The 144,179-nt window shown below is 42.0% G+C and overlaps 5 protein-coding genes and 1 pseudogene across 10 annotated transcripts; 2 read left to right on the top strand and 4 right to left on the bottom strand.

The window, feature by feature from the left end:
* Nucleotides 1–1,447, bottom strand: part of LOC111974028 (dynamin-1-like protein) — a 13,514-nt pseudogene extending 12,067 nt beyond the window's left edge.
* A 25,674-nt stretch (nt 1,448–27,121) lies between these two features.
* On the bottom strand, nt 27,122–29,752 carry LOC111975139 (ubiquitin-like protein 4A-A). 2 transcript variants are annotated; one of them, XM_024003328.2, is made up of 5 exons: nt 29,581–29,752; nt 29,026–29,131; nt 28,090–28,292; nt 27,608–27,764; nt 27,122–27,420 (listed from the first exon to the last, which is right to left on the bottom strand). In XM_024003328.2, the coding sequence occupies exons 1-4, from the start codon at nt 29,626–29,628 to the stop codon at nt 27,657–27,659; spliced, it is 465 nt and encodes a 154-aa protein (XP_023859096.1). In that variant the 5' UTR covers nt 29,629–29,752; the 3' UTR covers nt 27,122–27,420; nt 27,608–27,656. The 2 variants fall into 2 exon arrangements, with proteins under 2 accessions (XP_023859096.1, XP_023859095.1); XM_024003327.2 differs by having other exon boundaries at nt 27,122–27,764.
* Nucleotides 29,753–30,255: 503 nt separating this feature from the next.
* On the top strand, nt 30,256–45,944 carry LOC111973804 (cGMP-dependent protein kinase 1). The gene is made up of 20 exons (XM_024001216.1): nt 30,256–30,536; nt 30,808–31,020; nt 32,531–32,654; nt 32,908–33,074; nt 34,206–34,319; nt 36,560–36,665; nt 36,840–36,903; nt 37,279–37,356; nt 37,573–37,667; nt 38,204–38,269; nt 38,497–38,568; nt 38,811–38,907; nt 40,684–40,823; nt 41,092–41,181; nt 41,337–41,478; nt 42,760–42,923; nt 43,028–43,150; nt 43,252–43,314; nt 43,408–43,474; nt 45,529–45,944. Exons 2-20 carry the CDS (start codon nt 30,831–30,833, stop codon nt 45,625–45,627), a joined length of 2,061 nt encoding a protein of 686 aa, XP_023856984.1. The 5' UTR covers nt 30,256–30,536; nt 30,808–30,830; the 3' UTR covers nt 45,628–45,944.
* Nucleotides 45,945–46,818: 874 nt separating this feature from the next.
* Nucleotides 46,819–65,926, top strand: LOC111973685 (long-chain-fatty-acid--CoA ligase 1-like). Its single transcript, XM_024001066.2, has 21 exons — nt 46,819–46,908; nt 53,524–53,777; nt 53,982–54,096; nt 54,197–54,261; nt 54,382–54,483; nt 54,680–54,779; nt 58,093–58,271; nt 58,462–58,494; nt 58,600–58,651; nt 58,871–58,944; nt 59,256–59,333; nt 59,431–59,565; nt 59,687–59,821; nt 61,486–61,581; nt 61,681–61,753; nt 61,878–61,966; nt 62,101–62,217; nt 62,319–62,462; nt 62,555–62,656; nt 62,770–62,841; nt 63,000–65,926. Exons 2-21 carry the CDS (start codon nt 53,526–53,528, stop codon nt 63,138–63,140), a joined length of 2,154 nt encoding a protein of 717 aa, XP_023856834.1. The 5' UTR covers nt 46,819–46,908; nt 53,524–53,525; the 3' UTR covers nt 63,141–65,926.
* A 32-nt stretch (nt 65,927–65,958) lies between these two features.
* LOC111974024 (bridging integrator 3-like) lies at nt 65,959–118,238 on the bottom strand. Of its 5 annotated transcripts, XM_070447023.1 has the most exons (8): nt 118,064–118,238; nt 98,311–98,359; nt 95,604–95,644; nt 92,211–92,268; nt 84,859–84,899; nt 71,851–71,997; nt 70,756–70,881; nt 65,959–67,662 (listed from the first exon to the last, which is right to left on the bottom strand). In XM_070447023.1, the coding sequence occupies exons 6-8, from the start codon at nt 71,866–71,868 to the stop codon at nt 67,516–67,518; spliced, it is 291 nt and encodes a 96-aa protein (XP_070303124.1). In that variant the 5' UTR covers nt 71,869–71,997; nt 84,859–84,899; nt 92,211–92,268; nt 95,604–95,644; nt 98,311–98,359; nt 118,064–118,238; the 3' UTR covers nt 65,959–67,515. The 5 variants fall into 5 exon arrangements, 3 of the variants coding, with proteins under 3 accessions (XP_070303124.1, XP_070303125.1, XP_070303126.1); XM_070447024.1 differs by lacking the exon at nt 84,859–84,899; XM_070447025.1 differs by lacking the exon at nt 92,211–92,268.
* Nucleotides 118,239–127,442: 9,204 nt separating this feature from the next.
* On the bottom strand, nt 127,443–138,027 carry LOC111973768 (early growth response protein 3). Its single transcript, XM_024001171.2, has 2 exons — nt 137,575–138,027; nt 127,443–134,244 (listed from the first exon to the last, which is right to left on the bottom strand). Exons 1-2 carry the CDS (start codon nt 137,726–137,728, stop codon nt 133,139–133,141), a joined length of 1,260 nt encoding a protein of 419 aa, XP_023856939.1. The 5' UTR covers nt 137,729–138,027; the 3' UTR covers nt 127,443–133,138.
* Between the last annotated feature and the right edge of the window lie 6,152 nt (nt 138,028–144,179).

The following is a 144,179-nucleotide window of genomic DNA, read 5'->3' as shown; positions in this document are numbered from 1 at the left end:
AAAATGATGAAGATCACAAGACGATATTAAGACGAGTGACAACACAACTGGTCCATGCAGATAAACTATGGAATTAAAGACCTGGGTAGGTGTTTGCGTTTTGTTTTACCGCATTTCCTGAGAAAAGCAGTGAAGGGYAAGTAAATATGTTAGAAAAGAGAAACAAAATCTCTGAAATATTTTTATCCAGTGAGTGAAACTACATGCATGCGAGATAATATTGAAATTAATTGAATACATGTCAACTGGACTGGGTTTGGTTTGTATAAGTGTGTCCAGTGTACTGTATGTCTGCTAGAAGTAACACGAGATTGCAGAATCCTCTCCACCAATGGGGGCACATTAACCAGCTGTAACACTAGGGGTCGCCGTGTGACTATCCCTGATCCCCGAGGCAAAAAAATACCAACCAGACTCTCGAACATAGAACTCTTGGCGCTGCTCTGTAATGGGAAGAGAGGAGATTGATTTTTTAGAAATGCTTTGACACTTAGCTACATTAATGATTCATTGCTATTATTTATTTCTTATTTATTCTTCATCTCCCTGGACATTGATCTGTTCATTTCAACAAAAGCACAATTCTCCAGTGTAACAGGTAACAGTTGATTCTTGCATTTTGATTCTGTAATGACCTGAGATCCAACCACCAATATCTGAGGCAGCTGTATGATCTCTGCCCCCATTGTCATGAAGACTTCCTGGAGCCGGTTGATGATGGGAATTAGAGCCTCCATCGCCCAGGACTGGACACTATAGTTGGTAATAGAAAATGAAAGAAGCAATGGTGAGATTAAACATAATATTGTACACATCAGTCTCTGTAATCCCCAACAAAAGCAAAAACGAGAGACCTCTTACAGATACTAGATAAGCCTGTGTACAGGACCAAGCAATAAACATGTAATAGCTTAGTGTTTATTGTTGTGATTCATAAGCTCTCGTGATGATAGCCAACACATTACATAAGAAGGGTAGTCATAATTTGAAAGGGAAAGGAAAGGAATTCAGGCCCCAATGAGAGAAAACTGGAATCGTTTGGAGTTGACTGTTGATTTAGTGGCCACATATAGCTTGCTTGCTAGCTACTGTAGCTAGCTTTGAAGATAGCATATATAGTCTAGCTAATTAGTTAAGGGATCCGCCCCTTTTCCCCCAATTTTTGCCTAAAATGACATACCCAAATCTAACTGCCTGTAGCTCAGGCCCTGAAGCAAGGATATGCATATTCTTTGTACCATTTGAAAGGAAACACTTTGAGGTTTGTGGAAATGTGAAAGGAATGTAGGAGAATATAACACAATAGATCTGGTAAAAGATAATACAAAGGAAAAAAAACGTTATTTTGTAGTTTTTTGTACCATCATCTTTGAAATGCAAGAGAAAGGCCATAATGTATTATTCCAGCCAAGGTGTAATTTAGATGTTGGCCACCAGATGGCAGCAGTGTATGTGCAAAGTTGTYGACTTACCCATTGCATTTCTGTTAMTTTTTGTATCAAGACTGCCCAAATGTGCCTAATTTCTTTATTAATAACTTTTCATGTTCAAAATTGTGCACTCTCCTCAAATAATAGCATTGCATTATTTCACTGTAATAGCTACTGTAAATTGGACAGTGCAGTTAGATTAACAAGAATTTAAGCTTTCTGCCAATATCATATATGTCTATGTCCTGGGAAATGTTCTTGTTACTTACAACTTCATGCTAATTGCATTAGCCTACGTTAGCTCAACCATCCAGTGGAAGGGACACRAATCCTTAACCCAGCTTGCTTGTGAACCTCTGTGACCCTATCATGCAATAATGTAACGTTAGGCCTCATTTCACAAGCTAGACAGATTTTAAGCATATCTTTCGAAATGCAACATGATTTTGCTATGAAGGGGAACAAACGAAGATACTGCTGGACGGATGTCCTACTAGCTTCGCCGAATCAGGCCAAGATGCTCTGTCGTGAGGAAGCAAGGAAAGTGGTTATCTAGCTGTTTCCTTACTGGAGGAGGACACGGTGAAAGCTTTCCTCCGAATCCAAGAACGTTCTCACTTCAAACTGTAATGATAACTACAGTAACTGAAGTTGTGTATTATCTACTATTTAGCGCTGTCTGCATTTTTAGCGACAACAAACCGGTTTGTATTCAAGGAGTGATAGATAATTGGGTGTTCTCGCGTCATTTTAAAAAGAGGTGATTGGTCATACAATGTGATTCGTATACATTTATTTCTTAGCTGATTGGTTTAAATAAAGTTCATCATTTTGACAATGCCCTCCACGCTTTTTTAAAGAGCAATTAAAAATATAAACAAACAAAAAAGAGGGTGCGTTTGTAAATTCACTCTGGAGTGCTAAAGAGCGCTCTGGGCGTTCGTAAATTCAGAGCTTTGTCAGATTGTCCATTCGTAAATTCGGAGTTTAGACCGCAACGTACCAGTGGCCATGAAAGCAGCTACAAAGGCTCAGCTTGACAAATACGAAGCAGATGGCCACATCATATCCGTCACCGAGCCTACAGACTGGATAAGTAATATGGTTATCGTCAAGAAACCAGACAAGCTACAGATATGCATTGATCCTAAACACATCAACCGGGCTCTGCGACGTTCACATTACATTATGCCCACGTTGGAGGATGTTCTTTACAAGCTCCCAAAGGCCGGAGTCTTCACGCTCGTGGACGCCAGAGATGCCTTCCTGCAGTGCAAGCTCGAAGAGCCCAGCAGCTACATGACCACCTTTTGGACACCCTGGGGCAGGAAGAGGTGGTTGAAGCTCCCGTTTGGTGTCTCCGTGGCTCCAGAGGTGTATCAGCGGAAACAGCACGAGCTGTTGATGGGACTCAGTGGCGTGGAACCCATAGCAGATGACATCCTCGTAGTGGGCTGTGGGGACAGTGATGAGGAGGCAGAATGTGACCATGACTCCATGCTGCTGGCCCTGATGGTCAGATGCAGACAGGTCAAGCTAAGGCTAAGCATAAAAAAGCTTCAGTTTAAAGTGCCAGAGGTCATGGGCACATCTTGTCCTCCACCGGATTGAAGGCGGATCCTGAAAAAGTCTTGGAAATGCCCCACCCATCTGACGTGAAGGGAGTGCAGCGCTTCGTCGGATTCGTCACCTACCTGGCCAAGTTCCTACCGCGGCTCTCTGAAATGTGTGAGCCACTAAGGAGGCTCATGGACAAGGACACCATCTGGCATTGGCTCCCAAAACATGACGCAGCGGTGAGGGAAATAAAACAACTGGTCACCCAGACACCTGTACTGTGATACTACAATGTGTCAAAACCTGTCACGATTCAGAGTGACTCAAGCCAGTATGGACTTGGCTGTTGCCTCATGCAGGAGGGCCAGCCTGTGGCATTCGCCTCTAGGGCACTCACCCCAACAGAGCAGAACTATGCCCAGATAGAGAAGGAGTGCCTCAGCATTGTGTTTGCATGCCAACGCTTCCACCACTACCTGTACGGGCGCGACAATATTACCGCAGAGACAGATCACAAGCCCCTTATTGCTATATTCAGCAAGCCTCTCCTGAATGCCCCAAAATGACTGCAGAGCATGCTACTGGCCCTACAAAACTACAACCTCAAGGTGGTGTATAAGCCAGGGCCAGAGATGTATGTGAGTGACACGCTCAACAGGGCTACTGCATCAGGCACTCACACACGCTCCATGCATGTGTGCAGCTTACAAACAGAGCAAGTGGATGTTGAACACATCAACCAGGTTGACTACCTCAATGTTACGGACCGGCGCCTTATACAAATCAGACCGCACACAGACAGGGACGAGCAACTCCAGGCTTTGAGGTCTGTGATTCTGATGGGCTGGCCCGACTGCTAGGAAGAAACTGTTTTAGCCATCAGAGAATATCGGCCAGTCAAAGAGGAGCTCAGTGTTCAAAACGGAGTAATATTCAAGGGTCAGAGAGTCGTTATTCCCCGGTCTCTGCGCCCTGAGATGTTGGCGCGCGTGCACTCAAGTCACATAGGAGGTGAGGCCTGTTACAGACAAGCACGTGACACACTGTATTGGCCAGGAATACAGAATTAAATCAAAAACGATGTCAGTAAATATGCCATTGAGCAACAGAGAGAGACGATGATGTCCCACGAGCTACCGATGCGCCCCTGGCAGATAGTAAGTCTAGATCTCTTCCAGCACAGTGGCAAAGACTTTCTGCTGGTAGTCGATCATTACTCAGACTTCTGGGAGATTGACCTCCTCCCCGACCTCTCAGCAGAGACAACGATCAAACGCTGCAAGGCTCAGTTTGCCCGCTTATGGCCAGCCAGATAGGGTAATTTCAGACAATGGACCCCAATTCTCCAGAGTTGAGTTCCGAAAATTTGCTGCAGAATGGGAATTCGAGSACGTCACTTCATCACCACGACACCCAAAAGCTAATGGGAAGGCGGAGTCCGCAGTCAAAATCGCAAAGAACCTCTGCAAAAAAGCTCTGCGAGAGGGCAAAGTTGCCTGGAAAGCAATCCTGCAGTGGCGCAATACCCCGACAGAAGGCATGGATAGCAGCCCGGCCCAGCGCCTCATGGCACAGCGCTTAAAAGCAGCTCTGCCAGAAGCCAGCACTCTCCTGGAGCCATGTGTGGTGACAGATGTGCTGGTGAAGCTACGTCACAGAAGACAGGTCTCCAAGTTCATCTACGAAAAATCAGCAAAAGACTTACCTGAGCTCAGGGTGGGTGAAACGGTGTGAATGAAGCCACTACCAGGGGACCGGACGGGCCTCTGCAGACTCGGATCCTGTGTACAGAAAGTGGCACCACGCTCCTACTTGGTCGAAGTGAATGGATCACTGTACCGTCGTAACAGGGTTGACCTTTGGATTGCTGAGCCAGCACCTACTCAGAACCCTGATGGTCAAAGGGGTCGCATGACAAAAGACGGAACCCCAGCAAGTCACATGGGGCCTGAGGCACTGGGCGAAGAGCCAGGGGACCACAGGTCGGCCGCTCCCACGCCCATCAATACTCCCCTTAGACAGTCAGGTGACACGCCTGTGTGGGAACCCGCAGTCCTCGCAGACAAGCCCCCTGTCTTTTCACGCTGCGGGCGTCTGTAGGTTTCCCATTAGGGATTGTTGACAGACAGAGATAAAAGTGAAGAGAGTATCAAAATGTGTTAAGTTGTTACCTGGGGGAAAGAAGAAAAAAACGAAACTGTTCATGTTGGAAATTATTACTAGGTTTGTTTTGTTAGTGAATTGACAGCTCCTGTCCTATTTTATAAAAGGGAAGATGTAAGATGGCACAGTGATGCCATCTGTTGGTAAATGTTAATTACTGCAACTCCAGTGTTTTACCGGTGTCCTTGAGATACCCGGATGTATTGTAATGTACTGAACAAGACTGGTTACTCGCATCAGTGCCTCTGTCTCGTCATTTAACATTCAAACACATACTGGACGCTCTGGCCGAGGAGTAGGGTTGATCCGAGCGTTCTGACCTCTCAACAACAGTCAAGCACCCAAGCTAACTGGCTAAAGTTAGCTTAACTTGCTAGTTACAGTACTTCCAGACATAAATGAGAGAATCCCTCACTCTGGCCATTTTACTTGCCCTAGCAGAGCTGGTTAGGCTGTTTTCATGTTATCCAGAGGGTTGGTGACTAACTTTGCTGCTGGCAACAATTTAATTAAGCTTTTTTGCCAATGTTTACTGACACCGGCCATAATCAACTGGGTGTTGAGCTTTCGCAAACTCGTCAGTTATTCTGCGCTCAAGCACTCTGAAAATAGAGTAGATAGCCAGGGTGAATTTACGAACGCGCCCTGTATAGAACAGAGTATACAAACAGTCAGGGGAATACAGACAATATATTATATATAAGACCTTGTAAAAAGTAAAGATTCCATGTTTATATATTGTTCAATTTCATTAAAAAAAAAATGATAAACATAGGTTTTCGACTCAAATGTACACGTATGAATATGGAATTTAGCTCAAATAAAATTAAGTAAAAAGGCAAAATTATCATGCATATGATAAGACAAATCTACAGATAACGCCCTTTTTTCCCCACATCTCCACATCCCTACCGCAAGCTCTGAACCTCTACACCGGATCATCACAGCTAGCTAGCTGCTATCCGAGTGGCTACTCCTGGCTAACGTCTCTGTCCCGAAGCAAGCACCAGTTAGCCTGGAGCTAGCCCTGAGCTAGGCCCACCTCCCGGCTAGCTGAAGAGGTCCATCAGCCAATTTCTTGGGCTACAACACAAGAGCGACATCATTGATGTATACAGAGAAATGAGTCGGCCCGAGAATTGAACCCTGTGGCACCCCCATAGAGACTGCCAAAGGTCCGGACAACAGGCCCTCCGATTTGACACACTGAACTCTATCTGAGAAGAAGTTGGTGAACCAGGCGAGGCAGTCATTTGAGAAACCAAGGCTGTTGAGTCTGCCGATAAGAATACAGTGATTGACAGAGTCGAAAGCCTTGGCCAGGTCAACGAAGACGGCTGCACAGTATTGTCTTTAATCGATGGCGGTTATGATATCGTTTAGGACCTTGAGCGTGGCTGAGGTGCACCCATGACCAGCTCTGAAACCAGATTGCATAGCGGAAAAGGTACGGTGATATTCAAAATGGTCGGTAATCTGTTTGTTAACTTGGCTTTCAAAGACCTTAGAAAGGCAGGGTAGGATAGATATAGGTCTGTAGCAGTTTGGGTCTGGAGTGTCTTCCTCTTTGAAGAGGGGGATGACCGTGGCAGCTTTCCAATATTTAGGGATCTCTGACAATACCAAAGAGGTTGAACAGGCTAGTAATAGGGGTTGCAACAATAGCAGCGGATCATTTTAGAAAGAGAGGGTCCAGATTGTCTAGCCCAGCTGATTTGTAGGGGTCCAGATTTTGCAACTCTGTCAGAACATCAGCTATCTGGATTTGGGTGAAGGAGAAATGGGGGAGGTTTCAGCAAGCTGCTGTGGGGAGCGCAGGGCTGTTGACCGGGGTAGGGGTAGCCAGGTGGAAAGCATGGCCAGCCATAGAAAAATGCTTATTGAAATTCTCAATTATTGTGGATTTATCGGTAGTGACAGTGTTTCCTAGCCTCAGTGCAGTGGGCAGCTGGGAGGAGGTGCTCTTATTCTCCATGGACTTTAGTGTCCTAGAACTTTTTGGAGTTTGTACTACAGGATGCAAATTTCTGTTTAAAAAAGCTAGCCTTTGCTTTCCTAACTGCCTGTGTATATTGGTTCCTAACTTCCCTAAAAAGTAGCATATCACGGGGGCTATTCGATGCTAATGCAGTACGTTACAAGATGTTTTTGTGCTGGTTAAGGGCAGACAGGTCTGGAGTGAACCAAGGGCTCTATCTATTCCTAGTTCTAAATTTTCTGAATGGAGCATGCTTATTTAAGATGGCAGGAATGCACTTTTGAAGAATAACCAGACATCCTCTACTGACGGGATGAGGTCAATGTCATTCCAGGATACCCCGGCAAGGTCAATTAGAAAGGCCTGTTCGCTGAAGTGATTTAGGGAGCGTTTGACAGTGATGAGGGGTGGTCGTTTGACCGCAGACCCATTACGGATGCAGGCAATGAGACAGTGATCGCTGAGATCTTGGTTGAAAACAGCAGAGGTGTATTTGGAGGGCGAGTTAGTTAGGATGATATCTATGAGGGTGCCCATGTTTACGGATTTGTGGTTTAACCTGGTAGGTTCATTGATAATTTGTGTGAGATTGAGGGCATCAAGCTTAGATTGTAGGATGGCCGGGGTGTTAAGCATGTCCCAGTTTAGGTCACCTAGCAGCACGAGCTCAGAAGATAGATGGGGAGCAATCAATTTACATATGGTGTCCAGGGCACAGCTGGGGGTAGAGGATGGTTTATAGCAAGCGGCAACGGTGAGAGACTTGTTTCTGGAAAGGGGAATATTTAGAAGTAGAAGCTCGAATTGTTTTGGTACAGACCTGGATAGTAAGAGAGCCTGCAGAGTTCTATCTCTGCAGTAGATTGCAACACCGCCCCCTTTGGCAGTTCTATCTTGGCGGAAAATGTTATAGTTAGGGATAGAAATTTCAGGGTTTTTGGTGGTTTTTCTAAGCCAGGATTCAGACACGGCTAAGACATCCAGGTTGGCAGAATGTGCTAAAGCAGTGAATAAAACAAACTTAGGGAGTAGGCTTRTAATGTTAACATGCATGAAACCAAGGCTTTTACGGTAACAGAAGTCAACAAATGAGAGCACCTGGGGAGTAGGAGTGGAGCTAGGCACTGCAGGTCCTGGATTAACCTCTACATCACCAGAGGAGAAGTAGGATAAGGGTACGGCTAAAGGCTATAAGAACTGGCCGTCTAGCACGTTCGGAACAGAGTAAAGGGAGCCGTTTTCTGGGCACGATAGCATAGATTCAAGGCATAATGTACAGACAAAGGTATGGTAGGAAGAGAGTACATTGGAGGTAAACCTAGGCATTGAGTAATGAAGAGAGAGATATAGTCTCGAGAGACGTTTAAACCAGGTGATGTCATCGCATATGTGGGAGGTGGAACAACAATGTTGGTCATTTCATCTCGAGTGTTCCACTTATTCAATGTTTTATATAATGTGCAGATGCAACCCAACAGGCACAAAATGTACTTCGCAGCAACTGAAGATGAAATATGAAAATATACTTCAAACAGGTAAGGTATAATTTAATTACAAGCAATTGTGATGTTTAGCCTACCCTACCTAATTAAACAGCATTCAGTGGCTACGTTCAACATGTGATATATTTAAGTAGTTTAAGTAAACTTTTTTTCTTAGAAAATGTCACTTTCAGCCATCCCAACACTACCCGTATTTAATATTGTCTATTTGAAAGTAACACCTAAATGCCTTTATACATACAAATCTCAAAATTGGTGCTTACTGGATGGACATGTTCAAATTTGACCTCCATTATAGCCAATAGAACAAGTCTGAGGGCCAAAAAACAGGTGGGGGTCCACCACAACTCAGAAGCTGAAGAGATGGCCCTCAAAATAGTGGGTGACCTATTGTTGAAGGCATCTCTGGAGGAAGCTCATCTGACGCAACTAAACTTGGCACACTGACTTTCTTGTAGCGGTACAATTCTTTGTAGTTGACTGCTGTTACTTTTTCAGATTCTTAGTTGTCCTTCAGACATCAATCTATTTTAAGGTGACTCAGAGTTACATATTTTAAAAATTGTGACGTGGCCTGCACACTGTTGTAAAAACAAAATTCTAATTATGTGGGACACTTTTCTGGGTAAAGTTATAATTTAACTGTCTAATCTTCATCTTCTAACAGTTACTGATGGTGTAATCTGTCTGGTGGCGCCTTCTGCCATAACAGACCTCCATGCAGTTGTAAGTACTCTTAATACTCCACACATTTTTTATGATGGGTTAGAGTAGAACACCAAAATTGTTCATTTTCATTACAGGAGGATGATGAAGACACCTTGTCAGTTGCCACAGAGAGGGAAGATACAGAGAGGCCTATTGAGGTTTACACCTTAAAAATAACATCTAACAGTTGATAGTGTTGTACCATAATAAAATGTGCACATTTTTCTCTAACAGAGCAATGCTGGAAATTACAATGAGGAAGAGGGTCCATCCACTTCCAAAGCACAACTTATCTCAGTAAGATGTTGTTCAGCATTGGCCCATGAATTACAATGAAACTAAGTTGAACTTGCACTGTGAAATTCAATGTCATTTATACTTGCAGGAAATAAAGACTTCATAAAACGCCATATTGTGTCTATTTGACATGGGGGAGGTGATGGGTGAATCAGAAATTATGGTAGCATATTGTCTCTGACTGCTCTTCCATCTCGTGCGTCAGTGGGTGGTCAGGATTGTTATCAGGATCGTTCACTGCTTGAGTAGGACATTGTTCTACTCTAATTGTGGCAATGTTGTGGAGAATCACACATGCCACAATAATGTCACATGCCCTTTCTGGGGTGACCCTGAGCCTACGAAGACACTGGAACCGGGCCTTGAGCATCCCAATGGTCATCTCTACCCTGGTTCGTGTCCTGCAGTCAGCCAAGTTATGTTTCTGCGCGCCGCGATCAGGGTAAGAGGGCTGCCAGGGGTACCCTCTGTCACCGAGCAGGGAACCATCGAACGCTCCTATTATTTTTTTATTTAACCTTTATTTAACCAGGTAGGCCAGATGAGAACAAGCAACTGCGACCTGGCCAAGATAAAGCAAAGCAGTGTGACACAAACAACAACAGAGAGTTACACATGGAATAAACAAACGTACAGTCAATAACACAAGAGACTGAAAAACAGCTTCCATCTCAAGGCCATCAGACTGTTAAATAGCCATCACTAGCACATCGAGTGGCTGCTGCCAACATACTGACTCAACTCCAGCTCACTTTAATAATGGAAATTGATCAAAAATATATCACTAGCCACTTTAAACAATGCCACTTAATATAATGTATATGTGGCCGATGTGAAATGGCTAGCTAGTTAGCGGTGGTGCGCGCTAATAGTGTTTCAATCGGTGACGTCACTCGCTCTGAGACCTAGAAGTAGTTGTTCCCCTTGCTCTGCAAGGGCCGCGGCTTTTGTGGCGCGATGGGTAACGATGCTTCGTGAGTGACTGTGGTTGATGTGTGCAGAGGGTCCCTGGTTCGAGCCCAGTTTGGGGCGAGGAGAGGAACAGAAGCTATACTGTTACACATATACTGTACTCTATATCATCTACTGCATCTTGCCATCTTTATGTAATACATGTATCACTAGCCACTTTAAACTATGCACTTTTATGTTTACATACCCTACATTACTCATCTCATATGTATATACTGTACTCGATACCATCTACTGCATCTTGCCTATGCCGTTCTGTACCATCACTCATTCATATATCTTTATGTACATATTCTTTATCCCTTTACACTTGTGTGTATAAGGTAGTAGTTGTGGAATTGTTAGGTTAGATTACTCGTTGGTTATTACTGCATTGTCGGAACTAGAAGCACAAGCATTTCGCTAACACTCGCATTAACATCTGCTAACCATGTGTATGTGACAAATAAAATTAGATTTGATTTGACAATAGACAAGTCTATATACATGATAATTTGAGTACACAGTTAACATTTTCAGTTACAATAGACGGAAACAAAATATTGATTATAATAGGATATATATAAACTTACCACAGGCAAATTTAGCGCTCAGTGTACACTCATGAAAAATTTGCGAGTTATGCACAGACCCAGGCCACTTAGCTTCCACGTTGCTGATGATGTGGGCTGCATCACATATGATCTTCACAGTGCAAAACAGTAATTAGCTGTATTGTGAAATATCTTTCACTTGGAATGCTAAAGACTACTATTTAGGTCTACCTGCACATTAATGCTGTGGAAAAAACTTCCTATTCACAATCTCCTTCATTTACTGATAGGAATATGGGCTCTGTTGCCATAGTATGTTGCCATAGTAACTGACTCGGAGTTAAGCTGAACTGAATTTGTGAAACCAAAACCCCAGAGTTTCCTTCAACTCTGAGTCAACTAACTGAGTTTTCACAAACCCGCTTTCTGAAACAGGGCCCTGTTGATTTAAAAAAACAACAGCAGAGGGTTGTGTATAGACAGACAATCCTAATCTACCAATTTGTAATCAAAGTAGTTAGCTAGTTAATGACAACTAATTATTCGAGAGAACAACACTTTCCCCTCAGCATCTCTGTCGGTTAACGTTATGTGTTTACGAACCCCTTTGCCCTGCAGTCTAGGGGGGATGGAAACYAGACCAGTAACATATCTCATGCAAATCATAACAGTGAAAAGGAACAGTGAGAACTAAAAGAAATCCACAGACAACTTAAACCTACCGTCGTTACACTTGGGGTTTATTTTAAACACCCGGTAACGGGGTGCGGGAAAAACAGGCTGATCTGGACCCAAGGAAAGAAATAATAAATATCCAAAAACCCTAAGCTAGTCTTACCTGCTTCAAGCACAGCTAGCTAACTAACCAATAAAATACAGTGGATGGTCTGCCCAGTTCTAACTAGGGTATTTAGACAATGTTTTCCTACAGGTAATGTATGCCCATAGGTGACTTGGTATGCCCTTTTCCCACCAACAAACAAACAGTCATACACCACAACAATACATACTCACAGGATAACAGGGGGGGGGGGGGGGGAGAAGGAAGAGAGAGAGGAGAGAGAGAGAGAGAGAGGAGAGAGAGAGAGAGAGAGAGAGGAGAGAGGAGAGAGAGAGAAACAACCACTGCACAAGCAGAACCTGAGACGGAGCTGCATTTCTGACAAATGTCAAAAATTTAAAACAATTACAGAGTGTAATTTTCCCATATTTGAAACCCTTATTCAAGGTTTCAAAGACCTCTCTGATGAGAGTAGGCTACCCGTCCTGTAGGGGGAGGACGCAGAGAGCTGTGGGTTGGAGCGCACCACATTACTGCTTGAGGGACAGTGTCTGACAGACCAATCAACTGCACATGTACTCTACTGTATGCTTATTTTGTTACTGTTATTTTTTATATTGTAAATATCCAAAATAAGCTTTGTTACGTCATGCCAATAAAGCACATTTTATTTTGTGTGTGTGTGTGGTGTGGAGTGAGTGAGTGAGTGAGTGAGTGAGTGAGTGAGTGAGTGAGTGAGTGAGTGAGTGAGTGAGTGAGTGAGTGAGTGAGTGAGTGAGTGAGTGAGATGAGTGAGTGAGTGAGTGAGTGAGTGAGTGAGTGAAGAGGAGAGAGAGAGAGAGAGAGAGAGAGAGAAAACAACTGACTGGGTTTTTAAACCAATGGAAAGGGGATGTGATTGGGTAAGGGAAAAGGAGCAGGTGTGTCTTCAGATTGGCGACTGATGACTGCCACCTGTGACTAGGGCAGAAGGAGAGAAAACAAATATACACAGGATACCTGTATCCGTAACACTCTCACCCTTAAAAGAGCAAACCTATAAGGATTGCGACCAAAGTATTTACAAAGAATACCAACAAGTTCAACAATCAAAGGCAACTTAACGAGACATCCAAAAATCATACATTTTTAAACACGAGACAAAGCATCTGCCAATACATTTTCAGAACCCTTTTTGTGGGAGATCTCCAAATTATAATTTTGTACAATAAGCGCCCAATGCAAAAGGCGCTGGTTCTGGTTGTACATACGGTGGAGAAACACTAAGGGGTTATGGTCAGTATATACAATCACTGGTAGGGCACTGGAACCAATATATACTTCAAAGTATTGCAGAGCTAACAACAAAGCTAGAGCTTCTTGTTAGATGGTTGCATAGTTAGCCTGACATTTGTAAAATTTTCGAGAAAAATAACAAACAGGATGATCCACTCCACTCTTGTCCTGCTGCAGTAGAACAGCACCAGAACCTCTGGCACTAGCATCTACCTCAAGTTTAAACGGTCGTTTGAAATCCGGAGCAGCAAGTACAGGGGTATTACATAAGAGTGCTTTAGCAGTATCAAAAGCTACCTGACAATCAGGGGACCACTCAAACGATCTAGCCGGACTGAGCAAATCGGTCAATGGAGCAACTACCGCAGAGACATTTTTATAGAAACTACGGTAGTAGCCAACCATCCCTAAAAAGCGGTGTAGCTCTCGTCTGGTGGTAGGTGCAGGGAATGCAGTTATAGCCAAGACCTTGGCATCAACAGGGCGCACCTGTCCATGGCCYACCTCTTTGCCGAGATAGGTAACATTGGCCTTCCCAAACTCGCAAACTTCCCAAACTTTGCCAAGTTCAGGGTTAGAGAAGCAGCTGCCAAACGTTCACATACTACCCTTAGAGAGTTAATATGATCTGACCACTCAGACGAATAAATCACTAGATCATCAAGATAGGCACTACAATTGGGAACGCCAGCTAATACAGAGTTAACCAGTCGTTGGAAAGTGGCTGGTGCATTCTGCATCCCAAAAGCCATTACAGAGTATTGTAGGAAGATGTCTGGGGTTACAAAGGCAGAAATATCAGAAGCTCGTAAGGTTAACGGAACCTGCCAGTAACCTTTTAAGAGGTCCAACTTAGTTACATAAGTAGCAGCCCCAACAGTGTCGATACAGTCGTCCAGTCTGGGTAACGGGAACGAATCTGGCATTGTGACAGAGTTTACCTTTCGATAATCCATACATAACCTGGACATACCATCAGGTTTAGGAACCAGAATGCAAGGAGAATTCCAAGGGCTTGAACTTGGTGTAGCCAGATCATTCTTCAACAAATATCTCATCTCATCCCTCATTATCTTCCTCTTAGAAGCGTTGACACGATATGGGAGTTGCTTGATAGGGGCAGCATTTCCAATATTGATGTCATGTTCCAACACGTTTGTGCGAGTAGGAACATCATTAAAGAGACATGGAAAACTGTGTATTAGCCTCACAATATCGTCGGCCTGTCCGTCCGTTAAATGAACCAGACCTGACTGGAGAGACAGCAGCATTTCTGAATTGGGCAATCTTACGCACTGCTGCTGAGTATTGCGCAACTCTAATCCATCTCCATCAACATCATTAATATGACAGACCACTATCATAGCAGCAGAAACAGAGGAGACAGTAGTACCTGCCACTGTTTTTGAACTATCTACCTGGGTGATGGGTCGGGTGTGGTATGCTTTCAACATGTTAACGTGGCACACACGAGATTTGCGTTTTCTATCAGGAGTTTGAAGCACATAAACAGTTTCACTTAATTTCTTTTCAATTAAATAAGGACCAGAGAAACGAGCTGACAGTGAAGACCCTGGAACAGGCAATAACACCAGTACTTGGTCACCCGGCTGTAGTGGACGAGAAACAGCCTGTTTATCATAGTATCTTTTCATACTCCTCTGTGAGGAAGACAGAGCTTCCTTTGCGAGAGCACAGGCTTGGTGTAGGCGCTCACGAATGCGACTAACGTAGTGCAACACATTCTCATCTCCCGCACACAACTCTTGGGACAAAAACTGATCTTTAAGGACTTTCATTGGTCCTCTCACTGTGTGACCAAACACTAGTTCAGCCAGGCTGAACCCTATGGACTCCTGTACAGTTTCACGAGCAGCAAACAAAACTAGAGGAACTCCCTCATCCAAATCTTTCTCAGATTCCAAACAATATTTACATAGCATATACTTCAGTGTCTGATGCCAACGTTCAAGCGCACCCTGAGACTCTGGGTGATATGCGCTTGAGACACGGTGCGTAATTGACAAGGATTTTAACACCTGCTGGAAGAGCTTTGATAGGAAATTGGTACCCTGATCAGTGTGTACCACCTTAGGTAAGTCTTGGTGATTCCTAAATGACCGGACCACTGGTGATCATGGGCAAGGGATAAATCATTTTGTCTAAAGGCTGTAGGAATCACTATTTGGTAAACAGCATTCCAATCTCCGCCTGCGTCAAAATGGGATGTCCATTTACGCATGAGGAGATTACCATCAATGAAGTAAGCCACTTTCTTCTTCTTTACCTCTTCCCATGAGACAACCCTAGAAAAACATTTAGCAAGCCTGTTGTCAACCTTTTGGTTAGCAATCAGCTGCTCACGAGTGACTGGTAACTGTATTGCATCAGCAATAAGTTCAATATCCTTCGATTCTTCCCTGGGCTGTTTGTCAGAGGGGATCAGCTTCCCAGAGGTAGCACACAACCCATCCTCTTAATCAAACTCTTTGAACAGAACAGTGTTTCGACAAATCTATCCCGTCACCCACTTGTCGTGCCTGAGCACGAGTGACAGCACAAGCGGGGAACACATGTGGATAACTCTGTGCCAGCTCATTGGAGAGAGAGTGGTCACTTTTATCCAATACGGGTACTACCTTTCCTCCGGCAAAATATCGTTACCCATTATAAAGGTCACACCTTTTACTGGCAACATAGGACGTACCCCCACTCTGAATATTCCACTGATTAACTCAGTGTACATTCACAAAGTGCAATGGCACTGGGACAAAACCCATTTCAATAACCTGAACTAACACACTGGAACCACAGTAGGTATTGTCGGAGAAGGGCAACACATCAGACAATATAAACGACTGCGCCGCACCAGTATCTCTAAGGATTTTAACCGGACGCTGAGACGCTTCGTCAATCGTTAGGGAAACAAACCCCTCGAAAATGAACGGTTCATAACTGCGGTCGGGGACTGGGACTTTCAAACTACGTTTACCCTGAGGCACCTGTTTCGTTTCAGACCTCACAACCGTACGAATTAGACCAACACCTGTTGGCGGCTTGGCACAAAGAGGCATCCCTTGTTTGCGTTTTACCAGGAAGCAATCATTAATCATATGTCCCTTCTTATGACAATAGAAACAGGGACGCTCATTTTTCGGGCGTGCTTGATATACTGCTGCTGGCCGACTAGGGCTAAAAGTAGGCAACTCAGTGGCTCTCTATGAGCCGAAAACACGCTCTTGTGCGTCAACACAAACTCGTCTCCCTACACAGACGCTTCTGACAGGGAGGATACTTTCTGTTCGTTTAGGTAAACTACAATGCATTCGGGTAAGCAATATTTAAACTCGTCCAACAAGATTAACTCCTGGAGAGAGTTGAAATCAGTTACCTTCCTAGCAGCATGCCATTTATCAAACAGATTTCCCTTGTCTCTAGCAAATTCCACATAAGTCTTACTAGAAGACTTCTATGAGACCTAAATCTCTGTCGGTATGCCTCAGGCACAAGCTCAWAGGCGCGAAGAACAGTAGCTTTGACCACTTCATAATTCAAACTGTCTTCAAGAGGTAGCGTTGACAAAACCTCTTGGGCTTTACCAGTTATTTTGCACTGAAGTAATAGGCACCATAACTCTTCAGGCCATTTAAATTTTACAGCTATACGTTTAAAAACACAAAAATACGAGTCAACCTCTGACTCTCTGAACAAAGGTACTAAGGCAATCTGCCTACTAATGGAAAAAGTGTTGGATGCTCCAGCTGGTGAGGACGGCTCACTAACAGGCACAGCAGGAATGGAGGCCTCCAGTTCCATCTGGCGCATTTTGAACTCCAACTGCCGCTGTTCTCTTTCTGCCTCAATTTTACACATCTCCAACTGCCGCTGTTCTCTTCCTTTTTCTGCCTCAAGTTGACACATTTCCAACTGGAGATTTTCTCGCCTAATTTGGGCTCTCTCTTCCGCCTCCAGTTGGAGCCGTGTCGAACGGACATCCCTCATGGCATCACCGTTTGACAGTGGATCAAAACGGGGCAATGTGGCTGGAGCTTTAGCCTCGCCCTCATTCTCTGACACCAACGGGCTTACAGGAGCAGCAACATCCCCTACATGGGTAGTAGGCTCAGGCAGCGGTAACACAAACACTTGCTCTTCCAACAAAACATTTAACACCAAGTGTTTAACCTCTGCTTTAACATAGGGATCAAATCCCGTTAACGGGTGAAATGCCAAATTCAAATAAAATTATTAGAAATATTTAACTTTCATACGATCACAAGTGCAATACACCAAATTAAAGCTTTACTTCTTGTTAATCCAGCCACCATATCAGATTTCAAAAAGGCTTTACGGCGAAAGCAAACCATGCTATTATCTGAGGACAGCACCCCATCAAACAAACACAGACAATCATATTTCATCCCGCCAGGCGCGACACAAAACTCAGAAATAACGATATAATTCATGCCTTACCTTTGAGGAGCTTCTTCTGTTGGCACTCCAATATGTCCCATAAACATCACAAATGGTCCTTTTGTTCGATTAATTCCGTCGTTATATCTCCAAAATGTCAATTTATTTGGCGCGTTTGATCCAGAAAAACACTGGTTCCATCTCGCGCAACATGACTACAAAATATCTAATAAGTTACCTGTAATCTTTGTCCAAACATTTCAACCAACTTTCCAAATACAACTTTAGGTATTTTTTAACGTAAATAATCGATCAAATTTAAGACGGGATAAACTCTGTTCAATAGCGGATAAAAACAAAGTGGAGCGAGCGTTCAGGTCCCGCGCCCCAACCACAACAGTACACTAGACTCGACCCTCGTTCTGAACAGCCCTACTTTTTCATTACACAAAGGAAAAACATCAACCAATTTCTAAAGACTGTTGACATCCAGTGGAAGCGATAGGAACTGCAAGCAAGTGCCTTAGAAATCTAGATCCACAAAGAAAACCATTGAAAACACTGTCACTTCAACAAAACAAAACAAGCTAAATAAGTTCTGTTATACTCACAGACATCATTCAAACAGTTTTAGAAACTGCAGAGTGTTTTCTATCCAAATGTACTAATAATATGCATATCCTAGCTTCTGGGCCTGAGTAGCAGGCAGTTTACTTTGGGCACGCTTTTAATCCGGACGTGAAAATACCCGCCCCTAGCCTAGAGAGGTTAATTAAACTCTGCGGAATAGATACAGAATAATGGTCAGCCAAGGTCAGTAAATCAACTACGACATTTGTCAAAAACCTCCCACGTAGGGTTATCCAAAAAGGATTTCAAATCAAAAGTAGACATTTTGAACTACCACTAAAACACAAGCCCCAACAAATAGCAAACTCTAATGCTACATCAGCTATTCCCAGCTGTGACGCTCAACACTGAACTAGACCARCACAATAATTTGCACGAGCGGCATGGGTMTCAGTAAAGACAGATCCCACTTATGTTACAAACCCCTTTGGCCCTGCAGTCTAGGGGGGATGGAAACGAGACCCGTAACATATCTCATGCAAATCATAACAGTGTAAAGGAACAGTGAGAACTAAAAGAAATCCACAGACAACTTAAACGTACCGTCAAACACTTCGGGTTTATTTTAAACACACGGTAATGGGGTGTGGGAAAAAGGGTCCAAAAACCCCTAAGCTAGTCTTACCTGCTTCAAGCACAGCTAACTAACTAACCAATAAAATACAGTGGGTGGTCCGCCCAGTTCTAACTAGGGTATTTAGACAATGTTTTCCTACGGGTAATGTATGGCCATGGGCGACTTGGCTTGGTATCCCCTTTTCCCACCAACAATCAGTCATACACCACAACAATACATACTCACAGGGGGGAGGGGGGGGGAGAAAGAGAGAGAGTGAGAGCGAGAAAACCCCACAACTGACTGGGTTTTTAAACCAAGGGAAAGGGGATGTGATTGGGTAAGGGAAAAGGAGCAGGTGTGTCTTCAGATTGGCGACTGATGACTGCCACCTGTGACTAAAGCAGAAGGAGAGAAAACAAATACACACATGATACCTGTATCCTTAACATTATGTGTCTGAAGCCAAAGTAAAAGGTAACGTTAAACATTTGATTTTCCCTCAAGATAGTCAGCTAGCCAACGTTAGCTATAGCTAGCTATTACCTAGCCAACATGTCTCAGGTCATGTGTAAATTGAACAGTTAGCAAGAAGTATAGCTGGGCTACCAATTTGCCTTTTCTGTATTCCACTGGAATTTCCAGTGATCATCATGATTAATGGTCAAAGCCTGTCACACATCCCAAGCATCCAGTACCAGTCAAAAGTTTGGACACACCTACTCATTCAAGGGTTTTTCTTTATTTCTACTATTTTCTACATTGTAGAATAATAGTGAAAACATCAAAAGGATGAAATAATGGAATGGAATCATGTAGTATGGAATCATGTAGTAACCAAAAGTGTTAAATAAATCAAAATATATTTTATATTTGAGATTCTTCAAAGTAGCCACCCTTTGCCTTGGTGACAGCTTTGCACACTTTTGGAATTCTCTCAACCAGTTTCATGAGGAATGCTTTTCCAACAGGGAGTTTCCACATATGCTGAGCACTTGTTGGCTGCTTTCCCTTCACTCTGCAGTCCAACTCATCCCAAACCATCTCATTTGGTTTAAGGTCAGCTGATTGTGGAGGCCAGGTCATCTGATGCAGCACTGCAATCCTTCTTGGTCAAATAGCCCTTACACAGACTGGAGGTGTGTTGGGTCATTGTCCTGTTAAAAAATAAATAATAGACCCACTAAGCTCAAACCAGATGGGATGGTGTATCGTTGCAGAATGCTGTGGTAGCCGTGCTGGTTAAGAGTGCCTTGAATTCTAAATAAATCACTGACAGTGTCACCAGCAAAGCACCCCCCATACCATCGCACCTACTCKTCCATGCTTCACGGTGGGAACCACACATACGAAGATCATCCATTCACCTACTCTGCGTCTCATAAAGACACGGCGGTTGGAACCAAAAATCTCATCAGACCTAAGGACAGATTTCCACCGGTCTAATGTCCATTGCTCGTGTTTCTTTGCTCAAACAAGTTCTTATTGGTGTCCTTTAGTAGTTGTTTCTTTGCAGCAATTCGACCATGAAGGCCTGATTCACGTAGTCTCCTCTGAACAGTTGATGTTGAGATGTGTCTGTTACTTGAACTCTGTGAAGCATTTATTTGGACTGCAATTTCTGAGGCTGGTAACTCCTAATGAACTTATCCTCTGCAGCAGAGGTAACTCTGGATCTTTCTTTCCTGTGGTGGTCCTCATGAGAGGCAGTTTCATCATAGCACTTGATGCTTTTTGTGACTGCACTTGAAGAAACTTTTTAAGTTCTTGAAATGTTCCGCATTGACTGACCTTCATGTCTTAAAGTAATGATGGACTGTTGTTTCTCTTTGCTTATTTGAGCTGTTCTTGCCATAATATGGACTTGGTCTTTTACCAAATAGGGCTATCTTCTGTATAACACCCCTACATTGTCACAACACAACTGATTGGCTCAAATGTTTTAAGAAGGAAAAAAATTCCACAAATTAACCCAACAAGGCACACTTGGTAGATGAAATGCCTTCCAGGTGACTACCTCATGAATGTGGTTGAGAGAATGCCAAGAGTGTGCAAAGCTGTCAAGGCAAAGGGTGGAGAATTTTAACACATTGAAGAATCTCAAATATCAAATATATTTAGATTTGTTTTAAAAGAAAATGGTTACTACATGATTCCAAATGTGTTATTTCATAGTTTTGATGTCTTCACTGTTATTTTACAATGTAGAAAATAGTAAAAATAAAGAAAAACCTTGGAATGAGTAGGTGTCCAAACTTTTGACTGGTACTGTAGCTCTAAGTATAAGTTAGTGCAAGCAAACGAGCTGCGATGAGGTAGGCCTATTCGTTCAGCACTTTCTAAATGGACAGCGACAAATTGATAGATGTTAGTTCAGATAGATTTAGCAAGATGTTGAGGCCTTAACTTTACTCTTTTTTTAAGACACCACACAGAGAGAGAGAGCGATGCAGAGTCAGCGGTTAGCCTACCATTTGAAATATTTTATTATGTGGTCTAAAAAGAAAGGAAAATCCACTTTTATAGACAATATACCGACGCACAGACAACGCATTGCGCAAACAAAACAACCCTCGCCATATCAACTGGAATTACAGGGGTCTATTACTGAACCTTTTGTTGAAAAACAATATTTGAATGGGAAGAGACTGTCAAACATGGTTACAGACCCAACAACACTATATAGTATCCCCTCCCCGTGAAAAAAAGCACAAGCTAATTATAATACAAATAGTAAGCAAAACAATGAAATGCACCATTCTAACATTGCATAAAATGATGAATGAGATGGACCTATATAAGCAATATAACAATGGAGGTGTACATACGATGGCATAAGGGAACGATGAGCGGTTGAGAGGCAGGCTGTAATTTCGATTAAGACATCAGCAAGCTGAGGCGGACGAGCCTAGTGTATATGCCTATTCGTTGGGCACTTTTCAAATGGACAGCGACAGAATTCAGAACATGGGCCGTTCTTACAGTATTCTCTCAGTACACCAAGTCAGAACCGCAGGATAAATAACGGGGGCACATAAGCAGACAATGAAAGCTCTTACAATATTCGATGATTACATTTCTCTAACAGCTATAGGCTACATGTGCACCACCAAGTCAGAACAGTAGGCTAAGTTCTGAGGGGGAGAGGATTTGTAGCTCAATTGGTAGAGTATGGCACTTGTAACAGCAGGGTAGTGGGTTTGATTCCCGGGACCACCCATATATTGAGATGGACCAAATTCTTAGGGTGAGACACATAGGCTACTAACAGCTTACACTTAGTATTACTTTCTTAGCTAGAGTATACATATCTCCCTGGCATATTACATCACTTATGCAGCAGCATACAATATATATTTTTGGACTCACTGTTGTTGTCCTGTGCTCACTTGTACAGGAAGATGGCATGGCGGTCCTTCTTGTAGGCAAACTTGTGACACAGCCCTGCAGTGCTGTCTCACAATTGCCACTCAATTTAATGTGAGCTGTAATTTAGGCAAGCACGTACCTATTCTCCTTTGTTTGTTGGTTGTGAAGGTCAGGGCTTGTCTATATGCGGTGTCTAGCTGAGCCACAATTTCCCCCAGTAATCCCAGTTTAAAGGCCCTGAACAGCCATTCTGAAAAGTACTTTTTCTCTCATGGCTAACTATCAGGAAGTTTGAAAAGACAGGCTGAGTGGCCCGGAAGCTTATATTAATGAGTTCGGCTTGACTGACGGCTCTTTCAAACGCCTATGTCAAGCAACTTGGATGCACTCAAAGAAAGAGACCAAGTTTGTATTCTGCTGTATTAACTCAAGTAATTTTTGCTCAAAGCTGACCTGTTTTGCATACCCTACCCTACCATGAGACATCCATGTCTTCATCACTGGAAAAGATAAATGGTTGAGTTTGACATCATTAACAAATAGGGTTGTCAAACTATTAAAACATTTCTTGAATAAAACATTAAAACAAATTGTTTACATTATTTTACCTTTAACGTCTATCTAAAAACACGAACGCTTTTGCATATGTTGTAGCTTAGACCCTATTTTACATAACCTGAGGTATTTGTGTTGTGCCCGCCATCGGTTGAGAGACAGCATACTCTTGAATACAGTGTGGGTCTCATTTCAATCATAGACTGTACATATCCCTTCAGACTATTGCAATTTAGCTGGTACATCATTTACAGTTTCACTTCCAATTACTACCATAACGATGGCTGCCAGTCAACCCACAATTGGAAATGTGAATGTATATTTGATTATTTATTTATTATTTCAAAAGGTTTTCTTTGTAAGATTGACAGTATAATTTAAAACTACTAATATTCCCATTCAAGTCAAAATGTTCTGATGTGTGGACCTCCAAACATGTTTGCGCTACCTTTTAAATTTTTATTCCCATTTGAGTACATTTATCAGCCAAAACATGTCAACCAATGGCGGGCACAACACAAACACCTCAGATGATGTAAAATAGGGTTTAAGCTTAAATATATGCAGAAATTATAGTTTACGCGGTTTTTAGACACATTTTTGGGAAATTATAGAATAGTTTGACAACCCTGATTGTAAGCTTTTAAATTATATCAAACTCAACAGTTTATATTTTCCAGTGATGAAGGAATAGATGTCTCATTGGTGGGGTATCTAAAATGGGTCAACTTTGAGCACATCTCTCCCCTAAATGTTTTGGCATCCAGGTCCAAAAAGTTACTTTCTGACCACTTCTACCATGTATGGAAAGTTTCATTCAAATCAAAGGGGTGCGGTTAAAAAGYGATTGAAATCAAATGGAACAACCCTACAACTAAACCTTTTAGACTGTGCTTACACAGGCAGCCCAATTCTGATCCATTTGCCCAATTATTGCCAAAAGTCCAAAGAACAATAATTGGGCAAAAGGTTCAAATTGGGCTGTTTGTGTAAACACAGCCTAAGTCATTCCTTTCTCTATTATGTAACATGGTCCCTTTGGTTGTCTCGAGATGCATGTAGTGGTGAGTTCACAGTTGTTGCGAATTTCARCCTTTTTTTTTTACGAGACCTGGGACACCGCACGGCAGGAGAAATTCCAGTTGTTGGGAGTTGCTTTCTATCAAGGTGCAAACTGTTGTGTCCTTGTGTACGATATTACCGCTCCCAACACCTTCAAACTCTTGAAAGCTGGTGAGATGAGTACCTGATTCAAGTCAGCCGTCGTGACCCAGAGAACTTCCCCTTCGTTGTGCTCGGCCACAAAATTGACTTGGAGAACAGTCAGGTCTGTGCATTTGCCCAGATGTTTGAATTATGTGAAGTTGTGCCATGCTGCATAGTTACCTCAGTTTTTGGTTTGCTGTGTGAAATGTCATTTGTAAATATTATACTATTGACCAGGTGATAACCAATCAAGCCCAGGCATGGTGTACAAGTAAGATCAGTACACCTCCTTCGAGACAAGTCCGAAGTAGGCCAATGTTGATCAAGCCTTCCAGACTATTTGCCTAAATGCTCTCAAACAGGTAGCCATATGCTGATTGAATTTAGATGTTAAACTAATGACAACTTTCACACTCGAAGAACAATTGATTGATACAGATACAAACATGCATTCACAAAGCTTTTTTTCTCTCCATTTCTAGGAATCAGAAGTAGAGACTTATGATTCCCAGATCAGACTGAGGGATGACACACCAGCCTCCTCCAGTGATGGCTGCAGCTGCTGAAGGGAGGAAAAAGGATGAATATACACAATGTTTGATTGAGGGGGGTGGGACTACAAACATGTACATTCCTACCATTTATATGTCTTCCCATACGTGAGATATCAGATGAAAAATGCAAATCTCCCTGTTTTTCTCTTTGAAGTTTCCCCCCCCAGTTACATCAATTTCAGTCTTTTCACCAAGACAACTGGCTTTGTATTTGATACTCATCAGTCATGCCATAACGTATGTTATGTCACGGAGACATCCAATGCAGATTCTCCCTTATCAACGTGCCTTCCATTTTGGTTGTGTTTTCTGTGCTAGCTCACTGTGTTTGTCATGGCAGTCATAACTACCATTCTTCCTCAAAAGAACTTGGTGTCACATTGTCATTCTCACTTATCTGCACTACTATTGTATTTACTATTAAAGTAGGTTAATACTTACGTACAGCATAATTGCATGAACAATAGAGAATTGGAAGACAGTTTTGAGCTGCTGATTTGAGTGTAGAAATGGGACTCAAGTGTGACAGTAGGTGGGAGAAAGGAGACAACGCTCACTAGGAAATCCATTATGATCAGCAATTTGTGCTGTATCTCTCTAATATGGACAATGCAGTCAGAGGCAAATTCTTGTTATCAAGTCACATTGATTATACAAAACTGGACATCTTATTAGATGCGAGTTGAAATAGCTTTTCCCAGCTAAGATTGTTCAATATGCAGGCCAATATGCACCCTGCTACCATAGATAAGGCAGAACGTCTCTCTCACACACAGACCTTATGTTTTGATATTTTTTAAACCATCCATGTACAGTGGGGAGAACAAGTATTGGATACACTGCCGATTTTACAAAGCATGTAGAGGTCTGTCATTTTTATCATAGGTACACTTCAACTGTGAGAGACGGAATCTAAAACAAAAATCCAGAAAATCACATTGTATGATTTTTAAGTAATTCATTTGCATTTTATTGCATGACATAAGTATTTGATACATCAGAAAAGCAGAACTTAATATTTGGTACGGAAACCTTTGTTTGCAATTACAGAGATCATACGTTTCCTGTAGTTCTTGACCAGGTTTGCACACACTGCAGCAGGGATTTTGGCCCACTCCTCCATACAGACCTTCTCCAGATCCTTCAGGTGTCGGGGCTGTCGCTGGGCAATACGGACTTTCAGCTCCCTCCAAAGATTTTCTATTGGGTTCAGGTTTGGAGACTGGCTAGGCCACTCCAGGACCTTGAGATGCTTCTTACAGAGCCACTCCTTAGTTGCCCTGGCTGTGCGTTTCAGGTCGTTGTCATGCTGGAAGACCCAGCCACGACCCATCTTCAATGCTCTTACTGAGGGAAGGAGGTTGTTGGCCAAGATCTCGCGATACATGGCCCCATCCATCCTCCCCTCAATACGGTGCAGTCGTCCTGTCCCCTTTGCAGAAAAGCATCCCCAAAGAATGATGTTTCCACCTCCATGCTTCACGGTTGGGATGGTGTTCTTGGGGTTGTACTCATCCTTCTTCTTCCTCCAAACARGGCGAGTGGAGTTTAGACCAAAAAGCTCTATTTTTGTCTCATCAGACCACATGACCTTCTCCCATTSKTCCTCTGGATCATCCAGATGGTCATTGGCAAACTTCAGACGGGCCTGGACATGCGCTGGCTTGAGCAGGGGGACCTTGCGTGCGCTGCAGGATTTTAATCCATGACGGCGTAGTGTGTTACTAATGGTTTTCTTTGAGACTGTGGTCCCAGCTCTCTTCAGGTCATTGACCAGGTCCTGCCGTGTAGTTCTGGGCTGATCCCTCACKTTCCTCATGATCATTGATGCCCAACAAGGTGAGATCTTGCATGGAGCCCCTGACCGAGGGTGATTGACCGTCATCTTGAACTTCTTCCATTTTCTAATAATTGCATCAACAGTTGTTGCCTTCTCACCAAGTTGCTTGCCTATTGTCCTGTAGCCCATCCCAGCCTTGTGCAGGTCTACAATTTTAGCCATGATGTCCTTACACAGCTCTCTGGTCTTGGCCATTGTGAAGAGGTTGGAGTCTGTTTGATTGAGTGTGTGGACAGGTGTCTTTTATACAAGTAACGAGTTCAAACAGGTGCAGTTAATACAGGTAATGAGTGGAGAACAGGAGGGCTTCTTAAAGAAAAACTAACAGGTCTGTGAGAGCCGGAATTCTTACTGGTTGGTAGGTCATCAAATACTTATGTCATGCAATAAAATGCAAATTAATTACTTAAAAATCATACAATGTGGTTTTCTGGATTTTTGTTTTAGATTCCGTCTCTCACAGTTGAAGTGTACCTATGATAAAAATTACAGACCTCTACATGCTTTAGGAATGCTGTAGGAAAACCTACAGAATCGGCAGTGTATCAAATACTTGTTCTACCCACTGTATATATACACAAACACAACCATATGCAGGTGCTCATCAAGCCTATATACAAAATGTATAAGGTTGTAAGTAGAAGTTAAATACCCCTATATATTTTATTAAATTGTTAAATAACTTCCTGACAAAGTTGAATAAAAAGGTGCAATTATGACAGCAKTATTTGAGGTAGATTGTGCTTTCTTTCATACTAGGGCTAGGCCTATTGAGTTGTACTGTATTTGGAATTTAGGGAAAAACAGTAACTTTCTTTTTTAATGCTTGTATAAACACAATATTTACAAATCATACAATGGCTGCAAATGGCTGAACAGACAGGCACCACTCACCTTCTTACAGATAGTTTACAGAAAACATACCATCATTCATTTCAAACACATTGCTTATAAATAAGAACTTCCATAATTACTCAGTGTCCTCTTGTAGCGTGATGTAGCAGCCACAGATAACTTTAGACCAACAGTCAAAAGGGATTGGCTCTCATTTCAGTCTTGATTTGATCAAGTGAAAATATCCTATTAATTGAACTGGAATGACTGAAGAAAACAAAGAAAATAATCATTAAGCCAGGCTGTAATCTGGAAGCTTTGCAATAAGACTATAGTCAACAGTTCATTTTATCCCTGTACAATTAAACCTATATAAGGCTGACACTGGGGATTCTCAGCATGAAGTCAATTTACACTGCAGTTCCCCTGCCATAATCTGTTAAAATTGACCCACCGCTCCTCTGGGAATCGCCAGAATACTGTCATGTCAGATAGGTAGGCCCTCAATCCATGTACGATGTGTCCATACCCTCACTGTCTGGGTGAAGCAGTCGCCCGGCCAGGCGTTCAATGTCATCCAGGCTGAGTTGCCGAAGTGAACGTTCATAATCCTTAAAAGAAAGCAGTGTTAATCAATAGCTAGAGAAATATAAAATAATTCATACAGTACAAAAGTAGTTGTAACTACACAGTCTCAGGTGAGAACATTCAGTGAATTATGTACTTCAGCGAAAGTACAGAGGGATGTTTTTGAACACTTCATTGGTAATTATTCTAGCGTAGAAACAGCATTCAATGGGTGTGCATGCAAAGCAGCTTATATACTCCGAAATCAGTATAATGATTTCCTGAGTGTTTTGTTTTTGTTGATGAGCATGATAAGACCTATGGATATGGACCAACAGCTGCCTACTCTTGTTAATGGAAATACTGTACCTTGACAAGCTGTTCTTGCACTTTAGCTGCATCTGCAGGGCTGAAGTGCTTCGCCAGGACAGTGGACAGAGTCTGCCACACCCCACCAACAGCACTGCTACTGCTAGCCATCCCAGTCACACCACTCCTCTCCCCCGCAGGACGAACCACCAAATTTAACTTGGCCTCTGGCCCAATGGAATAATCACTCAATCGGTGTTCATCTGAAAGGAAAATTGACAAAGAGGTGTATAGCTTCGTAATATACATTGAGCATACAAAACATTAAGAACACCTGCTCTTTCCATGACAGACTGACCAGGTGAAAGTTATAATCCCTTCTTAAATCCACTTCAAATCAGTGTAGATGAAGGGGAGGAGACAGATTAAATATTTTTTAAGCCTTGAGACATGGATTGTGTATGTGTGGCATTCAGAGGGTGAATGGGCAAGACCAGGTGTAATGGTGCAGACAGTTTGTGTCAAGAACTGGTTGTCATCAAGGCAAAGGGTGGCTTGCTGCTGAATTTTTCACACAACAGTTTCCTGCATATACCAAGAATGGTCCACCACCCAAAGGACATCCATCCAATTTGACACAACTGTGGGAAGCATTGGCGTCAACATGGGCCAGCATCCCTGTGGACGCTTTCGACACCTTGTCAAGTCCAGGCCCTGATGAATTGAGGCTGCTCTGAGGGAATAAGTGGGGCGTGCAACTCAATATTAGGAAGGTGTTCCTAAAGTTTGGTATACTCAATGTATGTACAGGTATGGATGTTACAAAGAGTATTCAAACATGCAGCGGGTCAATGTGTAACTTGGTAGATTCAGTGACTTGACATCATCATACACAGTTGTCTACAATACCCCAGCTATGTATGATTGTCATATGSCAGAGTCTAGTAAACTGGACTTTTCCTGTTAACTACTAGCTACGGTAGTTGGTGTAGGTACCTGCAAGGGCTTTCCCTTTGTAAAGCAATCGCTGCTGATTTGCAGGTATATTCAGACGTTCAGACACCAGTTCTTTCACAGTGGATACTTTTTCATCTTCTGTGACCTGAAATTGTGACAGATTAAACAACTGACATTTAATATTCGTGACTATATTGATGAGCTACTGCACAATTTATATAATTGAACAAGTCTGCCTGACTTGAACGCGCACTAACGCCCTGAACCAAAACTACAACGTTAGCTAGCTATCTTCACTACTAGTAAGAACAAGAAAGCTACAGTAACTAGTTAGCTAGCTGACACTGCATTTGTAGCCAGCTAGCTATCATTTCATTAAGTTACAGCCCTGCTGTGAACAACATATCTATCAAGACACTCTGTAGCTAACGTTAGCTAGTTACATTTTTTTTAAATACAAATTTCTTTAAAAATGCTAACTAGCTAGTTTCCTAACTGTAACCTGTACTGAAGCCCGTGATGCAGGAAAACAACATTTTCAGCTAAYCTAGCCAAACATTGCCACCGGCTTGGGCTGACTTTTGCTCTGCTTACCTGTACGTTGCACTCCTTTCCTTGAAGTGGTTTTACAGTTAAAATCATTGTATTGACTGTTTAATTAAGAACGATTCGACGTTATTATATCAGGTTTGTTGTTTCTTCAAACAGGCCGAACCTTATCAACAATCCATGTTCTAGTTACTTCCCTACTGCTTTTACTACTCAATATGTGCGTGCTGCCCCCTATTGTGTGGAGTATGTTCGACCGGTCACTTATGGGGCTGGAGAAATGTTACTCTCAAATTCATAGATGGAACCATTGGTGCAAGGATCATTTGTGCATGATGATATATATATATATATTTTAAATGTCATCATGATAATTTTGTTATCGAGAGCATTACACACATGTAATATTATTATTTATGTTATCGAGAGCATTACACAACTGTAATAGTATTTCTTTATAACATTAGGTTATTAGAAATGTTGAACTTGCTCATCAAATTCAGAAAAAAATCCTTAGATATAGCCTTTATGCAATAGGGCTATGTGCACCACGATTCCAATTTGTAATATGATGACATGACATCCACGATTTTACCTACAAGAAACTTTGGAGAACAAACACCCCCTTACTATTGAGCGAGTCATGTAGGCTAATTATGTACGAAAAACACTGAAAGGAGTGTGTCCCGTGTCCCAATTAGGTACGAGAGCAATGTTGGGCGACGCGAGAGAACAGGGAATCTGAGAGCCAAGTGTAGCCTACTGGCGAGAGCGTTCAGGCGTCATCTATCCATAGTCTTTCTGTAGCTACAAACATCTAATCTTCACTGACAGTATTGCAAGTGCCTGTGCTGCACCTGTCCATTCTTTTAAATCGAGCGAAAACAGAATCGAAAACAGTCAGCGACAGATGTGATTCGATTCTTTAAAACTAAAAGATAGTCTATACTGCAGGCATTCGATTCTCAGACTTTCTTGCTGATGTCCTTCTGCTTAGACAGGTAGGTAAGTTATTTTACTTTGTGATTTATAATTGTTTTGCTGTGAAGTTAAAGTTTCATAGCTGAATGCATGTATACTCTTAACAATTTTACATATTTTGTTGCGTACTATGCCTATTATTTCATCAACTGCATCCTTAGTAAGAGATTCGTTTTTGAGCTGTCTTTTCAATCAAAGACAGTCTATTTAGAATGTTCTGAAATGCAACAAATAAAACATTTGCAATGTAACACGCACTCTTAAGTATCTCATAATTCCCTTGCCGATCAGCTCTGCACCGCTCTACAGAGGCAATGGGTACACTTCGAGACTTGCAGTTTGCCCTGCAACTGAAGATTGAGGAGCTTCGCCAGAGGGATACACTCATTGATGAGCTGGAGCTGGAGTTGGATGCCAAGGACGACTTGATTCGGAGGCTGCAGGGTGAACTGGACCGCTACAGGGCAACCATCACTCCCCCAGAGTCTTCTGGAGCTATTGAAGGTAAAACATTATGCAAAAAGTATATCCACATTTCAGGCAATGTTTTTATTTTATGCTCTTATACATCTTATTTATCACATACAGTGCCTTCAGAAAGTATTCACACCCATTTACTTTTTCCACATTTTGTTGTGTAACAGTCTGAAATAAAAATGGATGAATTTGAGATTTTGTGGCACAGGCCTACTTATACAGATTAATTAAAAATGAAAAGTTGAAATGTCTTGAGTCAATAAGTAACCAACCCCTTTGTTATGGCAAACCTAAATAAGTTCAGGAGTAGAACTGTGCCCAACAAGTCACATCATAAGTTGCATGGACTCACTCTGTGTGCAATAATGGGGTTTAACATGGTTTTTGAATGACTACCTCATCTCTGTACTCCACACATACAATTATCTGTATGGTCCCTTAATCGAGCAGTGAATTTTAAACACAGATTCAACCACAAAGACCTGGGAGGTTTTCCGATGCCTCACAAAGAAGGGCACCTATTGGTAGATGTGTACAAAAAAAAAAACAGACATTGAATGTCCCTTTGAGCATGGTGAAGTTATTCATTACACTTTGGATGGTCTATCAATACACCCAGTCACTACAAAGATACAGGCGTCCTTATTAACTCAGTTGCCGGAGAGGAAGGAAACCGATCAGGGATTTCACCATGAGGCCAATGGTGACTTTAAAACAGTTACAGAGTTTAATGGCTGTGATAGGAGAAAACTGAGGATGGATCAACAACATTGTAGTTACTCCAAAGAAGGAAGCCTGTACAGAACTAAAGTAAAACAACAACAAAATTGTCAAAGAAATGTACTTTATGTCCTAAAGACAAAGCATTATGTTTGGGGAAAATCTAATACTTAAAATGGGTGTCTAGTAATGATGAACAACCAACTTGACAGAGCTTGAAGAATAAAACAAATAATAATGTGCAAATATTGTACAATCCAGCTGTGCAAAGCTCTTGGAGACTTACCCAGAAAGACACACAGCTGTAATCACTGCCAAAAGTGATTCTAGCATGTATTGACTCAGGGGTGTGAATTCTTATGTAAATTAGATATTTCATTTTCAATACATTTGCAAAAATGTTTTCAGGTAGTCATTATGGGGTATTGTGTGTAGATGGATGAGAAAATAAGTCAAGGGATATGAATACTTTCTGAAGGCGCTGTATTTCTATATGTGCCGACACAAGATACATTGTATTGAGTGTCTGAATATTATTTTTTATTTTATTTATTTGCCATAGGCAAGTCAGTTAAGAACAAATTCTTATTTACAATGACGGCCTATTTGGGAATATTGGGTTAACTGCCTTGTTCAGGGGCAGAACGACAGACTTTTACCTTGCCAGCTCGGGGATTCGATCCAGCAACGCTCTAACCACTAGGCTACCTGCAAATACTCTACATTTGGCTATTTGTTGTTTTTAGACTTAAATTGTGCTCCTTATATGTTGCACAAAGTAAGTGAGCAGAGAAATATATGTATTTGCCTGTTTTAGGGCATTCTGCACAGTGTGAAGAGATCCAGAGAACCAGAAGAAAGACCATATTGTCAAAGCCCCTCACTCAGGATCCAAGGCAACGTGCTTTGGCCACCCTGAAAAGCTACAACAAAAGCCAACAGTGAGAGAACACACTAAAGACACCGTTAGCCTTGGCAACATTCCCTTTTAACTGTTCCACTTGAGAAATGTGCTCCTAAAGGCCCTTAAGGCTGATCAAGTGGTACCTGCACAGACACAAATGTCAATAAGGATTTTCATTGATTTATACACACTGTATGAAACTTGGCTCAAGGCTTTAGAGCCTTTGTTGTCAAACACTAGCCACAATGAAATTACTTATTGATTGCCTCACACAATCTTTACTCCTTCAGGTCACAGGAGCTGATTCAAACCTCCTTTTTAGAGAATGACTTTCTAAAGAACCTGGAAAGTGGGCAAATCCTGGCTATAATGGACTGTATGTACCCCACCACGGTCAACCAAGGCTGCTGCGTCATTCAAGAGGGAGACAGTGGAACTCTTGCCTATGTTCTAGAAGGTAACAAGTTAAATCAACAGTGGTTTAAAAGTGGTGAGTATAGTGTGGATTGGCAATACAGTCACTTCAAGGTCCAAACCCTGTTGTCTTCTTGAATTTCCATGCATWGCCCCACTCTCAAAAAGAGGACTTAAGTATTCCCAAAGTCCCCAAGGTATAGTAATTGCTCAAGATGTTTTGGTGAATGATTCTTTGAGCACTTGGATCCACAATCTAAGAGCAGGCAGCTCTTGGTCTTTAATGTATGTTGGTTATTCGTTTTTTAAGTTTGCTCAGAGATATGCCCAGTAAATGTTACTCAAGTACACATCTCCCCCCTCCTAATTTCTTCCTCCCTCTGGCTCAAGTTGAGTTGGTATGCTCCTCTGTTAGTGCCGGCACTGCTTTCTGGCGCAATGAGGGGGAATGTTAGAATGACCTGTTTCTGGAAGGAGAGAGGGGGAGATGGTGTTGTGCATGATAAGCGGCATACAAAATGTTTAATGTCAGACAGGGACAGGGCAAGAGGCCCATTCATGATCGGCCCTGGTTTGCAATGCTCATTGATGCTGGAGCTCAGGCATTTCTCCTGCTACCCTCATATCTGATGTGACAGGCAATCGGGCACGGTTGTCCAATTTGCTTTTCTTGTTACCTGAGCCCTAGACTGTTTCTGTTTCTGCTGTGCTGTTGTAGATGAAAGTGTCTCTACCTGACACATGGCATATCTCAGACAGCTGCGTTCATCTGATTGTGTCAGTCACACTCCCTGCACCTGCAGCTGGGAGCTGGGTGAGGGGGGCTGAGCTAACGTGTGGTCACACCTCCTCAGCTGCCACCCTGCTGTTTGTATGGACGCCTCAGACTGCCATCACCATCCTTTACCATCCTCCTCTGAAGGAGATCAAACAGCAACTGCACTGTCATACACACACATAGTCTAACACGCACATGCCAATGCCATAAACACACACATGCAAACATAAACATGCACAAAGGTAAACACATACATGCATACTTAAACACAAGGACGCCACATATTGCTGCAACATCACTGGTGCACTTTGATTTTAAGCATTTGTAATCTGTTGATAACAATATATTCTGTATTTGCTGCATTGTGTATTTGTGTTTTAAATGGGCATTTAACAGAGGGGAAGATGGAGATGACCAAGGATGCCAAGAAGCTTCTCACAATTGAACCAGGAAAAGTGTTTGGAGAATTGGCACTCCTGTACAGCTGCACCTACACCTACACTATATCAGGTACRGGAGCGTTGTGCATGGAGTGCTTGTGTAATGTGGTTGTTCTATTCCTTTTGTAACAACAGCTGAAGTGAATGCAAAACATGTTGTCTTGAAATCCTTTCACAATTTTGCTGTGCTTGGATTGATTTTTCATTGGCCTAAAAAAAGTATTGTTCAAGAGAGCATCGCCATCACAGACCAGCCTATTCATCACAGCTGAGTAGATTTGGTGTCAGATTGGGAATTTCTGTAGAATTTCAAATCAAAATAACTTTTTCAAACACTACATCACAGCTTCAAACACTCCTCTCCTCTGAAATGTGCGGAATAAGAAAACACATTGGCTCATAAATTACCTGACTGCCTAACTCATCTCCTTTCTCAGCTTTCCTGCTATTTATACAATTTTCTTGGAAATGGAAATTAACATACGCACATATGTATAATGATACCAGTATATCAAAACAACACATTTTATTTGGTTATACGTTTTCTCTTTATTGATTTCACTGCACTTTTCCTCATGACTGACCAAATAACCTCTCAACGAGYCCTATTATTGCTCAGTGACTTGCAGTTGATTTTCTCAATGGAAAATTAAATGTGTGCTATCGTCTCTCTACACTGTCTGTGCCCATAGCCCACTGGGAAACGCAGCCACTGCTGCTCACATCTGACCTGCTTTCACAAAGAAATAGGTTGACGGAATGGACAGAATCGGTGCAAATTAAAAAAATCTGTTCATTTCCCCCCCTCTTATAGTGTTTCCTTTGTCATCCTCCTGTCCTCTTTTCCACTGTGCCACCATGTCCATTTTCTCTTTCAGTGCATTGCCGGTTTCCTGTTTAATTGTATAGTACATTTATCTTTCAGTCAATCTCCCTCACCRTATCTGTTCTCACAGCAACGTTTCAATTTATGTTCCTGGCCTTTTCTCTTTCTTCTGTATGCACTCTTCCCAACCCATTCCCTGGTTCTCCTGGCTGACCTGAAATTACTTTTTCCCTTTGTTGCCATCAAAGAACATCAATAAAGCTTTCTATCCTGTAGTCTAAAATCACTGTAACAGTAAGAGGTTTAGGTGAAAAAATGTGTTCCCTGATTTGACATTCATGGTCACACAGGATGTTCTTCCCAGAAAATGGCAAAGAGTATGACATTTAAAAGGGTTAGACTAATATCTGACATTCACATTTTAGACTCAAATATACACGTTACAATTCCCACCAAGTGGGTTAACCCTATTGGCACGATAGGGTGTATGCCTTTTCACGACAGTGACCTGGGTTTGCTTCCCTGCCTGGTTGCCCTGCCGTTTAGTACATTGGTGTCAGAAGTGGGATGGAAGTTGTCGAGACCATCGGAACGCATGGCCAGACACGTGAGGGGGCTGCGGTAGTGATGAAGCACGGGGACGTGCCTTCCCGTTCGAAGGCAGCAGTGTAGTGACCCTTGCTATATGAGCCACGTTAGAATTCCCACCAAGTGGGTTAAACCTATTGGCGCAATGCGTAGGCCAGCGACCCGGGTTCACTTCCCTGCCGTTCGCTGCAATACGTACCATATAAAGATAACAATGGCATGTTGATTTCCCACCGTGCTTTCATTACCAACTTAAATAATGGCATGATTGGGAGGGGAAGGACTAGAAGGATTGGAGTTGTATGGCCAGTACAGGACAGAGGCTCCTGTTCGCACAAAGCCCTGCTGAATCAATTCATCTGGATCATTATTAATTTACAACATCTGTATCAGAGTTCCATTACTGTCTGTGCACAGAACAGACAAAGGAAGAGAGGAAGGCTGCGTGGGGAATGTAATCTAGAATCTGTCCTCCTTATTCTTTTATCCACAACACTTTCAGAGAAAGGAACACAAACACTCAGACATTCCTTTTAAGAGTACAGGAAACATTTATAGTAGTGTTATGTAACTGTGTTTCTAGGAGTAAATTGTTTGTAGAGCCTCGTTTGCAAACCCGGCCTTGACATCTATTTATAGAGATGAAAATGTTGTGAAATAGAAGACATTTGCTAAGTCCCCTAGCCTTACATTGTAATGCAACAGAGGGTACTATCTATAATACTAACATAAACTGTAAGGGTAAGAATTTAAATTTCCACTCAACACACATACGGTATACTCACAGAATACAGAATACATTCATCCGTAAAGAGATTTCTGTTTCTTCCTACCACTGCTCTTGACATTGTGTGATTTGGAAGATCTTCTTTACCATTCCCTGTCTTTCTCTGCAGCCCTAAAAAACAGCATGTTGTGGGTTATTGACCGGCAGAGCTTTCAGACCATCATGGTGCAGAGTGGCCTCAGCAGACTGGCCCAGTTCAGAGAGCTCCTCTGCAGGTCAATACCACCCTCATCACTACACAAGGAAAATACATATCTGTGTAAAATTTAAAATACATATTTGTGTAGAATTGACACTAATCTACAATCTACGCGACTATAGTAGAACAGTTCAAATGTAATATGTTGTGAGTCAGTCGTTCTGCTGTTTGTGTGTTTGTCTGGCTGCAGAGTACCCTTCCTGCGCTCGCTGCCAGAGGATGTGCTCATGAAAGTGTCTGATATTCTGGAAGAGGTACAGAACATGAATCTATTATACACATTCACTCCTCAGATTCACTAACACAACATGCTATAGAAAAGCCATGTTCCACAAACAGAATCTAGCTAGCTAATGATTTTTGTATGTCTTCCAAATAATAATTACCCATCTGCTATGCATTCTCTGACAGTTTACAGGTATATTTGCATTGCATTGGTGGCCTAATCAGGTTGGCACACAGACCAAAATATCTGTGTTGATTGGTTGGTGATGTACTCATGCCAAGATTCTCAACATCTCACATGCTACATATCCCTTCTCCCCCTGCCGTCATACTGCTACTTATTTCTAACTCCCGTCGCTCATTTTCCCACCTATCCACCATCTCTCACCTGTCTGTCTCAACAGAGTCGCTACAGTGAAGGTGATTATATTATTCGCCAGGGTGCAACAGGGGACACGTTCTACATCATCAGTAGTGGCCAGGTAAGGATGAGGATGGCTGAACCTTACCTTGAACTCAATAAACAAGCTTCAACTAGTGGAGGACAGAAATAGGCATCTGCAGGGGTTAGTCTGACACAACAACTGTACGGGCACAGATGGTGCTAATTAATCCGTGCATCGCCACATTTCAAAGATGGCATGAAAGAGACAAGACAGATAAGCAGTCTCTACCCCTCTATCTGCTTCCCGACCTAGGTGAAGGTGACAGAGAACAAGTCAGCCAATGAAGAGGCAGTACTCCTGTCAACTCTCTCTGAGGGCCATTGGTTTGGAGAGAAAGCACTGAGGGGGTGAGAAACTGTAATACATCATGTGCTTTTATCCAAAGGTCTGTTATACAGCAGCTTACATTCGTACACATTACATGGCTTGATATACATTGACATACTAGCTCTCTCGTATCACAAATCTCAATAACCACTAGACAGTTGTAGTTACAGAGTAATAGAACATACATACATTATACTATATGTATAATTCAGCTATTACTAAGCAAACGTTGCCAAGTTTGATTGACGGAATCATCTGGGGAACGAGACATACTCTCCCCATGTGATTGCATTTTGCTCATCATGTTGTCCCTCATAATCAACTACAATCAATAGGACAGTGTGAGCTAGTGACAATATGCAAATTAATAATGAAACTATCGAGGTCAATGGATTCGAGAAAATGATAGTAATAAAAGCAACACAGGGTCTTACAGATTTCAAGAGAATATTCTGAGCGATAACATTTTCTGTCTGCATGGTGTCAGTACTGTTGTCATTTATTGCAATGCCATTTTGATAACCTTTCAATTACAAACCTTTTGTTCGATTTCCAGAGAGGATGTGCGGACAGTGAATGTAATTGCTGCTGGTGATGTCACATGCCTGGTTGTGGATAGAGAGTAAGTGATTTGTTTAGACTATGGCATGATTATTTGAGAATGTTGTACATTCTGCTTCAATCTTATTTGTAGAATATGTAGTACAGATCTCCAAAATGCACACAATGCCCCACCACAGTGACCCCCAAGCACACAGTGCCAGTATAGTTTTTATAAGCCACTTTGTTATGATGTGAAAATTGTTAAAAATGTTTTAAGTGACCTGAGATCATATCATCTCTCATCAGGTCTTTCAAAAAGATCATAGGTTTGGTAGAGGACAGTCATAATGTGCACAAGAGCAGCGAACTCAAAGCCCAGTAAGTAGCAACTGAAACTATAGGTAACACTTTCCAGCCAACAGGTATATTGCGTTAGTATTTGTTATAAGCATGGTATAAACCTTTATAATGTCTTATCATAAGGCTTACATGTTTTGTCTCTCTAGCTCGCTGCTTATATTTTAATGAGCCTTGATCCAAATGAACCATTTTTATGGATTTAACCTTTATTTAGAACAAGTAAAGCAACATTGGCTAATTCATATTTTCCACGTGAGCAGGTCAGAGGAAGATGCAGCTCTCCTATCCAACGCGTCTCTCAGAGATTTCCAGGTCATCTGTAACCTAGGAGAGGGAGAAACCGGTCATTCAGAGCTGGTGAGTTGTTTCAAGTTTTATTATTAGTATGTACGGGATATGCATGGAATACATCATCCAAGGAATGCTTACTTGCAGGTGCCTTCTTGACAATGCAACAACAATAAAAAAGAATAAAAGATAAGAATACAAACAAAAAGTAAATGGCAGTAGAATAGAATAAACATTTTAGCATAAGTATTATAAAGGAAGGCACAATTTATAGTCCAATATTTACACGTGTATTGGGGAAGGGGGACAGTGTATAAACTGAGCCGTATAATAAGAGTCTGTTAGCAGCAGTTGTGTGTGTGTGTGTGTGTAGCATGATTGTATATGCGTGTGTGTATGTCTGTCTGGGTGTGTGCATGACTGAGGGCATGTGTGCTAAGGTGCGGAGAGTCAGAGCAGATGGTCAGTCGAGTTCAAGTGTTCAGCAGTCTGATGGCTTGTAGATAGAAACTGTCTCTGAACCTGTTGGTATCAGACCTCATGCTCCGATACCGTCTGTCCAACGGTAAGGGAGATAACAGTTCATGGCTGGGGTTTGTGGGGCCCTTGATGATGCTGTGTGACTTCCTCAGGCACCGTTTCAAGTAGATGTCCTGGATGGCTGGGAGTACGGTCCCAGTGATGTACTGGGCTGTCTTCACCACTCGCAGGAGGGGCTCTCAATGGTGCAGCGGTAGTATTTGGAAAGAATTTCTTCAGCCACCTTAAGAAGTAGAGACTCTGTTGTGCCCTCTTGACAAGAATGGTGGTGGTGTTGGTCCATGACAAGTCCTCTGTGATGTGGACGCAGAGGAACTTAAAACTCGTGACTCTCTCTACTGCAGTCCTGTTGATGTGGATCAGGTCAACAATCAACTCCTTTGTTTTTTTGACGTTGAGGTCTTTATCATGTCACCATAATGCCAGTTCACTTACCTCCACCCCATAGGGTGACTTGTCGTTGTTGGTTATCAGCAAACTTGATGATAGAGTTGGTGTCGTGCAAAGCCACGCAGTTGTGGGTGAACAGGGAATACAGCAGAGGACTGAGTACACACCTGGGGGGGCCCTGTGTTAAGAGAGTGTAATCACTTGGTCCTCCGGAGCAGTGAGAGTATTCCTGGATGGTTGGGTATTGTCTGCCTCGAAGCGAGCATAGAATGTGTTAAGCTTGTCTGTGAGGGAGGCTTCGGTGGGCAACGTACAGCTGGAGTTGCCATTGTGACGCGAGTCTGAGTTGTCGACCATCAATTCAAGTTTGAGTCTGTATTGTCATTTTGCTTCCCGAATGTATTGAGCTCGTACCTGCTTGTCTTGTACGCGCTGTGCACAACCGAGTCATCGGGGTTCGTTCTGCTGACATTGAATGCTGAAATGCGGGCTCTCAGCATTGTACGGATATCGCCGTTCATCCATGGTTTTTGGTTGGGGTATGTCCAGATTATTATTGTGGGTACAACATCATCAACACATATCCTAATGAAGCCTGTGACTGACGATGTATATTAATGTTGATGGATGAGTCCTGGGTGGATGAATCTTTGAACATATTCCAAACATTCTCAAAACAATCCTGCAGCATTGAGTCTGCCTCCTCTGTCCAGCGCCTCACTATTCTCTGTGTTGGTGACTCCCTCTTGAGTTCCTGCTTGTAGGAATACCGATGTGGTCTAATTGGCCGAAGTTGGGAGTAAGTAGTGGGTCAAGCTTGAAACTGTGTCAGTAAATCCCAGTGCATTATTGTCTGGTTTCCATGTTGCTTTTAATGGATTAACCTACATGTTGAGGTTTTTGCATTCCTTCTAGGTACAGCTTAAGACCAACATCAACTGCCCGTTCACCATGAGGGTGTTGAGGAAGCATCAGATCCTAAGCACTGCTCAACAGGAGTGCATCCTGAGGGAAAGACACATCCTCATGGCAGCTCATAGTCCATTCATCGTCAGGTGTGCTGTGCACCCAACCACCAGCCAAACATACCTAGGCCGGGATTCAATCCTATCGCGGGTTATAGGCATTGCGGCTTAGGCAATGTTCCCACGTTCGCGGAGATCCCATTCACTGTATAAACGCTGCATATATCGGCTCAATTGTTTTTTTTTAACTCAATGCCTATCACCTGTGATCGGACTGAATCCTTGCACTAATCTTAGATTGGTTAACTCACTATATGCTTATCAACTGGACAACACCTGTCTTCTTTGCCACTCCTAGGTTACACCGTACCTTCCGAGATGCAAAGTGCCTGTACATGCTGACAGAAGCTTGTTTAGGTGGTGAGCTCTGGAATCTACTGAAAGACAGGTAACTTCACTACTGTCTACTACATGTTGTTTTTGTATATTTTACAGTATGGATTTTATAACTGAATTGATAGCATTGGAATTCTTATTTTTAGGGCACAACATCAATATGTCCCACATTCTAATCACTATTGTGCTCTTGCTCCTACATTTCAGAGGCTCGTTTGATGACAGTAGCACACGTTTTTACACTGCCTGTGTTGTTGAGGCCCTTATCTTCCTGCACCAAAACAGTATCACATACAGGGATCTGAAGCCTGAGAATGTAGTTCTGGACCAGCGTGGATATGCCAAAGTGGTAACATGAGCTCCTTTCACTGCATTTCAAACCCACACAAGATGGAGAGGGGTACAAAATTGTCAATTTTGCACAAGGTTACACAAAGAAATACAGTACTTTCAAAGGTTACATTTACAGTGCATTCGGAAAGTATTCAGACCCCTAGACTTTTTCCACATTTTGTTACGTTACAGCCTTATTCTAAAATTGATTGATTAGGGGGGGGGGGACTATTTAATCTACACACAATACCTGGCCACTCTACCATCAGGGAGGTGACCAAGAACCTGATGGTCTCTCTGACAGAGGTCCAGAATTCATCTGTGGAGATGGGAGAACCTTCCAGAAGGACAACCATCTCTGCAGCACGCCACCAATCAGGCCCTAATGGTAGAGTGGCCCACTTGGAGTTTGCCAAAAGACACCTAAAGACTCTCAAACCATGAGAAACAAGATTCTCTGGTCTGATGAAACCAAGATTGAACTCTTTGGCCTGAATGCCAAGCGTCACATCTGGAGGAAACCTGGCACCATCCCTACGGTGAAGCATGGTGTTGGCAGCATCATGCTGTGGGGATGTTTTTCAGCTGCAGGGACTGGGAGACTAGTGAGGATCGAGGGAAAGATGAACGGAGCAAAGTACAGAGATCCTTGATGAAAACCTGCTCCATAGCGCTCAGGACCTCAGACTGGGGCGAAGGTTCACCTTCCAACAGGACAACGACCCTAAGCACACAGCCAACACAACGCAGAAGTGGCTTCTCTGAATGTCCTTGAGTAGACCCAGTCAGAGCCAGGGCTTGAACCCGATCGAACATCTCTGGAAAGACCTGAAAATAGCTGTGCAGCGACACTCCCCATCCGACCTGACGGAGCTTGAGAGGATCTGCAGAGAATAATGGGAGAAACTTCCCAAATACAGGCGTGCCAAGCTTGTAGCGTCATACCCAAGAAGACACAAGGCTGTAATCGCTGCCAAAGGTGCTTCAACAAAGAACTGAGTAAAGGGTCTAAATACTTATGTAAATGTCATATTTCCGTTTGTTTTGTTTTTATACATTTTCAAAAAATTCTAAAAACCAGTTTTTGCTTTGTCATTATGGGGTATTGTGTGTAGATTGATGAAGGAAAGGAACAATATAATACATTTTAGAATAAGGCTGTAACGTAACAAAATGGGGGAAAAAATCAAGGAGTCTGAATAATCTATGGAGAATATCACTTTGGAAAATATATGTTATGGATCCATTGAGATACTGAACATCCATATTCATGACTTGACTGTGCTACTATTCCTAGGTGGGGTTTGGTTGTGCTAAGAATGTGGGCTTGGGTAAGAAAACGTGGACGTTCTGTGGCACACCTGACTATGTGGCCCCTGAGATAATCCTGAACAAGGGGCACAGTGTGTCTGCAGATCTCTGGTCTCTAGGCGTCTTCGTGTTTGAACTGCTGAGTGGAAGGTGCGATTATAAGACAGTCCAATTCTCTCCAGAGCTCCAGTTTTTTGTTCTTGTCTCTGTCAGTCATTCTCGTAGATGTCTCTTCCCAATCTTTACCTTTCTAGTCTCCCATTCTGTGGCCCTGATCCTATGAAGACTTTCACAGCCACCATCCGTGGGATTGACCTGGTTGAATTCCCAAAAACCATCAGTAAGAGTGCCTCAAGCCTGATCAAGAAGCTCTGCAGGTGTGACACATTTAGCAATGACTGAAAACAGACATTCATTGTATCACACTTCCTCAGCTATTAGTTGTGTGTCATGATGACGCTCTGTCCTGGTCTCTCAGGAACAACCCTGCAGAGAGACTGGGGAACCAGAGAAACGGGGCCAAGGACATCCAGAAGCACAAGTAAGATGAAAGGCTGAGATGAAAACATCAGACTGTGTGACTGTCATCTATATAGCAGCAGCTTATAGTCTGTTATCTTGTTCTTTCTTTCAGGTGGTTTGAAGGTTTCAACTGGGAAGGACTTCGCAAAGGCACTTTGTCTCCCCCAATCATACCGAAAGTAAGTACTTGGCAGAGCTACAGTTGAAGTCGGAAGTTTACATACACCTTAGCCAAATACATTTAAACTCAGTTTTTCACAATTCCTGACATTTAATCGTAGTAAAGATTCCCTGTTTTAGGTCAATTAGGAACACCACTTTATTTTAAGAATGTGAAATGTCAGAATAATAGTAGAGAGAATGATTTATTTCAGCTTTTATTTCTTTCATCACATTCCCAGTGGGTCAGAGGTTTACATACACTCATTAGTATTTGGTAGCATTGCCTTTAAATTGTTTAACTTGGGTCAAACGTTTCGGGTAACCTTCCACAAGCTTCCCGCAATAAGTTGGGTGAATTTTGGCGGAATCCTAACTGGCCTAAGACAGGGAATTTTTGCTAGGATTAAATGTCAGGAATTGTGAAAAACTGAGTTTAAATGTATTTGGCTAAGGTATATGTAAACTTCCGACTTCAACTCTATATAGTACCAGTCAAAAGTTTGGACACACCTACTCATTCCAGGGATTTCCTTTATTTTTACTATTTTTTACATTGTAGAATAATAGTGAAGACATCAAAACTATGAAATAACACATATGGAATCATGTAGTAACTAAAAAAGTGTTAAACAAATAAAAATATTTTATATTTGAGATTCTTCAAAGTATAGCTACCCTTTGCCTTGATGACAGCTTTGCACACTCTTGGCATTTTCTCAACCAGCTTCATGAGGTAGTCACCTGGAATGCATTTCAATTAACAGGTGTGCCTTGTTAAAAGTTAATTTGTGGAATTTCTTTCCTTAATGCGTTTGAGCCAATCAGTTGTGTTGTGACAAGCTAGGGGTGTTATACAGAAGATAGCCCTATTTGGTAATAGACCAAGTCCATATAATGGTAAGAACAGCTCAAATAAGCAAAGAGAAACGACAGTCCATCATTACTTTAAGACATGAAGGTCAGTCAATCTGGAAAATGTCAAGAACTTTTAAAGTTTCTTCAAGTGCAGTTGCAAAAACCATCAAGCGCTATGATGAAACTGGCTCTCATGAAGATCGCCACAGGAAAGGAAGACCCAGAGTTACCTCTGCTGCAGAGGATAAGTTCATTACAGTTATCAGCCTCAGAAATTGCTGCCCAAATAAACGCTTCACAGAATTTAAGTTACAGACACATCTCAACATCAACTGTTCAGAGGAGACTGCGTGAATCAGGCCTTCGTGGTCGAATTGCTGCAAGGAACCACTACTAAAGGACACCAACAATAAGAAGAGACTTGCTTGGGCCAAGAAACACGAGCAATGCACATTAGACAGGTGGAAATCTGTCCTTTGATCTAATGAGTCCATATTTGAGATTTTTGGTTCCAACCGCCGTGTCTTTTTTAGACGCAGAGTAGGTGAATGGATGATCTCCACATGTGTGGTTCCCACTGTGAAGCATGTTGGAGGAGGTGTGATGGTGTGGGGGTGCTTTGCTGGTGACACTGTCTGTGATTTATTTCGAATTCAAGGCACACTTAACCAGCATGGCTACCACAGCATTCTGCAGCATTAGTGGGACTATCATTTGTTTTTCAACAGGACAATAACCCAACACACCTCCAGGCTGTGTAAGGGCTATGTGACTAAGAAGGAGAGTGATGGAGTGCTGCATCAGATGACCTGGCCTCCACAATCACCCGACCTCAACCCAATTGAGATGGTTTGGGATGAGTTGGACCACAGAGTGAAGGAAAAGCAGCCAACAAGTGCTCAACATATGTGGGAACTCCTTCAAGACTGCTGGAAAAGCATTCCAGGTGAAGCTGTTTGAGAGAATGCCAAGAGTGTGCAAAGCTGTCATCAAGGGTGGTTGCTTTGAAGAATCTAAAATATTTTTGATTCCATATGTGTTATTTCATAGTTTTGATGTCTTCACTATTAATCTACAATGTCAACAATAGTAAAAAGAATAAAACCCTTGAATGAGTAGGTGTGTCCAAACTTTTGACTGGTACTATAATAATCAGAAGTTGACTATATATATACTTGCATATTGTATTTTACCCTTAGAAATATTATTTTTTCAGTTCATCAGTCACTTGGAGGACAGCAAATTGGACCCCTTCACTGACATCCTTGAGGACTCACCAGCTGTTGAGGACTCAGACTGGGACATAGATTTCTGATTGAACAATATAATGCTGATCTGGGTTGAATCCTACACATGATATGATACGAAAATAGTTTTTGGTACTGGAAATAAATTAAACCGAAGAGACAGAGCAATGGAATGCCATTGTGTTCAGCATTCTTTTATTTCAACTGGTTAGAATATTTTGTAATTCCATATTTTGTGAACTAGCAAAGAAGTAAATGTTGATAGCTGTTCCTGTATTATCATGTGATATTTCTTACTTTGTATTATTGTTTTACCAAAAGTGTTATGTAGGCATTTTCAATTCATAAACCTATGAGTCAACATCTGAATATTTGGAATTAAATAAACAAACAAATAATAATCTGAGCTTTATCATGTAATTGCATTCAATAACTGGTTGTTAAATCATAGGGTGTTTTAAAGCACTTTAATTAATACATATTTTTTAATCACCTCCAGCATTTTTTTGTTTTTTTTTGTTGAAGTGCTTTACTAATTCAATAGCTTTTTTTCTCTCATGATCATTTATTTCAAGAGCAATAGAATAGCTGCAGACCTCATCTCTCAGGCCCATCATCTCTCAGGCCCCTCTCTATACTGCCACGTACTGGAGACCTCATCTCTCAGGTCCTTCTCATCGCTCAGGCCCCTACCCCTCATCTCTCAGGCCCCTCAGTGACGAACGACCCAGGAAAAACGAACCCCCTCTATCAAAAGGCTATTTGATGCTTCTCTTTCTATTGGCTTGTGACTACTTTATCGTTCTACGGGTCGCAGTAGCAGCCATTTTTTGACAGGCTACTGTTCCTGATTTATATGCTTATTTGTAAGTATTTTATTCATGGAATGCCTTTCATGTCGCTATCCCAATTGTTTCATTGACTTGTTTATTTCATTCTATTTGGGAGACAACAAATTGAACCCTATTTTGCATTATTGAAGAATTATGAATTATGTTGGATGATGACGATAATCCTGTCTGACATGTAGAGTTCAGTTCTATGGCAACAGTTCTATGGCAATCTCTGATAGATGAGAGGTGCCTGAGGATGAGGGGTATGAGAGATGAGGGGCCTGAGAGATCTCCAATAGGTGGCATTATAGAGACGAGCCTGAGAGATGAGGTCTCCAGTAGGTGGCGGTATAGAGAGGGGCCTGAGGGATGAGGTCTGCAGCTGTACCCCTCTCAAGAAGAGGGGGGTTAAGGGTTACACTTTGGTGTGTTTGGTGTCGGTTGGTGATTTCGCTACTCCTGCCGAAGTAGAAGAACACAATTTGAAGAAAATTGGGTGACCTAGATTTTGTTCAGGTAAGAGTCGGTTGCCTCGACTCTTGTGAAACTATTTCTTTAAAACTGTGGGGAAAGTTCTCTACTAGGTACAAATTAGCTAGAGTAGGTAATTGTAACACACTAGTAGTGACACTATTGGATACAAGCGAGCGTACTCATCGTGGGGCATAAGTGCAATACACTTGCTTATAACCTGTTTACCATTTCCATTCGATACAAGCTTTGAAACAGGTAACGTTACAGTACATTCTTGACGATTTTGAGTTGTCCTACACAATTATGTCAATGAAGAGAGAGAGAAAGGCGTGTGTCTTTTCTGAAGATGATGCATGTTAAGTTATGTATTGGTCATGAATGGGACAGAAATAAGATTTTCGAGCTCGACATTCTAAACTTTGCAATGCATGGTAAGAAATTGTCAGCTGCCATAACAGTAAGTTATCAGTTTCAAGTAAGGATATATTTTAAATACTTCTTTATACTTTTAATTCTAGCATATGAGGTGAAAACACCCATTGCAGAATTATGTGATCCTTCTTTTTCCCCAAACAAAGGTAATTGCTATATGGCTTGAAACCCATTGTATTTGGCCAGCTGGACCAACATGTATAGCTTGAGTTCTGTACAGTTACCAGACATAATGTCTGGCTGCATGTACCCATATGTCTGCATTGAGTTTGTTTTTGCAGGGGCTTTATGCCTTTGCATTAATATTGAAGTCTATGTCTGTCTATGGAAACCACAGGCAACATGTTTAAAAGTTGTCCATGTTGCTGGAATGCAGTCTGGGCAGGGCTGAGTTGGCATACTGTTGTGTCGCTGGTACAGTCAGATAGTGGAGGTATAGTAACACTGGGTAAAAGTAACACCTTGGACAGCTGAAGTTTGAGTGTCCATTTATGTATAGTGAGCTGTGCTGCTTTAGTGCACAAACACACATTCAAGACAGGCCCTCCTTCTAATCAATACCATGGGAGTCTAATGATGGTGGTAGGAGTTCTGCAAAGAACTCCTGTGTTCTCTGAGTGTGTGTTGACTAGAGTGATGCTGCTCTGTCCGCTCCTGGACAGTTAATCTTCCCAGCAGCCATCATCGTGACGCATACCGTGCCATCTTTCTTCCTCTCTGTCGCCTTTCCCTTCCCAAAACCCTAATTGTGACTATGTCGGTGTTTTTCACGCTTCATTTGGGAATCACAGCCGGAAAACAACCGTGCATTTCACTTGTTCTCCCCCTTACTCTGTCACTTATTCACTAACCTCACGTGTCCCCAGTGCTCTCCCCATCTCCATTCAGAGAACCGTTTGGTGTAGTGCTAGGCTATGCTGCCACTCAGTCCTTCCTCTCACCACCTGTAGTTTTCTGGGTCAGAGAATAACATGCCATTTGTCTTTCATCAGGAATGGTCTTCGAAGCCAACATCCCATTTGCTCACACGCGTAATGAGATTTTTGTAGTGTGGTGGCTTTTGATCACTGTAAATCTGGAAAATAATGAATCTGCTTGATGAAGAAATCCCTTGCCAACCATATTCCCCCATACACCTCTCTCCTGTGGAACATAGATCCAGGTCTGCAATGACATAGGTACCTATGTTATATTAGTACAAAGACAATGAGGCTACAGACAGTGGCTGCAATACTGCTCCTGATCCTCATTATTTTCCATTGGAGAGAATTACACATTGTGTGGTTTCTGCTTTTGTCTTAGTATTGCTCTGTTTTTTTTTTATCTCTGTTTCTGCCTGCCAGCAGGAGTGAATATGCACAGACATGCAAACTGCCTTTGGGTGTCTGTTAAATATTTGTCACTTTTGAAACTCTTAGCTGGTGCTTTATGCCACCCTTTAATGCGTATCTTACTGAGCAGTATAGGTGATTAATTCCAGATTGTTGTGTTTAATCTACACGTTATAACACAGCAAATATATGTTAGAGGCCTACAATGGGTGTATTTAATCCCTCTTAGATATTTCATTTGCTTAGTAACTYTTTCACATGTCTCCATTATTCCCTTTGTCTCATCTCTGTTTGGGAGTAAGTGCCAGGGAAGCACAATAGTCCCTGTCTGGCTCTGACAATAGCCACAATGAATGGGACTGAGGGAAGAAGGGAGATGATGCTACATTCTAATCTAGATAAAGAGAGAAATAGGGGAACATAGGGGGATATTCTTCTTAGCAAACCATTTGTTATGTGTCATATATGAAAGACCATTTATTTTGTCTTTGTATACGTCAAAGGAGCCATGGGGACCTTCCAAACTCAGACGGCCACTTTTCAGCAGGTGTTGGCTCCTATTGTAGTGCAACACTTAAGACAATTGTAGCCATATTTATTATTTTATCGGCTAAAAGAATTGTAATTATTATGAATGCTGGGCACAGTATGAATTATGTGACRACTCCAACATGCCATTTTATTTGAGTTCAGGGCAATATACAGTGGGGCAAAAAAGTATTTAGTCAGCCACCAATTGTGCAAGTTCTCCCACTTAAAAAGATGAGAGAGGCCTGTAATTTTCATCATAGGTACACTTCAACAATGACAGACAAAATGAGAAAAAAAATCCAGAAAATCACATTGTAGGATTTTTAATGAATTTATTTGCAAATTATGGTGGAAAATAAGTATTTGGTCACCTACAAACAAGCAAGATTTCTGGCTCTCACAGACCTGTAACTTCTTCAGAGGCTCCTCTGTCCTCTACTCGTTACCTGTATTAATGGCACCTGTTTGAACTTGTTATCAGTATAAAAGACACCTGTCCACAACCTCAAACCTGTCTCTTATACACATCTAGATGTGTATAAGAGACAGGCAATGGGGCTCCACGCAAGATCTCACCCCGTGGGGTCAAAATGATCACAAGAACGGTGAGCAAAAATCCCAGAACCACACGGGGGGACCTAGTGAATGACCTGCAGAGAGCTGGGACCAAAGTAACAAAGCCTACCATCAGTAACACACTACGCCACCAGGGACTCAAATCCTGCAGTGCCAGACGTGTCCCCCTGCTTAAGCCAGTACATGTCCAGGCCTGTCTGAAGTTTGCTAGAGAGCATTTTGATGATCCAGAAGAAGTTTGGGAGAATGTCATATGGTCAGATGAAACCAAAATATAACTTTTTGGTAAAAACTCAACTCGTCGTGTTTGGAGGACAAAGAATGCTGAGTTGCATCCAAAGAACACCATACCTACTGTGAAGCATGGGGGTGGAAACATCATGCTTTGGGGCTGTTTTTCTGCAAAGGGACCAGGACGACTGATCCGTGTAAAGGAAAGAATGAATGGGGCCATGTATCGTGAGATTTTGAGTGAAAACCTCCTTCCATCAGCAAGGGCATTGAAGATGAAACGTGGCTGGGTCTTTCAGCATGACAATGATCCCAAACACACCGCCCGGGCAACGAAGGAGTGGCTTCGTAAGAAGCATTTCAAGGTCCTGGAGTGGCCTAGCCAGTCTCCAGATCTCAACCCCATAGAAAATCTTTGGAGGGAGTTGAAAGTCCGTGTTGCCCAGCAACAGCCCCAAAACATCACTGCTCTAGAGGAGATCTGCATGGAGGAATGGGCCAAAATACCAGCAACAGTGTGTGAAAACCTTGTGAAGACTTACAGAAAACGTTTGACCTCTGTCATTGCCAACAAAGGGTATATAACAAAGTATTGAGATAAACTTTTGTTATTGACCAAATACTTATTTTCCACCATAATTTGCAAATAAATTCATTAAAAATCCTACAATGTGATTTTCTGGATTTTTTTCTTCTCATTTTGTCTGTCATAGTTGAAGTGTACCTATGATGAAAATTACAGGCCTCTCTCATCTTTTTAAGTGGGAGAACTTGCACAATTGGTGGCTGACTAAATACTTTTTTGCCCCACTGTATTCTGGCTAGATATTGTGCATTTGGAGAGGTCCTAGAACTTTCAAAGAACTTGAAGAACAAGTAATGAGAAAAAGAATGATGGATCTCTGGTAATTATTTTCTCCAGGGGAGCGAACTGGGACATGGTTGGCCTGGTTCAAAGACTGAAGGAGAGGGACACCCTTTATCCCCTTCACTTTTGAAAGAAGGGGAGAGAAAGTGGGTGAGAGGTTGAGGGGTATAGGGGAGGGGGATTTATTTGGTGAAGTGAATTCCATGTGCATAAGCAGAGAAAGTGGAACTGTGGGCAAACTCATAGTTTGGAAGGACATACAAGATTTTAGAAGACAGGAGGGTGTGAGAATGAAATGTTTTCGTAGATGTACGTTTGTTTCACGTTTGTTTTGGTTAACATAGTGTCCATGTTTCTTTCTCATACTCTGGTTTGGTTATGAGCAATTACAGACTGGCAGGGAAACATGAGGGTGGACCTACAGGCCATCACGCTGTCCCTCCCATCTCGCCACCAAACTGTTACTGTATGCATCTACTCTCCCCCTCACTCGCTCTCTCTTTATTCTCTCCTCTCTCTAGCTCCATCTATGTTGGTAGAAACAGCATTGACTAAGAGTAACCTAAGCGCATGTTTCTGGTTAGCCAATCATGATTACTTCCGAGTCCCTCTCCCCTTTACTCCCCAGCCCATTAATTCTCTCCTCAGTCCCCTTGTCTGTCTGCTGAGCCGGAGGGCCAGTGTGCTTCGGCTGGGCTTTTTAAAAACAGTGGATGTTGCATTATTTAGTTTTGGTCACCAAGTTTGTTTGTAATTTTGCTTTATTCATTTTGGGCTGTATATAATCTGTCAGCCTCATTCCTAATTGTTCCATAAACATTGACACCCCCCCCCCAGCCCCTCTTATCCCTGAAACTGACATGTTCAGTCGTGGCCAAAGGTTTTGAGAATGACACAAATATGAATTTTCACAAAGTCTGCTGCCTCAGTTTGTATGATGGCAATTTGCATATACTCCAGAATGTTATGAAGAGTGATCAGAAGAATTGCAATTAATTGCAAAGTCCCTCTTCGCCATGCAAATGAACTGAATCCCCCCAAAACATTTCCACTGCATTTCAGCCCTGCCACAAAAGGACCAGCTGACATCATGTCAGTGATTGTCTCGTTACACAGGTGTGAGTGTTGACGAGGACAAGACTGGAGATCACTCTGTCATGCTAATTCAGTTCGAATAACAGACTGGAAGCTTCAAAAGGAGGGTGGTGCTTGGAATCATTGTTCTTCCTCTGTCAACCATATTTACCTGAAAGGAAACACATGCCGTCATCATTGCTTTGCACAAAAAGGGCTTCACAGGCAAGGATATTGCTGCCAGCAAGATTGCACCTAAATCAACCATTTATCGGATCATCAAGAACTTCAAGGAGAGCGGTTCAATTGTTGTGAAGAAGTCTTCAAGGCGCCCAAGAAAGTCCAGCAAGCGCCAGGACCGTCTCTTAAAGTTGATTCAGCTGCGGGATCGGGGCACCACCAGTACAGAGCTTGCTCAGGAATGGCAGCAGGCAGGTGTGAGTGCATCTGCACGCACAGTGAGGCGAAGACTTTTGGAGGATGGTCTGGTGTCAAGAAGGGCAGCAAAGAAGCCACTTCTCTCCAGGAAAACATCAGGGACAGACTGATATTCTGCAAAAAGTACAGGGATTGGACTGCTGAGGACTGGGGTAAAGTCATTTTCTCTGATGAATCCCCTTTGGGGCATCCGGAAAAAAGCTTGTCTGGAGAAGACAAGGTGAGCGCTACCATCAGTCCTGTGTCATGCCAACAGTAAAGCATCCCGAGACCATTCATGTGTGGGGCTGCTTCTCGGCCAAAGGAGTGGGCTCACTCACAATTTTGCCTAAGAACACAGCCATGAATAAAGAATGGTACCAACACATCCTCCGAGAGCAACTTCTCCCAACCATCCAGGAACAGTTTGGTGACGAACAATGCCTTTTCCAGCATGATGGAGGACCTTGCCATAAGGCAAAAGTGATAACTAAGTGGCCCGGGGAACAAAACATCGATATTTTGGGTCCATGGCCAGGAAACTCCCCAGTCCTTAATCCCATTGAGAACTTGTGGTCAATCCTCAAGAGGCAGGTGGACAAACAAAACCCCACAAATTCTGACAAACTCCAAGCATTGATTATGCAAGAATGGGCTGCCATCAGTCTGGATGTGGCCCAGAAGTTAATTGACAGCATGCCAGGGCGGATTGCAGAGGTATTGAAAAAGAAGGGTCAACACTGCAAATATTGACTCTTTGCATCAACTTCATGTAATTGTCAATGAAAGCCTTTGACACTTATGAAATGCTTGTAATTATACTTCACTATTCCATAGTAACATCTGACAAAAAATATCTAAAGACACTGAAGCAACAAACTTTGTGAAAATTAATATTTGTGTCATTCTCAAAACTTTTGGCCACGACTGTAGAATACTTTTGTATAAGGGAGATTAGCTCCTCTTTCTTGCATACAGCACATGCTTTATGTTCTGTCTTTAAATTACAATAGCACCTCTGTGGACGTCTTTTCACAAGTTTGTAGAGAATTCCTGGATGTAATTGCTTCCCCTTTCACTTTGACTCTCTCATTACATTTCTCTCTCATTCATTCAGGCAAATACACTCATTCTCTCTCTCTCTCTCTCTCTCTCTCTCTCTCTCTCTCTCTCTCTCTCTCTCTCTCTCTCTCTCAGCTATGCATTTTCAGGAGTGGTTACAATCCCTTCGTACCAGTGGGGGGGTTCGAGGACCTGTAAACAAAGACTTCTGGAGCCTTGTCCCCTTTCTCCCTTTGTCGTCCTCTTTCTCCTTCTCCTCCCTCTCTCTATCCCCGTCCTCTCTGCTGGGTATAGGTGCTCTGGCCTCCTTCACTGCATACTGGCTGGTGACTCGCCCTCGGCCCATGCGCCCCCCTTGTGATCTGAATGCCCAGTCTATCCCTGTACAGGTGAGAGTATTGTGTTCTGGAAGCTTCAAGGAGCAGATGAGTGTTAATAAGAGTAATATTTATTCAGAACAGTCATGTTTGTTTGTGTGAGTAATAGTAGTTGTATTTATCGCTGTATTTTGGTTTGTAGTTATACTACTACATTAACGTTGATTATATTAAAGAGCTGAAGAGGGAGAGTTTTATGAAGTCTGTGTATTGCAGGGAGAGCCCAATTGGAGGCGTTCAGCTTTGCTCAAGGACGATGTCCTGTTGGAGTTCTACTATGKTGACATCAGGACAGCCTATGACATGTTCCAGAGAGGACTGAGAGTGGCAGGTGAGCTGGCCGGACACAGTGGACTAATGAGCTAGTTAGGAGCACTGACAACTTACCAGACATGCCAGAGTGTACCTGACTAGACTGTGTTGATGCACAGGGGATGGCCCATGCCTTGGCTTCAGGAAACCTGGGGAGCCTTACCAGTGGATCTCCTACACTGAGGTCTGTGGAGTGTGGATCTTTGGTCTTTGATTGTTATTACCAAGTAATTACATTATACGGTATGCTCAAGCTCTATTCATTGATTTGAATTATTGTTGCTGTCTGATTGTCCTGTTTTAGGTGGCTGAACAGGCACAGGTGCTGGGCTCTGGGCTTTTGGGCAAAGGCTGCCAACCAAAACCTGAGCAGTTAGTTGGAATATTTMCCCAGAACAGGCCAGAGGTACAGAAGGCTACACATTCCTTCCCTGCTATTCTACGTAGTGAGATGCCATGATGTTTAATCCTAAGATTTCCCTGTCTGTTAGAGCACTGTCCTTGTAGAGACACCACTAACATAGTGACCAAGCATCAGTTAGGAAGGAGTCTGGGCTCTGTCTTTCTAATAGTGTTGCTCTGTCTCCCTCTGTTGGTGGCAGTGGATCATTTCAGAGCTGGCCTGCTACACCTTCTCTATGGCTGTGGTGCCCCTGTATGACACACTTGGAGAGGAGGCCATGGTGCATATCCTCAACCTGGGTAAGGCTGGAATACTCTGTTACAACATACTGTAATATATATGTATAGTACCAGTCAAAAGTTGACACACCTACTCATTCCAGGGTTTTTCTTTATTTTTACTATTTTCTACATTGTAGAATAATAGTGAATACATCAAAGCTATTAAATAACACATCTGGAAGGATGTAGTAACCAAAAAAAAGTGTTAAACAAATCAAAATATGTTTTATATTTGAGACTTCAAAGTAGCCCCCCTTTGCCTTGATGACAACTTTGCACACTCTTGGCATTCTCTCAACCAGCTTCATGAGGTAGTCACCTGGAATGCATTTCAAGTAACAGGTGTTCCTTGTTAAAAGTTAATTTGTGGAATTTCTTTCCTTAATGCGTTTGAGGTCAGTCAATCCGTAAAATGTAACGAACTTTGAAAGTTTCTTCAAGTGCAGTCGCAAAAACCATCAAGCGCTATGATGAAACTGGCTCTCATGAGGACCGCCACAGGAAAGGAAGACCCAGAGTTACCTCTGCTGCAGAGGATTAGAGTTACCAGCCTCAMAAATCGGCAATTAACTGCACCTCAGATTGCAGCCCAAATAAATGCTTCACAGAGTTCAAGTAACAGACACATCTCAACATCAACTGTTCAGAGGAGACTGCGTGAATCAGGCTTTTCTGGTTGAATTGCTGCAAAGAAACCACTACTAAAGACACCAATAAGAAGAAGACTTGCTTGGGCCAAGAAACACGAGAAATGGACATTAGACCGGTGGAAATCTGTCCTTTTGGTCTGATGAGTCCAAATTTGAGATTTTCAGATCCAACCACCGTGTCTTTTTGAGACGCAGAGTAGGTGAACAGATGATCTCRGCATGTGTGGATCCCCTCGTGAAGCATGGAGGAGTTGGTGTGGGGGTGCTTTGCTGTTGCCCCTGTCTGTGATTTATTTCGAATTCAAGGCACACATAACCAGTATGGCTACCACAGCATTCTGCAGCAATATGCCATCCCATCTAGTTTGCACTTAGTGGGACTACCATTTGTTTTTCAACAGGACAATAACCCAACACACCTCAAGGCTGTGTAAGGGATATTTGACCAAGAAGGAGAGTGATGGAGTGCTGCATCAGGTGACCTGGCCTCCACAATCACCAAACCTCAACTAAATTGAGATGCATTGGGATGAGTAGGACCGCAGATTGAAGGAAAAGCAGCCAACAAGTGCTCAGCATATGTGGGAACTCCTTCAAGACTGTTGGAAAAGCATTCCAGGTGAAGCTGGTTGAGAGAATGCCGAGTTTGTGCATCAAGGCAAAGGGTGGATACTTTGAAGAATCTCAAATATAAAATATATTTAGATTTGTTTAAACACTTTTTTTGGTTACTCCATCATTCCATATGTTGTTTATAGTTTTGATGTCGTCACTATTATTCTACAATGTAGAAAATAGTAAAAGTAAACAAAAACCCTGGAATGAGTAAGTGTGGCCAAACTTTTGACTCGTACTATGTATGTAATATACAGTTGAAGTCGGAAGTTTACATACACTTAGGTTGGAGTCATTAAACTCGTTTTAAACCACTCCAAAATTTCTTGTTAACAAACTGTATTTTTGCAAGTTGGTTAGGACATCTACTTTGTGCATGAACACAAGTCATTTTTCCAACAATTGTTTACAGACAGATTATTTCCCTTATTCACTATCACAATTCCAGTGGGTCAGAAGTTTACATACACTAAGTTGACTGTGCCTTTAAACAGCTCGGAAAATTTCCAGAAAAATTATGTCATGGCTTTAGAGCTTCAGATAGGCTAATTGACATTTGAATGGCAGCAGGCAGGTGTGAGTGCCATTGAACCATTTGAGTCAAATGGAGGTGTACCTGTGGATATATTTCAAGGTCTACCTTCAAACTCAGTGCCTCTTTGCTTGACATCATGAGAAAAGAAAAAAAAATCAGCCAAGACCTCAGAAAGGAAATTGGAGACGTCCACAAGTCTGGTTGATCCTTGGAGCAATTTCCAAACGCCTGAAGGTACCACGTTCATCCTGTACAAACAGTAGTACGCAAGTATAAACACCATGCAGCCGTCATACCGCTCAGGAAGGAGACGCGTTCTGTCTCCTAGAGATGAACGTACTTTGGTGCGAAAAGTGCAAATCAATCCCAGAACAACAGCAAAGGACCTTGTGAAGATGCTGGAGGAAACGGGTACAAAGGTATCTTATATCCACAGTAAAACGAGTCCTATATAGACAGAACCTGAAAAGCCCCTCAGGAAGGAAGAAGCCACTGCTCCAAAACTGCCATAAAAAAGCCAGACTACGGTTTGCAGCTGCACATGGGATAAAGATTCGTACTTTTTGGAGAAATGTCCTCTGGTCTGATGAACAAAAATATAACTGTTTGGCCATAATGACCATCGTTATGTTTGGAGGAAAAAGAGGGAGGATTGCAAGCCGAAGAACACCATCCCAACCGTGAAGCACGGGGGTGGCAGCATCATGTTGTGGGGGTGCTTTGCTGCAGGAGGGACTGGTGCAGTTCACAAAATAGATGGCATCATGAGGGACGAAGATTATGTGGATATACTGAAGCAACATCTCAAGACATCAGTCAGGAAGTTAAAGCTTGGTCGCAAATGGGTCTTCCAAATGGACAATGACCCCAAGCATACTTCCAAAGTTGTGGCAAAATGGCTAAAGGACAACAAAGTCAATGTATTGGAGTGGCCATCACAAAGCCCTGACATCAATCCTATAGAACATTTGTGGGCAGAACTGAAAAAGTGTGTGCGAGCAAGGAGGCCTGCAAACCTGACTCAGTTACACCAGCTCTGTCAGGAGGAATGGGCCAAAATTCACCCAACTTATTGTGGGAAGCTTGTGGAAGGCTACCCAAAACGTTTAACCCAAGTTAAACAATTTAAAGGCAATGCTACCAAATACTAATTGAGTGAATGTAAACTTCTGACCCACTGTGAATATGAAATAAATAAAAACTGAAATAAATCATTCTCTACTATTATTCTGACATTTCACATCTTAAAAGAAAGTGGTGATCCTAACTGACCTAAGACTGGGAATTTTTACTATGACTAAACGTCAGGAATTGTGAAAAACTGAGTTTAAATGTATTTGGCTACGTTGTATATAAACTTCCGACTTCAAACTGTGTGTGTGTGTGTGTGTGTGTGTGTGTGTGTGTGTGTGTGTGTGTGTGTGTGTGTGTGTATATTTTATTTTTATTTTTTTTATAAAAAAATATTGGTCCACTCCTATACCACTGTCCTTTTACTCTTTATGTTCATTCTGTCTGTTTCACCTCCTAGCTGAGATCTCCCTGGTGATCTGTGACAAGGAGGAGAAGGCAGAGTCCCTTCTGGGGAATAAGGAGAAGGGTGTGACGCCTACTCTCTCCTGTCTGGTGCTCTTCAATCCCTGCAGTGATGCCATAGTGGAGAGGGGGAAGAACTGTGGAGTGGAGATTCTAGAACTCACACAGCTCATGGTGGGAGGAGGGTAGATGTATAAAATGTAAAGAGGATGAATTGATAGAATAGATGCCTGCTTCTTTGGTTGTGATACTGGATCAACATCACAAACAAAAGATCCCATCACACACCCTTTCGCCGGGGTTAGATTAGAAGTCACCTTGAGTACCACAGACATGACCGTGTGTGTGTGTGTGTGTATTGCAGGAACTTGGACGACAGAACCTCAGAGATCCTGCGGTGAGTTTTCCTCTGGTAAATGTCGATTAGGTCACAATTACAGTTTTTGCTGCTTCCCTACTGTTTTTGATCCTGTTGTCATTCATCCGTGTCTGTTTGTTGCAGCCACCCCAACCCCAGGACCTGGCAGTCGTGTGCTTCACCAGTGGAACCACAGGTACCATGTGTTTTTATAGATCTCTGTGTGAGTCCTCAAGTACCCCCACTACCCTGCATGTTAATCATATACTTAAGCATTTACCCACGCTACTAGGAATGTGCCCATGGGGGCCCACTGACAACCTCTCATTAAGTTATGAGATAAATTCCGGTGTTACACAGAGCCGTGCAGTGATGCCCTCCTCCAAACTAAACTGTGTTCTGTTTATTTGGCCAGGAAAGCCCAAGGGAGCCATGATCACCCACGGCAACATCGCCTCCAATTCCTCCTCTGTTATTAAGATCCTGGAGGTCTGTTCTGGCTCCCACCTCCGTCTTGAATTCAGAAGGAGTTTCATGGCTAGCTCCATTTTCTCTCTATTTGTCTCACTCCATCCCTCGTTCCATCTCTCTCACTGTTCTTCTCCCTGTAGTGTTTTAAGAGATGATACATGGGATGTTTAATAGCCCTTGTGAATGTGAAATAGTTTACCCATAATTGTCCTTGTAAAATATACATTGCTGTTGTAAAATCTAGATTGCATATTTTAATTGGTTGTATGTCATCTCTATTATCCACTGTGTAACTTTTTTTAATGCGAAATTATTTCCCTCCAATACAGGGGTCATTTGTAATTCAGCAAGAGGACGTGTCCATATCTTACCTGCCTCTTGCCCACATGTTTGAGAGGATGATTCAGGTAGCTCAATCTCTTATGATTACAATACTACTTTTCTATGTCTGTCTTGGTGACTAAACATGTCAGACAGTGCTCTAAATGCTCCTGTCTGCCTCAGGTGTCCATGCTATGTCATGGGGCCAGGGTAGGATTCTACCAGGGGGATATCTCCCTGCTCATGGACGATATTAAGACTCTGAAACCCACCTTCTTCCCAGTGGTGCCTCGCCTACTCAACCGCATCTACGACAAGGTCAGCAGATGAGTGCAAATCCTATGATACTGTACCAACCATACCAATTGTATTTGTTTATGTAGCCTTACTTCTAATTTTTTATATGTTCTCTTCTGTGTGCATGCATGTCTGTGTGTAGATCTTAGGCTCRGTGACGTCCCCATTACGCCGGGCAGTGCTGCACTATGCAGTGAGGAGGAAGCAGGCTGAGCTCAGCAGTGGGGTGGTACGTAACAACAGTCTGTGGGACTGGCTGGTGTTCAACAGGATTCAGGTACGTCACTGAACACATACYGTGCATTCTGAAAGTATTCAGACCCCTTCCCTTTTTCCACATTTTGGTATGTTACAGCCTTATTCTAAAATTAATTAAATATGTTTTTTCTCATCAATCTACACACAATACCCCATAATGACAGAGGTTTTTAGAKATTTTTGTAKATTTTTGAAATTTAAGTATTCAGACCCTTTGCTATGAGACTCAGAATTTGAGCTCAGGTGCATCCTGTTTCCATTGATCATCCTTGAGATGTTTCTACAACTTAATTGGAGTCCACCTGTGGTAAATTCAATTGATTGGACACACACCTGTCTATATAATGTCCCACAGTTGACAGTGCATGTCAGAGCAAAAACCAAGCCATGAGGTCGAAGGAGTTGTCCATAGAGCTCCGAGACAGGATTGTGTCGAGGCACAGATCTGGGGAAGGGTACCAAAACATTTCTGCAGTATTGAAGGTCCCCAAGAACACAGTGGCCTCCATCATTCTTAAATGGAAGAAGTTTGGAGCCACCAATACTCTTACTAGAGCTGGCCACCCGGCCAAATTTAGCAATCGGGGGAAAAGGGCCTGACCAAGAACCCGATGATCACTCTGACAGAGCAGAGTTCCTCTGTGGAGATGGAAGAACCTTCCAGAAGGACAGCCATCTCTGCAGCACTCCACCACTGTGGAGATGGAAGAACCTTCCAGAAGGACAACCATCTCTGCAGCACTCCAACAATCAGGTCTTTATGGTAGTGGCAGCATCATGCTGTGGGGTTGTTTTTCAGGGACTGGGAGACTAGTCAGGATCAAGAAAAAGATGAACGGAGCAAAGTACAGAGAGTCTTGATGAAAACCTGCTCCAGAGCGTTAGGTCCTCAGACTGGGGTGAAGGTTCACCTTCCAACAGGACAACGACCCTAAGCACACAAGCAAGACAACGCAGGAGTGGCTTCAGGACAAGTTTCTGAATGTCCTTGAGTGGCCCAGCCAGAGCCCGGACTTGAACCCGATCTAACATCTCTGGAGAGACCTGAAAATAGCTGTGCAATGACGCTCCCCATCCAACGTGACAGAGCTTGAGAGGATCTGCAGAGAAGAATGGGAGAAACTCCCCAAATACAGTTGTGCCAAGATTGTAGCGTCCATACCCAAGAAGACTTGATATTGTAATCGCTGCCAAAGGTGCCTCAACAAAGTTGAGGCGGCAGGTTAGAGCATTGGACTAGTAACCGAAAGGTTGCAAGATCGAATCCCCGAGCTGACAAGGTAAAAATCTGTCATTCTGCCCCTGAACAAGGCAGTTAACCCACTGTTCCTAGGCCGCCATTGAAAATAAGAATTTGTTCTTAACTGACTTGCCTAGTTAAATAAATAAAAATGTACTGAGTAAAGGGTCTGAATACTTATGTAAAAATGTTTTACGTTTTTTTTTATTTTATATATTTGCAAAAATGTCTAAACATGTTTTTGCTTTGTTATTATGGGGTATTGTGTATAGATTTGAGGGAAAAATCTATTTAATACATTTTAGAATAAGGCTGTAGGGTAACAAAATGTGGAAAAAGTCAAGGGGTCTGAATACTTTCTGAATGCACTGTTAAGTCTCCCTTTTCAGAAAACTGTATTTGTTAGATGTAATTGGATTCTCGTTGTTTCTTTTGTGTTTCAGGCTAATTTAGGAGGTAATCTGAGGTTCATCCTGACCGCCTCTGCGCCCATCGCCCCCACCGTGCTCTCCTTCCTCAGGGCCACCCTCGGCTGTCTGGTGAGAATGCCTGCCTGGAGCTCAGACTAAATGTGTGGGTTTATTTTAGATGGGAGTGTGAGGTTTAGTGATGTGGAATGTGCCTGCTGCTCTGTGCAGATCTTCGAGGGCTACGGGCAGACTGAATGCACAGCAGGCTGCACCTTCTCCATGCCAGGTGACTGGAGTGCAGGTAAGGTGCTGACTCTCTGACTATGACTATGGGAAACTATGTACTTCATATCTGGAGACAACTAGTCACTGATCCCAGTAGCTGCGTGTTGGTTATACTCTGGTACTGTGTGTGTGTGTCTCAGGCCATGTTGGTGCTCCATTGCCCTGTGCCATGGTGAAGTTGATTGACATTCCTGATATGAACTATTATGCSAAGAACGGAGAAGGAGAGGTGAGTTGGTAACAAAGCATCATGGTATTACCGTGTTATTGTACAACATACCCAGCAAAAATGTATCCCTCTGGCTGTTGTGTATCATATGCTGTTCCTATATTAACACTGTTCCTACCTTTCTGCTGAGTTAGATCTGTATCCGTGGCCACAGTGTGTTCCGGGGATACCTGAAAGATGAGGAGAAAACAACAGAAGCCCTGGACAGTGATGGCTGGCTGCACAGTGGAGACGTGGGCCAGTGGCTACCGGTGAGCTGGGTTACAATAGAGGACAATGATCAGTAGATACTCCAGTCAGTCAAGTCATATAGACTTTTATGTGAATGTGTGTCGGTATGTTTTCCTGTTAGAATGGGACACTTCGCATCATCGACAGGAAGAAGCACATCTTCAAGCTGTCCCAGGGAGAGTACATTGCCCCTGAGAAGATTGAGAATGTCTACATGCGTTGTGTCCCTGTGCTACAGGTCTTTGTGCACGGAGACAGCCTACAGGTATTTGTGATATTCTGGTACTCACTGTCAGAGAATAGTCCCTTTTCTAAGACAGTCATTCTCACTAACACTGTTTTATGTTCTGTTTCCAGTCTCACCTGATCGGTATTGTTGTGCCAGACCCAGAAGTGTTCATTGACTGGGTTAAGGAGAGGGGAATCTTTGGATCCTATGAGGAACTCTGCCAGAATCCAGTATGTGACATCACCCTGGTTCACTCAATAGGCCATCTGCGCCTTTACAATGTTTGCTGTTGTTGGATTGTATCAACTCCGAAGGTACTGATTGAAATCTTCTCTCACTACAGGATGTGAAGAAAGAAGTGTTAGAAGACATGACAGCCGTGGGGAAGGAAGCTGGGCTGAAGTCATTTGAGCAGGTGAGGAATCTTCAACATGAATACAGGCATACATTGACTTCATATTTGTAACAAATGTGCCATGGTATATGAAGACATAAAACATGGTGTAACAGGAAACTGAAAACAACATAAAGACATGAGTCTGATCGTTTTGCCATCTCTTTCCTCACTGTCAGGTGAAGGATCTGCACCTGCATCCAGAGATGTTCAGTGTTAGCAACGGTCTCCTCACCCCCACTCTGAAGACCAGACGAGTGGACATCCACAGGGTCTTCCAGGAACAGATCACAAACATGTATAGCACAACAGCCATCTAGAAGAACTCTATCCACTGTAACATGCTCACACACTCCAATGACATTTACAGTTGAAGTCGGAAGTTTACATACACTTAGGTTGGAGTCATTAAAACTCGTTTTTCAACCACTCCACAAATGTCTTGTTAACAAACTATAGTTTTGGCAAGTCGGTTAGGGCATKTAAGTAATTTTCCAACAATTGTTTACAGACAGATTATTTCACTTATAATTCATTGTATCACAATTCCAGTTGGTCAGAAGTTTACATACACTAAGTTGACTGTGCCTTTAAACAGCTTGGAAAATTCCAGAAAATTATGTCATGACTTTAGAAGCTTCTGATAGGCTAATTGACATCATTTGAGTCAATTGGAGGTGTACCTGTGGATGTATTTCAAGGCCTACCTTCAAACTCTGTGCCTCTTTTGACATGGGAAAATCAAAAGAAATCAGCCAAGACCTCAGAATATTTTTTTAAACCTCCACAAGTCTGGTTGATCCTTGGGAGCAATTTCCAAARGCCTGAAGGTACCACGTTCATCTGTACAAACAATAGTACGCAAGTATAAACACCATGGGACCATGCAGCCGTCATACCGCTCAGGAAGGATACGCATTCTGTCTACTAGAGATGAGCGTACTTTGGTTCAAAAAGTGCAAATCAATCCCAGAACAACAGCAAAGGACCTTGTGAAGATGCTGGAGGAAACAGTTACAAAGGTATCTATATCCACAGTAAAACGAGTCCTATATAGACATAACCCGAAAGGCCGCTCAGGAAGGAAGAAGCTACTGCTCCAAAACCGCCATAAAAAAGCCAGACTACGGTTTGCAACTGCACATGGGGACAAAGATCGTACTTTTTGGAGAAATGTCCTCTGGTCTGATGAAACAAAAATATAACTGTTTGGCCATAATGACCATTGTTATGTTTGGAGGAAAAAGGGGGAGGCTTGCAAGCCGAAGAACACCATCCCAACCGTGAAGCACGGGGGTGGCAGCATCATGTTGTGGGGGTGCTTTGCTGCAGGAGGGACTGGTGCAGTTCACAAAATAGATGGCATCATGAGGGAGGAAAATTATGTGGATATATTGAAACATCTCAAGACATCAGTCAGTAAGTTAAAGCTTGGTTGCAAATGGGTCTTCCAAATGGACAATGACCCCAAGCATACTTCCAAAGTTGTGGCAAAATGGCTTAAGGACAACAAAGTCAAGGTATTGGAGTGGCCATCACAAAGCCCTGACCTCAATCCCATAGAGAATTTGTGGGCAGAACTGAAAAAGCGTGTGCGAGCAAGGAGGCCTCCAAACCTGACTCAGTTACATCAGCTCTGTCAGCAGGAATGGGCCAAAATTCACCCAACTTATTGTGGGAAGCTTGTGGAAGGCTACCCAAAATGTTTGAACAAGTTAAACAATTTAAAGGCAATGCTACCAAATACTAATTGAGTGTATGTAAACTTCTGACCCACTGGGAATGTGAAGTAAATCATTCTCTCTACTATTATTCTGACATTTCACATTKTTAAAACAAAGTGGTGATCCTAACTGACCTAAGACAGGGAATGTTTACTAGGATTAAATGTCAGGAATTGTGAAACTGAGTTTAAATGTATTTGGCCAAAGTGTATGTAAACTTCCGACTTCAACTGTACATGAACTGTCTCTGTGTTTTCTGTAACTGGACAAAGATATGCAGTTTGTTGTATCTCACTATAGTACTAAAAACTGAGCATGTAGCCAAGCCAATAGAGGTTATTCCTACAGTACACCGCTCAATACTATCAAACACAATTGGTACGGTTTTCAGGGGATTCCATACTTTTTAGATTTTTGTACATACATCAGTATGTCAAATGTATTTTCATTGTTTGCATATCATAGACAGTAGGAACAACAACATTAAATGGGACCAAACAATTTTTTTCCTTGCAGAAAACCTGGCCATATAATTATTTTTTTAAGTGGTAGAGAAAGTGGGTAAGTAGACATTAGGTGAGCCTGATATTGCCCCCCTGGACCACATTTCCATCCTTCTTACCAATACGTAGCATCTAAACCTCGGGAAAGCTGTTTCTTACAGTGCAAATTAATTAATATTCACGTGTGTATTCTCTGATTCTAGAGATGATTTAGTGTTCTCAGTGAAGCTGTGACTGAGATACAGTATCTTTGAACAAGATATCTGCAGTAAATCATTCCCATTTACTGACCACTGTCCTTTCTCCAAAGTTATATAAGGGATTCAACTGAAACATTACCCTTAAAGACATGCTCCAGAACTTTTTTTAAACCTCCCGCTTTGGGCTGGGTGTGTCAATGTGTAGTTCATACATTCATAAGCTACGAGCAGAATTACCATCTTCTCAATTAGCCACTACATCCTTAGTTTGAAAGGGATTGTGCTGTGTCATTTTCCCCCACATGGGCCAGCCCCTAGCAATTCAAGATGTAGCCAATGAGCTTCGACCCCTCGCTATTTGGGTGACCGCTAGAAAGGTGCATACACAGTAGAGCCCGAGAAAGCGCAATGACGTGGTGCACATATGGCATAAAACAATTTCGGGGACTATTTTTAAAACTACTGGCAAGAAATTATACAAAAGTACTGGAGAATCTCTAATATAATTTATGCAGTTGCCATTAAATAGTGAATTTGTAAATGGGAAGTACATTTTAAACTGAATATTGATGAAATATGTTCACTGGGCACTATTTTGACTAATTCCCAACAATGTAGAAATATTATTGTATGTTCCTTAATAAAGAAACTGATGATTATCGTCAGTCAATTTCATTTAGTTGAAATGTATGACAAGGCAGATCACTGAAGGAGACTCTTCTTACATCCATTTATTGCATGGTTGTTCATAGAAAATGACAATGGAAAAAGCTTCACTGAAAACTGTCTAAACAGGATGGTAAGTAATAGAGCTAAAATAAAACAGCTTAATAAAAACCATTAACATTAAAGAAACAGATTACAAGTCATGTTTCTCACTCAATAATAATGGTAATTAAATTGAACTAGAACTATGTTTTGGATAAGCTAAAAAAAATTATAATACACATTTAGTCAAGAATGCATTTTGTACATAGCTGTCCACAAATAAAAGGCACATTCATTGCATTGTTCATAGAAAAAGAGTCAATTTGTCATGTTTTGAGGGAATTCTAAGGAACAATTTCATCCTCAATCAGAAGCATTTTTCATTAATAAATATGCAACAAAGGTGGGTATAATAGTTAGGTGATGTACTTAAATCATATGCCATGACCTCACCTTAGGCAATAACTGATAGACATTAGGAATATTTACTGGAGAGTTTAAATCAATAATTAATCTGTTTGCACAAATTAAACTGAGGACAAACAATGGAACAAAGAACCACTTCGATAACGGTCAAATGAAGGAAAGCTATGGGAACAATGAACAGTAAGTGTCACTAGAGGGAGCAAGAGCGTTGCTTTTGGAAGGCAAGTACTCTAGCTTGACTTGTAAACCTACTGTACGTGAAGAAGAACAAGAGAAGGGTATAAGGACTCAGTCTAAGACTGTCAGATTCTCCTTTTCAGAAGTAGGGGACGATTAGGGAACAGACAAAAACATTTTGACACCTTTTATACAGCCACCATCAGAGGTCTGAAGATGAAAGAGTTTGACATATATCAATAGCTGGGAAGCTGGAGTGGCTAGTGTTAAATACTACTTTCAATATATATATTTTTTTACCCCAACAAATAAGCTTCCGGTCCACAATGCACAGGCTAGATCACTGTGCATAAACACTGAGGGAGGGAGAAATACAGAGATTCAAATTAATGTAGCTTTCTGACCTACACTTCATCCTCTAGTCCGATAACATTTAAATACTAGTGTTCAATACAGTACTACCAATTTGTTACAATAAATTCCATATTGGTACGTACCTTGATTTGGAAAAGATTACAAAACTCAAAATGATCATAAACGAGTATGCAGCTTTGAAAAGAAAGTGTGATCCACGGATATCCTATACATCTATAGTTCTATGTGTAATTCTACGGTGTGACCCACAAATGAGTTCTTAGAACGGTTTCATTCCATCATTTAAAAAATATATACATATTGGCTTATGATAATAGCACTTGGCTGATGGCTTGGTGGCAGTTAAAATGCTTTGAGTTGCTATCAGTGTTTCTTTAGATGTGAGGAAAGGGTCAGATGAGAGATGTGAGAGAGGTGGGAAGATGAGTGCAAGAAACCAGTTGATGATTAGGATATGACCAAAGCTGTCCATTTGCACATTGAGAAGGATCCTGAAGAGCAATCCATTCACTGAGGTTTGAAAGGAGTCAAGGCCAGAGCTATAGAGCGAGCCCTTCCCCTCCTTGGTGTTCTCACCCCCTCTCAGTCATCAGCGACAATGGACAGAGCACGCAGCTCACTCAGCTTYGCTTCATTCTCCCTCTCACTCTGCTCATCAGTCAGCCCTGCCTGGTCCATCTGATCCGTCAACTCACTGAAAATATTGTGCATCTCCGTGAAGTACACCACCTGAAAGAGAGAAGGAAAGAGAATGGTGAATTTACTGAGGTGGAAAACTTTAAGACGATGAGGGTCTTACGGAAAGAGAGCAGTTAAAGTTCAAATCAGAACCCTGCCCAGTCCACCCCCACAATCTAGCCACAGTTTACTTACAACATGCAGAGGCTCATGGTCCTATAGCCCTTCACCTCCACTAATGAGAAGCCATTCAGAAGTAAAGGAGCGAGCCCGTAGAAATCAAACAACTAAAACAAAGCCCAAACCCCAGCTCTTCAGTGGGTAGTGACCCTGCCTTTTCTCTTCCAATCTGAACATGAGATAGAGAGTGTTCGCTGAAAGCTTTCTTGACACATCCCACCCCTGCTTCTTCCCCCAGTTCATGAGTCAGGATCCCAGGAGAGATGCTTTGATGATTAATAGACTTTAATCACATTACAAGACTCCAGAAGAGTGGGCAGAGAATGAAAGTACTGGGAAATACAACCCCTTGAAACCCACACACATTTCAATATTTATTCATGCAGCGATGCATACGCTACAGTGCACTTTAGGGGACATTTCGGACTTATTTGTAAATGCACACGTGTGTTCTGCATAGAGGCTGGAATAAAAGAAGAGCTGCTGGCAGATCAAGGCATTGAAGAATAGAGAGACAGGCCATTTCAGATAGGAAAATGAAGATCTCTCTCTTGGGCAGGGAGAAGACGAAACCACATGCAACTATAAGAGATTTGTCACAGGATGCATGCTGGTAGAGAAATGATCATGTAGCCATTTTCAACTAATTACATTTGAACTGTGATTAACTATCCAAATGTCTATTCCACAGGACGTGTGCCAGCTTCAGTCCAGTTATATTAACAGAAGCTAGTTGGTATACCCAGTGACTAACCGGAAGAGGAACCCAGTTTGAAAAGCCTCTGTGTTTATACCGAACTCTGTCACCTAGACCACATGAGTGGGCCATGAGTATTGGGTTACCAGTGTATGTGGGGGCAAAGCGGATATTTTTCATTTAAAAAGTGGCTTGGTGAAAAAGCTATGGGATACATGTCAGTTATAATGTACACCAGATCACTGTGTCCGGTCTGGGGTGAACATCCTTTATGTCATCCGGTCTCTACAATTAGCCCAGTAATCATGTGCCATAAACTCCATGGACCACCTATGAAAAGGAGCCAATGGCCAAATTCATAATGGTTTATATTACCTCCTCTGACCTCAACTCTTTATTTCACTAACAAAATTTCAAAAACATACAGTACGTGAGAGAAAAGATTTGGCATCCAATAAGATCCCATCTCTATCAATCTGGTCTATCAATTGCCTCAGAAGTGCAATATAACTAAATCATTATGACAGTAGCGTGTCAAAAGAACACATTTCTTTCTGCTAGTACAAGCAGTACAGAACACCCTAACCAAGAACAACCACAGGGAATCCACACTCAGACAATGTCTCAATTATCCAGCATCCGTACAGGTGGACAGGCACATCCGATCACAGCAGAGCATTGCGTCCCATTCATAGCCGTTTCATGAAACTCCTGCTAGTGGTGCTAGAGCCTCAGAACAAAGGGAGGCATTGTGAGGGCGCCCTGGGAGCCATGGAGCAGGTCCGGGGGAGAGAAAAGAGGGGGAGTGGGAGTCCAGACCGTGCATGGGCTGCTGTGCTGACTGACCACCCAGGAGCGGCTGTGTTGGAGGAGTGGGTGTTTAGACCAGCCCAGCACTGGAGTCTGTCGCTCTGGCCCAACTGCACCCCCCCCCCCACCCCCGCCTCCATTCACAGTGATCTGGAGTTAGAGATGAGCTTTTGAATTTGAGTCATCAGCGCTTATCCTTCAGAGGGCCCTCATTACTGTTTCAAGTCATTCTTTGCAGATGACTGAGTACAGACCTGCACCAATGTCCATAGAGGACAGAGCACTGAAAAATGGACACTAACAGTGGGAAGGCCCAAAATCTTCACCCAATAATTTTATATCCACAACCTGTCTCTATTAAATCCTTATCTTATAGGGCATTGGGTCCATGTTTCTATAATCATCATTCTAGGGAGAGATAATGGCTCAGTGATGTCCAGTGTTACATTACAGAGCTACTATGGAGGAGATAATCCTGATCAGTTAACAAGATTACCAGAGACCTAATGGCAGCTGCCAAGTTTATTCAGACTGCCTCCAGTGACACCATCTCCTGAGCTGTGAAGATCAGGCTACGTTACTGTTACACAAGTCTGTCTTTACTCAGACAACCCAGGAGGGCTCCATTCACTTCCAGTCTTCCAGTAACAGTCATCACATACAAGCCTACGCCCTTGTTGTAATCTAACAGAAACACAGAGAAAGTAAAGAACTCTGTCACGGAAGACAGAACTATGGATAGATAGATAGATCAAAGATAGATCAAAGGGCGCAAATATCAACTTCCTTTGAACCCCCTCTGGGCTTGCCTGGTAGTATCAATGACAAAATGTTATTTGAGTCTGATAGGCAGCTGTCGGTCTGTCAGTGTGTTTGGGGGTGGGGTGCCAGCCTGGCCTAGTGACGTGGCCACTACTCAATCTGATTAGGCGTGTGCCAGTCTCTATCCCAAAAAGGAAATGACATGGCTGGGGTGGGGTGCGGGGGGTAGGCGTGGGCGACAGTTGCGGGTGCCCAGCTCAGCTGCTGGGCTGGTTAAAGCGAGACGGGCTCGCGGGTTAGAGGGGCTGGAGCCAGACAGATAGACGGACAGACCTGGGCCTCCTGGGCTAATCAGGGAGGCGTGGGGGGTTAATCACATTAAGACTAGGTGGAGGGAGACAGGGAGGATTACACTCTCTCTCTCCACTCCACTACCACTCTCTCTGCTGTTGGTCAACAGACAGCTGGGGGCAACACAACACTACAGATCAACAATATACTAAAATGACGAATAAAACCCATTGGAAACTTTTTGGCCTGGGATTGGACAGATGTGAACATGTTTTGTGTATCAACTGAATGCTCATACATACCTAGGCCTAATAATTCATAACTGTGCATGTATGTATGCATTACAAAGATGGCTCACGGGAGTTAAACTGGGTATGTGTGCACCCAGCCACACTATAGCTCACCTGTGCCCGGATGAGTGCCTCAAAGCTGGGCTGAAAGTAGTCGATGCGGCTGTGGTAGAACTTGGGCATCTCGTCCAGCAGCTGCTTGTTCTTGGCTTCAAAGTCCTCCCTGACTGGTCTCAGCTCCTCCCAGGGGCAAACAGAAGACAGGTCAACACTTCAACAAAACACACCTCATCATCACTATGGAGTCTCAACAATCACATTCCAGCTACGTTCTCAGGAATGTCATCTGTCAATAACCATGAAAAACAATAGGAGAATGAAAATGTGTTCTGACGCAGAACAATAGAGAAAAAAAGAAAAAGACTAATCACGACCACAAGTGAAGAGGAGTGGGTTATGTGGGAAGACTTGGCTGTGTGCAGACCACACCATCGCTGATCAGGATGTGTGATGTATTAGTACGTAGTCTATTGGTGGGCATAAAGAAATGATATCTCAACGAATATGTATGATTTAGAGTGCATGATGTGTGTGTATGTTGGTGGGGGGGGGGGGGGGTGTAACAGCATTACCTGTGAGCACTCATGTTTATCTTGAGAATCTACTCTGTGTGTCCGTCCTTAGTGAGTCTGTTAAAATGGTGTGGTAGTGTTTTGTCAAGATCATTTCTCTAAGAGCTGTGGGATTCAAAGACCAAGGAGATAGGGGGCCTGTTTAGGCTTTGTGTCCCTGACAATGCTTTTCTCAATGTGTGTGGGTGGGCAGCCATGTGAGGGTGTGAGCCCAGGCAGCGCTGCATTGATATCTGTGAATGTGTGTGCTACTGAAGAGGTCTCTGTGAGTGTGTCTACAATACTCAATTACGTGCCTGTATATGTGCAGCAGTGTCTTTTCTAAAGGCTATACTTGAGAGCCTGGTAGCTTGTGTGGGTGAACAGAGAGCACATGTACAGTATGCATTGCGCTCAACTATTTTTGTTCACAGCCAGTCAACATTTGTACCTTGTTCACTTCTTGATTGTATTGAACACACTAACATCATACTAGGATTTCTATTGCCCAACAGAGAGATGGAGTGAGAGATGGAGTGGCAACACGTGCCAGCAGAAGCTGTTAGCACTGTTCCGTTACATTGAAAGAGCAGCGTACCTGGTGCAGTTTGACCATGGTGGGGCCCGGCCCGTCTTCTCCTTCTCCTCATACTTCTCTACTTTGGACTGTAACCTCTTGTAGTCCTGTAGAGCCTGCTCCCTTCGTTTCACAGCCATGTTGAGGCTGGGGAACACACTGCTGTACCTGAGACGCACAGACAGAGACACAGTGAATCAGACCTGACACACAGAGGCAGACCTTGAGACACAGAGAGACAGAGCGACAGATACCAAAGAGCCAAAGTGACTGCTTTGTACCTGAGATGTGGACATAACGAGACATGACATTGCTCTGTGTACATGGACATACAGACAAGAGCCTGTCAGAGGAACAGCTGCCTATTGACAATCTGAATGAAACTTCCTACATATTGCAATGTGTCCGCAATTCAGACCAATAAATCTAAACAAATCATGCGAAAATGAACCTACGGTGTTGTCTTAAAATGATAAACATGTGCATTGAAAAAAGTATTGCACTTTAAAATCGAAAGTAAACTAAACAAGAATAAGCTTTCTCTAAACCACTGACAACTTGTTGAAGTGCTCATGTGAGATCTCGTGGATCGATAGCATGCAGCACAGAAAAGTGTTCTCAAGTAGGAGACATCTTAGTGTAGACTGGAGTCACTTTCAAACAACCAAGGAGGCCAATTTTCGGTCAAACCAACTCCAATTTTTATTTAACTACTATAGTGCAAATGGCATGAAACAATTCATTTGGTTTCAACGATTTTATTCCAAATGAAAATACAATCTTTCCGAGAGAATCCTTGTCTCAGGTACTAAAAATAGGAAACACATTTGTAACTTAGCAACAGGAGTCCGTGCCTCATCCTGGGACTTACTTTGCTCCAACACACTGGTTCTGTACGTTCTGCTTTTATGGGAAATACAGTACAGAAATGCAGCTACACCACTTAATTTGCAAAAGATTTACATTTTCCAAACTAGAAAACTAAAACGGTTGCAAACCTGTTTAGTCAGAAAATCTTACCATTATAGACTAACCATCAAGTCAATGGTGGAGATTTTCACACATTTGAGAGCACTTTAATGTACTTTGTATGATTCTATATAGGCACAGTAAGTCAGGTGTCACATCCACCATGCATGTTTATTTACCCAGGTCTAAGTTTCATAACCTGATGACAATGCTTTGTTTTTCTATGATTCATCTGGGAGGATTCCATACAGGCTGCAGCTAGCTATAGCCTAGTTCCTTGAACGTCTGCTACTCTCACTAGTGTAAAGTGTGCCAGTGATTCATTTTTTCCTCAAACAATGAGCCAATTCTCCTGGTCCTCTTCTTAATATACCACAGGTGAGGGGAATCCACAATGGACCTGACATGAGGTTGCGAAATCCAGTCTGCCTCAACAAAGAGTAGAAWAAGCCCTGTGAGGGGGTGGCCAGCTGGGGTGGGGGGAGTTGGGCAGTGTGACGTGACCTGGGCTCAGCCTAAGACAAGCTGTGGATTGTTTCCCACAGGAAGTTGAGAAGGGAGCGGCCCTGTATCGTTCTGGCGACGTCACAGAGCCCAGCCCCACGACCCACGCTCTCCCTCTATTTATAAAACAACACTTTGGCCCAGTTTACGGCAGGCAGCCAGGCTGGGTGGATGCCTTCCTCTAGTAATTTACGATCTGTCTCTTGCTCCAGTGTAGTGTACACATACTTCAAGTGCCAGGGGATTACACAACCGCCCCCCTAAGCACGAATGCACTCCGACACGATTCCATTGGCCCATGACAACAATACACACCACACTGACTCATTAAAGACATAAAGGCTGACCGCATTCTCCTCCTCCAGAGCACCTCACTTCACACCACCTCTGCACGGCATCATGAGGTGCCATGTGATCAGATGCTCGCACTTCAGACTACATCACAATAGAGTAGTAATGATAACATCTGGGTCACTCACACATGATCACATTGTAGATAGGAGGTATCCTGACAGTCAGCAGGACCACCACTTCCTTTCTCTTAATGATGTGGACTGAGAGAACACCTGTGTGAGCCGATATTAGGAGGTCACTGTTCTAATGCTGTCATACCTAGAGGATGCTAATGTGTCTGTTGTGCTCAGACTATCTAAAGAGGAGCTCTGTGGGAGCCTGGCTGACTCAGCTGTAACTGTGACATGTAGAGGAGTGACAGTGGCTGTGTTTGAAYGTCACTGTACACACTGCGTAATGATAGTTTGGGATCGCTGGCTGGGCTGGACATTTCCCTAGATGTCTCTGGTCTGACTTCCACATACTGACCAGTTAGCTCCAGACCAGCCTATATTTAATCCGGCCTCGTCTAGGCCTAAGCTCTGCTGGACGAAGGGCGCACCACCACTGTCTGTGTGACAGGTCAGTCAGGGTGTGGTGGCTGGCTGGATGGAAAAAGCAGCTGGACGAGAGCTTGTTTATGACAAGTTGATCCACAGCCGGACCGACACAACCAGACAGCCAGCCAGACAAGCCTGAGTCTGGACCAACCAGCCCGAGTCTGGACCAACCAGCCCTGCCGGAGCAGAGACAGTAGTCTGGCAGGTTGACTGACCGGTCCACTGAACACTGTCACATGACAAAAGGCCTCTCTAAGAACATGTTCACCTTCCATGTCTCATTGTCTATGAAATGAGGAAGTAACACAGTGAAAGCCAAGTTTACGCAATCACATAAGACATTATTTATGCGTAATGAAAATACAAAGTCACTGTAGGCTAAGTGTTGTGTGAAGGCTAGAGTGCCAGCAGAACCTCTGTTTTGATAGGGAAGGTTTGCTCTGCCGCAACATGCCTGATGCTTTGTCTCTGTTGATCGAAAGTGAGAGGACGACTCACGCAAGCTAGATACCTGATACACCAGATATTTAAAAAAATATATATGTTTTTATTGTCACATTCACCAGATAGGTGCAGTGAAATGTGTTGTTTTACAGGGTCAGCTATCAGGCAAGAGCAGAATTTTTTTTCTAGAATAACTTAAATAAAAAAAACATTTCTGTGATTGTGAACTAAAATGTAGGCTAGTTTATAGGCTACATAATTTTGAGACACCCTCGTAAAACACATCTAATTGCTTCAATCTGACAGTGACAGAAAACAAAACAGCACCTTGAGTAACTCCCAAAGTAGACTAAATGAACCATAGTGTCAGGGGCAGTCACTTTCTTCCCCCAACCCCAGGTCTTACAACAGGGCTGCCTTCTGTCTCACCTAAAAGAGCAACAAAGCAGAAAGGATTAGGATAGGAGGCCTCATACCCACTCACTCCCCCTTAGGTATGAGCATGAGTAATCGAGTCCTCAAACGCACATCAAAGCTCGATCTTTAACCAGAGACCACTTTTTTTTTTTTAATACTGTAAAACTATTTGGTGGAATGTGCTTTGTGGCTGCCAGAATAGGCAAGTGAAATTTTGTCTTGAAGACAACGGTAATTTGCTTTGACTCTAATGTTCCATTTGTACATGCGCCTTCCGAGGAACAACAAAAAATAAAACAAGTAAAGCATCACACTGTTCTCCTTAAATTCCCTTTCACCTCCATATCTCATTCACTCAATGGCATTCTGACTCCTCCCGCCACACACGCGTGCTGAGTGCGCACACAAGCTCCTTTGGCTTACAGAAATACATGTCTATAAAACAAATCTGATGGGATTCACAAGATATATTCCTTGTCAAGTGTTATCACAAATTCAAAATGGACTGTTTGATTGAAGTAGGAAAATATGTGTTCCAACGAGCTGCAGTTGTGGAATAATTGTGTCCTGTCTATTTCTCGCTTATGCTACTTTGCGACCTGCTAGTGCCATTTAGAATTGGTTAGCCTAGGGCTCTAGGCTATAACCCCCCTAAACATTGACAAGTTCCACACTGAAAATATGCAAAAATAGTTTGATAAAGACAAAGAGCCTACTTTCATCAGAATCATTGAGCATAGGCCTACTCACCAAACTGATGTCGTGGCTGTAATTCATCACCATACAATGTTCAATGTGGAATTGTTCATCCACTTAAATTCCAAAGAACAGGCAGAATAAACTAAATCGAACATCTGTATGTCGAAAATATATATTTCAACTTGCCAAAATGACCCAGGTTTCAAATGATCACTCTTTGAGAATAACTGTTCCAGGCACGAGATGTGAATTACTTCACAATGGCAACTTTTTACATTAGATTTAAAAAWATATATTTTATTACATTATATTCAATTTCTTTACAATGAAATAGGCGTGTCTTGACTATGATAAGGACTTGAGAAATAAGAACATCTTGTCTGCTAAATAAATAAAAAACAAGGCATTTTGTTTATTTTTAAACAAGGCTTCTAGAAGCAAGCACCACTGCTGAGGTTACTGCCTTTTTGAAGATTATGTTCCACAATGTAATACACTGCTCAAAAAAATAAAGGGAACACTTAAACAACACAATGTAACTCCAAGTCAATCACACTTCTGTGAAATCAAACTGTCCACTTAGGAAGCAACACTGATTGACAATAAATTTCACATGCTGTTGTGCAAATGGGATAGACAAAAGGTGGAAATTATAGGCAATTAGCAAGACACCCCCAATAAAGGAGTGGTTCTGCAGGTGGTGACCACAGACCACTTCTCAGTTCCTATGCTTCCTGGCTGATGTTTTGGTCACTTTTGAATGCTGGCGGTGCTTTCACTCTAGTGGTAGCATGAGACGGAGTCTACAACCCACACAAGTGGCTCAGGTAGTGCAGCTCATCCAGGATGGCACATCAATGCGAGCTGTGGCAAGAAGGTTTGCTGTGTCTGTCAGCATAGTGTCCAGAGCATGGAGGCYCTACCAGGAGACAGGCCAGTACATCAGGAGARGTGGAGGAGGCCGTAGGAGGGCAACAACCCAGCAGCAGGACCGCTACCTCCGCCTTTGTGCAAGGAGGAGCCCCGCCAGAGCCCTGCAAAATGACCTCCAGCAGGCCACAAATGCTAATTGCTTGCTAATTGCCTATAATTTCCACGTTTTGTCTATTCCATTTGCACAACAGCATGTGAAATTTATTGTCAATCAGTGTTGCTTCCTAAGTGGACAGTTTGATTTCACAGAAGTGTGATTGACTTGGAGTTACATTGTGTTGTTTAAGTGTTCCCTTTATTTTTTTGAGCAGTGTATAACCAGTTGATATTACGATTTCAATAAATTAATTAACATTTTATTGACAGAATATATATATGGGGCAATTTAGCAATTAGGATTTGTAATGGTTATGATAAATTAGGCATTGTTGCGATCTGTTGGCATATAGATAAACGTGCAATTTTTCTTTTCCATTGCGGCCCTGAGTTCTAAAAATAGATTTGCTTTTCCAATCGAGTACTCGAAAAAAAAATCCTGCAGGTACTTGAACAGTCAAAGAATGTCAAATGCCCATCCCTACATATAAATACCCTGATGTCATTCACTGTCCCCCCTGAGTCGATGGAATTCACGGCTGGGAGAGAGGGACAGAGAGGGACAGAGAGAGAGAGAGGGAGAAAGAGAGAGGGACAGAGAGAGGGACAGAGAGAGAGAGGGAGGGAGATTACAGAGAGCTGGTAGTCCCATCCACCAAACTACCAGGTGTGAAATAGGGAAGAGACTCAGGGGGTATGCTAATTTGGTATATAGCAGACCTAACCCACTCTATTAAATTAGTCAAAACAGGAACATTTTACATTTGGCTAGAAATGAATAAGGACATTATCTCAACTAGCGGTCGACCGATTATGATTTTTCAATGCCGATACCTATACCGATTATTGGAGGACCAAAAAAAGCCGATACCGATTAATGATATTACTAGTTTATCTTGCGTGTCCTGCGTTGCATATAATCGATGCGGTGCCTGTTAATTTCTCATCGAATCACAGCCTACTTCGCCAAACGGGTGATGATTTAGCACTGTCGTTACACCAAACTTAACCATAAACATCAATGCCTTTCTTTAAAATCAATACACAAGTATATATTTTTAAACCTGCATATTTAGTTAATATTGCCTGCTAACATGAATTTCTTATAATTAGGGAAATTGTGTCACTTCTCTTGCGTTCCGTGCAAGCAGTCAGGGTATATGCAGCAGTTTGGGCAGCCTGGCTCGTTGCGAACTGTGTGTAGTCCATTTATTCCTAACAAAGACCYTAATTACCAGAATTGTACATAATTATGATATAACATTGAAGGTTGTACAATATAAAACAGCAATATTTAAATAAAGGTGTAAAAAAAATATATAATAATAATAATAATAATAATAATTCGGCCAAATCGGTGTCCAAAAATACAGATTTCCGATTATTATGAAAACTTTAAATCGGCCCTAATTAATCGGCCATTCCGATTATTCGGTCGACCTCTAATCTCAAAAGAGAAAAATGTCCTCATGTGTGCTAGCTATATCCCCCAGTAGAATCCCCATACTTTAATGATGACAGCTTCTCCATCCTAGAGGGGGAGATCAACAATTTCCAGGCCCAGGGACATGTACTAGTCTGTGGCGACCTAAATGCCAGAACTGGACAAGAACCTGACACCCTCTGTCACGACTTCTGTCGAAGGTGGCTCCTCTCCCTGTTCAGGCGGTGCTCGGCGGTCGTCGTCGCCGGCCTACTAGCTGCCACCGATTCCTTTTCTTTTTAGTTTGGTTTTGTCTGTCTTGTGTTCACCTGTGTCTAGTTTAGGCTAATCAGTGGGGTATTTAATCTCGCCCTACCCGCTAGGTTTTTTGGATTGTTTGTGTTACTGTCGTTTGCTTGGGTTGCGTTTTTCCCTGTTAAGCAGGTTTATTTCACGGGACTGTTTTTCCCGCACGTTAGTTTTGTAGAGGAGTGTGTTCCTCCGTTTTCGACAAGACTGCGTTCCTGTTTTCTAGTGGCTGCTTTTGTGGTCCTGTACCTGTTTTGTTGGTGGACCAGTAAATAAAACGCCCTTCTTGAAATTCTTGCTCTCCTGCYCCTGACTCCACACCCACCTTTCCTAGGGAGATATTGACACCCTRAGCACACAGGGGGACAAACACCTACCTGGGATGTGATAGCATTCCCTCCGCCATATGCCCCACTAGACACAACTACGACAACATAACTAACAAAAACGGGTCACAACTCCTGCAGCTCTGTCGGGCGCTGGGTATGTACATAGTCAATGGTAGGCTTTGCGGGGACTCCTATGGTAGGTACACCTATAGCTAATCTCTTGGCAGTAGTACTGTAGACTACTTTATTACTGACCTCAACCCAGTCTCTTAGAGCATTCACAGTCAGCCCACTGACACCCCTATCAGATCACAGCAAAATCACACTCTACTTGAACGGAGCTTTGCTCAATCATGAGGCATCAAAGCCAAAGGAACTGAATAATATAAAAAAATACTATAGATGGAAGGAAAGTAGTGTGGAAATCTACCAAAAAACAATTAGGTAACAAATTCAATCTATTCTAGACAATTTCCTGGACAAAACATTTCACTGTAATAGTGAAGGTGTAAACTTGGCAGTAGAAAACCTAAACAGTACATTTGACCTCTCAGCTTCCCTATCAAATCTAAACATTTCAAGCAGACAACCTAAGAACATTAACAACAATGACAAATGGTTTGATGAAGAATGCAAAAACCTCAGAAAGAAATTGAGAAACCTAACCAACGAAAAACATAAGAGACCCAGAAGACCTGAGCCTACGCCTTCACTATGGTGAATCACAAAAACAATACAGAAATACACTACGGAAAAAGAAGGAACAGCACGTCAGAAATCAGCTCAATGTAATTGAAGAATCCATATAATCTAACCACTTCTGGGAAAATTGGAAAACTCTAAACAAACAACACGAAGAGTTATCTATCCAAAACGGAGATGTATGGATAAACCAGTTCTATAACAAAGAACAAACAGCAAAAACATATACAAATCTTAGAATCAACTATTAAAGACTACCAGAACCGACTGGATTATCCAATTACATTGAATGTAATTAAACTACAGGACAAAACACAAACCCTCCAACCTCAAAAGGAATGTGGTGTTGATGGTATCCTAAATGAAATGATAAAATATACAGACCACAACTTCCAAATGGATATACTTAAACTCTTTAACATCGTCCTCAGGTCTGGCATATTCCCCAATATTTGGAACCAAGGACTGATCACCCCAATCCACAAAAGTGACCCCAATACCTACCATGGGATATGTATCAACAGCACCCTTGGGAAAATCCTCTGCATCATCATTAACAGTAGACTCGTACATTTCCTCAGCAAAAACAATGTACTGAGCAAATGTCAAAATTGGCTTTTTACCAAATTACTGTACGACAGACCACGTATTCACCATGCACACCCTAATTGACAAACAAACCAAAACATAGGCAAAGTCTTCTCATGCTTTGTTGATTTCAAAAAAGCTTTCGACTCAATTTGGCATGAGGGCCTGATATACAAAAAATATACAACATTATAAAATCCATGTACACAAACAACAAGTGTGCGGTTACAATTGGCAAAAAACACACACATTTCTTTCCACAGGGCCGGGGGTGAGACAGGGATCCAGCTTAAGCCCCACTCTCTTCAACATATATATCAACGAATTGGCGAGGGCACTAGAACAGTCTGCAGCACCCGGCCTCACCCTACTAGAATCTGAAGTCAAATTACTACTGTTTGCTGATGATCTGGTGCTTCTCTCCCCAACCAAGGAGGGCCTACAGCAGCACCAAGATATTCTGCACAGATTCTGTCAGACCTGGGCCATGACAGTAAATCTCAGTAAGAAAAAAATAATGGTGTTCCAAAAAATGGCCAGTTGCCAGGAACACGAATACAAATTCCATCTAGACACCATTGCCCTAGAGCGCACAAAAAAACTATACATACCTCGGCCTAAACATCAGCGCCACAGGTAACTTCCACAAAGCTGTGAACAATCTGATAGACAAGGCAAGAAGGGCCTTCTACACCATCGAAAGGAACATAAAATTCGACATACAAATTAGGATCTGGCCAAAAATACTTGAATCAGTTATWGTCCTTTATGGTTGTGAGGTCTGGGGTCCGCTCACCAACCAAGAATTGACAAAATGGGTCAAACACCAAATAGAGACTCTGTATGCAGAATTCTGCTAAATATCCTCCGTGTACAACGTAAAACACCAAATAATGCATGCAGAGCAGAATTAGGCCAATATCAGCTAATGATTAAAATTCTGAAAAGAGACGTTAAATTCTACAACCACCTAAAAGGAAGCGATTCCCAAACCTTCCATTACAAAGCCATCACCTACAGAGAAATTAACCTGGTGAAGAGCCCCCTAAGCAAGCTGGTCCTGGGACTATGTTCACAAACAGACCCCACAGAGAGCCAGGACAGCAACACAATTCGACCCAACCAAATCATGAGACAACAAAAAGATACTTGACACATTGGAAAGAATTAACAACAAAAAAACTGAGCAAACTAGAATTCTATTTGGCCCTAAACAGAGAGTACACCGTGGCAGAATACCTGACCAACGTGACTGACCCAAAATGAAGGAAATATTTGACTATGTACAGACTCACTGAGCATAGCCTTGCTATTGAGAAAGGCCGCCGAAGGCAGACCTGGCTCTCAAGAAAAGACAGGCTACAGTATGTGCACACTTCCCACAAAATGAGGTGGAAACTGAGCTACACTTCCTAACCTCGTGCCAAATGTATGACCATATTAGAGAGACATATTTCCCTCAGATTACACAGACCCACAAAGAATTAGAAAACAATCAGTTTGTGACCTGTTGCCACAAGAAAAGGGCAACCAGTGAAGAACAAATACCATTTTAAATACAACCTATATTTAATGTTTATTTATTTTCCCTTTTGTACTTTAACTATTTGCACATCATTACAACACTGTATATAGACATATGACATTTTAAATATCTTTATTATTTTGGAACTTTTGTAAGTGTAATGTTTACTGTTAATCTTTTATTGTTTATTATCTAGTTCACTTGCTTTGGCAATGTTAACATATGTTTCCTATGTCAATAAAGCCCTTAAATTGAATGGAGAGAGGGAGTGACTGAGAAAGGGAGAGACAGAGAAAGGGAGAGCATATTTTCATGCTCATCATTTCCTGGATATGTTGGTGGGTGCTTATATTTGTCCTAATACAGTGAGTGTTAATTACCCAACTAAGTGTAGCCTAAATTTGAATACACATACTCTGGCACGTACACAGCCCATTGAAGTGACAAATAAAAAAAACTCCATTAACACTGTCCAGGCTCAAGCCATTCTCTGCTCTATTTAAGATTCCACACATTTTCTTACAGATCGACACAAAAACATCAAGACTATTGAGACTTCAGAAACAATGATTAACATTCTGTTACTGGTGGACTAATGGCATTTTATTTCTAATGGAAGCTTAATGTATGGTGGCTTAATAGAGCAGTCCTCTACTTTGATGGCTAATTACAATATGCGGAGCTTCAACGCCATAAACATGCAACAGGGCTGATGGCTTGTTTTCCTCGTCCTAAAATAGTGGTCACCAACCTTTTGAGTCAAGATCACTTTCCGAGTTAAAATGCAAGCCGAGATCTACCGCTCAGGTTTTTTTTTTTAAAACACATCTTCAAAAATGTAAGCATGTAACAGTTCTGTAGCAATGAGGTTTGTGCAGTAGGCTATAGGCCCACATATTATCACTGCATATTGGCTATGCTTGAATTGCCCTGCCAATGTTGTTCTTCCCAGACCATTTTGAAATTATATCAATATTTTTTAATTAGGTATATGATCACACAGATAATGGATCATTTGTTGTATTACTTGTGAAGCACAGCTGAGTGAGCTTAATAATTTGCTTTTTTTTACTGATGGGCCTGCATCTGATGGTCAGTCGGAGAGGGAGGGATGGAGGGAGCAGCGTTGAGGCTGCCTCTCACCCATCCCTCCGTCCCCTCTGCTGAGAAAAGGTGACATAGTCTTCCAGCTGATGGCGAAACTCAAGTCGCACTGCCTCATGCACCAATTCATGTTGTTACTCCTATGACCAGAGAAAGTGAAATATTCCTTGATATTAAAAAAGACACACAGGCTGCAAATAATAACAATGCAGGCTTATCGGAACACTTTTGCTATACTCATTAATTGCAGCTGCAGTGCTGGTTGTAGCGTGTGGAAGTAGGGATAACTGTAACGATTGTCGTCGGAATGAGAAGGATCGGACCAAGGTGCAGCGTGGTACGTGTTCATGATATTTATTTTAACTCAGAACACTAAGACAAAATAACAAAAATAGACCAACACGAAACAGTTCTGTCTGGTGCAGACACAAAGACAGAAAACAACTACCCACAAAACCCATGTGGGCAAGAGCTACCTAAGTATGGTTCTCAATCAGAGACAACGATAGACAGCTGCCTCTGATTGAGAACCACACCCGGCCAAACAACAAAGAAATACAAAACATAGAACACAGAATGCCCACCCCAACTCACGCCCTGACCAAACCAAAATAGAGACATAAAAAGGATCTCTGAGGTCAGGGTGTGACAATAACGTGCATTTTATGGCTAATAAAGAAAGGTGTTGAACAAAAATGTTTACAGTGCTGAATAACAATTTAAACATGAACTTACACAAAAACAGCAGCTCTTTGCTGTATTCGTTCAGTCTCTCTCTAGTCATGGTTTTAAGTTTTGAAATCACAGTATCAACTTTGCTGTGCATTCTAGGCTTTTTCCCCAGTCTATGGCTCGAAGAAACTGTGCAGACACAGTGATCTGAGCTATCTGATTGGTCAGCGGTGGGCCTATAGGTGCACTTGATTTGCTCTCTGGGCCTGCCGGGTAGGCGGAGTTCTACCTTCAGTTAAAAATGGGAACATTTTGCCTTCCCAGCGCTAGGGCTGCTGAATCAAGAGCACCTACCACCAACAGTGCAAAACGAATTTTAAAAAATAGGAACGCAAGGCTGTCACGAAATTGGGGAGAAAAAGGGGTAAAAAAAAAGACATTTCAAAATAAAAGTTTGGTGATAAACTAGGAATGCCTAAGAGATCAACCAGGCTGTTCCCACAATGTGTTTGTCCAATGCAGTGTATGTTTGTGTACTGTCCTGAGACAGTCCTGCTCCCCAGCCAATCCCCTGCCCCTGGCCCAGGAAGCTGGGCCCTCTGCCATATTCAGAGCCTGCCCACACGTCCGCCTGCCGCCCACCAGGAAGAGGAAATTAGAACCATTCCATCCTGTCACAGCTCTGCTACCAGAACACACGAGGAGACAAATAGTGCATGCACACAATCACTAACTAGTGCATTCATATGTTCCATCAAAGTTCATTTTGCTAGGGGTTTGACATGACAAGATCAGGAATTTCAGACAGATATTTTGTTATAAACAAAAAAGTTAAAACACACACAAATTCACCAGACAGCAAACACATTGAATCTCTCTCTCTCAAACACACCCCACTCCAAAAAGCAGCCTCTGGGGGAGGGGTCAGCAGGAGGAAGCAGGACCTTAACAAGCACTACGGAAGACGGGTGGGATCCTTGCTCCCGGCCTGGCCACTCCCTCTACCGCCTCTGCACTCTCTGTGTGTGTGTGTGTGTGTGTGTGTGTGTGTGTGTGTGTGTGTGTGTGTGTGTGTGTGTGTGTGNGTGTGTGTGTGTGTGTGTGTGTGTGTGTGTGTGTGTGTCAGGGCCAGGCTTCAGGAATGGAATAGCACTCACTGCGTGCTCGGACGGACGGGGGCGAGTATAGGGAATTAAACTTTAAACTTTCTTCCAGACACACTACCACAGCAGCCCCATTCCCTGTCCAGTTCAGTTTTACTATCTGCTATGGTTTATTACAGCGCCTTCTGGAGCTAATGCTACGTTCCAACTCCCCTTGTGTGTGCGCTCCTTCCCACTCTACAGACACAGCAGCTGTGGCTTGTGATGTATTAAAAACATGCGGACAATGGGAGAGGTGCAGGTCTAGATAGACACATACTTTTTAAGAGGATCGATCACCGTCTTCGAGATCTGGTTCACCTGTGGACGAACAGACACGGGTCAATGTTAGAGATAAAAAAAATATATACAGTACTTCTCTTAATATGAATGTCTTTATGAATAAAAATTTGTTGTCAAAGTGGATTACATCAAGTTGAACATAATAGCTCCTCCAAGTCCCATGCCTCCACACAAACAATCAACAATTGTGTATTTTCAAACAGAGCACTCAAAACAGAGGGGAGGGAGGTGAGGCGGGTTGCAAAGAAACTTTTGTGACGTTGACTGTTTTATTGTACACAAGCCCCGAGGAGAAACCCCTGAATATTCATTGAGCTCAACAATACAAAAGGATACAACTGTCAGGGGACGGACATGAAAGCAAAGCCCCACTGATTTCAAATCCTGCGGAGGGTGGGTTGCTTTACAAGATGAAAGTTCTTTGCAAACAAACATTTTAACAATAACAGTTTATATTTTCCTGCATTCTCCTTCTTGTTGCCAGAGCCGACAGAGGAAGGGAGGGAGGGGGAATTTGTTAAATGGAAGTAAATTGACATCTCATCTTGAGGCCTCCAGCCCTGACGCCAAAGTCCCATCGATAGAAGTTGGCACACAATTAACAACATGTCCAGTGTCATTTATATTGCACAGTCAAAATGAATGCTAGATCTCTGACAGAACCCTAAGTTAACCTGGCAAACAACTCCAGTGAACAACATCGCTAAGAACATTTCATGAGAAATAAAAGTGTCAAGACAACTCCATGAAGTGACAGCTCCATATGAACAGTGAGCCTAGTACAAGTAATTACTTGCTCACTAGTTATTGGAAGGATAGTCAATCACAGAATATAAGAAACAAATACTGTAAAACAGCAGAGCTTTCTGAATGCCCTGACCATCTCTGAGAAGACACACACATCAACACTGCTTCGCTAAAACAAGTACATAACACGAATGAATTTGGTTTGAGGGAAAACAAGAGAACCAATAACAAATAAGTACATGGGAATTTACATTTTCCTCTGTTTTACATATTCACACCATCCCCCCTCCCTGGGAGAGAGAAAAGTCTGGAGCTGCGCTGCTGCTGAGGTGAGTGCATGCAGTAAGCGGGGAGAACAACAACAGCACATTTGCTTAAGCATGCTGGTGCCCTCTACCCTCTGCCCTTTCCCACAGAGAGGGGGGAAGGACTATTCAGCTGAGGCCCAGCAGTGCCTGAGGCCGGAGCTCTAGCAGCAGTCTCTGTGAGTGAGTCACGGGGCAGAGGCCATCCCGGCACACAGGCCTCCCAAAAATACACGCAGATCGCAGAGGAAATCAATATCCCTCCAAACGGAGCATCCGCTACTGCTCAGCCGCCATTTTCACTGGGGCTCGGCTTCAGCAGCAGTGTGCCGGGGGGGCTGTGCGCCCTCCTCAGCCCCAGAAATAAACACACAGGCCTGGGCCACTGCTGCCTTCATTATCCCTGCACATTTTATCTGCTCGCTCTCTCACTCACAGCCCCGCGGCAGAACATCTTCTCTCAACACCAAAGAGAGCAAAGGGTGGTTGCTTTTGTGTCTGTTTTGCTTGAGCAGTTGAGATGTTGGTGGTGCCGTCAGAAGGAAGGAACAGCCAGCTTGGAGGGAGAGCTGGTGGAGTATGATTCTGGTGAGCTGCGTTGGGCTTTAACAACTCTGGACTCCTGAGGTGATATTCAAAAAAATACTGAACCAACTGACCAACCAAGGGCCTAGAAACGCTTTGCTTGTGCGTCAGCTCTCAACCAGTTAACCGAATGCCAAGCTATGCGGCTCAGAGAGATATACTGTAGCAGAACACGGTCATGTCAAACATCTTGTCGACTGAGACTGTCTGAAAAGGAGGCCTCTAAACTCAAGCACCAAATTGTGATAACAGAAGGGTTGCATGTCAAAATACTGTGAAGGCCACCTAACTACCAGGCTCAATATGATGGAGAATAATGTATTTTGGTTTTTGTATTTTCTAACTTATGATGACTGCTTCACTTCCAGAAGTAAGAAGGTATACTTGGCTCCATGCTGCCTGGCTGGAGAACTGTCCAGCAGACCATGGCCATGGAGCCAAGCAGGGAAATTATACCCTATAGAGCCAGCCAACGCCTCCAATCCTACGCACTTTACAGCAAACCTGCACCTTTGTTACTGACCTGCAAAATGCCAGTGATGTAAAAATACAATACCACATAGACATCTTGCTGTTCCTGATCATATGACTCTAAGCAGCTCAAAACCGATTCGAGATGATTTCGAAAGCTCGAGTAGAGTCCAGCAAGATGAGTGCTGTGTAGTGCAGAGCTGGCCTCCCATATTTGTCCGAGGTGAAGGTTATGAGGGTTATTAGCATAGCCAGAGGGAAGAGGACTCAGAGGAGAACAGTAAGAGATGTTAACTACACTTCAGGGTTCTGACACACTGTTTAACTAAGAGGGAAGTGGAGAAGGAAAGAGAAAAGCAGACTAAAAATGGATGATCACAAATACATTTGCCTTGGACATTTTCATAGAAATGGGTTAGAGAATATTGACTACTCTTCATCTTTTGCAAGGGTTCCAGATTTTAAGGGGAGAATAACTCTTGTTCTGATGTAAAAATGTTACTCATTTCCAATCTTCAGAAGAATGAGAAGACATTTCATCTTAAATACAGTCAAAATGGAAGGACTGTTCTTGGCAGACCACCAAGCCAAACTCTTGAAAAGACCTACCATAGGTCACAAGCTGTGAACCACAAGCACAGTCACCACACATCTTAGTCCAGTCATTCCAAATGGCTACTGTAAAACTTGATCTGAGCACAATGTGTGTTTTACGTCCAGTCTTTGCTGGAAGAATGCCTGAATGCCTTGTTGAGTGCTTGAAAGGAATTCACAGAGATCTTCAGAATATGTACAGAGAGGGACATTGTTACTCAAGGTAAGGCCACAAGACACATAAAAGGACGCTGGGAAAACCAGTCTAAAGTACACTCATGGAAAAAGCACTCTTCTAAAATTGTAGTACAATCAGGTCTTGTACATATTTGTTTTTCTGCATTCTTGATGATCAGTGTGATTCCCTGTTGACTGACTTCTCTCTCTTAACAGAGATGTCTCTCACAGTGCAATGCCCTGAAGAAACGCACATGCAATGCCATCCCTATGATTACCTGCAGCGATGATTTTAATCAAATATGTGATGTACACATGGCAAATAATATAAAGGAGCTGAGAGCAGAAGCAGCATTCCTCACAGAGAGAGACTGTGGAAGATCATGCAGAGAACAAATCCCATTAAAACAGCCTGTGACATTTCCAAGTGAAGCTATTCCATAGTACGAGTTATTTTAAACACTAGTGAGTCACAAATGCATCCGATCTACAGCTCTCTGATATTRGACAAAGACAAGCAGCTAATAGACCAGTGTGCTGCTGGAGACGCTCTCAAAACAAGACAAGAGAAGAAAAGAGATCCTGAGTGAGTTTTTTCTTCTCGTTCACACAATATTGACAAAGATGAAAATACACTTAGGAAAACCAAACCCTTTTGGTTTCAGCCCTTTGAGTGTTTGAAGAGAGGGGAGCATATGAGGCATACCTGTCAGAATTCTGAATCAAATGCTCATAGGTAGAGCTGTGAAAGCTAGGCTGGGGGAGTGTTTCTTCTACCATTGTATAGGCCCCTTGCCTAAAAGAGTATACAGTTTATTGGCCCCCTGCCTAGAAGAGTATATTGTATATTTTGGTTTCAATAGACAATTTCGATGCAAGAGGACCTGACCTAGATGTTGCTCTGGGGTTTTTGCAATTGCACCCCACCTGGAAAATAATCTAGGGGAACGACTCAGCTGTGGTGTGAGGCTGAGGAAGAGCACAGACAGGACCTTCTCCTGATTGAAGGAGTCCATCCTCTTCATGGCTGTGTCCAGAGCAGTCATGGACTCCAGAAAAGTCCTGGTCCTGTTCACACAGTGGGTTACTGAGCAAGTCCCCTGAGATCTTCACTGCTGCCTTGGACATGGCTGAGAGACACATATAGAACTCCCAAGGAATATTGTTATTACCATGTTAAAACTGAGCCTGAGAAGGGAAAGGAGGGAGGGAGAGAAAGGATAAGAAAAAAAACACCAAAACCAAATAGATATGGTGGAATGTAGAAACATCACCATGCCAACATACAATCTGTGTTATTAATTGTTGGCCTGGTTTGACTATTTGGCCCAGACATGCTTGGTGGGCATGGCTAACAGCAGAGGTTAGCACTGTGCCAAGACTGACACAGCGGGAGGGGTTCAAAAGTTTGAGCTTTTCGTGTAATAAACTAAAAGAAAAAGTAGGATAGAGCAGCACAGCATCAGTTGGAAGGAGTTGAGGGTGTGGTGGGCTCGGCTGCTGTACTGAATATTCAAAAAAGCAATAGGAATCAGTGCAAATGTTTCTACAGTCCCAGCGCCAATTACTGTTAATCTGCACCCTTGACACTTTATCTTTAGACCTAGAGTGCATATCGGATCACAGCATCACAATCAAAATAAATGAGCTGCACTGGGGACATGCAAAGAAGTTGATAAGGCAGGAAGTAAAAAAAGAAAAACATCAGACTCAAAGTAGGACTCATTCAAACACTCTTAGGATCGGGTAAAGACCCATTTACTGTCAATCAAACATATGCAGGTGGAGTTTCTGGTTTTGTAATAACAGGTTGAGCCTGCCCTAACCTGGCATTCACATGAGAATGTATATGTGGGTAAAACAAGCCACGTTGATTTAGTGGTTATGAAACAGACTAAAAGGCCCTTTCTCACCAAACCCTTTATTTTTGTCCGAATAATTTAGACGAAAAAAATAAATACAGCACGTCTTGTTTATGACACCTATCCCACTAATTGCGAAATATCCTGCCGCAATCAGTCAATTATTTATTTTTGGCCCAGGTTCGATTTTTGCATCTTTTCGCAAGTGAAAATAAACTGTTAACCAATAGAAATTGTTATCTGGGATACTGCCACTGCACTACCCCTGACAGGTCTGTGTTCTTTGTGTGAATTCATTCATTTATATTTGCCTGTTTTTTGCGTTTACAATTAATCAATGCTGCAATGTATCAATTTAGCCAACGTGATCACATCACACCAGAGCTACACGTCACTCTCGCCATTAAAACTTCTCCGTCAGTTCATTGCCAACGCTGTAACCTATTTCATTGCCATTCAGCAAGCAAGAGGATCGATCGATGCTTCTCTTCTCAAATAGGCCTATCAGTTTAACCCCCTAGAGTCAATGTCCGCGCCCCTGCGAAAATAAAAATAGCATAATAAAAATAGCTTGAAATATATTTAAACAATATTGCTGTTAATTGTCTATCTATACGTTACTCGTTCAAGACCTAGAGGYGAAAGAGAGTGACAGTGGCTTTGCCAGCAGAGATGCGTGAATTGCGCAAGAAGGGAACAGTGAAGACGGAGATAATATATTAATTAACTTCTAACTTAACGAATCATTCATATAGCCTATATATTAGGCTATGTATTATAGGCCTGCTAAAGTGTGATATAGACAACCCTAAAATACAGACCAAAAAATATCTGCTGGAGTTTACCCTTATCAATACGTTTTTGCGAAGATTTAGATAAAGCACTCACTCAAAATAAAATGTAGGCCTAGTGTCAACATAACCACCCGTTGCTTCACTAAAATTGATCAACGGCTATGGACAGGTTGTGTGCATGTGTTCCTATTTTCTAWTGGTTGTCAATTTCATCCTGATATAGCCTTATATCACAGCTGTCTCGATATCTTCTCCTTACAACTTTCGTCAAATTATATGATAGGCTACATTGATTTAGCATTATCCTATAATGTAGAGTGGTTTTTGATATCCTACAAAAAGGATTTAAAGACAATGTTTTTCATACGTTTTGTTTTGGGGAAAGGAGAACTGTGATTTGCTTATGTGTCTAAGTGGTATGCGCTGCAGGCTGCTTTGATTGACGGGTCCTTTTAGGTGGGTGGGTGTGCGTGTATGAGTTCGCTAATTATCCATGTCCATTCAGGAAGTTTCCTAAAATAGGTCTAGCCTGTCTGGACTTCACCTCTTTAATCAGATAGAAAGAAAACTATTGGCAGCAAGCATCATGATGGTCAGTTTAAGTGCGTGGAATGACGACAGTTCCCAGTTTTGCTTTTAACTGAATGAATCGCAGCCAAGCTCCTTTCATGAATAGCKTATCCTAATATTTTCAGTTGCATATTGTTTGTCCGGAAGTATTTTAATTTCCTCTCATTCTGCATCCTCTCATAGCCACTTTGAACAACATATTGCCACGGATAATGACTGCAGCAGTGTTGGTGGCGTTATGCGATGTTTTCGAAAAAACGTATTGGCTGGCGTGTCAAAATCGGATTGTGTATTTTTTCTGAATTCGGACAAAAAGATTGCACTGCAGTTGGTGAGCAAAGATCTTAACATGGTTGTCAAGCTACAGAAAATCTAACTGTTAAATTCCATTGTATCAGGTAATGAATAAACCGTTTGTGTTGCCAATGTAGAACTTGACTCAGCTTTTCTGCTTGCAGTCAAACAGATTGAAGAAAATGGCTCGTGGCCAGTGATATACAGACTCAGTAAAGATTTCTCTCTAAAGGCTTATGGACTTGCCTCAGAAGAGCCCACAATTTCATTGTCTTACTTTAAATAGACTAGACAAATGATTGTGTTATGAAAAGCTGTGTGGAGCACACTGTGTGCTAACATATTGTGCAGGCAGGTCTACTCTTTGTTTGGTTGGTGGAGAAAGGACCTGTGCAACAGATGGAATCCATTAATTCTAATGAGACATTGACAGCTCTGATACTTTGATGAGGCATCATCCCATATTCCAGAGCACAAAGCAGAGGAAATGAAGAAGCCCCATCCTACTCCTCTCCACCCTCAGACTAGCTATCTACCAGGGGCACATTCTGCTACTGCTCCTCCCAAAGATACCCATTTCCATCTCCAAAAGAGCCAACCAAAAATATATATTTCTTCTGTGCAGAAATACACAAGCTATGAGTAGGAAGCATGTGAGATATATTGCTAATCTTTAAAGGCTACTGAATAAAACCTCACATTCCAAAAAATTCATTTTTCCAAAATTGCATAACAGACATMTCCCTGAAAAACCTGACAGGCACAACAATTAGGTGTCAGTAAATGTATGCCTAGCATGTGAAAGAGATGAGACGAATGAGAGCAAGTTAATGACAAAGGAGATTTGTACATGAAAGAAAAGATGATCAGTGGGAAATCCATTTTTTTCTGAGATTGGCCAAAATATACAACACTGGGTCAACAACAAACCTATATCAGCCTGTGCTTTTCTTCGTCTTTGTGGAGCTTCTTTGTCTGATCTTCCAACCTGTAAAGGAAGGGATTTTTTTTTTTTTTTCAGGTGTACCTTGGATATCACAATAATATAACATATGACATTTGGAAAGCATCTGTCCAAGTACAGTTTTGCATCAACCGAGCAAATTGACGGTAGGATCATGTTTTTACATTCAGCAGGGAGAGTACTGAAAAAGGGTGGACTGTGTCCATCCTGATCAAACCCCTCTAATCTCTATAAAGCATTCACTGACACAGTCTTAATGGGATATCTCAGTCCAGCCTGCATGTTACAAATAAACACCTACAAGTCACTATGGACTGGGACATTCAATAGGATTACAAAAATGCATTGATTTAATATAAAACACATTATTATGACTTCCCTTTTGCTAATTAAAAATACTAGGATTGCTTTTTGTTACTGTCAACTAAATTCTGGCATAAAAGCATTTATGTCTTCAATCATCCCTCCGCATTCATTTAAATGATGGGTGTTAAAATGGCAATTACGAAACTATGGAGGCTGAATCGTGTGCCGTTCATTATATCAATTAAGGGAAACGAGGGGCTGTTTAGCAACTCCCAGGAGAATGCTGTCACATCAGTTTTCAGGGTTTCATTAAGGGAGGGGGGAGGAGAAGGGGACTGAAAAAACAACAGTTTTCCTATTTCCATCTTCATTCTCCAATCTGTATGAACTGACGGGAGGCAGGAGAATGCGAGGGCTGAGGAGGGCTCTTCTGGATGTGGGCCAGAAGTCCATTTCTACAAGGTGTTAATGGAGGCCTGCTGGAGCAGCTGCTACTCCTCGCTCCTGTGTGCCCCAACAGTTTGCCCTTTACTGCCGCCAACAGCCAGCCTCTCTACACTCCCAGATGCTGCGGTATAATGCCGTAGGAGTATGGATTTAGAAGCTGATCTCAGGTAGACATACTGCTATGGGATTATAGATGCTAGACTTACTGTGGAAGGCATTGGATGATGAAATAATTTGCTAAATTTGACCCGACCTGTCTTTCAAATGACACGGTATATTTCCACACAAACTAATAGATTATTGAATTCAACAACAGTTCAAAGAGCTAGATGGCAGATTTATGTTCACTAAGAGTTAACGATATGTAACAGAGGGGAGTGCTAAGACGTCTGTACATGCCTGCTCCTCTTACTCATCATGTGTAAGAAATGTGTATTGTGGTGCCATGTCTCCTACTCAACAAAACCTAAATGTGAAGTGCTCTCACTCAGTCTGCAGGCCCCTCGGGGAGTCTCTTTAACCTCTGACACACAACAGGGGAGGGCCTGCTATGTGCTAGCTCACAGAAAGTCTTGGGCAAGAGAATGCTTCTCTCCCTCGTTTCACAAAAACCATCTACACTGAAGAAAAAGATAAACGCAACATGCAACAATGTCAAAGATTTTACTGAGCGACAGTTCATATAAGGAAATCAGTTAATTTAAATCAATTCATTAGGCCATAATCTATGGCTTTCACATGACTGGGAATACAGATATGCATCTGTTGGTCACCTAACTTAAAAAAAAAAAAAAATAGGGGCATGGATCAGAAAACCAGTCAGTATCTGATATGACCACTATTTGCCTCATGTAGCGTGACACATCTCCTTCACATAGAGTTGATCAGGCTGTTGATTGTGGAATGTTGTCCCACTCCTCTTCAATGGCTGAGCGAAGTTGCTGGATAATAGTGGGAACTGGAACACGCTGTCATACACGTAGATCCAGAGTATCCCAAATATGCTTAATGGGTGACATATCTGGTGAGTATGCAGGCCATGGAAGAACTGGGACATTTTCAGCTTCCAGAAGTTGTGTACTGATCCTTGAGACATGGGGCCGAGCATTATCATGCTGAAACATGAGGTGATGGCAGCGGATGAATGCCACCACAATGGGTTTCTGGATCTGGTCTCTGTATCTCTGTGCATTCAAATTTCCATCAATAAAATGCGATTGTGTTCGTTGTCTGTAGCTTATGCCTGCCCATACCATAACCCCACCACCACCATGGGGCACTCTGTTCACAACGTTGACATCTGCACAATACATTTGAACCCGGGATTAATCCGTAAATAGCACAACTCCAATGAAGTCGGTTACGACGACGAACTGCAGTTAAGTCAAGACTCTGGTGAGGACGACGAGCACGCAGATGAGCTTCCCTGACAGTTTGTGCAGAAATTTTTGGGGTGTGCAAACCCAGTTTCATTAGCTGTCCGGGTGGCTGGTCATTAGCTGTCCGCAGGTGAAGAAGCCAGATGTGGAGGTTCTGGGCTGGCGTAGCTACACGTGGTCTGCGGTTGTGAAGCCGGTTTAACGTACTGCCAAATTCTGTAAAACAGCATTGGCAGCTTATGGTAGAGAATTTATCAATTATCTGGCAACAGTTCAGGTGAACATTCCTGTAGTCAGCATGCCAATTGCATGCTCCCTCAAAACTTGAGACATCTGTGGCATTGCGTTGTGACAAAACTGCACATTTAATTGTGTCCTTTTGTCCCCAGCACAAGGTGCACCTGTGTAATGAACACGCTGTTTAATCAGCTTCTTGATATGCTACATCTGTCAGGTGGATGGATTATCTTGACAAAGGCTGAAATGCTCACTAACAGGGATGCAAACTAATTTGTGTACAACATTTGAGAGAAATAAGCTTTTTGTGTGTATGGAAACAAGGGACCAACACTTCACATGTTGCGTTTATATTTTAGTTCAGTGTATATTGTGTAACCTAACTCACTTCAGCATTGGGTCAGAAGAGAGAGGTGTAAGATTCTAACATGGTATTTCCCATGAAAATAATTATTTCAAGGTTAAATGTTGAGAACAGGCATGTGTGTTCACCTCTAAAAATCAATGGGAAACTTACACTTAAAATAGCACTCGTTATGTTTTCTAGTCTGTCAATTCCGGGTTCATCTGCAATGAGGGTTTTTGCTGCACTAATGATGCAGAGTCAATACATACAGTATGTAAAACGGAGTACAAATGACAAATTAAGTCATCTCCAGCACAATAACAGTGTCTACATATGTAAAAATTGCACATTTCTATGATCTGTGGTTAAAAAGAGAGAAAAAAGGTCCTAAAAATGCCGCTCTGTGACATCACATAGTAGGATTAAAAGTTTGCTATTTTTAAGGGTATTTTCTTGCTGCACACAAATCTCATAGTGTTTGAAGATCAGTTCATTGGGTKGAACTTTTTTACGTTATTTTTTTTCTACAAAATGTAGAAATGTGCCGTTGTAGACGGCACATAGACACTGGTTTGGTGCTGGAGATAATGAATATGAGTTTGAAAAGAGGAGTTCCCCTATAACATTAGTGGCAACAAACTTACTTTTGGAGCTTGTTATATTCTTGTTCAAAGTCTCTTTCAACCTGTAAAAACACATTGAAACTCATTGTTAGATACAACATTATCATCTTTATGTTCATGTTTGTTCATTCAATGTTGTTACCTTCGATTATGGTCCTAACATGTGCTTGATGAATACTGAATATCCCTACTATTGGAGAGCCAATAAAGCCATATCCTGAGCACAGCCTGGCTCCCCCTAATTTGCTTCATGTTGTTAGTTCTAAAGGTCTGGTTGACAGCCCCCACCCACCCCCTCCCTGCTCCACCTCAGATCAGACTGGACTGATTGAACAGGCCAGCGCTGGTTATGGAGGTAGCAGGGGTTCCTGTCTTGTGGTTCTGTGGGCTTCTGGATAAACAAATAAACAGTGAGGGAGGCAGCTGCCTGTCTGTCAGTGGAGGCAGGGTTGTCCACTGGGCTCCCTGTACTGTAGCCCACTCCCTGGGTCTGGCCTGGGATGTCACAGGAAGCTGCCTGGGAGCCCGTTCTGACTGTCTGCCACTGCCGGACCACAGAGACAGACAGATTACTGTGGAAGTGGTTTTCCCCAAAGGAAGGCACCCACTCACCAGCACTTCAAGGCAGCCACCTCTGCCCCCTCACATGGTTTGGACAAATTGGCACCCCACAGGCCCATGCTCATTGATGAGAGTGCAGTCACTTGTCTGACGATTTGCTGTTGGTTACCTCTAGTACACTATGTTAATTTTGTGAATAGACTCATACGCCTTATACAATAAAGATATTTCAGAAAACCCAAGAAACAAGTTAAAGATGCAGTTGGTTAGAATGAGGGACTTAATTTGGGTTTCCTTCTCATCTTTAAACTTAATTTCTGATTAGAGGCTCCTTTGGAGGTCAATGATTGGATGTAAAAGCTGTATAACTCCTGTCCATTCAGTTCCGAAAACAACCATGCTGTGGGACCTGGAACATTGTTTGAGGTTTATGTGTGATTCTCTCCACAGGCCAAACAGACATGCATTAACTCCTTCACTGTCCAGTGTGTGGACAGAAGTGCTCTGCTCTCCCCAAGTCTAAATCCAAGGTTTCAGAGAAAAAATTGACAGGTTAAGCCAAATGTCCTCTTCCATAGCCACTACAGGGCTTTGATCTTTTAGCATACAATTTGAACAACAAAATGCAACCAAATATTTTTATTAGTTGGGCCAGACTTAGCCTTCCCCTATAAAAGAGGTTAAAATATCTAGCTTGTATTTCTGCAGTCTGAAAGTCTCTTACTCATCTGTAACAAAGTGAGGAGTCGTAAGATCCCAGTGTGCTTCCATATACACTACATGACCGAAAGTGTGTGGCCGCCCCTTCAAATTAGTGGAATTGGCTATTTCAGCCACACCCGTTGCTGACAGGTGTATAGCATCGAGCACACCGCCATGCACTCTCCATCGACAAGCATTGGCAGTAGAATGGCCCATACTGAAGAGCTCAGTGACTTTCAACATGGCACAGTAATAGGATGCCACCTTTCCAACAAGTCAGTTCCRCAAATGTCTGCCCTGCTAGAGTTGCCCCGGTCAACTGTAAGTGCTGTTATTGTGAAGTGGAAACGTCTAGGAGCAACAATGGCTCAGCCACGAAGTGGTAGACCACACAAGCTCACAGAATGGGACCACCGAGTGCTGAAGCCTTAGCGTGTAACAATTCTCTCTCCACATTTGCAACACTCACTACCGAGTTTCAATCTGCCTCTGGAAGCAATGTCAGCACAAGAACTGTTCGTTGGGAGCTTCATGAAATGGGCTTCTATGGCCAAGCTGCCGCACACAACGCTAAGATCACCATGTGCAATGCCAAGCGTCGGCTGGAGTTGTGTAAAAGTTGCCGCCATTGGAGCAGTAGAAACGCGTTCTCTGGAGTGATGAATCACGCTTCACCAGCTGGCAGTCCGACAGACAAATCTTGATTTGGCGGATGCCAGGAGAACGCTACCTGCCCCAATAAATAGTGCGAACTGTAATGTTTGGTGGAGGAGGAATAATGGTCTGGGGCCGTTTTTCATGGTTCGGGCTAGGCCTCAGTTTTAGTGAAGGGAAATCTTAGCGCTACAACATACAATGACATTCTAGACAATTCTGTGCTTCCAACTTTGTGGCAACAGTTTGGGGAAGGCCCTTTTCTGTTTCAGCATGATAATGCCCTTGTGCACAAAGCGAGCTTCATACAGAAATTGTTTGTTGAGATTAGTTGACTGGAAAAACTTGACTGGCCTGCATAGAGCCCTGACCTCAACCCCATCAAACACCTTTGTGATGAATTGGATCACCGACTGCAAGCTAGGCCTAATCGCCCAACATCAGTACCCGACCTCACTAATACACTTGTGGCTGAATGGAAGCAAGTCCCCACAGCAATGTTCCAACATCTAGTGGAAAGCCTTCACAGAAGGGCTGTTATAGCAGCAAATGGGGGACCAACTCCATATTAATGTCCATGATTTTGGAATGAGATGTTCAACGAGCATCTGTCCACATATTTTTGGCCATGTAGTGTAACAACCATACAACACGCTAAATAAAGCCTGGTAGCAAATGTCTAGTGAAATTAGACATTTAATTATGTATTGTCTAGTTTCATAGGTGTTGCAACACAAATAATGGAAGATCTTATGTTGACTCATTAGTATTTATTTTTATTTTTGGGGGGGACAGAAGACTGAACACTTACCGTTTTGGAAACAATCTGCTTTTTTGGTTGTCCAATCTTGAAGGGCATCCTAGAAGTAGACAAAATTATAAATTGGTGGGACAGACCACATTCCGCACATCACAAATACAATCTAACACATCCAAACAGGCATTTAACTGAAATGAGGCATTTTTAAGGGGCTGGCAGACAGGTACTCTGACTGGTAGGTAATAATGTGTTGCGAGGTGGGTACAAGTGAACAAGTGAATCCTTTGGCTCAGTCACAGCTAGCCAAATCCAAATGCTGTTAACCCCTGGCCTTCTGGAGTGTGCTTCAGGAGCCCTGTGCATTGACTTCCTGTCATCACACGCCACATCTGGCTTCCATTACTGGTGGATATCACTAATTAGAAGTGGCTGTCGCCTCTGCTCTGTGTGGCTTTCCCGCAGGCCCACATGTTGTACTGGCCATGGCCTGACAGATTGCTGTGAATGGAGACTGCAGCATGGCAGTTCACAATGCATCACTCTGCACCCCTTACAGAATCCAGTCTGCCTACACCCTAAGCCTACAGTGCATTCAGGAAAGTATTCAGAGCCCTCGACTTATTTCCACATTTTTACGTTACAGCCTTACTCTAAAATTGATTAAATGGRTTTTTCCCCCCTKAATCTACACACAATACCCCATAATGACAAAGTGAAAAGTAAAAATGTTTTGCACATTGATTCAAAATAAAAACAGAAACACCTTATTTACATAAGTATTCAGACCCTTTGCTATGAAACTTGAAATTGCATCCTGTTTCCATTGATCATCCTTGAGATGTTTCTACAACTTGATTGGAGTTCACCTGTGGTAAATTCAATTGATTGGACGTGATTTGGAAAGGCACACACCTGTCTATATAAAGTCCCACAGTTGACAGTGCATGTCAGAACAAAAAACCAAGCCATGAGGTTGAAGGAATTGTCCGTAGAGCTCGGAGAGGCACAGATCCGGGGAAGGGTACCAAAAAATGTCTGCAGCATTGAAGGTCCCCAAGAACACAGTGGCCTCCATCATCTTAAATGGAAGAAGTTTGGAACCACCAAGACTCTTCCTAGAGCTGACCGCCCAGCCAAACTGAGCAATCGGGGGAGAAGGGCTTTGGTCAGGGAGGTGACTAAGAACCCGTCACTCTGACAGAGCTCTAACGTTCGACTGTGGAGATGGGATAACCTTCCAGAAGGACAACCATCTCTGCAGTACTCCACCAATCAGGCCTATATGGTAGAGTGGCCAGACGGAAGCCATTCCTCAGTAAAAGGCACAGGACAGCCCGCTTGGAATTTGCCAAAAGGCACCTAAAGGAGTCTCAGACCATGAGAAACATATTTCTCTGGTCTGATGAAACCAAGATTGAACTCTTTGGCCTGAACGCCAAGCGCCATGTCTGGAGYAAACCTGGCACCATCCCTATGATGAAGCATGGTGGTGGCAGCATCATGCTGTGGGGATGTTTTCAGCGGCAGGGAGACTAGTCAGAATCGAGGGAAAGATGAACGGCACAAAGTACAGAGATCCTTGAAGAAAACCTGCTCCAGAGCACTCAGGACCTCAGACTGGGGCGAAGGTTCACCTTCCAACAGGACAATGACCCGAAGCACACAGTACTGAGTCAGTATAAATATGTGTATAGAGTCAGTATAAATATGTGTGTGTGTGTGTGTGTGTGTTATGTGCGAGTGAGCAAATGAACTGTGTGTTGGTGCCTGTTGGTGTCAGACTTCTTGCTCCGGTACGACTTGCCGTGCGGAAGCAGAGAGAATAGTCTATGGCTTTAACAAATTTTCCGGACCTTACTTTCACACTGCCTGATATAAGAGGTCCTGGATGGCAGGGAGCTGTGATGTACTGGGCTGTCCGCACCACCCTCTGTAGCGCCATGCAATCGAGGGCGGTGTAGTTGCCATACCAAGCAGTTATGTAGCCAGTCAAGAGGGCCCATGCCAAATCTTTTCAAAATCCTGAGGGGAAAGAGGCGCTTTGAGTGTGTGTGGACTAATTTAGTGATTTGGACACCGAGGAACTTGAAGCTCTCAACCCGCTGCACTGGATGGGGCTTGCTCGCCCACCCGTTTCATGTAGTTCACGATCAGCTGCTTGGTCTTACTGACGTTGAGGGAGAAGTTGTTGTCCTGGCACCACACTGCCAGGTCACTGATCTCCTCCCTGTAGACAAGGGTTCCCCAACTGGTGGCATGTGAGCTGATTTTGGCCTGCAGGTGGTTTTAATTGGCCACCCAAGTAATATATATATATATATATATATATACAGTTGAAGTCGTAAGTTTACATACACTTAGGTTGGAGTCATTAAAACTCCACTCCACAAATTTCTTGTTAACAAACTATAGTTTTGGCAAGTCGGTTAGGACATCTACTTTGTGCATGACAAGTGATTTTTCCAACAATTGTTTACAGATTATTTCACTTAATCACAATTCCAGTGGGTCAGAAGTTTACATACACTAAGTTGACTGTGCCTTTAAACAGCTCGGAAAATTCCAAATGTTGTTATGGCTTTAGAAGGTTCTGATAGGCTAATTGACATCATTTGAGTCAATTGGAGGTGTACCTGTGGATGTATTTCAAGGCCTACCTTCAAACACAGTGCCTCTTTGCTTGACATCATGGGAAAATCAAAAGAAATCAGCCAAGACCTCAGAAAAAACATTGTAGACCTCCACAAATCTGGTTCATGCTTGGGAGCAATTTCCAAACGCCTGAAGGTACCACGTTCATCTGTACAAACAATAGTACGCAAGTATAAACACCATGGGACCATGCAGCCGAAGAACACCATCCCAACCCGTGAAGCACAGGGGTGGCAGCATCATGTTAGATGGCACAAAATAGATYGCATCATGAGGAAAGAGAATTATGTGGATATATTGAAGCAACATCTAAAGACATCAGTCAGGAAGTTAAAGCTTGGTCACAAATGGGTCTTCCAAATGGGCAATGACCCCAAGCATACTGGCTTAAAGACAACAAAGTCAAGGTATTGGAGCGGCCATCACAAAGCCCTGACCTCAATCCAATAGAACATTTGTGGGCAGAACTGAAAAAGTGTGTGCGAGCAAGGAAGCCTACAATCCTGCCTCAGTTACACCAGCTCTGTCAGGAGGATTGGGCCAAAATTCACCCAACTTATTGTGGGAAGCTTGTGGAAGGCTACCCGAAATGTTTGACCCAAGTTAAACAATTTAAAGGCAACGCTACCAAATACTAATTGAGTGTAGGTAAACTTCTGACCCACTGGGAATGTGATGAAAGAAATAAAAGCTGAAATTGTAACGCTCGTCGTTAGGTGGAAGAGAGGAGGACCAAGGCGCAGCGTGGTAAATGTTCATGATGATGAATTTTAATGCGAATCCAACAAACAGAACACTAACAAAATACAAAACAATAAACGAATGGAACAAACGAACGAAACAGTACCGTGTGGCGAACAAACACTGACACGGCAACAAACACCCACAAACCAAAAGTGAAACCCAGGCTGCCTAAGTATGATTCTCAATCAGGGACAACGATTGACAGCTGCCTCTGATTGAGAATCATACCAGGCCGAACACAAAACCCCAACATAGAAAAACACACAGACAGCCCACCCCAACTCACGRCCTGACCATACTAAATAAAGACAAAACAAAGGAAATAAAGGTCAGAACGTGACAGAAATAAATCACTCTCTACTATTATTCTGACATTTCACATTCTTAAAATAAAGTGGTGATCCTAACTGACCTAAAACAGGGAATTTTTACTAGGATTAAATGTCAGGAATTGTAAAAAAACTGAGTTTAAATGTATTTGTAAGGTGTATGTAAACTTCCGACTTCAACTGTATAAATATATTTCACTGTTGGACATGAAAGACTAAATAACCAGGAAATCAGCTCCAAGTGATTTACATTTTGGAAATATGTTCCCACGTAATCCCACACATAATAGATATGTAAGTAAGGTTTGAAATMATTATGTTTTAGTCAAATATTGTATCTGTTTCGGCTTCTTGTGGTCAATTTGCAGTCTACAATTATTTGTAATTATGTTCAGGCCAGTCGATCAATAAAGAAATAAATAGTCCCGTGGTTGAATCTAGTTGATGATCCCTGTTGTAGGCTGTCTCATTGTCAATGGTGATCAGGCCTACCACTGTCGTGTCGTCAGCAAACTTGATGATGGTGTTGGAGTCTTGCGTGGCCACGTAGTCGTTGGTGAACAAGAAGTACAGGAGGGAACTAAGCACACCCCCCTGTAGGGCCCCCGTGTTGAGGGTCAGCGTGGCAGAGGAAATGTTGCCTTCCCTCAACACCTGGGGTTGGCCCGTCAGGAAGTCCAGGATCAGGCTGCAGAGGGCGGTGTTCAGTCCTAGGGTCCAAAGCTTGGAGGGGACTATGGTGTTGAACGCTGACCTGTAGTAAATGAACAGCATTCTCACATAGGTATTCATCCCTCTTATCTAGGTGGATGGGGGCAGTGTGGAGTGCAATTGAGATTGCATCGTCTATGGATCTGTTGGGACGGTATGCAAATTGGAGGGTTTCGGGTTTCTGCGATGATGGGAGTTGATGTGTGCCATAACCAGCCTTTCAAAGCACGATTACAGATGTGTGCTACAGGGCGGTAGTCATTGTGGCAGGTAAACTTAAAGTTCTTGTGAACAGGAATGATGGTGGTCAGCTTGAGATGTGGGAATTACTGACTGGGACAAGGAGAGGTTGAAAATGACCGTGAATATGCCTGCCAGCTGTTCTCCGCATGCTCTGAGAACACACCCTGGAATATCACCCGGCCTCGCGGCCTTAAGCGTGTTTACCTATTTAAAAACCTTACGACAGCCTCGGAGCAGCGACATCAACCAGTCCCCTGGTTCAGCGGGGGCCCTCGTTCCCGACTCAGTGTTATTTTTTGTCAAAGAGTGCATAAAATACATTGAGTTCGTCTGGTAGAGAGGCATCGTTGGCAGATCACAGCTGGGTCTTCCTTTGTAATCCGTAATGGACTGTAGCCCCTTCTTAATGCATCGAAGCCTATGTAATAGGATACCACCTTGTTCCTATATTGCCCTTTCGCTTGTTTGATGGCTCTGCGGAGGTCGTAGCGGGACTTCATGCACTTGTTTGTGTCTTCAGCCGTAGCCTCCGGGTTGGCTGCGATAGCCCTGTGTGCGGGAGCCCTGTTCTTTAGCTTAGCGCCAACCTCTGTGTTAATCCAGGGCTTTTGATTGGGGAAGGAGCGAACCTTCACTTTGMGGACAACGTCGTGATGCATTTCCTAATGAAGCTGGTGACGGAGGTGGTTGGCTTGACGGAGCTGGTTAGCTCTGCTATTGGCAGAGTCCTGGGACATATTCCAGTCAGCGCAAGCYAAGCAGTTTTGTAGCATAGCATCGGAAACAGAGGACCATTTCTCAACGGAGCGCATCAAGGGTACTTCCTGTTTGAGCTTCTGCTTGTGACATCTTATGATAGTTTTGATAGGTAACAACTTATTTTATTAATGCCATCCGTCTTTTATCTGCCTGAATCCAACTTTCTAAACCATGTCTTGCTACATAAGTTGTTACTTAAAATCACCAGAATGATGGAGAATCCATGAAAAAGAAAACACTATTTTTATTGCCACCAAACATGGCTGTAGGTTGACATTGACGTGACACTAATAACATCCYAGGAACATGATGGACGGTTGCCGTTGACAGGCACAGTGAGACAACAGCTGCGTCAAAAGAAAGGTGTGTAAACTAATGAGATGGAAAGATGAGGGTGCGAGGCAGGGCCGTGTTGTGTAACCAGGGAACACCACTGATGTGTGTGTGGCAGTTCCCTTTGATAACAGCTCAATCAGAAAACCCAACACAGCCAAGAGAGGCAACAGGAAAATGGGCTTAATCCGAATTACAACAGAAAGGATGCTTTCACTGGCAGGAGGGAGTATTAAGTCCCTATCAAACTAACCCTGGTAAAGCGCTGGGGAAAATATGTTCTTTGATTCCCCTTTTGACTCCGAGAGATAAGCAGTGTTGTAACAACATGGATGCATCCCATTCATAAATCACTGACTCATATCAGATCAAGTTCTACGGTCAAAATAGCTGATTCAGGAGGAAAAGTTTCACATGTCATACTTTTGGTGAGCCAACGCCATCATGGAAAACTACGTTTCGTCACCCACTGACATTCCTGAGGTCCACGGGGTGAATCATCTTACTACCCATGCAACGCATCACTAGAACACTATGGCAGTAACTGGGCCTAGCCTACCTATCTGAGCAGTGATCACATAAGACTTGGCAAGGACTGTACGATATGTCAACTGTTTGTTAATCACGCAGTAACTTTCCAAGAAAGAAGGTAAGATCATAAACGTGGCAAAGACTGCTAGAATTCATGCAAAACACCACGACTCTATATCTTTGGCCCAATACAAAAGATCTTGGCCCAGCAGAACATACAATCGAGCCCCACAGTCACAAAGTATACAGTGCATTCAGAAAGTATTCAGACCCCTTTACTTTTTCCACATTRTGTTACGTTACAGCCTCTAAAATTGATTAAATAAAGAATCCTCATCAATCTACACACAATATCCCACAATGCGAAAACAAAGCGAAAACAGGTTTTAATAGAGTACCAGTCCAAAGATTGGACACACCTACTCATTCAAGAGTTTTTCTATCATTTTACTATTTTATACATTGTAAAATAATAGTGAAGACATCAAAACTTTGAAATAACACATATGGAATGATGTAGTAACTAAAAAAGTATAAAACAAAACAAATTATATTTGAGATTCTTGAAAGCAGCCACCCTTTGCCTTGATGACAGCTTTGCACACTCTTGGCATTCTCTCAACCAGCATCATGAGGTGGAATTTCTTTCCTTCTCAATGCATTTGAGCCAATCAGTTGTGTTGTGACAAGGTAGGAGTGGTATACAGACGATAGCCCTATTTGGTAAAAGACCAAGTCCATATTATGGCAAGAACAGCTCAAATAAGCATAGAGAAACGACAGTCCATCTTTAATTTAAGACATGAAGGTCAGTCAATCCGGAAAACTATAAAGAACTTTAAAAGTTCCTTCAAGTGCAGTCGCAAAAACCATCAAGCGCTATGATGAAACTAGCTCTCATGAGGACCGCCACGGGAAAGGAAGACCAAGAGTTACCTCTTGTGCAGAGGAAAAGGTCATTAGAGTTACCAGCCTCAAATTGCAGCCCAAATAAATGCTTCACAGTGTTCAAGTAACAGACACATCTCAACAACTGTTCAGAGGAGACTGCGTGAATCAGGCCTTCATGGTCGAATTGCTGCAAAGAAACCACTACTAAAGGACACCAATAAGAAGACTTGCTTGGGCCAAGAAACACAAGCAATGGACATTAGACCGGTGGAAATCTGTCCTTTGGGCTGATGAGTCCAAATGTGAGTTTTTTGGTTCCAAACGACGTGTCTTTGTGAGACACAGAGTAGTTGAACAAATGATCTCCGCATGTGTGGATGCACGGAGGAGGTGGTGTGATGGTGTGGGGGTGTTTWGCTGGTGACACTGTCAGTGATTTACTTAAAACACTTAACCAGTATGGCTACCACAGCATTCTGCAGTGATACGCCATCCCATCTGGTTTGCGCTTAGTGGGACTATCATTTGTTTTTCAACAGGACAATGACCCAACACACCTCCAGGCTGTGTAAGGGCTATTTGACCAATAAGGAGAGTGATGGAGTGCTGCATCAGATGACCTGGCCTCCACAATCACTCGACCTCAACCCAATTGAGATGGTTTGGGATGAGTGGACCGGCAGAGTGAAGGAAAAGCAGCAAAAGTGTCAACATATGTGGGAACTCCTTCAAAACTGTTGGAAAAAGCATTCCAGATGAAGCTGGTTGAGCAATACCAGGGTGTGCAAAGCTGTCATCAAGGTTGCTACTTTGAAGAATCTAAAATACAAAATATATGATTGTGGTCACGATCGTCGTCAGGGTGGAAATGACAGGACCAAGGTGCAGCGTGGTGAGTGTACATTTCTTTTTATTGTTATAAATGTCGCACACAAACAAGAAATACACAAAACGAACGTGATGCTGACTAGGGCTATACAGGCCACTAACACAGACAACTACCCACATCCAAAATGAAAAAGGCTGCCTAAGTATGATTCCAATCAGAGACGATAGACAGCTGGCCCTGATTGGAGAACCATACCCAGCCAAAACATAGAACAACAACATAGAATGCCCACCCAAAATTACACCCTGACCTAACCAAAATAGAGAAAAAACGTCTCTCTATTGTTCAGGGGCGTGACAGATTTGACACTTTTTGATTACTACATGATTCCATATGTGTTAATTCAATAGTTGCTGTCTTCACTACAATGTAGAACAATAGTCAAAAATAAACAAAACCCTTGAATGAGCTAGGTGGGTCCAAACTTTTGACTGGTACTGTACATTTTGCAAATGTATAAAAAATAAATAAAAAAAAATAGAGAATACCTTAATTTACATAAGGATTCAGACCGCTTTGCTATGATACTCGAAATTGAGGCTCAGGTGCATCCTGTTTCCATTGATACATCCTTGAGATGTTTCTACAACTTGATTGAGTCCACTGTGGTAAATTCAATTGATTGGACGTGATTTGGAAAGGCACACACCTGTCTATATAAAGGTCCCACAGTTGACAGTGGTCAGAGCAAAAACACAAGACATGAGGTTGAAGGAATTGTCTGTAGAGCTTGAAACAGGATTGTGTCGAGGCACAGATCTGGGGAAGGATACCAAAAAATGTCTGCAGCATTGAAGGTCCCCAAGAACACAGTGGCCTCCATCATTCTTAAATGGAAAGAAGTTTGGAACCACCCAGACTCTTCCTAGAGTTGGCCACCGCCAGGCACTGTAAGCAATCGGGAGAAGGGCCTTGGTCAGGGAGGCGACCAAGAACCCGACGGTCACTCTGACAGAGGCTGCCAGAAGTTCCTCTGTGGAGATGGGAGAACCTTCCAGAAAGCCAAACCATCTCTGCAGCACTCCACCAATCAGACATTTATGGTAGAGTGACCAGACGGAAGCCACTCCTCAGTAAAAAAGGCACATGACAGCCCGCTTGGAGTTTGCCAAAAGGCACCTTAAAAGGACTCTCAGACCATGAGAAACAAGATTCTCTGGTCTGATGAAACCAAAATGTAACTATTTGGCCTGAATGCCAAGCTTTCATGTCTAGAGGAAACCTGGCACCAACCCTACAGTGAAGCATGGTGGTGGAAACATCATGCTGTGGGATGTTCTTCCCTAGGTCGTGACTGGGTCGAGGGAAAGATGAACGGAGCAAAGTACAGAGAGATCCTTGATGAAAACCTGCTCCAGAGCGCACCTCAGACTGGGGCAAGGGATCACCCTTCCACAAGGACAACAACCTCTAAGCACACAGCCAAGATAACGCAGAAGTGGCTTCGGAACTAATCCTGAATGTCCTTGAATGGCCAGCCAGAGCCCGGACTTGAACCCGATCAGAATCCCTGGAAAGACCTGAAAATAGCTGTGCAGCGACTTCTCCCCATCCAACTGACAGAGCTTGAAAGGATCTGCAAAGAAGAATGGGAGAAACTCCCCAAATACAGGTGTGCCAAGCTGTAGCATCACACCTTCCGGAAACACCTGAACACCACCTCTTTAAGGAATACCTAGGATAGGATAAAGTAATCCTTCCTAACCCCCCCCCCCCCCCCCCCTTATAAAAGAGTTAGATGCACTATTGTAAAGTGGTTGTTCCACTGGATATCATAAGGTGAATGCACCAACCTGTAAGTCGCTCTGGATAAGAGCGTCTGCTAAATGACTTAAATGTAAATGTAAATGTAGCATCATACCCAAGAAGACTCAATGCTGTTATCACTGCCAAAGGTGCTTAAACAAAGTACTGATTAAAGGGTCTGAATACTTATGTAAATGTAATATTTTTCTTTGTTTTTTCTTTGTCATTATGGGGAATTGTGTGTAGATCGATGAGAAAAAAAAGCTGTTTAATCAATTCTAGAATAATACTTAAACATAACAAAATGTAGAAAAAGTGCGAGATTTCTTGCATGACAGTTTTCTGACTCATGCAGGAATTGGGGATTGTGGTATGAGCACAGTCGGTCTGGACTAGTCATCCGATACATATTTTACATTCTATTTTAGATTAAATTAAGAAATGTGTGMTTTTTTATTTTTAATACATTCACAAAAATGTCTGTTTTTGCTTTGTCATTATTGGGTATTGGGTTTAGATTGAGGAAAATAAAATTATTTAATCAATTTTATAATAAGGCTGTAACGTAACAAAATGTGGAATAAGTCAAGGGGTCTGAATACTTTTGAATGCACTGTACTTAGCTAACAGCCTGTGGACACTGCCTTATTTGCTCAAATCCCAAAGCGATCCAAAGAGAATGGTAGGCTAGAGGGGTAGAGGAAGGAGGATGGTCTATGCTGTGGGAATCGTTTGTTATGTTTCTTCACACACAGTGGCATTTCAGTAGAGGCCTGTACATTTAGAAACTTTGGTTAGTCTGTAAGCCCTGATCCCATGACCTACTCAAAGAAGGGCAGGAAAGACAGAGAGTGCACAGAGCATGTTACATTAGGTAAATAAAGAGCACAACTTTCTCTTCTATGGACAGACTTACAACTTAAGCTATCAGTCAAAGTGAACACTACACAGGTGTTACAGTGAACCAAGCACAATTGCACTAAATTGTACTCAAACTACAATAGGTTAGATGTCTTGTTCATCGACTGTATGGATAATTCCATAGGCTAAATTGTTATACTGCATTGTTGGTTAAGGGCTTGTAAGTAAGCATTTCACTTTCACCTGTTGTATTCGGCACATGTGACAAATAAAATTTGATTTGAAATATCAGGTAAAAAATTATTATGCTTTGCAGCTTTGGACAAGTTCCAAAGCTGACAATTTTTGACAAGGAGCATGTGTGCACCTACGTTGAAAAATGTAGGCGCACACAAAGAAACTTAGGAGCACAATGCCAAATATTTTAGGTAATAACACTGGAATCCTTATTTTTCTAGGCGCAGTGATGTTCCTAAATACAAATTCCAGGTCGCACAGCAAAATATTTAAGCACATATGCGAGTAAAATTGTCTCACTGTAGAACCTTACTTAGCCTATAGGACAATATCCTTGATATAGCCTGGACCTATTCTGAATTATGTTAAAAGTAAAAGCATTATTATAGTATATTAGGCTATATTGTATGGTGTTGTTGTTTAAGGCAGGGCAATTCCATGCCAGCGTAGACTGAAACATTTTTGGTATCTCAGATTGTTCTGGCACTTCTCACATAGTAACTTCATTGGGAGGAAAGACGCTCGAGATGCTTTTTACTTGTATGACAAACAATATTTTTGAAAATCATGATGAAAGTGCCCATTTTAGACCTAGTATACATTCCTCCTGTATGATCTGTGAACTGTACAGATCATGATACAGACAACATCTTGGTGTCATTATACTCCTTATAGTGTTCTCAAATTATAGTGTTCTCAAATATGGAGTAGCCTATGTCTAAATTCTGAAATACACATTGACTTTTTTTATTCAACATTGAGAATAGTAATATCTCAAAAGTACCCTTTCTGAGATTGCTTATTTTTAAACATATTGTTTGTAAGAATATACTCTTCAAACATCAACTTTCCAGAGTGGGCTCTCTGGTACCTTTAATGATATGACCCATTTCATACATAGAAATTGACATTATAGGTAATTAACCAATCACAGTCCTCCTTTAGGATTGCACATTCAGAAAATAGCCAGCAGAGGGAGCTCTGTTTGAATCTATTTTCCCATTCACTGTGTTGGTGGTGCTCATAAAATGTAAAAATACTAATAAAACGAATATATCTTGATGAAATAAGTATTCAACCACCTGAACCAATACACGTTAGAATCACCTTTGGCAGCAATTACAGCTGTGAGTCTTTCTGGGTAAGTCACAAGGAGCTTTCCACACCTGGATAGTACAACATTTGCCCATTATTATTTTCAAAATTCTTCAATCTCTGTCAAATTGGTTGTTGTTCATTGCAAGACAACCATTTTCAGGTCTTGCCTTAGATTTAAGCAGATTTAAGTCAAAACTGTAACTCAGCCACTCGGGAACATACCCTGTCTTCTTGGTAAGCAACTCCAGTGTAGATTTGGCCTTTTAGGTTTTTGTCCTGCTGAACAAAAAGTGAATTGCTTTGCCACATTTTTTGCAGAAAGTATTTTTTGATTGTATTAGGATCCCCATTAGCCGATGCCAATTGATGATAGTTAGTCTTACTGGTGTCAGACACGTAACAAAAAAAATGCATTACAAAAAATACTTTACAATTTACATACAGTACCTACTCATTCAAGGGTTTTTTCTTTATTTTTACTATTTTCTACATTATAGAATAATAGTGAAGACATCAAAACTATGAAATAACACATATGGAATCATGTAGTAACCAAAAAAGTGTTAAACAAATCAAAAGTATTTTATATTTCAGATTCTTCAAATTAGCAACCCTTTGCCTTGATGACAGCTTTGCACATTCTTGGCATTATCTCAACCAGTTTCATGAGGTAGTCACCTGGAATGCATTTCAAATAACAGGTTAAAAGTATATTCGTGGAATTTCTTTCCTTCTTAATTCGTTTGAGCCAATCAGTTGTGTTGTGGCATGGTAGGGTTGGTATACAGAAGACAGCCCTATTAGGCAAAATACCAAGTTCATATTATGGCAAGAACAGCTCAAAAAAGCAAAGAGAAACGACAGTCCGGCATTACTTTAAGGTCAGTTAATGCAGAAAASTTCAATCGCAAAAACCTTCAAGCGCTATGATGAAACTGGCTCTCATAAGGACCGTCACAGGAAAGGATGACCCAGAGTTACCTCTGGTGCAGAGGAAAAGTRAATTAGAGTTACCAGCCCCTCAGATTGCATCCCAAAGAAACACTTCACAGAGTTCAAGTAACAGACAAATCTCAACATAATCTGTTCAGAGGAGACTGTGTGAATCAGGCCTTCATGGTCAAATTGCTCCAATGAAACCACTGCTAAAGGACACCAATAAGAAGAAACTTGTTTGTGCCAAGAAACACGAGCAATGGAAATTAGAACGATGGAAATGTATCAACATATGAGATTTTTGGTTCCAACCGCCGTGTCTTTATGAGATGCAGAGTAGGTGAACGGATGATCTCCGCATGTGTGGTTCCCACCGTGAAGCATGGAGGTGTGATGTGCGGGGGTGCTTTGCTGGTGACACTGTCTGATTTATTTAGAATTCAAGGCACACTTAACCAGCATGGCTACCACAGCATTCTTCAGCAACACCCATCTAGTTTGCGCTTAGTGGGACTATCATTTGTTTTTCAACAGGACAATGACCCAACACACCTTCAGGCTGTGTAAGGAGAGTGATGGTGCTGCATCAGATGACCTGGCCTCCACAATCACCCAATCTCAACCCAATTGAAATGTACTGGGATGAGATGGACCACAGAGTGAAAGAAAAGCAGCCAACAAGTCTTCAGAAAAGCTGTCATCAAGGCAAAGGGTGGCTAGTTTCAAGAATCTAAAATATGTTTTTTTGTTACTACATGATTCCATATGTGTTATTTCATATGTTTGATGTCTTCACTCTTATTCTACAATATAGAAAATAGTAAAAATAAAGAAAATGCCTTGAATGAGTAGGCYTCCAAACTTTTGACTGGTACATTACTTTTAAAATCATTAACATGTACAGTGGCTTGCGAAAGTATTCACCCCCCTTGGCATTTTTCCTATTTTGTTGCTTTACAACCTGGAATTAAAGTGGATTTTTGGGGGGTTTGTATCATTTGATTTACACAACTTGCCTACCACTTTGAAGATGCAAAAAACCTTTTGGGGTGAAAGAAACAAGAGATAACAAGAAAACTTGAGCGTGCATAACTATTTACCCCCCCAAAGTACTTTGTAGAGCCACCTTTTGCAGCAATTACAGCTGCAAGTCTCTTGGGGTATGTCTCTATAAGCTTGGCACATCTAGCCACTGGGATTTTTGCAAAACTGCTCCAGTTCCTTCAAGTTGGATGGGTTCCGCTGGTGTACAGCATCTTTAAGTCATACCACAGATTCTCAATTGGATTGAGGTCTGGCCTTTGACTAGGCCATTCCAAGACATTTAAATGTTTCCCCTAAAACCACTCGAGTGTTGCTTTAGCAATACGCTTAGGGTCATTGTCCTGCTGGAAGGTGAACCTCCGTCCCAGTCTCAAATCTCTAGAAGACTGAAACAGGTTTCCCTCAAGAATTTCCCTGTATTTAGCGCCATCCATCATTCCTTCAATTCTGGCCAGTTTCCCAGTCCCTGGCGATGAAAAACATCCCCACAGCATGATGTTGCAACCACCATGCTTCACTGTGGAGATGGGTGTTCTCGGGGTGATGGGAGGCATTGGGTTTACGCCAGACATAGCGTTTTCCTTGATGGCCAAAAAGCTAAATTTTAGTCTCATCTGACCAGAGTACCTTCTTCCATATGGTTGGGTAGTTTCCCACATGCATTTTGGCGGACACCAAACGTGTTTGCTTATTTTTTTCTTTAAGCAATGGCTTTTTTCTGGACACTCTTCCGTAAAGCCCAGCTCTGTGGAGTGTACGGCTTAAAGTGGTCCTATGGACAGATACTCCAATCTCCGCTGTGGAGCTTTGCAGCTCCTTCAGGGTTATCTTTGGTCTCTTTGTTGCCTCTCTGATTAATGCCCCCCTTGCCTGGTCTGTGAGTTTTGGTGGGCGGCCCTCTCTTGGCAGGTTGTTTGTGTTGCCATATTCTTTCCATTTTTTAATAATGGATTTAATAGTGCTCTGTGGGATGTTCAAAGTTTCTGATATTTTTTTATAACCCAACCCTGATCTGTACTTCTCCACAACTTTGTCCCTGACCTGTTTGGAGAGATCCTTGGTCTTCATGGTGCCCCTTGCTTAGTGGTGTTGCAGACTCTGGGGCCTTTCAGAACAGGTGTATATATACTGAGATCGTGTGACAGATCATGTGACACTTAAGACTTTATTTAACTAATTATGCGACTCCTGAAGGCAATTGGTTGCACCAGATCTTATTAGGGGCTTCATAGCAAAGGGGGTGAATACATATGCACTAACCACTTTTCCGTTTAAAACGTTTTTTGGGAATTTTTTGAAACAAGTTATCTTTTTCATTTCACTTCACCAATTTGGACTATTTCGTGTATGTCCATTACATGAAATCCCCCAAAAAATCTATTTATATTACAGGTTGTAATGCAACAAAATAGGAAAAATGCCAAGGGGGATGAATACTTTTGCAAGGCACTGTAGTGTGCATCTATCAGGTACACATACATGTTAGTACATACACACAACAATAGGAGAGGCGTTGCTTTATTCGTTTTTTTTAAACCAGGTTTGCTGTTCACTTGCGCTATCCTTTTTGAAATGGGAGTTCCATGCAATCATGGCTTTGTAAAATACTGTACATTTCCTTGAATTTGTTCTGGACCTGGGGAATGTGATAAGACCCCTGGTGGCATGTCTGGTGGGGTAAGTGTGTTTGTCAATGCTGTGTGTGTAAGCTGACTATGCAAACAATTTGGAATCTCCAACACATTAAACGTTTCTTATAAAAACAAGAAGTGATTCAGTCAGTCTTTCCTCAACTCTTAGCCAAGAGAGACTAGCATGCATAGTATTGATATTAGCCCTCTGACTACAATAAAGAGCAAAGTGTGGTGCTCTGTTCTGGGCCAGCTGCAGCTTAACTAGGTCTTTCTTTGCAGCACTTGACCATATGACTGGACACAAATCAAGATAAGACTAGAGCATGCAGGACTTTAGTTCCGTGTTGCAAACTGGATTCATCTTTTGGAGTATTTGTATTCTYTACAGGCTTCCTTTTCACTCTGTCAATTAGGTTGGTATTGTGGAATAATTACAATGTTGTTGATCATTCCTCTTGTCTCCTATCACAGCCATTAAACTCTGTTTTAAAGTCAACATTGCCCTCATGGTGAAATCCCTGAGGTTTCAATCCTCTCTGGCAACTGAGTTAGGAAGGACACCTGTATCTTTAGTGATTGGGTGTATTGATACACCATTAAAATGTGTAATTAATAACTTCACCATACTCAGAGGGATATTCCATGTCTGCTTATTTTTACCCATCTACCGATAGGTGCCCTTCTTTGCGAGGAATTGGAAAACCTTCTTGGTCTTTGTGGTTGAAACTTTGTTTGAAATTCACTGCCTAACTGAGGGCCCATACAGATAATTGTATTTGTGGGCTACAGAGATGAGGTACCTATTCAAACACTATTATTGCACACAGTGTGAGACCATGCAACTTATTACGTGACTTGTTAAGCAAATATTTACTCCTGAAATTATTTAGGCTTGTCATAATAGGGTTGAATACTTGCCACAAGACATTTCAGCCTTTCATTTTTTATAAAATAGGTAAAAACATAATTCCACTTTTGACATTATGGGGTATTGTGTGTAGGCCGGTGACCAAAAAAATCTAAACGTAGTCCATTTTAAATTCAGTCTAACACAACAAAATGTGGAAAAAGTCAAGGGGTGTGAATACTTTCTGAAGGCACCATAATTAGCAGCGAGCCCATTCTGGAAAATGTACTTGTAGAGTATATTGTTCCAAACAATAGCCTGTCTTACAATTAACAAAATTAAAAAGTGTACTTTTAATATATTAATATGTTCCATGTTAAATAATAATTTTTTATTTCAGAATCAAGACTTGCTCCATATTTTAGAGCACACTATAAGGAATATAATGACACCAAGATGTCTGTACAATTTACATGTACGCTTCACAGATGTCTGTACGATTTACATGTACGGTTCACAGATCTCTACCTTTTTTTCTTGTAAAAATMTAGCTAATGAGAGCAAGGCATAACCCCTAATTTGCCCTGAGTTCAACACAACAATATGGCTGTTGGTGTAGGCCTAATTAATGTAGGTAAGGCCCACTGTTTTAGCTGTCAGCAAACTGCGGTGCCCGGTTTTACATTCCCTAAAACATAGTGACTCATGTTAAAACCAACAGTTTAACACCCCTGCTCTCCCCCTTGACCAAACCTTCAGAACTAAGCTGTTTCCTTATGGACGTCACTCTACTCTAGTCTAGACGTATGCATGCCCAGAGAAACAACCGTCTTATTTACCAGCACAGCCATTAGCTCTGCATGATAAAAATACAGAAATTATGCTGCTACAGGAAGAACCAATGACTACGTTGGAACTATAAATGTGTGCGCCATTGGCAAGGGGATAACATATCACTTCAATTGGGGCTATTGCCTGGAGTACAGAGGGCTGGTTGAGGACATTAGGAGTGCAATTGTTCGGATGACCCGAGTCAAATCTCTCACGTCACAGAAGCAAGAGTGAGGGCCTGACTGGAATGCGTTGGTCAGCATAGTTGATAAAGGGCTCTTTCACTGGACATGCACCACACATTTGACCTTGTGCTTGGCTGTGCGTAGAGGCCTGCACGGGCAGGAATTTTAAGCCTGAGCCCTACCCATGCCAGCAACGATTAAGCCCTACCTTACACAGGCCCGATTGCTCCTGCAAAATTTAAGGCACCCCACATTTGACCCTGTGCTTGGCTGTGCGTAGAGCCCTGCACGGGCATACATTTTAAGCCCAAACCCTACCCATGCCCGTGACCATCAGGTCCTACTCCACCAGGCCCAATTGTTTCTGCCAAATTTAAGGCCCGGCCAAAATAACTTCAATCATTAGTATCCATTAGCTACTGATCTCTGTCTGTCTGTCCCCCTCCCTGCAGTGCTCACACAGCATGCACTCTGCTGCTAGTCTGTCACCCTCAGTCGGGCTGTAAAAAAACAGGATGCGTCCGGTTTTCAGGATGCGACTTCTGCTTTTGGACATTAACAAGGCGACACTCAATCTTAACTCCTCTACAACATTTACTGGATTGGTTGAACAGTGCAGAAGAGAACCTTCCTTGACAGCTTGTTTTTCTCTCATCCGGACCAGAAAGAGACACTGCTCAAGTGTTTCTTTAACGCCTGCTACGTTACATGCTGACCAGACCGGACACGTCGCGTGCGCGAGCGTCGCAAAATAAATTTAGAAATCCATGTTATTCAATTATTGCACCCACACTGCTCGCGCGCGCCAACGAGCGTCTGCAACGCCAAGGGKTAAAATAGAACTCATTCTTATTTCTGACGCAGATCGCGGTGCAAGTCCTGCCTCTCCCATCTCCTCATTGGTTTATAAAAGCAGGTACCCACGTGCCATCTCCTCATTGGTTATATCCACGTAGGTGATTGAAAGACTAACTGTTTTGCCGGTAGTCATGGTAATACAATGAAAGTTTAGATGCAATCACCATATAAATGAAACGATGAAAAAGCCTGGAAGGAGGAGAGATAACTAGAAACGATTCGGTTGGCCGTTTTATGTGTGGATTAATTGTCGGAGTAGAGGTCCTTGTGCATTTCAGGTAAAATAACAACTCAATGTTTATATCCCAGGACAAATTAGCTAGCAACAGCATGCTAGCTAAATAGGACAAATTAACGTTAGCTAGCAAGTGCAAGCTAACTAGCTAAATTGCCATACATGTTTAATGCTTTTCGACCTGTCCCCAAATTATGTAGGGGGACAAAATACATGTATGCACGATAGCGCACGCGCGCAGCCGGTTTGGGTTCCGTGTTAGGTTAATAGTCTGCCTGTGCGAGTATCCAGAGCAATGGCTCCGCCTCGGGCTGCTCAAAGACGAGACAAGTTTTTGTCACTCTAAACTCAGGAACATTATTTTCTGTGAAATAATCTGTCCTGTCGACTCGGACAATGTTCTGGTCGTATATTTGACGTGGTTGAAGCACGTCTGCCACCATGTTATGATCTTAGTAAGTTAAGACCGTAGGCTAGCCTACTGAGCAGCAGAGCATGAYCAAATGGCTCAGCTGCAAAATGCTTGATCAATTTAGTGATACACGAGCCCTGCCCGTACCCTAGTAACGTTAATTGATGAAAAAAACAGGCCCAAACCCAATAAAGGTGTGTAGTAATTGAACCTCCCTAGGACGAGCGTCGTGACTCTTTAACAAAACTCGAGCAGCTTCTATGAATGGGTTAGCGCCTACCTAAGCAGGTAACGTTAGTTAGCTAAAATTGGCAACCTGACTAGCTAACTAAGAATTTAACTCCACTACAACGTAACATTGAAGTTAAATCCTAAGTGTAGTGCCAGGTAAGTATTAGCTCTCTTTGCTAGACAGTTGGTTAGTTAGCTAGCAAGCCAACACGTCATAAGTTGTTGTTTATGGTCACTGTGCTAACGTTAGCTGGCGAGCTAGGGTGCTAACTATCTAGCCAATGTAAATAACAGCTCACAAGCTACGCTCGGGATGCTAGCCTTTTAAAGTTAGTTGACGAGTTTGCAAGGCAAATGACACCATACTGTAAGCTATAATTGTTAACACACATGTGTATAATATTTCTAAATAGCTTGGCCAGTTCTAGACACCGTTAACTTACTGAAAGCTAAGCCAATGGCTAGCTGTTAAGTTAGTTAGCTAACCCCACAATTTCACTAGTCGAGTCAAACCGTTAGCTTGTTGAAGACGATTAATTTGTCTAGCTGTCTTATCAAAATACATACCAGCTCATTTTGTCTGAATTTCTCATCCAGTTTCAATGGGCAMCATTTCTCTCTTCAGATAACCTCATCCCATTTCACATAAAATACTTGCTAACTAGATAAAGTAACCAGAAAGTGGCTACAGTAGTAGCACAGATAGATGAGAACATATTTGGTAGTAGTTTTGGAAGGGGGGTTAAACTACGGAAAGCAGAAAGGCCTGCACGGCGCACTTGGTTAGTGAGAGGGAGACTAGGTATAGATCCAACTATTTATGTGGGCTTGTCTGTTCAGCAATGTCATTTTTGGAGTTTGAAATGTAATATTATAGCTTAGAAAATTATGTTACTGACAGATGAGCTCGTATCAAGGAAAGATCAGAAATAAAAGAGATCCTGGACTTTCAGGATTTCATGCTGATCTCTCTTGATTTCAGCCCAGAGGTGGAAGCATGGAGATAGTATGGATGGAGTAGGATGCCATGCCATTAAGTGTGTAGGCAGATCACATTTCTAACTATATGCTATTTCATAACATAATACACCTGTTGATAGGCATAACATAATGTTTGAGGACTATTCCTCTAATAAATCAAATATAATTTGAGAAGTCTGTATAGGCATCAGGCTGGGGAACACACCATCCACGTCGTTCATTATTTTCCATAGAACACATACTGTAACCCCTCATTGATTATCCCTTACATACTTATATACAGTACCAGTCAAAAGTTTGGACACACCTAATCATTCAAGGGTTTTTCTTTATTTGTACTATTTTCTATATTGTCAAATAAAATTGTATTAGTCACGTGTGCCAAATAAAACAAGTGTAGACCTTACAGTGAAATGCTTACTTGTGAGCCCCTAACCAACAATGCAGTTTAAAAATAATATATAAAAACATATGAATAAGAAATAAAAGTAACAAGTAAATAAGGAGCAGCAGTAAAATAACAATAGCGGGACTATATACAGGGGGGTACCGGTACAGAGTCAATGTGCGGGGGCACCGGTTAGTCAAGGTAATTGAGGTAATATGTACATTTAGGTAGAGTTATTAAAGTGACTATGCATAGATGATAACAACAGAGAGTAGTAGCGGTGTAAAAAGCGTGGGCAATGCAAATAGTCTGGGTAGCCATTTGATTAGATGTTCGGGAGTCTTATAGCTTGGGGGTAGAAGCTGTTTAGAAGCCTTTTGGACCTAAACTTGGCGCTCCGGTAGCAGAGAGAACAGTCTATGACTAGGGTGGCTGGAGTCTTTGACAATTTTTAGGACCTTTCTCTGACACCGCCTGGTATAGAGGTCCTGGATGGCAGGAAGCTTTGCCCCAGTGATGTACTGGGCCGTACGTACTACCCTCTGTAGTGTCTTGCGATCGGAGGCCGAGCAGTTGCTATACCAGGCAGTGACGCAACCAGTCAGGATGCTCTCGATGGTGCAGCTGTAGAGCATGTTGAGGATCTCAGGACCCATGCCAAATCTTTTCAGTCTCCTGAGGGGGAAGAAGTTTTGTCGTGCCAGCTTCACGACTGTCTTGGACCATGATAGTTTGTTGGTGATGTGGACACCAAGGAACTTGAAGCTCTTAACCTGCTCCACTACAGCCCTGTCCTGTAGTCCACAATCATCTCCTTTGTCTTGATCACGTTGAGGGAGATGTTGTCCTGGCACCACACGGCCAGGTCTCTGACCTCCTCCCTATAGGCTGTCTTGTCGGTGATCAGGCCTACCACTGTTGTGTCATCGGCAAAGTTAATGATGGTGTTGGAGTCATGCCTGGCCGTGCAGTCATGAGTGAACAGGGTGTACAGGAGGGGCCCCTGTTTTGAGGATCAGCGTGGCGGATGTGTTGTTACCTACCCTTACCACCTGGGGGCGGCCCGTCAGGAAGTCCAGGATCCAGTTGCAGAGTGAGGTGTTTAGTCCCAAGATCCTTAGCTTATTGATGAGCTTTGAGGGCACTATGGTGTTAAACACTGAGCTGCAGTCAATGAATAGCATTCTCACATAGGTGTTCCTTTTGTCCAGGTGGGAAAGGGAAGTGTGGAGTGCAATAGAGATTGCATCATCTGTGGATCTGTTAGGGCGGTATGCAAATTGGAGTGGGTCTAGAGTTTCTGGGATAATGGTGTTGATGTGAGCCATGACCAGCCTTTCAAAGCACTTCATGGCTACAGATGTGAGTGCTACGGGTTGGTAGTCAGTCATTTAGGCAAGTTACCTTAGTGTTCTTGGGCACAGGGACTATGGTGGTCTGCTTAAACGATGTTGGTATTACAGACTCGGATAGGGAGAGATTGAAAATGTCAGTGAAGTCACTTGCCAGTTGGTCAGCGCAAGCTCGCAGTACACGTCCTGGTAATCCGTTGGGCCCTGCGGCCTTGTGAATGTTGACCTGTTTAAAGGTCTTACTCACATCGGCTGCGGAGAGCGTGATCACACAGTCTTCCCGGAACAGCCGGTGCTCTCATGCATGTTTCAGTGTTTTTTTGCCTCGAAGCAAGTATAGAAGGAGTTTAGCTCATCTGGTAGGCTCGTGTCACTGGGCTGCTCTCGGCTGTGCTTCCCTTTGTAGTCTGTAATGGTTTGCGAGCCCTGCCACATCCGCCGAATGTCAGAGCCGGTGTCGTACGATTTGATCTTAGTCTGTATTGACACTTTTCCTGTTTGATGGTTCGGGGGTTATAGCGGGATTTCTTATAAGCTTCRGGGTTAGAGTCCCGCTCCTTGAAAGTGGCAGCTCTAGCTTTTTAGCTCAGTGCGGATGTTGCCTGTAATCCATGGCTTCTGGTTGGAGTATGTACGTATAGTCACTGTGGGGGGGACGTCATCGATGCACTTATTGATGAAGCCAATGACTGATGTGGTGCACTCCTCAATGCCCTCGGAGGAATCCCAGAACATATTCCTGTCTGTGCTATCAAAACAGTCCTGTAGCTTAGCATCTGCTTCATCTGTCCACTTTTTTTAATGATGGAGTCACTGGTGCTTCCTGCTTTCATTTTTGTTTGTAAGCAGGAATCAGGAGGATAGAATTATGGTCAGATTTGCCAAATGGAGGGTGAGGTAGAGCTTTGTATACGTCTCTGTGTGTGGAGTAAAGGTGGTCCAGAGTTGTTTTTACCTCTGGTTGCACATTTAACATGCTGATAGAAATTGGTAAGACTTATTTAAGTTTCTCTGCATTAAAGTCCCCAGCCACTAGGAGTGCCGCCTCTGGGTGAGCGTTTTCCTGTCTGCTTATGGCGGAATACAGCTCATTGAGTGCAGTCTTATTGCCAGCTTCAGTTTGTGGTGGTGTGTAGACAGCCACGAAAAATACAGATGAAAACTCTCTAGGTAGATAGTGTGGTCTACAGCTTATCATGAGCTACTCTACCTCAGGCGAGCAAAACCTTGACTTCCTTAGATATCGTGCACCAGCTGTTATTTACAAAAATACATAGTCCGCCGCCCCTTGTCTTACCAGACGCCGCTGTTCTATCTTGCCGATACAGCGTATAACCAGCCAGCTGTATGTTGATAATGTCTTCGTTCAGCCACGACTCCATGAAGCATAAGATATTACAGTTTTTAAAGTACCGTTGGTAGTTTAATCTTCTGCGTAAGTTATCGATTTTATTTTCCAACGATTGCATGTTTGCTAGCAGAATGGAAGGCAGTGGGAGTTTATTAGATCGCCTACGAATTCTCAGAAGGCAGCACGCCCTCCGGACCCTTTTTCATCGCCTTCTCTTCACGCAAATGATAGGGATCTGGGCCTGTTCCCGGGAAAGCACTAAGTCATTCACGTCGGACTCGTTAAAGGGAAAAAAAGGATTCTGACAGTTTGTGGTGAGTAATCTCAGTTCTGATGTCCAGAAGTTATTTGCGGTCATAAGAGGTGGTAGCAGCAACATTATGTACAAAATAAGTTTTTTTTAAATAAGTTACAAACAACGCAAAGAAATTAACAAAAAAATACATTTTGGATAGGAACACGTAAAACGTCAGCCTTCTTCTCCGGCACCATCTTAGCGCCCGGAGAATAATAGTGAAGACATGAAATAACACATATGGAATCATGTAGTAACCAAAAAGGTGTTAAACAAATCAAAATATATTTGAGATTCTTGAAAGTAGCCACTCTTTAACTTGATGACAGCTTTGCACACTCTTGACATTATCTCAACCAGCTTCCCCTGGAATGCTTTTCCAACKGTCTTGAAGTAGTTCACACATATGCTGAGCACTTGTTGGCTGCTTTTCCTTCATGAGGTAGTCACCTGGAATGCATTTCAATGAACAGGTGTGCATTGTTAAATGTTCATTTTATGGAATTTCTTTCCTTCTTAATGCGTTTGAGCCAATCAGTTGTGTTGTGACAAGGTAGGGGTGGTATACAGAAGATAGTCCTATTTGGTAGTCCATATTATGACAAGAATAAGCAAAGAGAGACGGTCCATCAATACTTTAAGACATGAAGGTCAGTCAATTTCAAGAACTTTGCAAGTTTATTCGCGTGTAGTTGCAAAAACCATCAGGAGCTTTGATGAAACTAGCTCTCATGAGGACCGCCACAGGAAAGGAAGACCCAGTGTTACCTCTGCTATAGAGGATAAGTTCATTAGAGTTACCAGCCTCAGAAATTGCAACTCTGCTTCACAGAGTTTAAGGTACAGTAATCTCAACATAAACTGTTTATCGGAGGCTGCGTGAATCAGGCCTTCATGGTTGAATTGCTGCAAGGACACCAATAAGAAGAGACTTGCTTGGGACAAGACAACACGAGCAATGGACGTTAGACCGGTGGAAATCTGTCCCATCTGGTTTGCGCTTAGTGGAACTACCATTTGTTTTTCAACATGACAATGACCCAACACACCTCCAGGCTGTGTAAGGGCTACTTGACCAAGAAGGAGAGTGATGGAGTGCTGCATCAGATGACCTGGCCTCCACAATCACCTGACCTCAACCCAATTGAGATGGTTTGGGATGAGTTGGACTGCAAAGTGAAGGAAAAGCAGCCAACAAGACTGTTGGAAAAGCATTCCATGTGAAACTGGTTGAGAGAATGCCAACAGTGTGCAAAGCGGTCATCTATGCAAATTGGTGGCTTCATTGAAGAATCTAAAATCAAAAATATATTTTGATTAAAAAATAAATAAATTCTTACTACATGATTCCATATGTGTTATTTCATAGTTTTGATGTCTTCACTATTATTCTACAATGTAGAAAATAGTAAAAATAAAGAAAAACCCTTGAATGAGTACGTGTGTCCAAACTCTTGACCTGTACTGTGTATATATATCAGTATGTAAGGGATAATCAATGAGTATGCGTTCTATCGAAAGTAATGAACAACATGGAAGGTGTGTGTCATGACACCCTAGCTGAGTGGAACTATTATTTTCAGAGTTGATTATCCCTCTTATACCATGGCTATAATTGACCACATTTGCCGGTAGTAGCTAGCAAGTTTACTAGAGTGCTACAGTAGTTGCCATGGTAACCAAATAACTAAGACTTGCTAGTTTAGCTAACCAAACCGTCAGTCCTACCTTGCAATTATGAAAATCGAATTCAACAATGCCAAAAATGTTTTCAATTCGACTTTTACTTTCAAAAGCAGCTCAAACATAAGAAGAACTATAGGCATTGAATTCTAACATGCAAATATACAGTGCATTATTTAAGCAATAAGGCCAGAGGGGGTGTTGTAAATGGCCAATATACCCCGGCTAAGGGCTGTTGTTAGCATGACGCAATGCGGTGTGCCTGGATACAGCCCTTAGCCGTGGTATATTGGCTATATACCACAAACCCCCGAGGTGCCTTATTAAGTAATAATGCCAGAGAAGCCGGTGTTTGGAGGATATATTGGCACGGGTGTTAGGCTCGAGACTAAGACCTCCAAACAACGGCTTCAAAGGAGCTTATCACTCAATAAGGCACCTCAGGGATTTGTGGTATATGGCCAATATACCATGGCTGGGTATCCCTTTCCTACGCATGCCTTTGCTAAGCACTTCTCAGTAGGTGGTATTCAGACTTACCTTGTGCAGGTGCGTAACAGGCTTTGCATGCATGGTTTCCTTGCACGCGCTGAATACATTTAATTCAACCACTGAAAACCCTCAACAGATTTTCTCATGGAGTTTTCATTCAATAGGGTTTTCAGTACATTTATCTAAAGCCATCCCTGTAAATTTGGTGTACCTTTTTTAGGGTTAGGAAAGTATATTTATGCCAAATACTTTAAAAAATTTGTTTTGGAGAGCCTTTATGCACAAAATATAATGGTGAATAAAAAATGCAGTTTGATTCATCCTGAAAGTTGCCATATTCAGTTGTTCAATACATGAAATATTGGAAAGTGAGAAAAGTGTACAATAAGGGTTGAACAGTAGCCCTATAAATCTACCCGAATAATCCTCARTAATCGTGAAACTGTGATGACAACGCTCCAGTCGTCGTGAACTGTGCGCCAGGCTCCAGGGTTTAATTAGGTGATAATGACGAGAAGCCGGTGTTTGGAGGATGTATTGGCACTGGTGTTGTGCTTTGAAGGCATTATCACTTTTATACAACAGGTTACCAACATATTCAAATAATGATTGACATATTTCATTAAAAAAATTATTTTGTTGAATTTATTCATACTATTTCATCCTTCCACAAGGTATAGTCCCGGCACAAATCTAGGGTTGCTACCCAAGCTGGCTGGTCGTTTGTTCTATCGATTCAGTTGCCAGAGACGCGAACCAGTCGTTCAGTCTTTTTGTTCTGTATCTATGGAAGAGACCCAGTTGTTCGTTCTAAATGTTCCATTGCCATACTGGCTGGCAACGTTCATATCCCTTGCTTGCTAACTACGGCCAATTTACAGTCACGTCAAACAGTGCAGCCAGAATAACAACAGTAGATGCATTTTAATTTGTTTAAGTTGTTTTCTAGTGACATTTATTTAGACGTATCCATAACATAACCGTGAACGAATGAGGCGCCATTTCGCCTGGCATAGAAAATGTGTTTCTCGTCAGGGCACTGGTGTTCAGAGGAGCTAGCCAACAACACAGCTAACGCAATCACTTCAAACTGTAGCTGTAAAGACTGCAAACTAGCTGCACTTCGTTTCYTTTTACCTTTTTTCAATTRACATTTCTTTGTATATGTCCATAAAAATGATGCCAGCTGATTTTAAGGATTTCAACTGGCTGAGAAACGCTGCGACCGACTCCCGACATGTTCATTACTATGGGACAGCTGGAGATCGAATTTGAATATTGAAACAATGCTGCAAATGAGATACAGACTGCAAGGTTTATACAAATATCTGTTGTTGACAACTAAATGTTAGTCTAAATGAAATATGAGATAATGTATAGATGCTTTTTATAGTAGAGCTCATGTTTATAAATTGACTTGCTGGGCTGATGAGACAGTGGATTGCGCAGAGTAAATAGGCATTTTATAGTCATGGATTTAGCCAGTGGTAACTTGTGGAATAGACATAATGTGGTAATTTTAATGTGGTTTTAACCAATCAGCATTCAGGATTAGACCCACCCGCTGTGTAATTGCTATTATAAACTGGTTACCAACCTAATTAGAGCAGTGAAAATAGATGTTTTGTCATACCCTTTGTATACCACGTTTTTTCAGCCAATCAGCATTAAGGTCTCAAACCACCCAGTTTATAAAGGGAAATAATGCATTCTCTAGAATACCAATCCGAAACAAGTATTCAACAACGCCATGGTATAAACATACAGTTGAAGTCGGAAGTTTACATACACTTAGGTTGTAGTCATTAAAACTCATTTTTCAACCACTCCACAAATTTCTTGTTAACAAACTATAGTTTTGGCAAGTCAGTTAGGACATCTACTTCGTGCATGACACAAGTAATTTTTCCAACAATTGTTTACACACTGATATTATTCACTTAAATTCACTGTATCACAATTCCAGAAGTTTACATACACTAAGTTGATATGCCTTTTAAACAGCTTGGAAAATTCCAGAAAATGATGTCATGGCTTTAGAAGCTTCAGATAGGCTAATTGACATAATTTGAGTCAATTGGAGGTGTACCTGTGGATGTTTTCAAGGCCTACCTTCAAACTCAGTGCCTCTTTGCTTGACATCATGGGAAAATCAAAAGAAATCAGCCAAGACCTCAGAAAAAACATTGTAGACCTCCACAAGTCTGGTTCATGCTTGGGAGCAATTTCCAAACGCCTGAAGGTACCACGTTCATCTGTACAAACAATAGTACGCAGTATAAACACCATAGGACCACGCAGCCGTCATACCGCTCAGGAAGGAGATGCGTTCTGTCTCCTAGAGATGAACGTACTTAGGTGTGAAAGTGCAAATCAATCCCAGAACAACAGCAAAGGACCTTGTGAAGATGCTGGAGGAAACAGCGTACAAAAGTATCTATATCACAGTAAAATGAGTGCCTATACTCGACATAACCTGAAAGGCCACCCAGCAAGGAAGAAGCAACTGCTCCAAAACCAGCATAAAAAGCCAGACTACGGTTTGCAACTGCACATGGGACAAAGTGTAACGTTTTGGAGAAATGTCTCTGCGTCTGATGAACACCAAATACGAATCTGTTTGGCATAATCGACCATCGTTATGTTTGGAGGAAAAAGGGGGATGCCTTGCAAGCCGAACGACACCATCCAACCGTGAACAACGGGGGTGGCAAGCAATCATGTTGTGGAGGTGCTTTGCTGCAGGAGGGACTGATGCACTTTGATGACATCATGAGGAAGAAAATTATGTGGATAAATTGAAGCAATGTCTCAAGACATCAGTCAGGAAGTTAAAGCTTGGTCGCAAATGGTCTTCCAATGACAATCGCCCCAAGCAACTTCAAAGTTGTGGCAAAATGGCTTAAGGACAACAAAGTCAAGGTAATGGGTGGCCATCACAAAGCCCTGCACTCAATCCTATAGAAAATTTGTGGGCAGAACTGAAAAAGCATGTGCAATCAAGGAGGCCTACAAACCTGACTGTTAACAGCTCTGTCAGGAGGAATGGGTCAAAATTCGCCCAACTTATTGTGGGAAGCTTGTGGAAGGCTACCCAAAACGTCTGACCCAAGTTAAACAAAAGGCAACGCTCCCAAATACTAATTGAGTGTATGTAAACTTCTGACCCACTGGGAATGTGATGAAAGAAATAAAAGCTGAAATAAATCATTCTCTCTACTATTATTCTGACGTCTCACATTCATAAAATAAAGTGGTGATCCTAACTGACCTAAGACAGGAGATTTTTTACTTGGAATGTATGTCAGAAATTGTGAAAAACTGAGTTTAAATGTATTTGGCTAAGGTGTATATAAACTTCCGACTTCAACTGTATATATAATAGTGCAAATGGTACACACACACATTTTCATTTTCTTTATTCAAGTACTTTACATAGAAATAACAAAAACAATTGCGTTACAACAAACTGAAGTGCCAAGTTAACAATGAGGGGAGTACATCTCCCCACCACAAAAGGATAATACATTTCATTACAATATTCAGAATTTATATTAGGACCTTATTATAAGGTAATAGAAAAACATGAAGTAAGACAATCCACAACATTTTCAACAAGACCTCTTGTTTTCTTWAAAAAAAATAAACCCAGTGTGTTTTCCAAAATGTCCATATTTGTAGCTCCGTAGTTTGTCCCCTTTTACTTATGTTTTTGTTGTAATCATTATTTTCATGCATAATAAAATCATTTAGCACCACCTTTTAGAACGTGAAGGTGGCTCTAAACATGGTTGGAACATTTTCGTGCACATGCAAACAAGAAGATATAATGAAAAGCAAACACAGGAGATAACAAAGAAACATTTCCCCAAAACATTTCAGTGCCATCTACCAAAGATTAACCTACTCTAGTATGGACCACCTTGAAAATGTCTGGTACCATCCTCAAAATGTGCATTTAGGATAGATTGCTATCCAAAAAAATGTTTTATTAATTTTTGGGTTATTATTATGAGATGAGCTGCCAGTCATTTATCCTGGTACAAAAGTGGTCATGGAGGTTTTGTGTGGAATGTTTACTTTCAGTCTTTTATGACCTTGCACAAAGGCAGCTTTACAGGGAGTAAATTAATGAGTAAACACGGACATCAGCACAGGGATGCCTTGAGCTGTAAGCTGACTGAGGTCACATTTACATTTTGTTACTTTTGTGGAGTTCTCATCGCATATTGTTCCTAATCACCCAACCTTGCATCCCAATTTGGCACAAACATGGCTGTTAAGGTTGGCTCGAGTCCAGGACTGAGCAGAGAACTATCAGGATGATGAGAAGATATGAAGGGAGATCTCTTATTTAAATCTCTTACACACTTAACGTATCCTCTAAAATCATACCAGTTCAAGACAAATACAAAAAGGAAAACAGTCTTGAAAGTACTGTGTTCAGGTCATATGGGACAAAGAAAGCACTATTGAATCATGATTCATGAGGACAGTTTTTGATTTCAGACCTTTTTACAGTGATTTTATATTTAACAGTAATGTGAAATAAAAATGTACAATTGTTAAATGTAATATAGACCATGCTTTTACACTGAAATTTGCATGAGTCAGAAATATGACAGATGTCAACATCCCCTTGTAATTACATGTCTTTGGGTGACAGATTAAAGTATGTTGGCGTATTCTCCTCTCTTCCGAGCAAAACTTCAACTCTTCTCACCGAGAGCTAGATAAACACAYTATTCTTTAAAACCAAACCTCATTCACCATAAACTTAACATTTGAACCCTCACATACGAGCATCAAATGCACAGGGCTGCCATATGATCTCTGAAAACTGTCTTTGTTATTCTACTCTTACTACAAGGCTTTGTTGCTGAACCATGTTGGCTGAATGAAAAGGTACAGAATAAGTCTGAGGATATTTTGCTCATTATCGATGTGCCCTTAAAAAATGAAGTCATCATTCTAAACCAGAAGAGGATGAAACAATATCCCAAATCAGCAAATAATGTCTACACCAAATCCTTAGACATTTCTTGTTCCACTGATTAAAAATATAAACGCAACATGTAAAATGTTGGTCCCATGTTTCATGAGCTGAAATAAAAGATCCCAGAAATGTTCCATACGCACAAAAATATTATTTTTCTCCAATTTTGTGCACAAATTTGTTGACATCCCTATTACTGAGCATTTCTCCTTTTCCAAGATAACCCATCCACCTGACAGGTGTGGTATATCAAAAAGCTGATTGAACAGCATGATCATTACACAGGTGTAATTTGTGCTGGGGACAATAAAAGGCCACTCTAAAATGTTCAGTTTTGTCACACAACACAATGCCACAGATTTCTCAAGTTTTGAGGGAGCATGCAATTGGCATGCTGACTGCAGGAATGTCCATTAGAACTGTTGCCAGAGCATTGCATGTTCATTTCTCTACCATAAGCCGCCTCCAACGTCATTTTAGAGAATTTATCCGTATGTCCAACCGGCCTCGCAACCGCAGACCACGTGTACAACGCTAGCCCAGGGCCTCCACATTCAGCTTCTTCACTTGTGGGATCATCTGAAACCAGCCACCCGGACAGCTGATGAAACAGAGGAGTATTTCTTTCTGTAATAAAGCCCTTTTGTGGGGAAAACCTCATTCTGAGTGGCTGGGCCTGGCTCCCAAGTGGATGGGCCTATGTCCTCCCAGGCCCACCCTTGGCTGCACCCCTGCCCAGTCATGTAAAATCCACAGATTAGGGCCTAATGAATTTATTTCAATTGGCTGATTTCCTTATATGAACTGTAACTCAGTAAAATTGTTGCATATTGCATTTATATTTTATTCAGTATAGATTGTATTTGCCCTTTCCACCTGTGAGCCAATCCCGTCTCAGCTGTTGAGAATTTCATCCCTTCAATTACCCAGAGAAGTTAAGATGGATACACTTGCTTATGCACACACTTTTAACATTAAAGGCCATAACTGAATATTCCAAGCCATACATACAGTTTTCTTCACTTAGCTTAAGGCAAATCCCACTTCAAATGATACATGTTTTGAATCAATACAGACCAGTGTTATTTGAATATCATTATAGATGGACTGTAATCATCTACATTCCCCTTCTATATCGTTTATTTTTCCACTTACTACTATTCACTTGCTAACTAATCATGATCAGTGAACTATCCTTTTTAAATTCCTGCCATTCATCAAACTAGCTCAAGCAAAGTCCTGGAAATATTAATAATTGGCACCAGGAATACAACTGTCCTAAAATGCACTTCAGAAAGCAATTGATTTAAATAATAAGTGAGATGATACTGTATGTGTGAACTCGCCAAGTCTGTCAGACAATGCAAGGGGCCTGTTCATTTACCCATTTACAGTAGATGAACTGGAGAAAGACACTCTGGGGCCAAATTAATTGGAAAATAAGTGGACACTTGCCAGGAAGCCTAGCAATGAAAACCAGTTTGCACAGGAAAGAGGAAATGTGGCCTTGGAAGCACATTGGAGAATGCTGTAATTTAGTGAGCAACGCATTTATAAATCCTTGTTTTTGACCTTTTGTTGAAATTTTTAAATCAAGATTTGTGAAAGTTTTTGCTATCAGGCACAGCTGCTATGACAATAAGTAATCCATATCAAACACACAGAGAACACATTTGACTGTGGTGCATTAATTATCGCGCACAGGGCCAGATGGGGTAAAATAACTGCCCTTTCAGGGGACATCAGAGAAACGCCAAGACCAAAGCTGACTAGACCATTGAGCACAGTGAAGACAACACTCAAATGTAGTGGATCAATTCCCAAACAGTTTGGATTTACATCCCTCAAATGAATTGTAGTACATTATTACCTATACATTGTTATCATTAATGAAATTATAAGATTATATGATTTGACTATCTGTTTAATGATTTTATATATTTGACACACATGAGTGCATTTTTTAAATCAGTGTGTCCCAAGATTATTGTAAGAAATGTATTTATCTGAATCTAAAGTAATTCAAATAGCGTAGCCTTCAGTCAATGCCAGACTTGCCACTTGTAAGACTGTATATTGCATACTGATATAAAAATCCATGTGGATAGTGAAAAATGTTGCAGACTGTGTACTAGGCTTCTTTTTTTCAATATATTTGTCTGAACTTTGGAATCCATACATTACAGGTTTGTTTGCAATTGAAATACAAAGATTTTTGTTTATTTAGTTTAAGAACACAGTGTTTCCTCAAACCACTTTCTGCTAAGAACCCTATACTAGGTACAAATAATATTAGATGGTTTTGAAATGGAAGATTTCAAAACAATCTAATGGTTTTTCTAATGGTTTTTCTAATGGTTTTGGATTTCAAACCCCATTTGGCACTGTGTCAATGCTCAAGTCTTTTGCAATGACTTGTGTTCACAAAACTTTCTGCATTGTCATTACTTTACAAGAAGCATTTTAAGACACCTTCTGCACAAGCATTCAGTCAATAAGAAATGTGTGTATGTATACATTTGTTTTTATATATTGTACGTCTACATACACATGCATACAAATGCACAATTTAATACTGAAGTATATGGTGCCTTTGACAGTCTGGGTATAAAAGTTGAAGTACCTGTATATATCTCTCACTATACAAAAAATTATAATCATTTTAAATTCAGGATCTCTCAAAATAGTAGGTGTAAACATGGCAATACCATGTAGATTCTATAGTACTTCTTAAAGATGTTGCTCGTTGTAACAATATGCAAAACATTTTATTTTACAATATCTCTAATTACATGAATATAACTGGCAGGTCTCTCAGTGAATGCACAGATAAAAGACCCTCTTCATCTCTGCTGTTATTCAGAAATGTTGTTGACTTGCAGTATAGATGCAGGTATTTCAATGTTTCAGTCTTATTCTCTGCGCTCTTAGCATTTCACTTAAAGTTTGGTCAAGTGTGTCTTTTAAATACACATATAAATGTGACCAAGGGGAACCCTTGGAAGATAGACGGTAATATATATATTTTTAAAGCAACATAAGCACTAAACTTAAAATATAGATTTTTGTTTTATCTTGGGTATCTTAATAAGCTTTCTGTCATGGATTTGTGTAATTTGTAGTGAATATGTTACATTCTTCATCAGTTAATGAAGATTTAGCATTAATGTTGCAATCCATTTTATTTAGTGTGCATCAGACGACAATAGATTACCACCAAAGACTGGTCCATTGAACACAGGATTGGGTTTGGATGGACAAAACCAATGATTCATGTGGMTTTTTTTTATGCTGATGTTTTTGAGTTTATAGCAAAAGGAGTTTGACCAACTGAGTTGTAACTGTGATACTTATAATTGCTCTAATTATAATAAAATTAAAATWAAAATGTATTTTGGGGCTAACGTTAACAATCTGCCTTAAATCAATGTCGGAAACATAGTTTATGTCTTTGTAATGTTTGGTTAATCCCAGGCACAATTAAGAAAACAAACTTAGCAGTATTATCCCAAATGTTTGGCACATTCTTTTGAGAAACAATAATAATAAAAAAAAATGTGTAAAGTATTTTACAACAAAAAGACAAGGCAATGGAATGTGCAGCAAATAAGGTATCAACAACAGTACACAAATACAACCAATTGCACTTTTAAACAACCAGATGAAATAAATGCATACATCCCAAACATAGCTCACCTTATTCTACGCCCAGTTGTAATTCAATCTAAACCCAAATTATAATTTTTTMGAATCCCATCACATCCAAGATTTTTGGTGAATTTCTCAGAAAACATGATAAAGTATGACTTCAGAAACTTGAATATCATTATCAAAGATATGCCATGTCCTCTTGGACAGCCGGTGCCATGATGCCCCTCTGCTTGCAAACATTCACACAGTTGCTGTCCCTCCCGTCTATGTCCTCTTCTTCCCCTACTCTTACAAGATAACATCTCCAAATAGAGGAGGGAAATATTACATGGAAATAGAAATGAAAAAAGATGGAGTGTAAGAGAAAGAGAGAGAAAGAGTCACCTATTTGTCTCATTGTGGATAGGATCCCTCCCTCCCCAGTCTTATGTTAGGGCATGGTGATGGTCCATCCTAAGCACAGGTAGTGACAGTCATGATGTTGCCACTGCTGGGCCCCCCACTGCCACCACAGGAACTGGGGGGTGAGCTGTGGCTGCCAGCCGCTCCACTCCCCTTGTCGGCCGGCTTCTTGTCCTTCTGCTTGAGGTGAACTTTGGCATGTCTCTTGCGCTCATCACTCCGGGCAAACTTGCGTCCACAGAATTCACAGGAGAAGGGCTTCTCGCCCGTGTGCGTGCGGATGTGGGTAGTCAGGTGGTCGCTTCGGCTGAAGGAGCGCATACATATGCGGCACTGGAAGGGTTTGTGACCCGTGTGGATGCGGAGGTGGCGTGTCAGTTCATCTGAACGGGAGAAGCGTCTGTCACAGTTTTCTGCTGGGCAGGCATGTGGCCGCTCATGCACAGGGGTTTTGCTGGGCCGGTTTGGGTACTTCCGTGGTCGGATTGGTTTGAGTGTTAGTGTCTGTGGTGGCTGGTGGTGCTGAGGAGCATGCTGCTGCCCGCCCATGAAACCTGGATGAATCTGCTTGTCTTTGAATGCGCGAATGGTCTCTAGTGGTGTGATGGGTGGGGGGTTGACACGAATGGGGTCCATGGACTGGAAAGGCTTGTGCTCCATCATGCCAACCTCACCCTGATGATGGAAGAGGTTATAGTCTGGGATCATAGAGAAAAGGCTCCCGTCCATGGAGGGCTTGGAGGTGGTGTGGTAGTCATTGCTGGGGTAGCCGAGGGTAGTGCTGGTAGCAGGACTGTGGTGGAAGGAGACCTGATCCTGGTACAGCTCGCTGCAGGTGGAATAAGCAGGCAGTGGCGGACCATAGACCTGCTCCATATCTGAGGACTGGCCGCCCATGCTGGCTCCAGAGGACGATGTCTGTGTGGTGATAGTGCCAGGCGACGGGGAGACGCCCAAGATCCCAGCACTTACTAAACTAATGATATTGTTGTCTGAACACCAGCCAGAGCCCCCCATTCCACCCGACGGAGGAGTATCGAAGGCAAACTTCCCCAAATAGGTGACAGGCTGCCCGCTGCGGCTGGACTGGAAGCTAGAGCCGTACTGGATCTCTGCATTTCCCTTATCACTTCCCATCCCCAGATCCATGATATTATCTGGATGAAAGGGAAACAAATTGAAGTAGAGTGTCAATGAATAGTTCACCCAGCTGTTATAACATGTTAGAAACCTGTTAGAAAAAAAACATACGTGAAAGTGTGCAGTACTACTAGTACAGAAAAGTTTGAGTCTAGAAGCTACTAGACTATGATAAATATGAACCTGCTTGATATTTCAGTCAGAGTCCTCGATTAGTCCGAAATTCAGCTTCTCTGCATATCTCTAAAAATAGTCTGCCAAGAAGAAATCTTAAAACAAAGCAGTCCAATCCAGTTCATTAGGAAAAAGTGAGCGGTGGTGTCAGACCTGCAAGTTTATCCACTGACTTGTGCATCTGAGACAATGTTCTCTCTCTCAGATCCCACAAGCTCTCATAAATCAAGACCTAAACACCCCCCTTTGATCCAGTCATTGTATGTCCCACAGGAGGACAGCCACAGTGAATGGCAAGATCTGATTCCCTCTCAACAGGGCGTAAGCCAGACACCACTGCCAGCACTCTCACAGATACATGTATGTCCAATGTACTGTAGCTGCATGGGATTTAACAGAACATGAAATCTACACAAAATTAGCAAATTGAACTGTAAAGTTTACTTCCTACTCAGATCACTTGGTCAGCTACAGTGTACGCACATTCGGCCATAGGTCATTGGTCTTCTAGCTAAATGTTATGTTCACAGTAACTTTCTTGTTTTCTTTCACTTTTGTCAGTGTATTTATTACTAGTACTGTAGTAGCCTTTCTTAGGTACATGTGGCAGCATTACAATTATTAAATGTCATATCAGACAACTGCAATGAAAATATCCAAATGAATGCAGTTCTGAGATGGCACAGTTGTGTGCAGAGATTTTAACAGGTTTTGTGCAGACATTTTGAAAGAATTCATACATCATCAGACATAGCCTATATCAGCCCATCATTCAAGTTGCAATAAATTATACACAGGYGTGCTTATATATTCAGTCCCAGTAATTACTGTCTGTTTACCAGAATTTGGCTAAGGGCAAAGCATGATGAAACAAACAAAACCAAAACTACATATGTTTCACACAACTATTGAACACATGATGTAAATAAAAAACCTTTTGGCATATGTTTTAATTATTCTGGAGGTGAATTGAAGAAAACAAGCCTAAAAATAGCAAATGCTTAGGTGTGTGTGTTTTAGACATTAGGCTATATGAATACAAGGCAGCCATTATATCTTGCTGTAATCTTCCTCAATATTTTGACTTGAACATTTAAGCAGTGTCACGGATATTGCTCTCAAGTGAGCTGGTGTTATTGCTTTGGTGGTGAATATTGTGAGAGAACACCACTTGCACAAGGGACCTAACACCTGACTAGAGGTATCAAATAGGTACTTCAAAATGTTGCTCATCATAGTCAATAGTTATCAAAAATATATGTGATTTAAATGAGAATATGTAGTCAGATATTATATGTAATGAACATGTCACATTATAATTTATTGATGACTACCTGGCAAACCTGGTAAACACCTGGCTAACCCAATTGTGAGACATGGAAACCCTTTACATCTCTTTCATGACCTTTGTCAGAAATGTATTGATTGGTTATAAAAAAGCATGCTGTTATCTCTGGAGGATCGAGAGGTGATACTTATATCAGAGCAATTGTAATTTTAAGGGATTGGCAAACACTACTGAACTAAGTCACGGGGATGTGTAATGATAGAATATAGCTATATCAATATTATAATTAGAAGTGTGTGGTGCTGTGTTTTCAGACATTTGAAAGGTTATTTACAATTTCTAATTATTCATCTACATTTACTTTGCAAATTAATAGGCCTAACATATTGACAAATAACAAATGTCCATAGATATTCGATTATCAATATAGATCATATTAGGACAATTTTAACCATACATTGATGAACCTCTAAAGAGTAATGACACTTCAGCTGGCTATATACTTCTGTATAGTGAAATAATTAGACTACTTTACTGTACAATATTTAATTATTAAAGATTGTATAGGCCTTTATCTTTATCTTGCCGCTAACAACTCCAACAATTATTTAATGTCAAATATATTAATTTCAGTAGGCTACTATACAATTGTCATTCCTCACCTATTGAGGTCCAATTGAAATGTGTTACAGCTGTATATAGCCTACTGTCGGCTGGACATTTGAATAAAATCTGTTGGTGTGTCTGAAGCATATTGATCTGAAAACATGTATCTGCAGCTATTGCTATCAAGGATCGTTTCAATGATGATATAAAAGTGCTTCTTCTAAACTTCATTTTGGAATTGACAAACCCTTGCATTCAATTTAAACAGAATAAATTATAATTGTATGACACACATCTCCAAAAATGAAAGTTGCTGTCATCTGGAGACTTGCATTCAAGTGAGAGCAAACAAATAAATTATCTTCATAGATTTGTAGCTATATGTAGCCTAATGGTCGTAAAGCCTACAGTCTACGCGTTAGGCTATCGGCATGGGCAAGTTTGAAACGTCGGTCAAACGCCCACTTTAAAGTGGATGGCCATGCCACTCATAGTCCAATCCAAAAATAATCTCTAAATTGTCAATAAATACACAAACAGTGATGAATTAATTAATGTAATGTTAGCTAGAAATAATGAATGTCTTATGCACAGGCAATGTATGCAATGTTGTTTTGGTTACAGTGGCACATTTATTTATGGACTATCTACACAACTGTGGCTTTATCATGGTTCAATTTAAGTAAACAAAAAAGATGTAGGCCTATGCACATTCATTTATGTTTTTGTTTTGGTGATTACATTTTAATCTATGAACAATTTTTTATCTATTAATTTTTCGCCAATTTGTGCGTTTTACTTTCACTTTAAAGACATGCCAATGATTATGGGTAAGCTTTCACCAGAGCAGATAAGTTAATGTTAGGCCTATTTGCATTACTGTTTGACCTTACATGCAAATTTAAGGTTGTGAAATTGTGACAGTAGCCAGGGAAACTCATAGGCTTGGACATTGTTACGCATATTTCTGGCATAAAAGCTTGCCTCTTATAATATGGTTAACACTAACAGTTACAGCATTTGTTTTACATGTAATCGAAATAATAGTAGCCAACCATTGTGAAAAATGCTTTAAAAAAACAAAGTATTCAATCGAGATCGATTATGTGCGTAACATCCCGAAGCGCAAACAGGTGCCTGGATGATGGTCGTTGCGCGCGCTCCAAGACAACTGTTGCCGTGCCTGCATGATCTCCACAGCTGAGACGCGCTGTAGTTACAACAGAGCCTGGATAGAACATTATCCAATCACATCCCAAATAAAGTAAACTATGCTTACCTGTATTCATTTGCGAGTAGTGGTTTATAGAATCCGTATTGGTGAAAATGTTCATAGACGTCGGAATGTCCTCTTCTGGGTAAAGACTGTCAGGAATCGTGTTTATTAAACTGCTCATGGTAAGAGGGAGCTTGTCCGCCAGTTTCCCTGTCATAGCAGTTATTTAGTCTGACATAAATGGCAACGTGCAGGTATCCGAATAGAAAAATACAAAGATGATGATCTATAAGTGTTAGAGAGTGGAGAAAAAAGATTCTAGATGTTGTATCCAAGTTCCCTTCAGAGACAGCGTTGATATCTCTCCTTTGAGATATAGTAGAGCTTAACTGTCACAGGCAAATGTTATTAATATAATTACAATGAGACCTGTCATTACCTTCTTGTTTGCATGTTGTGTGTTTAAAGTCTGTGAATCAATGAAACGGTGGTGGTGGTTTCACAAGCGTAGCGCTGCTCTATATTGCTCGGATAGGGAACTCCAGCGCTTGCTGGTATTAAATAGGGGGACGGAACATTTATGTGACGTAGATGACCATTTATGGATACACAAAGCCAGACCGTACACAACACGTCACCAATGGAAGCACCTCATAGTGGAACATTATGCTGCATTCATAATCTAGTGGGAATGTGGTATTTACCATATATGACTGGGAAAAAACACTTGAAACCCATCCAAATAMTAGGCCTATTAGGAACTCGTTTATCATCCCTGACCTCCGACTTCTCCCACATGGTGAACTCTGACATAACCCACTAAGGAAATTACCTCGACAACAGCATTTTCGGCCGTTAAATGAAACTACAAAAAAATATTTATAAATAGCAATCTATTAGTACTGTTTTTGAACACTATATTTTGTGTGCGAGCATGATACCTGTAGCCTACTTTTATTTATGGTTGACACAGCTGGTTTGCCATTAGCTAATCAGCGTTTCTCAACGAGTTCAAAGCACGTGAATGCATCGAACTCGAGTTTATACAAAAAAACTGGAAATTACCACCTTCCCACTTGGTTATAAACACAGCATTATAGTCCGTTGCAGGAAGACATGTTYAAGCGAAGGATGAGCTCTGTGGAGCGAAGCCTGTGTTGGTCTGCTATGAAGCGGATCATGATTTCCTCATTGTGCAGTCGGCTACTTTGCTACCTGTTGACGAATTCACATTAATATAAAATGTTCAACTATGTGGGATAGCTTTGTAATGAAGCATGTTGTTTGATATGAGGTATTGCATTCGTCTTGCCCTCGAGAACATATTTCACTTTTATCCTTTGTCATATGAGAACACGCAACTGGACCGAGCGTCAGAATCATGCTAGTCAAAATGACATTGGAATCATCATTCATGTGTAAAGCTGCTTTTGCCGAATCATCGCAATTATTATTTCTGAGATAAAAAGTAAAATATTCCGTCCTTTACCTACTCAACCAGTTGAATCCATACACAATACTGGTGCCGGAGACAACTGTGCGTAAAAGTATGGAGAGGGCATGTCAGCTCTTCTCTTGAAATCTGGAAATGTTTTAGCGTGATTTAAGTCATGAATACTATTTTCACATCTTAAATGTATCTAGGGTGTTATACACATGTATTGCATTATTACACATGATAGTAAAATTAAAATAATGGCTTTATAGCCTACAATATCAGTATGGAGGCAAATAAAGATTTTAGGGACGTACAATACAATTCAGACTTTTGATTAGAGTGGGCTGTTGCWCCACACTGGCTTCTTGACGTTGACCTGTATACAGTACAGCAGTCCTGCTTGAACTTGTCCTCCCTTTATTTAAAAATAAAGTCTGAGAAATGTCATCCATACACTGTGCATGATGACACATAGTTTGCCCAACATAATGCACAGGGGTTTGATTGTCCTTCTACTCTTTAAAACCCCTTTCATGCAACAACACTGGTTTACAAATACAGTAATTGTCAGAGTTAATAGCATGTAAATATTGCAAGCGCTCTGTGAATCCACAGGCTTGCTCTGACTTTGAGAGCCAAGTTGCCGCTAAAGTGGAAACTCCAAATAAGGCATTGATCCGGCACCGCCCCTTGTCTGTATTTGGTTAGTAAAGTTCCGGTTAAGCCACTGGTAGGTGGAAAATAGATCGGAACCCACAGACATTAAATGAACCGCAGACGACAAAACGTCATGGGTCATAATTCACCAATTTGAGGAACCTGAAAGACAGAATGTTGTTTCTTACCTAATTAATATACAATCCCTTGTTTGTATTACTTGATAGAACTGTTTAAAAATGTCCATATGACAGTGTGGGCTTAGTAGGCTTGTGAAATCACCTCTGTAGGACACTGACTACTATTGGGCTATTACTAAGATACTACAAGCTACTACCGCTATACTGATGACAATAACAATAGTATGGCCAGACAAACATAACTGGCCACTGCTCTACGGCAACATATTCAAATCATTATTTTCATATTCAAATCATTCTAAACTCTCAATAATGCTGAGTGGTGTGTGTGTGTATATATGATCACATTTGTTTGAAAAAAGAAAATGTGATGGACATTTCTGAGCTTGATTATTTAAGAATGAGAGATTAAACAGTCTTGTATTAGCTCACAGACACTCCTAATAAACTGAACATAGAGTGTGTGTGTGGGTGAAAGTCTGAATCATGCTCAGTGTGTTAGGGGCTTTTTACTAACAGATCTCACAGGGAAGACCTGTGTCCCATCCCTCTACAGGCTATGTGGAACAGTCAGTGAGTAGGTGAGCCATGTGGTGACAAATTGTCATCTGTGGATTATTTTCAGTGTCCTCACTGCACTATAAATACAGTCAGATCAGGGATATTAAGAGTTATCTGGATTACATTTTCTCTAGGGGAGGCAGGTAGCCTAGTGGTTAGAGTGTTGGCCCAGTAACCGAAAGGTTGCTGGATCGAATCCCTGAGCTAACAAGGTAAAAATCTGTCGTTCTGCTCCTGAATAAGGCAGTTAATCCCACTGTTCCCCGGCCGTCATTGTAAATAAGAATTTGTTCTTAACTGACTTGCCTAGTTAAATAAATAAAATATATTGTTTCATTGAAGCAAGCAACACTGGACCCTGCATGAGAGCCCCAGCTATTCCAGGACGACTGTGTGATCACGATCGCCGTAGCCGATGTGAGTTAAACCTTAAAATAGGTTAACATTCACAAGGCCGCAGGGCCAGACGGATTACCAGGACACATACTCAGAGCATGCGTGGACCAGCTGGCAAGTGTCTTCACTGACATTTTCAACCTCTCCCTGACCTACATGTTTCAAGCAGACCACCATACTCCCTGTGCCCAAGAATGACCAAGGTAACCTGTCTAAATTACTATCGCCCCTTAGCACTCACATCTGTAGTCATGAAATGCTTTGAAAGGCTGGTCATGGCTCATATCAACACCATCATCCCAATAAGAGCATCTTTACTGGCTGCATCCTGCTTGGTATGGAAAGTGTTTGGCATCTGACCGCAAGGCACTACAGAGGGTAGTCCCTACGGCCCAGTACATCACTGGGGCCAAGCTCCCTGCCATCCAGGACCTCTATACCAGGTGGTGTCAGAGGAAGGCCTTACAAATTGTCAAAGACTCCAGCCACCCTAGTCATTGACTGTTCTCTCTGCTACCACACGGCAAGCGGTACAGGTGCGCCAAGTCTGGGACAAAAAGGCTCCTGAACACCTATTACCCCCAAGCCATAAGACTCCTGAACATTTAATCAAATGGCTACCTGGACAATTCGCATTGACCCCTTGTTATAATTTTTTTTTTTTTACTGACATTCATGCACTGGCTCTATGCACACTCACTGGACTCTTGACACACACTCACACATACTGTAGACACACTTTCACACTCTTCACATACACTGCTGCTACTCTGTTTGATATCTATCCTGATCCTGGGAACAGTGGATTAACTGCCTAACATCAAGGCGGTGACCCGTTCCTGTAGGTTCATGCTCTACAACAGGGGTGTCAAAGTCAAATGGACGGAGGGCCAAATAAAAAATTTAGCTACAAGCCGAGGGCCGGACTGTTCGAATGTTCATTGAAAAATTTTTAAATGACGCATATAGTCTAGTGAACCTAATTGAACCTACTGAAAACCTAACAAATATATTCCAATATGATCAGATAAATAAAGCAATATTTTCTTATGGCTCTGTCAGTAATCTTTAATTTTCAACAGACACAAAAGACAAATTTCCTTTATATAAAAATATCGAGAGTGATACTTATATCAGACAATTGTAATTTTAAGGGATTGGCAAACACTACTGAACTAAGTCACGGGATGTGTAATGATAGAAATATAGCATATCAATATTATAATTAGAACGTGTGTGGTGCTGTGGTTTTCAGACATTTGAAAGGTTATTTACAATTTCTAATTATTCATCTACCATTTACTTGCAAAATTAATAGGCCTAAACATATTGAAAATAACAAATGTCATAGATATTCGATTATCAATATAGATCATATTAGGACAATTTTAACCATACATTGATGAACTCTAAAAGTAATGACACTTCAGCTGGCTATATACTTCTGTATAGTGAAATAATTAGTACTATTTTACAATATTTGAATTATGTAAAGATTGTATAGGCCTTTATCTTTATTCTTGCCGCTAACAACTCCAACAATTATTTAATGCAAATATATTAATTTCAGTAGGCTATATATCATTGTCTTCTCACTATATTTGATTAATGAAATGTGTTACAGCTGTATATAGCCTACTGTCGGCTGGACATTTGAGATAAATCTGTTGGTGTGTCTGAAGCATATTGATCTGAAACATGTATCTGCAGCTATGTGCATCAGGATCGTGTTCAATGATTGATTAAAGTGCTTCTTCTAAACTTCATTTTGGAATTGACAAACCCTTGCCATTCAATTTTAACAGAATAAATTATCATTGTATGACACACATCTCCAAAAATGATCGTGAGACTTGCATTCAATGAGAGCAAACAAATAAATATCTTCATAGATTGTGTAGCTATATGTAGCCTAATGTCGTAAAGCCTGACAGTCTACGCGTGCTATGCGGCATGGGCAAGTTGAAACGTCGGTCAAACGCCACTTTAAAGTGGATGGCATGCCCTCATCCAGTATAATCCTATCTATATTGTCAATAAATACACAAACAGTGATGAATTTAATTAATAATGTTAGCTAGAAATAATGACATGTCTTATGCACAGGCAATGTATGCAATGTTGTTTTGGTTACGTGGCACATTTATTTATGGACTATTCTACACAACTGTGGCTTTATTCAGTGTTCAATTTAATAAACAAAAAATGTAGGCCTATGCACATTCATTTATGTTTTGTTTTGGTGATTACATTTAATCCATGAACAATTTTTTATCTATTAATTTTTCGCCAATTTGTGCGTTTTTTACTTTCACTTAAACATGCCAATGATTATGGGTAAGCTTTCACCAGAGCAGATAAGTTAATGTTGGCTATTATCACTGTTTGACCTTACATGCAAATTTATGTAATTTGAATAGCTCTAGGAAATCATATGGCTTGGACATGTTACGCATATTTCTGGCATAAAAGCTTGCCTCTTATAATATGGTTAACACTAACATTACAGCATTTTTTTACATGTAATCGAAATAATAGAGCCAACCATTGTGAAAATGCTTTAAAAAAACAAAGTATTCAATCGAGATCGATGTTGTGCGTAACATCCCGAAGCGCAACAGGTGCCTGGATGATGTCGGTGTTGCGCGCGCTCCAAGACAACTGTTGCCGTGCCTGCATGATCTCCACAGCTGAGACGCGCTGTAGTTACAACAGAGCCTGGATAGAACATTATCCAATCACAATCCCAAATAAAGTAAACTATGCTTACTGTATCATTTGCGAGTAGTGGTCTTTATAGAATCCGTATTGGTGAAAATGTTCATAGACGTCGGAATTCCTCTTCTGGGTAAAGACTGTCAGGAATCGTGTTTATTAAACTGCTATGGTAAGAGGGAGCTTGTCCGCCAGTTTCCTGTCATAGCAGTTATTTAGTCTGACATAAATGGCAACGTGCAGGTATCCGAATAGAAAAATACAAAGATGATGATCTATAAGTGTTAGAGAGTGGAGAAAAAAGATTCTAGATGTTTATCTCAAGTTCCCTTCAGAGACAGCGTTGATATCCTCCTTTGAGATATAGTAGAGCTTAACTGTCACAGGCAAATGTTATTAATATATATACAATGAGACCTGTCATTACCTTCTTGTTTGCATGTTGTGTGTTTAAAGTCTGTGAATCAATGAAACGGTGGTGGTGGTTTCACAAGCGTAGCGCTGCTCTATATTGCTCGGATAGGAGACTCCAGCGCTTGCTGGATTAAATAGGGGGCGGAACATTTATGTGACGTAGATGACCATTTATGGATACACAAAGCCAGACCGTACACAACACGTCACCAATGGAAGCACTCATAGTGGAACATTATGCTGCATTCATAATCTAGTGGGAATGTGGTATTTACCATATATGACTTGGAAAAACACTTGAAACCCATCCAAATATTAGGCCTATTAGGAACTCGTTTTATCATCCC

This window comes from Salvelinus sp. IW2-2015, linkage group LG15 (assembly GCF_002910315.2).
Source record: "Salvelinus sp. IW2-2015 linkage group LG15, ASM291031v2, whole genome shotgun sequence".
In the NCBI taxonomy this organism is placed as follows: Eukaryota; Metazoa; Chordata; class Actinopteri; order Salmoniformes; family Salmonidae; genus Salvelinus; species Salvelinus sp. IW2-2015.
Note: the sequence above shows the minus strand (reverse complement) of the source record. Positions and strands in the feature narration are given on the sequence as shown.

What these genes read in the sequence shown, in the direction of transcription:
- LOC111975139 (XM_024003327.2), bottom strand. Translation starts at nt 29,628, where the DNA reads ATGATTTTAACTGTAAAACCACTTCAAGGAAAGGAGTGCAACGTACAG. An exon ending in CAAAGGGAAAGCCCTTGCAG is followed by an intron (nt 28,293 to 29,025) that starts GTACCTACACCA and finishes TTTTCCTTTCAG; the next exon opens with ATGAACACCGATTGAGTGAT. An exon ending in TGCAAGAACAGCTTGTCAAG is followed by an intron (nt 27,765 to 28,089) that starts GTACAGTATTTC and finishes CTTTCTTTTAAG; the next exon opens with GATTATGAACGTTCACTTCG.
- LOC111973804 (XM_024001216.1), top strand. Translation starts at nt 30,831, where the DNA reads ATGGGTACACTTCGAGACTTGCAGTTTGCCCTGCAACTGAAGATTGAG. An exon ending in TGTCTGATATTCTGGAAGAG is followed by an intron (nt 36,904 to 37,278) that starts GTACAGAACATG and finishes CTGTCTCAACAG; the next exon opens with AGTCGCTACAGTGAAGGTGA. An exon ending in TGCCTGGTTGTGGATAGAGA is followed by an intron (nt 38,270 to 38,496) that starts GTAAGTGATTTG and finishes ATCTCTCATCAG; the next exon opens with GTCTTTCAAAAAGATCATAG.
- LOC111973768 (XM_024001171.2), bottom strand. Translation starts at nt 137,728, where the DNA reads ATGACAGGGAAACTGGCGGACAAGCTCCCTCTTACCATGAGCAGTTTA. An exon ending in CTACTCGCAAATGAATACAG is followed by an intron (nt 134,245 to 137,574) that starts GTAAGCATAGTT and finishes CCTTTCATCCAG; the next exon opens with ATAATATCATGGATCTGGGG.